This window comes from Pelophylax lessonae, assembly GCF_965119305.1.
Source record: "Pelophylax lessonae genome assembly, chromosome: 4".
In the NCBI taxonomy this organism is placed as follows: domain Eukaryota; kingdom Metazoa; phylum Chordata; class Amphibia; order Anura; family Ranidae; genus Pelophylax; species Pelophylax lessonae.
Genome location: NC_138771.1, coordinates 420953777 through 421075672, shown reverse-complemented (window position 1 = coordinate 421075672; position 121896 = coordinate 420953777). Strand labels below are relative to the sequence as shown.

The following is a 121896-nucleotide window of genomic DNA, read 5'->3' as shown; positions in this document are numbered from 1 at the left end:
TTTGGTTGAATAGACTTTAATGCAGAAGCTGCATGTAGTGCGTTTTTACCACAATTTGCATTTTAAAATCTGCCCAACAAATTTTCCCAAAAAAAAAAAAAAAAAAGTGGAAAGCACTATAGAACCGCTCAAAAGCAACATGCATAGGTGTGAATCAAGCCTTACTAAAAATTGAGGAGTGCAAAATCCGGTGCAGCTCTGCATAGAAACAAATCAGCTTCCAGGTTTTTTTGGCAGTTTAGTTGAATAAGCTAAAGTTAGATGCGGACTGGCTATCATGGACAGCTCCACCAGTTTTAGCATATCAACCACAATAGGTCAGCTCTCTGCACTGGGGAAAACGAGCCGCCCCCCCCCCCCACACACACTTAAGCAGGAAAGGGGGCATATAGGAATAAGATGGTTGAATGAGGGGTTTATACAGTTGTGCTCATAAGTTTACATTTACCCTGGCAGAATTTATGATTTCTTGGCCATTTTTCTGAGACTATGAATGATGACACAAAAACTTTTCTTTCACTCATGGTTAGTGTTTGGCTGAAGCCATTTATTATCAATCAACTGGGTTTACTCTTTTTAAATAATAACACCAGAAACTACCCAAATAACTCTGATCAAAAGTTTACATACCCTGGTGATTTTTGCCTGATAACATGCGCACAAGTTGACACAAAGGGGTTTGAATGGCTATTAAAAGGTAACCATCAGCACCTGTGATCTGTTTGCTTGTATTTAGTGTGTGTGCATAAAAGGTCAATGAGTTTCTGGACTCCTGACAGACCCTTGCATCTTTCATCCAGTGCTGCACTGACGTTTCTGGATTCTGAGTCAGGGAAAGCAAAAGAATTGTCAAAACCTAGTTGATTGAAAATAAATGGCTTCAGCCAAAAACTAACCATGAGTGAAAGAAAAGTTTTTGTGTTATTCATATTCTCTGAAAAAATGGCCAAGAAATCATAAATTCTGCCAGGGTATGTAAACTTATGAGCACAACTGTAAGCTCCCAAAACTGCATTCAAATGGTGTTACTGCTGAGATGATATTCCTCGCTTTGGCAGAGAGGAAAAAAAAAAAAAAAAAAAGTTGATTTCCAGCGATGTAGATCATTTTATTTTCCAAGTACTTGGAGGGCTCATAACACAGAAGTTGTTCTTGAAGAAGTTCAGCCAAAATCTAACAACAATCTCCTCGCAGCCACATTCTAAAACGAATCTATCTAGCCCTGTAAAGCAAAAATCACTATACATACTTTTTGATGTTGATGGCGGTCTCCAGCAGTGGATGCTGTGTGCAGGAGACAGCCATCAACAGCTGTAAAATGGCGTCACCTATAGACTTAATATGGGGCTTCCCTCATCAGCTGCCTCTTCTGCACACACCTACACACAGAAGCCGCCACTGACAGCTCAGCATAGGACTGGAGCAGCTGCAGTAAGGTTATGTATAGTGATTTTTGCTTTACAGGGTTAGATAGATTTGTTTTAGAATGTGTCTGCCAATAGATTTAAGAGTTTGTTTTTGGCTGAAATTCGATTTTTAAGTATGAGGCCCCATTCACACTTGTGCAATGCTACTGCATTGCATTTTTTGGTTAATTTTAGGAGGGGCACTATATTTAAAAAGGGCCTTCCTAAGCTCCAAAATGCACTAAAAGAAGCTCATATACATTTGCTCATTGCATGTTTTGTTGTAGATCAAAAACAACTGCAATCTGTGTTTGGGGTGCCATTTGGAAAAAAAAAATGACATTGCAAACACGTCACACATTTTAGCAAGTTTGCAGAAACACTTTTTTCAGCTACGACCATATATGAAAAGGGTCTGCAGATGTTGACCCTAAGGAGTCAGCAAAACTCTATAGATTACCACAACGGTTTATGGAGGTGGCCTTTTGATTGGTGGCTGAATTCTAGGTTCCCAATGTCAAGACGATAAAGGGTAGATTCACACCAGGTGTGGTGGGACTGCATTGGGCAGCTTATTCCAGCGTACTCCCACTGCAAGAGAAGGCAAAATGCCTAGTCTACTGTGCACACCATTGCATTGTGGTGGTGTGCGCTGGAGAAAAAAAAAAAAATCTAAAAACTTTTACCCACTCTCTAAGTTCCAGTGATTGCCCTGACTTCCTCCTTGGTCCTATGATGGCTGTCCTCTTCAGGGCAGAACATCACCATGTCATTCTGCCCATTTCCTGTGAGCCCAGACTGAGCAACAGTAAACTCATACAATTATGTGCAGTCTTGGAAGAATGCAATCCCCACTGCCGTTAAGACAGAGCAGCTAGGGATGATGGCATAGACAGGCAAGACAACTACTAGCAAAAAGGCAAGTTGAAAGGGGGGGGGGGAGGGGGGGGAAGAAACACAAACCACACCAGATTTAGAGTTCAGCTTTAATTGAATTCATCGTGGCTGGATACGTCACCTCATAAGTTTTAATTTGCCGACAGAGAGGATAATATTTACAATACTATAGTACACTGTTACAAAACTATACAATTCCCTGTTGAAAAAAGCATCCAAAATGGAGTTTTTTTTTTTTACTTTTAAAGATGTTTATTTCTATAAAATTACATTCCTATAAAACCTCAATGACATTTACAGAAGTGCACCCAATCCTGATTTTGGGTGATCTTGAGGAACCTAAACTAAGAGATTTAACCCATTTCATGTCTTTATATGGTTTACTGATCCAGGTATGACAGATTCCTACAAATACTGCAAGAGGTAACCAATAACAGCCCTGCTGAGCCATAACTTTATAGGCTGTGTCAGGAGTAGTGAGACTCTTTACCAGTAAGGTTTCATATATACCTCAATTAAATCCTGCTTTCACCCACAACTGTTATTCCATTTTCTTCCACTTTAAACAACATACTGTGCTTGGTCCCTCCAGTAGAGAATGTTTTGTTGTATTTTTGGAAGTGTCAGAATTACAGTCTACTACAATCCTTGGGAGAAATCGGCAATAATACCAATTCTAGCTAGGTGGAGTGCAAGAAGCCTCATGTGTTCAACCACCATTCAGTTTTTCAGCATACTGTGTAAATCAATAAAAAGAAAAACGTTCTACAACACAACCTCCCATCTTAACGACAAGTTCTAGCATGTGTACACACATATATATATTTTTTTTTAAAAAAAACTATATAAATATTCTGAACTACCTATCCTATAGTGCCTCCACATTATGACAATATCCCATATTGATGTAGGGGTCAGCATGAGAACCAGGCAGTGTGCTTCAGGGTACCCAGGAAATTGCCACTAGTATGTAAAAGGGTCCCAACTACCAACCTATATGTATCTCTCTTCTAGTAGAATTACAGGTTCTAGAAGTATAAAAGCAATCGCCTCTGTGAGAGAACATGGGTATTTATATATTTTGTCTTAACATTAAAAGAGAACCTAATATGTGGAAGCTACACCCAAACAAGACAGGCAAAGGACTAGGCACCAGTGTCCTCTTAGGTTTCCCCATTACAGACATATAATGACTTGTTCTGCACTGTATCTGTGTGGCAACAGCCATCTTGGCAGATGCAGGGATTTGCTTCCTCACATCAGAGCTCCCAGCAAGGAGAACCGTGAGCAGCACAATAGTGGCATCACCGAGAATAGCAGTCAAAGGCAGGAGCCTCTTAGATCTCACACTGCAGATATAGTGTTATGAGGTTGCAGGTACAGTTACCAGAACATGCACCTTTCCAGGAGGAATGCCGAACATGAAAGTTAAACCTTTCGGCGTATTACTTATTTACAATAAACATTTCTAGATGTCCCGCAAAACATGGCTCTTCACTTCTTCACTTTACAAAGTCAGGTCAATGAAAAAAAAAAAAAAAAATTACCAGTACTACATCCCAAGAAGTTCTATTTTTAGGAACTAGGTAAAAACCAAGCACAGCGCCTGCCTTCCTCAACACACCTCCAATTGCAAAGTGACTGGTGCACTTTAAATAAAAAAAAAAGTCTAGTAGTAAACTGTCCTGAGCTTATGTCACCAAGACATGTAATTGTTCCTTTACACATGTCACATACAGTCCTATGAAAGGGAGACCACCTTCAGAAGTATTCAGTATATACACACACACTTCAAGTTTGTGCACAGCCTTTGCCGTGGACAGTTTCAGGATATTTGATGTCTGCAGAACACAGTTCTCACTTGAAAAATCAGAGTGCTGCACTGGGGCTGGGGGGTTCACAATTCGATGTTTGTTCAATTTATTCGTCTCTTCTGCTCCGGCAGCACAAACTCCATCATGTCTACTTTCATGTTCAGTTCTGCTTCTGTTGCTTTCTACAGGAAGAAAAAAGTGAACAGTAATATAGATAGCCACTCCCACCTGCATAATTAATAGGGTGCCTCAACAGCCAATGAGAAGTGCTTAATTGGATAGAGCAGCAGCAATTAACCTCTTCACGATCGTGCTATAGCAGCTCTTTACCACGTGATCAGCTGTGCCCAATCACAGCTGATCAAAGTGTAAACGGGATTTGCCGGCTATTGGCATTCCTCTCCTCCTGTGAAGAGGAGAGCCGATAACCAGCAAATCTAACAGGGGACATCTACACTGATAATCCGGGGACTGATTATCAGCGCAGCCTATCAGTGAAGGAGTAAAATTACCTCTTTACAACGTTTTTAAAAACAGAAACTAAGAAAATTTCGTTTTTTTTTTTTCCCCATCAAATCTTATTCAACCACTTGCTGACAAGCTGACGTACATATACTGGGGCAGGTCGGCTCTGTCCCGCAAAACGAAGCAACCTGTACGTCGCTTCACGGGACCGCTAGCGCGCTGGGGGTTTATTTGCCACAGAGGAAGCCAATTCGCGGGCCTGGCGGCTGCAATTGCCGCCGGGCACCCGTGTACACTCCCCATGGAGACAGAACTGCAGTTTGTCATTGTAAACACGGCAGACTGCTGTTCTGTCAGTTATGAAAACAGGGATCCTGTGTACCTCATATTTAGGAACACGGGTCTCTGTGTCCACACACCCCCCCCCCCAGTTAGAAAGCACGCCCTAGGCACACATTTAACCCTTTGATCATATCTGGTGTTAACCCCTTCCCTGCCAGTGTCATTAGTACAGTAACAGTGCATATTTTTTGCACTGATTACTGTAGTAATGTCACTGGTCATTTCAAAAGTGTCAAAAAAATGTCAGGTGTCAGATCTGTCTGCCGGAATGTCGCAGTCCCGTTAAAAATAGCTGATTGCTGCCATTACTAGTAAAAAATAAATAAAAATGACAAATCTTTCCCCTAGTTTGTAGGCACGATAACTTTTGCGCAAACCAATATTTTGGGTATTTTTCTGACCAAAAATATATAGCAGACTACAAAATTGGCCTAAAATTATGAAAAAAATTTGATTTTTATATTTTGTTTTTTGGGAATGTTATATAGGAGAAAGTAAAAAAAATAGATTTTTGTAAGAACCTACCATAAAATCCTTTTCTCTGAAGTTCATCAACAGATGCAGCTCCTTATCTTCATGACTCTTCTAGGGTTATGCTCCACCTAGGAATAGTCACTGGGCAGGAAAAAAAAAAATTAACCACGTGTATGGTGGCTGTCCCTGCAGTGCCTAACCCCTCAGAGTCTGCTATCAAACAGTTTAGTTGCAAGCAGTGTTTAGAAGACAAAAAACCCCATACCTTAGAAGTAGAGGGGTGGGTGCTGCATCTGTCAGACTTCAGAGAAAAGGATTTTATGGTAAAGTCTTACAAAAATCCAGTTTTCTCTATAGTTCGACAGAAGCAGCTCCTGATCTTCATGACTCATAGGGATGTCCCAAAGCAGTATAATCATGAGGGGTGGGAAACGCAGAAACAAAAACGTAAGTTCCCCAATGGCTAAACAAAGCCAACCAGGAACAACTGGAGCTCACCCTGAAAAATGTGGACCCTCAAAAGAGAAACTAAACAGAGTTCTTTTAAACTGAAGCCTGCAAAACCTTGTGGCCAAAAGAAGCATCCTACCTTGTAGAATTTTGTGAACGTATGCACAGACGACCAAGTTGTCCTCTTGCAAACTTGTAGCACCAACGCCTGATGGCAAAAAGCCCAAGAGGTACTCTGCGCTCTCGTAGAATGAGCCTTCACTGGTAAAAAGAGGAACCCGACCCCTCAGTGAATAGGCCTGTACCACCGTCTGCCTAATCCATCTGGAAATGGTCACAGCAGATGCAGCCAATCCCTTACGAGGTCCATCAGTAAGGACAAAAAGAGCGTCTGATTTTCTAAAGACTCCGTGGTCTCTAAATAAACCCTGATTACCCGAACCATATCCAAAGAATGCAAGGCATACTCCTTAAGATGCTGTGGTTTAGGGCAACGTGAAGGCAACACAATGTCTTCATTCAGATGAAAATCAGAAACCAGCTTAGAAAGGAATGACTGATTAGGTCAAAGTACCACCTTATCCCTGTGTACCACCAGATAAGGTGAGCGGCAAGACAACGCCACCAATTCAGATACCCTGAGGGCAGAAGTGCTCGCCACCAAGAAGGCAGCCTTCTGAGACAAAGACAGCAGCGAAATCTCCCAATTTTTTTCAAAAGGAGGCTTTTGAGGAACAGATAACACCAGATTTAGGTAATGGGAATCACCTCCAAGGAGCCATATGGCGCACTCCCTGGATAAACGTCCAGAAAGTCCAGATTAGGACATGCATGGCTAACGCATGGTCTGCGTACCAAGCCCAGCGAGGCCAGTCCAGGGCCACCAGAATGACCAGAATGTTTTTCCAGCTCTATCCTGCGCAGAAGCCTCGGTCAGGAGTTTCAATGGGGGAAATGCATAAATCAGCCGATAACGACCCCAAGGTGCCACCCGTGCGTCTGTGGTGTCATCCAGAGGATCTCGAGACCTGACTACGAATCTCTGTACCTTCATGTTAAGGCGAAAGGCAAACAGTCCGACCTTGGGAGTCCCCCACTGAAACACACAGGAGGCGGAACACCTTCGGGTGTAGGGACCATTCCTATTGATAACACCTGACGACTCAAGTAATATGCCTGTCAGTTTTCCACACCTGGAATATGTACAGCAGAGAGGGCTGGAACAAAGCTTTCTGCCCAGGCCAGAATTTTGGCCACCTCCTTGGCCGCCAAGACACTCTTGGTGCCCCCCTGGTGATTGATGTAAGCCACAGCTGTGGCGTTGTCCGATTGAATCCGAACCAGACAACCTTGCAGACAAGTTGCCCAATGACTTAGACAAAGCTTTATCGCTCTGAGCTCCAAAAAAATGTATTGTGAATTTTGACTACCATCATCCAGGTACCCTGGGCGCAGAGCTTCCCCACCACCCCGCCCCAGCCGGACCGTGGTTACCACCGTCCAAAACAACGGAAGGAAAGACTTGCCCTGGCACAGTGCTGGAGATTGAATCCACCACAACAGAGCAGATTTTGTGTTGTGGCTCAACCCAATCACAGAATCCAAGGACTTTGGATCCTTGTTCCATTTGACAATCTCCGTTTGCAAAGGCCTTGTATGGAACTGAGCAAACGGAACCGCCTCGAAGGTCGAGACCATCAGACCCAAGGCTCGCATGCAAACTCGTAGAGGGGACAGATTGTTGTCCAACAACAACTGAATCGCTCCCTGCAAATTTTGCAGCTTGTCCAGGGAAAGAAAAACCCTCCCCAAGGCTATATCCAGAGTCAAGCCCAGATAATCCAGTCTCAGAACCGGAGTCAGCGTGGATTTCTTGAAATTGATGTTCCAACCGAACTCCTGCAGAGTTCTGACCGTGATTGTCAGATCCCCCAACAAGGCTGAATGAGAGTCCACTCTCAACAGGAGATCATCCAGGTACCCCATTACAGCAATCCTCCGCCGGCGCAGCAGTGCTAATACCGGTGCTAGTACCTTGGTAAATACTCTGGGAGTGGAGGGGAGACCAAAGGGTAACGCAACAAATTGATAACGCTCCTCTGCTACCACAAAACGAAGAAACCTCTGGTGTCCAGCGTAGATAGGGATGTGTAGATAGGAGTCCTTGATATCTATGGAGGCTAAGAAATCTCCCTGATGCAGAGATGCTACTACCGTGCGGATGGACTCCATCCGAAACCTCTGTACCCGCACGAAGCGGTTCAGGGCCTTGAGATTCAGGATGGGACGCACTTTGCATTCTTTTCTGGGCACGGTGAATAGGTTTGAATAAAACCCCTGAAAACTTTCCTGAGTGGGAACTGGCACAATCACTCCTTGCGACAGCAAGTCATGTACCGCCCCTTGCAAGTCCTTTACCTGGACTGGGGTTTAATTGAAGATTGGACGGGAAGAACCTGTCCGATGGACGAGACCGGAATTCATTTGTCCTGAATCAAGGAGGTACAGGGTTCCTGAAAGAATCAAAGACGTCCCCCCACCCCAGATGAAGGCGCCCCTTCATGCAGCCGAGGACTTGTCTGCAGGTTCAGATTGTCCGGACTTAGCTTTTCCTGACCATGGCTTCTGCAGGTTCAGATTGTCCGGACTTCGCTTTTCCTGACCATGGCTTCTTGGAACCCCCAGAAGACCTAAACTGTTTACCTTTTTTTTTTGCAACCCGGAGGCACGAAAAAGAAGTTTGAGCAGTAAAGGAAGGAACCCGCCTAGTACGCGGCGCCTTGCCCTTAGAGGATTGGGGCAGATTAGTGCGCTTACCCCCGTGGTACCTTTGATCAACTCGTTCAGGGAGGATCCAAACAGCCTCTCCCCTGTAAAAGGAAGATCAGTCACAGCCTTCTTAGAAGCCTGGTCAGCCGACCAGCATTTTGGCCATACCATGCGCCCAATAGCAATCCCCACTGCCGACATCCTGGCCACCAACAAGGCCATAGGGACATATCACACATGAACACCAGGGCTTGGGTCAACTGGTGTATTAGTTCCAGAAACACAGGGGGAAGCCGTGCCGTTTCCAAGTTACTTTTCAGTAATTTCACCCATTCAGTAGCAGTCTGCGCTACTAAAACATTCACAAAAGGTAGCCTTTAACATGTGGCCTTCTACCACATGTAAATGGCGGGACAAGGATTCCACCCGTCCTATCCACGGGGTCTGGAAAGGTTGGAGACTCTTCAACTGGTACCAGTGTCGCTTTATTCAACCTGGCCACCGGAGAATCCATTTTCGGTGGTACAACCCACCTTTTGGACACTGCCTCCTCAAAAGGATCACAACGTGCAAAACGATTTGGCACCACCAACATGTGCTTAATGCGTAGCCATTGTTCATCCCCAATAGTATGAAACAATTCTGGACAAGGGAATACCTTGCCCAATTTACGGAATTTGCAGGAGCCAAAAAGACACCTGCGTATCTGATGCTGTAGGTTCATCAGCCAATTTTAGAGAGTTTCCCACATAGAAACTATCAGGGCATCCACCAATGTGCATTCCTGCACAGTGGCTGAGGAGAACAGGTCCTCTTCACCGTCAGAATGTGAAGACACCGACCCCTCAAGGTGGTCTGCGTCCGCGGCGACTATCTATCTCAGAATCCGAAGACCCTGCTGATGGAGGTGAGGGCGGAGGGTGTTTGCGGCTGGTAGCACCAGAAATGACAAAATCCACTTTTGACATCAGACTTTGCAAAAAAAAACCTGCGACTGTGAACCGGAGGGTCCCGCAGTAGCTTCCAGGGTGTCTGCAGGTGAATTTCTATCCTGGGACTCCATTGCTTTTTTTGTGTAATATCCCTGTAAGACCACGAAAAACGCGGTCCCACCGCTATTACCGCGGATTCACAATCCCTGATTATTATGTAATAGCAAAGCAGAAGAGGAAAAAATCCACATGGAAACCCAGGAATGTTACTAGACCACAGAAGCATCCAGCCTGATCAGTGTAAAAAGGAAACTAACACTGTCTGCACAGGAAGAGGAAGAAGGTCTGCCTCTATCATTACAAGCCATGCCGCATGCCTGTCCATCCTACGGACCTCAAGAAAATGGCAGCTCATACAGTCTCAATGGGGAAGCATAGAAAATGGCTGCCCATGCAAACTAATGGGCACACAGAGATCATGAACCACAGCAAAATGGGGCCCCCCGGCACGCCATGCAGTCTCCAGGATCCCCCCAAAGGGGTCCCAGAACAATAGGCATCTAAAAAAGGTACCTAGCCAGGGACCCACCCAGGACAATCCACCCCCCCTCAAATAAGCACCATAACGGCCGCATTTTTACCGCACCCCCCCCCCCCCCCCCAAGGTAAAACCTGCTAAAGGTAGGGGAATGCCAAGGGGTACACCAGATTAGTCCTCAGGGGTGCCAGGGAACTGAGGGAGCCCCTAAGGTCCGACCATTCCAGGGAGGGGTCCACGCCCGCCAAGTATGTTTGGGGGGACAATTTTACTCATCATACCACAGTACCAGGTGGGCGCCGCACCAAAACAGATCACCTCCCACTCGGGATGGGGATGCTGTCAGCCAAGGGGAAGCTGTGACTCAGGGCGTTGCAGGTCAATGCGTCCCAGCGAGACTGTCCACTCGCAGGTTGGTCTCCATCCATCGGGGTACTGTTGTGGCGAGGCCTAGTTCTGGACTATAACCTGCTCACACTCGCTGGCCAGGCTGGAAGATCTTAAGGATCTAGTTTATCCAGTGCAAAACCACAGCCGGCTGTTGCTTGTAGTTCCTCTGGATCTTGGTCCTCAGGAACTAACTAGTTAAAAAATAAAATCACAAAAACTTTCCCTGTCACAGCTAAGACCGAAGTCCCAGCAGGGAGCTAGGTCCTATTCCTAACACTAGGCAGAACAAACTGTTTGATGATAGCAGAGTCTGAGGGGTTATGCCTGCAGGGACAGCCCCCATAGGTGTGGTTATGTTTTTTTTCCTGCCTAGTGTATTCCTATGAGGAGCAGCATAACCCTATAAGTCATGAAGAGAAGGAGCTGCGTCTGTTGAACGATAGAGAAATATTGCTTTTTATTCAGAATGGTCACACTTTTTTGTTTATAGCGCAAAAAAAAAAAAAAAAAAAAAAGATGATAAAAATGTTGTTTTGGTACAGTGTTTCACAACCGTGCAATAGTCAAAGTGCGACAGCACTGAAAGCTGAAAATTGTCCAGGGCAGGAAGGGGGTGAAAGTGCCCAGTCGGTAAGTGGGTAAGGACAGACAAATATTGCTTTCTACTGAACAGTGCAGTATTACAGTGTGATACAATTTTGTTTTCAGTACACCTGGGTAAACTTCATGTAGCTTCAGGGCGAATTCACACTGCAACGCAGAGCAGTTGGAGTGATTTGCCGCTTTGCATTGCCGACTGTGGTAGGGGGCAGTGTGGTGCACATTTAAGTGCATCACTTGGTTCCCTTTTTAGTTTTCAATAAACTTGATGCTAAGCATAAAAAATGTATTCTTTATTCACTGTAATGTAGGGCAATGCAAAACTACACACAATGAGAATATCGCATGAATGATCGTCCATTTTTTTTGCATGCTAGTCCTAAATCGAAAATTAAGAGGATACTAAAGTGCTAGAGCAGTTTTTTTCAACCTTTTTTCAACCAAGGCACCCTTTAAAATCTGGCAGAATCTGGAGACACACCAAACAAAAATGTCAAACTTATGTATCCATTTGCTTCTGCGCGTGAGCACAGAGGGATGGGGGGGGGCGCATAACATTTTTTTTTTTTGTCTTGTTTTTTTTTTTCCCCATCCCTATAATTGTTTTTTTAGCACTTTTTTTTACTATTACAAGGAATGTAAACATTCCTTGTAATAGAAATAGGACTGACAGGTCCTCTTTATGGAGATATCTGGGGTCAAGACCCCAAATCTTTCCTTTACCTTTTAAAAGCAATAGACCAAAATAAAGCAAAATAGTTTAGTTTACTCCTCCCAGTCTGGTTCAGACGTGATGTCATGACATAAGCTTCATCAAAGCCATAGAGGCGATCAAAGATAATCTAATTTCATCGCCTCTGGGACTAGCTGGCCGCACCATTGGATTGTTTTGTCGGGTGAGCAGGTGGAAAAGGGGGGGTTGGGGGGGACCCCCTGCTGCCGCTTCTGAAAGCGTCTCAATGGGTCATGAGCCATTTGGAACGCTTATATTAGAAAGCCAGCTGCAAAAAATACAGAGGTTATGACTGATATCTTCAGCCATAACGTATATATACGTATTGTGGTCTTGAAGTGGAAAAAACCTACAGAACAGTTTTTACAATTAGGGCACTGTCACATTGACTCACTGCAGTTTGGCCACAGAGCAGGTGTAGTGCAGAATACCAGTGGTTTTTATGTGCGTTACCTGCAGTTTCTCATAAACTTTTATTATGTCCTATATTTTTGTTGCATTTTTTGAAAGTCCACCAAAAAAAAAAAAAAAAGAGACATAATAGAAGTCTATGAGAAACCACAGGTAATGTACAGGAAAACCGCAGGTATCCTGCACTTCACCTGCGCTGCGGTCAAACTGCAGCAGATGTGCAAGTGGATTAAAATAAAAAGAAAAAAAATGTGCAGGCAGAATATAAAAAAAGTAAAGCTGCCAGTATCAGTAATATAATACAGTAATTAAAACACACCTCTTTTTTTAACCTTCATCCTTATGTATATACCCATATATTTTCATTAAAAGAAAAGCAAAGCAATCACCATTCAAAGGTTAAAAATCCTGTACCTCACGGAGCTCAGAGGCACTCAAATGCAGCCACTGAAGAGCCTTCATCCTGGTTTTTCTCCCCTCCTCACACTCCGCTTTGCCTCCCCTGGGGAAAAGTGCATCAGCCAGCATCTCCCGGCTCCCACATCCCAGCAAGCCCATGCTTGTACGCCTAACCCGCCCACAGCAACCGATGATATAATCGGTTGGCAAGACGTGGTCGGGAGGCCTGCACAGCTTCCCGAGTGCCTGTGGTAGTGGGGAGTGAGTTTTAGACAGTGGACCGGCACCGTACCGACACCGCTGTAACAACCTATGGGCCAGCAGTGATTATTGAGCAGATAGCTGCCTAAGTTGGGGTCATTTTGCCGCGGAACACAGTGGACCCTTCACGACACACCAGTGCTAGAGTTCCGAAAACTCTCATACGACAATGCAATGTATTAAGTATGCGTGATCTTGCGATTCCAAATTTTTTTTTTTTTTTTTGACGAATGCAGTACTGATTAAACGAAAATTGTACAGTCTGGTATCATACAAGAAAAATGTTTATGTTTGTCTGGATGTTTCGGCTAATTTTGGATGAACTGTCATGATTGGCTCTCGAAACGTGTGCCGACGATCAGGTTACAGTACGATCACTTCAAACGATTTTCTGATAGTCTGATCTTGTGTATTGTATTAAGCATTTTATTATTACAGTGCAATTTGGCACAGTGCTCTGCATTTTACCACAGCTCTGGGCTGCATTGCAGTGTGAATCGGACACATAGGAAACAATGATTTCCGGTGTCCCTGCAGTTTTACTGTGTGGTAAAACATCTGTCACTGCATTTAGTGTTGATTAGCCCTTAGATAACAGGGAAAAAAAAAAAAAAAAAAAACTCTGTAGCTACTGACACCAGAGATTCCAAACTTGTTGCAGTTTGTTCGGTCACCACTAGGGGTGAAGACATCTGGTGGACAGAGGAAGAAATTCTAGGAAGAGAATGAGGATTCAGGCTGAAGCTCCCATTGTCTAAAACTATCAGCAAAACATGTTCCCGATCCAAATTTTCACTATGATTTTCTAGATTTATAATGTAAAAGTTGTTTAGAGAGGTACTGAATGACTGCAGGTAGGCAGTCACAATCACTGGGCCACAGAGCAACTTACCAGTTCCCTTTTGGCCTCTTCAATCTTCACTTTTACCAGAGATGGATTCTAAAAGAAAAAGGCCACAGTGGGTCAATGAGAGAACCTGTCTTTATTCCATTTTATACACTAGAATGCAAAACGTAAAAGTGGAACTTCCGCTTTAAGGCCTCCTGACCCCCTGACATTACACATCTGGAAGATCTTTTTTTTTTTTTGGGGGGGGGGGGGGGGGGGGAGGAGAGCAGGTACCTAGTTTTGACAGGAACCTGCTCCCACTTCCGCTCGGGCCACCTAGGCGGCTCGAGCAGAAGTTATCCTCTTCCCCTCCCTGCAATCTTCTGGGAAACGTCACAGGTCCCAGAAGATTGCCTGTTCACTCAGGACACGCAGCGCAACTCACGCATGCACAGTGCGCACCTGGCTGTAGAGCCGCAAGCTGTCACAGCCAGGTGCCCACAGTAGTGAGAGAGGAGACCCAAGAGAGATGAGACCCGGGGAGATGAGACCCAAGGCTCCTGCCGGCCGCATCGCTGGACCGTGGGACAGGGGAGTGTGGGTTTATTAAAAGTCAGCAGCTACACTTTTTGTAGCTGCTGACTTTTAACAAACACAAAAACTAGTGGAACTCTGCTTTTAAGTAGATCTGTAGCGAATATGAATATTTTAAATAAAAAGGTTCATCTGGAAAGCCGGCCATACATGAATTGAAATAGTAGCGGATTCAGCAGGGAGCGGACGAATTCCAATCCATGTATGGAGGTAGCTGGTCGTATCGATCGACCTGTGTACAACCAGGCTGTCATGTTTTTTTCCCCCGATCAGTGCTAGCTATAGTCAGCAACAGGGATCATTGTATTCTGCTTGTAGGGAAGGGGACACAGGAGATTGACATGTCCACAAGTGTTGGTTTTGGAACAGATTTCAAGTAGTGGTGATTTTCTCTGTGCAGGTAACAGGAGGAGGTAAAGTTGGCCATACACTGAGCAAATGTCAGCCAGTTCCTGCTAATTCAGCCACAATTTACTCAGTGCGCGGCCCTGCTCTGTTTTACGGACTTATTGAGTCTGCCCGAATATTTTGTTCCAAACAGCAGCTGCATCTAATCAGATGCAGCCACTGTGTGAGTATCCTGACAGCTGCCGATGATGGCTGTCAAATTGCAATAGCCTGGGCTGGGGGATTCATCCATCCACACTGTTTAGTATGGATGAATCTTAACAGTGTATGGCCAGCTTTAGTATTTACAGTCTTCTTTCCAGGTAACCAGGTCATTTTAAGTAGTCAAATTAGAGTCAGAGTTGCTTTAGGCAAAATGTGCAGAAAAGATCGTGAATTAAAAACACAAGTTATGTTCCGAAAAGGCTGTGAAGCACAGCCACTGGACTAAGCCATACTCTCAAACTGCATATGTAATAAACACATTATGCTGATCATATTTACATGTACAATTAGAAGGTTGTAAAGGAAATAAAGGGCACATTCCCCCAACTTGCCTGCTTGCTAGAGACACAAGATTAAAAAACAAAAAACACAAACCTTGCAGGTGAATAATGCAGGCACCAGCACCTACAGCAGTCCCAATACATTCCTATTGCCCCATATGATCAGCTGTTTCAATGGCCAATAGGAAGGGACAGGGAAGCTTTGTTAACTCTCAATGGCAAAGCTTTGCCTTAAATCTTATATTCCTTAAAATATACAGTGCAATTAATGCAACTTACTGGAGCCAAGTCCAGGTAAGATTTAAGCTTTTCCTTTGTTGCTGTTGATTGTGCTTTAAGCTCTGCCAGCATCTGAAAAACATTAAAGATTAAACATTACAAGCAGCAAAAACACGGACCTATTGGATTGAAAACTACAATGTAGCCTTTTTCTGTGTATCTAGTGATAGTGTTTTTTCAATATATTGTAAATAGTGGGAGAGGTAAAAACATTTTATTGCAGCTTGTATCTCCAACAGGCCTGAGATCTGCTGTGTTGGTGACCCCAGGGGAGCGGTGACATCAAACCCTCTGTCATGTTACAGTGCTTGGCTTTAGCAGTTGCTTGCTAGGCCAGGGCAAAACTGGGCAGCAGGTCATATTTTGCTCCATACCCAGATGTGTCAGATATTCTCACCAGCTGCAGAGGAGCGAGGATTTGTGAGGGAGTGCTGATAAAGCGCTATGGGAGTTGGGATTCCCTATCCAGAGACATGGTTATTTTGCCCTGCATGGGCATTGGGCAAGGAGACCATCTCTCTTTAAATACATAGAGTTCCACCAATTTGAAGTACTACTGTATTCAGAAAATTATAGGCAGCCATTGCTGACCTCAATCTTAAATGCTAAATACCTGACTGCCCCAGATTTAATATTTTATTTCTTGAGCAAGCACTCAGCAGAAAAATCCCAAATAATGCGGCATTTGGGATTATTTGCTTACACTTTTGAAATAGTGGAGTGCCTGCAGCATTAATTTTCACACATCTTGGTTTCTCACAGGACTATGGTATACGTTTATGAAAGGGTGAATTTTTTTCTCTGTTCGCTTCTCTGCAGTTCTCCGGGGAAAATTATCTCCTCTGGCACCCTTTTTATGAAGCGGAGAACTTCAGTTCTCCCAGGGTGATCAGAGGAGAAGTGTTTCCTCGGCGAACGGCCGAGATCTCTATACAAGTGAATGGGGCGCCTGTAATCTCGTGAGAGAAAGCGAGATTACCGTACTATGAAAATCACTGGTGCTCTTTTAATAAGCATTGATAAATTATCACTGCTGAATACACGATCCCCACTAAAGTTAATAAATAGTCCCCTTACATAAATTATATATTATATATATATATATATATATATATATATATATATACACACACACACACACACACACACACACATACACGCATACATTATATTATATTATATTATATTATATATATATATATACTGTGTTGGGGAGGTCTGAACGAGGAAGAAGGATGTCAATAATCTTCCTTCTTCCCCCTCAGTTCTCCCCCGATTTGGTCTTCACTCCCCGATTCACAAGCTCCAGGCTGGTGAATCCGGGAGTGTGAATTCTGGTCCAGATCACCAGTGAAGTGCGGAGATCGCAGCTTCATAACCTGGCTGTTTCTGTGTCAGTCAATGACAGATTCTCCATGTGAAGAGATGAGCGAAGAACATGTTCTCCCCCGATCATCTCTGTTTCATAAACTGAGAATGATCGGAAATGAGCTCATCTCCGTTTCATAAAAGGACACCTATATAAACACTCAGCAGAAAAAGATACTTTAGAATGCCACAAAAAAGTATTGAAGCCACTCCTCAGCATGAAGTCAGGTGTGTAACTTTGTTGGAAGGCACAGTCAGAAATGGGAGCACAGGTCAATAAAGGTTTTCTTAAAGTGGATATACACTTGATTGATGAAATTTGACCTGGGCACATCTGTAGTGTTTTCTTATCTCTCTTCAAAGCCTAAAGTCCTGTAACTTTTTCCTGCTCCATTCTTCTGTTATCAGCATGATAACTTCTGACAAGTTCTCCCTCAGTTGAGAGAAAACCAGGCTGAATTTTGTGTGGGGTGGGTGCTATGAATAGATTAGCAGACAGCTGATCTATTCACAGCACAACTCTGCATGTTTCTGCCTATGTGAAAAGGGGGTGTGCGCCTTTCCTCCAATCAGCTGTCTCACAGCATATGGCCAAACTTCCCTCCCACAGGTGAATCAGGAAGAGAAAATTCTAACAGGACGTGCACTTTCTAAACCATATCAAAAGCTGAATACAGCACATATACAAGTAAAACATACATAGGAAGATTTGTTTCATCCCTGTGTATCATCTGATGCTGTTCACTTCACTTGGTATATGTGAGGGTTTACATCTACTTTAACCACTTCCAATACAGGGCACTTTCACCCCCTTCCTGCCCAGGCCAATTTTCAGCTTTTAGCGCTGCTGCATTTTGAATGACAATTGCGCGATCATGCAACACTGTACCTACACCAAATTTATGTAATTTTCCCCCCACGAATAGAGCTTTCTTTTGGTGGTATTTGATCACCGCAAGGTTTTTTCTTTTTTGCTAAACAAATAAAAAAAAAAAGACCAAAAAGTTTGAAAAAAAAAAAAAAAGTTTTTTTTGTTTATGTTATACAATTTTGTAAATAAATAAGTTTTTTCCGTCACTGATGAGGCTGCACTGACAGGCACTGATGAGGAGGCACTGATGGGCACTGATATGTGGCACTGATAGCACTGATATGCAGCATTGGTGGGCACTGATAGGCGGCACTGATAGGCAGCACTGATGGGCAATAATGGGCACTGGTGGGGGGCACTGATAGATGGCAATGATGGGCACTGGTGGGCAGCACTGATGGGGAAGGCACTGGCAGGCAGCACTGATGGGGAGGGAACTGGCGGGCTCCCTGAGCCCTGATTGCCATCCCTGGTGGCCATAGTGGGCATCCCTGGGGTCATGAGTGGGCATCCCTGGTGGTTCTAGTGGCACCCCCCCCCCCCCCGAGGGTCTGCACTGGTAATCAATGATCTGATTACCAGTGCAGACCCCCCCCCCTGTCAGGATCAGCTCTCGTTTACTAGTGGCTGTCAGGCACGTACTGCGGAAAGCCGATCCAACGGCTCTTCCTGTGTACTATGTGACCAGCCGTGATTGGACACAGCTGGTCACATGGTAAAGAGCCTACGTCAGTAGGCTCTTTACCGAGATCGGAGATGCGGTGTGTCAGTGTGACCCGGGGGCGCGCAGAGCATATTATCCTGCCGCCGTTATATGACATCTGGCCAGGATAATGCAACCACTTTACCGCCATCAATCGCCTATAGGGCAGGTGGGAAGTGGTTAAGGGCAGCGGAGAAGACTTCAAGACAGCACAAGGCAGAAAAAAAAGTCAGGAGAGAGTTTGTAATTAAGGTTTTGTAAGGTTTTTTTTCTCTCTGCTGTACCCAAGAATTGTCTCACAAATGGCTTAAAATGAATACAGTCTAATCTTTAAGACCTAGAGCGAAGGCAGGCCAGCATTTGTAGTCAGAACTTTAAAGTGTACTCCAAAAAATTATCTTTACTGCCAACTTCGATCCATAGTGGTCCAGCTTGCAAAGATACAATTATCCTTATCTTATATACAGTTGGGCAAAAAAGTATTTAGTCAGCCACCAATTGTGCAAGTTCTCCCACTTAAAAAGATGAGGCCTGTAATTTTCATCAAAGGTACACTTCAACTATGAGAGACAGAATGGGGGGAAGGAATCCAGGAAATCACATTGTACGATTTCCAATGAATTGGTAAATTCCATGGTAAAATAAGTATTTGGTTACCTACAAACGCAAGATTTCTGGCTTTCACAGACCTGTAACTTCTTCTTTAAGAGGCTCCTCTGTCCTCCACTCATTACCTGTATTAATGACACCTGTTTGAACTTGTTATCAGTATAAAAGACCTGACACCTGTCCACAACCTCAAACAGTCACACTCCAAACTCCACTTTGGCCGAGACCAAAGAGCACACCAGAAACAAAATTGTAGATCTGCACCAGGCTGAGAAGACTGAATCTGCAATAGGCAAGCGGCTTGGTGTGAAGAAATCATCTGTGGGAGCAATTATTAGAAAATGGAAGACATACAAGACCACTGATAATCTCCCTCGATCTGGGGATCCACGCAAGAACGGTGCGCAGAAATCCCAAAACTACACGGGGGAGGCGGTGGGTGGGGGGGGGGGGGGGTGAGGGGCTGGCTGGGACCAAAGTAACAAAGGCTACCATCAGTAACACACTACGCCGCCAGGGACTCAAATCCTGCAGGGCCAGACGTGTCCCCTTGCTTAAGCCAGTACATATCTAGACCCATTTGAAGTTTGCTAGAGAGCATTTGGATGATCCAGAAGAGGATTGGAAACATGTCATATGGTCAGATTAAACCAAAGTAGAATTTTTTGGTAAAAACTCAACTCGTCCTGTTTGGAGGAGAAAGAATGCTGAGTTTCATCCAAACACCACCATACCTATCATGCTTTGGGGCTGCTTTTCTGCAAATGGACCAGGACGACTGATCCGTGCAAAGGAAAGGATGAATGGGGCCATGTATTGTGAGATTTTGAGTGAAAACCTCCTTCCATCAGCAATGGCATTGAAGATGAAACGTGGCTGGGTCCTTCAGCATGACAATGATCCCAAACACACTGCCCGAGCAACGAAGGAGTGGCTTCGCAAGAAGCATTTCAAAGGTCCTGGAGTGGCCTAGCCAGTCTCCAGATCTCAATCCCCATAGAAAACCTTTGGAGGGAGTTGAAAGTCTGTGTTGCCCAGCGACAGCCACAAAACATCACTGCTCTAGAGGAAATCTGGATGAATGGGCCAAAATACCAGCAACAGTGTGTGAAAACCTTGTGAAGACTTATGCCCCGTTTCCACTGAGCTTTCTGGTACGGTACGCTATTTATGCCGTTTCCATTATGAATGGTACCCTAATTCCGAACCGTACCGTACCACTTTTTTGGTACCCTTTCGTTGGGGTACCAAGAACATTAGTACCGTACCAACAGGGTGGAGCTATACTCTGCAGAACTTTGATTGGTTGACAGAGAATTCTCTATCACAGCTTTCCTGCTACACCACGCCTATCATGAAAGGGTACTATTGACAGTGGAAACGCAATGTGTACCGTACCGAACCGTACCACTCAGTGGAAACGAGGCATTACAGAAAATGTTTGACCTCTGTCATTGCCAACAAAGGGTATATAACAAAGTATTGAGATTAACTTTTGTTATTGACCAAATACTTATTTTTCCACCACCATAATTTGCAAATAAATTATTTAAAAATTCAGACAATGCGATTTCCTGGATTTTTTTCTCATTTTGCCTCTCATAGTTGAAGTATGCCTATGATGAAAATTACAGGCCTCGTCTTTTTAAATGGGATAACTTGCACAATTGGTGGCTGACTAAATACTTTTTTGCCCAACTGTATAGAGGGCCACAGGAGATGCTGAAAAACTGTATTAGCATGTGCTAAAGTGATGGCCACAATCTTTTGAGTCCTGCTCAAGCAGCCTTACCCTCAGCACACTGCACACAGGGCCTCGTTCACTTGGCACCTCTGCCATTCCCTTTACATTTTTTTCAGTGAATACACAATGTTTTCTGATGGAACTAGGGTAGATCCTGATGGCATCAACCCCTCCTCTCCACCTTGTCCACTCTGAGAATGTGGTTTTCATTGAAACAAAAAATACCAGTCATACTCTGAATGGTGGTAGTGCACAGAGAGTGACCCCCTGTGTTAAACGTGCAGAGGGAAATTGCTTGAGCAGGACCCGGAAGATTGCCGTCACTGTATGTAGCACAGGCTGCTACATTGGTTTATATGCATCCCCAGTAGCCCTTCAGATATAAGAGATCGATAATATTAAGCTGGACCAATGTTAGTTGGCAATAAAGATAATTCCTATTCTGATAAAAAAATAAAATAAATACATAATTAAAAGGATTGGTTACATGATACGCAAAAACTTAAAAAATCAATTACAAAAATAAATAAAAAAATTAAAAAAAAAAAGGTATATAGAAATAATAATAATTTCTATTTTTCCATAGAAGTCACATATATTTTTATAAAACTAAATCAAAAAGGTACTAACCTCCAGCGCCTCATTTAAACCCTCAGGGGACATAGAATTGAGCGTAAAGATTCAGAAGGTTTCACGCATACATAATCGTGAAAACCTTTCACCTTCTGGCAGGGCAATTGAAATGGCATCAATGCCAAGCAACTCCAATCCCACCATACTGCCCCCGTGCATTTGACAAAAATGCTGGGGGACGCTGTGCTTGTCCTTTTTTTGTTCTATGTAGCGGCGATGTTCGCCAAGCCTGGTTCTCATGGCCCGAACCGTTCTCCCCAAATAGAACAACCCACATGGACACCTGAGTCCATATAAAACAAATTGGGTACTACAACAGATGAATTGCTGAATGTTAAATATCTTTCCCTGTTGCAAAAACGGAATTTTGTAAAATCTTACCTGTAAAATTCCTTTCTCTGAGTCCTCCGACAGTCGCCGCCTCTTCATATTCGTCACTAATGGGGTTATTGACCTTTTCTCCGTAGGAGTAGCTAGGCAACAGAATATATTAATATCAAAGCTTTTAGCATATCCCACCCCCAGGGGGTGGTCCCCTCAGTCAATACCTCCTTGCTTCCTGCTTACCAACTCAGTTTCAGTAGAATAGCAGTAGAGTACATAAACAAACCCCCAAAAGAGGGGCGGGGGCGGCGACTGTCGGAGGACTCAGAAAGGAATTTTACAGGTAAGATTTTACAAAAATTCCATTTTCTCTTACGTCCTCCGACAGTCGCCGCCTCTTCATATTCGTCACTAATGGGGACGTCCCAAAGCAGTGTAGACATGAGGGGTGGGAAAACAGCAACCACGCCTAAAGCAACGCAATACCCACATCAGAGAAAAGAACCTTACCAAAGTAAGAGATCCAATGGGGCAACAGGAAAACGTGCTCAACAGGAGCAACAACCCAGGAAAAAACAAGTAACTCAGGGGTAAAAACACCCCAACAGCCAAGGGCCCAAATAAGGGACCCTAAGGCACCGCCGCACTAAGGACTTTACGGCCAAAAGGAGCATCTGCCGATGCCCGAACATCCACTTTGTAAAAATTGGAGAAGGTGTGAACGGACGACCAAGTCGCCGCCTTACACACCTGGGCCACAGAAGCCCGATGATGACAGGCCCAAGACGTACTCCGAGATCTGGTAGAGTGCGCCTTCACAGGCACGGGAGGAACCTTCCCCCTCAAAGCATAGGCCTGCTCAATGGTCTGTCTGATCCATTTGGCGATGGTAGAAGCCGACGCCGCCATGCCCTTCCGAGGTCCCTCAGGAAGGACAAAGAGAATCCGACTTGCGAAAGGATGTTGTCGATGACAGGTAAACCCTGATTGCCCTAACAACATCCAAGGAATGTAAAGCCACTTCCTTCGGATGCTTAGGCTTCGCGCAAAGCAAAGGCAAGACAATGTCCTCATTGAGGTGAAATTCAGAAATTCTCTTCGGAAGAAGAGATGGGTTAGGTCGCAAGACCACCTTATCCAAGTGAAGCACCAAATACGGAGACTTGCAGGACAAGGCCGCCAGCTCCGACACCCTGCGAGCCGAAGTAATCGCCACTAAGAAGGCAACCTTCTTGGACAACAAAGACAACGAGATCTCCCTGATATTTTCAAAAGGAGCATGTTGCAACACGGACAGAACAAGGTTCAAATTCCATGGAGACAAAGGCTCCCTCCTAGGAGGGACCAAATGTCGCACCCCTTGAACAAAAGGTGCTAACCAAAGAGTTAGACGCCACAGAACGTTGAAAAAAAACGGCCAGCGCAGAAATCTGACCCTTAATCGTGGCCAACGCCAAACGCTGGTCCACGCCCGTTTGAAGGAAAGCCAGCACTCTCGACACCGAGTATGAGCGAGGGGAATACCCCCTGGACTCACACCAGGCAAAATACGCCTTCCAAGTACGGTAGTAAATCTTCCCTGAAGAGGCCTTCCTGGCCTTGATCAAAGTGGGAATGACCTCAGGGGAGAGACCCCTATCCTTCAAGACCTGGCTTTCAACAGCCAGGCCGTTAAAGCCAGTGACTGTAAAGCAGGATGGAATATCGGTCCTTGAGACAAAAGGTCTGCTCGAAGAGGCAGACGCCACGGAGCGTCGACCGCCAGATTCACGAGGTCTGCGTACCAAGACCGGCGAGGCCAGTCCGGTGCCACCAGAATCACCGTTTTCGGGTCCGAGGCCAACCTGCGAAGGAACCTGGACAGCAGCTGAATCGGTGGAAAGGCATACATCAGACGATACTGATGCCAGGGCGTCACTAACGCGTCCGAGGCGTCTGCCCGAGGATCGCGCGTCCTTGCCACGAACCTTTCCACCTTGTGATTTAGACGAGACGCGAACAGGTCCACATCTGGGGACCCCCACTTCGTGCACAACATCTGGAAGACATCCGGGTGAAGGGACCATTCCCCCTGGTCCAGGGTCTGGCGGCTCAGATAATCCGCCTGCCAGTTTTCCACCCCCGGAATGTGAACTGCAGAGATCGCCGGGACGTGCGTCTCGGCCCAAGACAGAATGTCGGCCACTTCCCGAGCCGCCCGGGCACTCCTGGTGCCCCCTTGGTGGTTGATGTAGGCCACCGCTGTGGCACTGTCCGTCTGCACCCAAACTGGACGGCCCTGAAGCCTGTCCGTCCAACGCAGAAGACAGAGATTTATCGCTCGCAATTCCAGAATGTTGATCGGAAGGGAAGCTTCCTCCTCCGACCTAGTTCCCTGGGCGGACAAAACGCCCAGAACACCACCCCAGCCCGACAGGCTGGCATCCGTGGTGATCACCGTCCACGACAAGGGACGAAAGGACTTGCCCCCCGACACCGCCGGGGACTGGAGCCACCACAAAAGACCCCTTCGGGTGTGGCGGCTCAACGAAATCCGCAGATCCAGAGAATGCGGACGCCCGTCCCACACGGCCAGGACCTCCGCCTGAAGCTCTCGTGTGTGAAACTGGGCGAAGGGAATCGCCTCGAAGGCCAAAACCATCAATCCCAGACACCTCATACACGTCCGGAGGGACGAGCACTGATCGTCCCTGAGGGACCTGACTTCGCACTGAAGTGTCCGAAGCTTGTCTTCCGGCAGGAAGACCTTCGCCTGAACAGAGTCCAGAATCATCCCCAGGTAGGGAAGACGAACCGACGGACACAACGTCGATTTTGGAAAATTTATCGTCCAGCCGAATTCTTGCAGAGTCTGCATCGTGATGGACAGGTCGTTCACCAGACCCTGATTGGTCGTGGACCGAATCAGGATATCGCCCAGATACCCCCCCCAGGACAGAAATGCCCTGGGCCCTCAGTAAAGCCAGAACCGGCGCAAGCACCTTGGTGAAAACCCGAGGAGCCGAAGCGACCGAAGGGCAACGCCACGAATTGATAATGATCCTCCGCAATGGCAAATCGAAGGTACCTCTGGTAACCCTCGAAAATGGGGATGTGTAGGTACGCATCCTTCAAGTCGATGGAGGCCATGAATTCCCCCGGAACCAGGGCAGCCACCACCGAGCGCAGGGATTCCATGCGGAACTTGCGAACCCGCACAAAGCGGTTCAGAGCTTTCAAGTCCAGAATCGGACGTACTTTGCCCTCCTTTCTGGGCACAGTGAACAGATTGGAATAGAACCCCCGAAATCTGTCCCGATGAGGCACCGGAACCACCACTCCCTGGGCCCGCAGGTCCCGCACCGCCAGGTGCAGATCCTGCAAGCGCTCCGGAGACAGCTGAAGGTTTGAGGGAAAAAATCTGCTCGCCGGCCGAGAGAGAAACTCGATCTTGTATCCAGATCGAACGATTTCCTGAACCCACCTGTCCCGAACGCGGTCCAGCCAGGGTTGAAGAAAACCGAGCAAACGTCTCCCCACCCCAGAAACGGGTGAGGGCGCCCCTTCAGGCCGCATTGTTATGGGCAGCGGATCCGGACTGGCCGGACTTCTGCTTACCCGCCCACGGCTTCTTCTGGGAGCCTTGGCCTTTGAAGGGCTGGCCCTTATAGTGCGACCGAAAGGCATGGAAGGACCCCTGAGAGGGCCTAAATGAAGCATTCTTCTTACCACGAACAAACTTATTCTTGTGAGATTGAGGCAAGATAGTGCTCTTACCCCCAGAAATACCCTTTATCAGAGTATCCAAAGATTCGCCAAAAAGGCGGGATCCCGCGTAGGGCAAATTTGCCAGAGTCTTGCGAGAAGATTGGTCAACCGACCAACATTTCAACCATATCAGGCGACGGTTCAAGACCGCCACACTAGAAAGGCAGGCCGCCAAAGGGACTAAATCCAAGTCCGCATCACACAAATACATGACACCCTGATGAATCTGATCCACCATAGCCAAAGTTGTCGGCGGGGCAGAATCAGAGTGCGCCTGAGCACCTGCGTCCAATCCGCAATAGCCTGGGCTGCCATAATGGAAGCAAAAATAGGCTTCAGCATAGAACCAGCAACCGTATAGGCATGACGGGCCAGAGATTCCAATCTCCTGTCCGTAGGGTCCCGGAACACCGGGGTATCCTCAGCAGGGATCGCAGTTGATTTATTCAAAATCGCCACCGCGTGATCCACCTGAGGCGGTACACACCAACGCTCATCAGTAGCCGGTGTAAAGGGATAACGCAGCTTGAACCTACTCGGCACAGCAAAAGGCTTTTTTAAGTTGCGCCATTGCTCATCAACCGCACGCTGAAATTCCGCAGAGCAAGAAAAAACCTGCGATGTTTTGCGTTTCCTCTGCGTCCCATAAGAGGACAACAAAGCAGGAGGACATGGTTCATCCTGCAAATGCAGCGTTTGCTTGATAGAAGCAACCAACTCATCCATGAGTGCAAGCTCTTCAGACGATGCAGGGGGAGAATTATCAACCCCTTCCACCTCAGCCTCCCCGTCAGACCCCACAAGGTCCAGGGATGAGTGAGACCCTGAGAAGGGCACTCCAGCCATAACAGCCCCATCGCCCTCTGAATCAGAGGAAATAGACACCCTGGGCCGTTTTGTGGATCGATCAGCCACCAGCATCTGCACCTGAGCAGCCAAGTTTGCCACAATAGTGGCCAGATCAGCCCCCTCGGGGGAAGCAGCAGCCCCTTGGCCCCCCACCAGGATGGGAGGAAACTTGCAATCCTGAAAACAGGGTCCATACACATTTTAACCAATAAAATTCCATGACTTTTCCATGACTTCACGTAAATATTCATGACCTAATGTTTCATGAAATGTCTATGTATACATGTTAAATAAGAAAAAAATCCATGTCACACCCAGCATATTTTTACTAAAATAAATGACAATCTTTGTAGTGTACAATACCTCTGCAGTTAGGGTTTCGTTTCTGGATACAGCACGACTAAAAATGGTCCCTTGTTTTACAGTGGATGAGATGGAAGCACCACTGCCGCAGCTGGGAGCGGGTGTCACTTCGAGCGCACGGGTGAAAAAGCTGAGAACTCTAATGTAGGGGGGGACTCTGGTGACCAAAGACCACTTTCCACAGAGTGAATGCACTAAGGAAGGGAGGGGGGGGGTCCTGATAAAAGGAGGAACCTTTATAACAGTGCCCCCTTAAATCAGTGACCCCCCCCCCTCAGACTGGCCGGGCAGCACTGTCACTGACCTCCTCTTAGGTGCACCATGCTCTGGTTTTATCCTGTAGTCTCCTCTCCCCAGTCCACACATGTCTGACTTCTCCTGTGATCCCCATCCCGACAGCACTCCCACTTTTGACTCCTCTCCAGACCCCCTCAGAGACTGCAGACATGATAAAAGACAAGAGATGGTCAGAGATTACGGACATGATAGAAGAGATGGTTAGAGGCTGTGGACATGGTACAGGAGGTGGTCAAAGGCTGCGGACATGGTACAGGAGATGGTTAGAGGCTGCGGACATAATACATGAGGTGGTTAGAGGCTTGCAGGGGGGTTGGAAGGCGCAGGGGAGCGGAGAGCACTGGGGGGGGGGCAGGCAGGGAAAACCAGGGGGGATGTAGAGCACAGGGGGAGGGGGGGGGGGAACTGGAGATCACTGGGGGAGCCAGACTAAGAGCACGGAGGGGGCTAAAAGAGCACTTAGGGGGGCCAGCAAAGGAAGTTGTATAGGAGGGGGATGGGGCAGCTGCATATAGAGGAATTTAACTTTCCATATTCCTAGTGCAGCTTCTGAGAGGAGGAGAAACAACATTCAGTGACATGAGGAATATGAAAGTTCAATTCCTCTCTATGCAGCTGTCCCATCCCATCCCTCTCCTATCCAGCACACGAGACTCCTCACTGACATTCCACACTGACATTCCTTCTGCCGCTGCCTTCTTCACACAGATGCGGGCGGCCTATGGACACCGGCCTGACACCCCCCCCCCCCAGTGCGGAGATGCAGGCGGCCCCGCGGACACCGGCCTGACACCCCCCAGTGCACGCGCCCCCCCTCGCTGGTATGTCCCTGAGAGCGGGACAGTATAGCCACGATTTCTTAGTTTCAGTTTCAGCAGATCAATCTGCCGCAGAGTTCCGAGCCTGTCACGGTCTATTCATATTGAAGAGACCAGTGATCAGGCTTCAGCTGTGCGCTGCGGCAGATTAATCCGCCTAAACCCGAAACACAGAAAATAGTCCCACTTACTGTCCCCGCTCCCACAGAATACAGGGGGCCCCGAGACAAAAATAAATAGTTGCACAACACAATTCCATGACTTTTCCAAAACTTAGTAAGTTTTCCCATTTTCCAGGACTTTTCCAGTCCTGGAAAGTGTCATGTCAAAATCCCATGACTTTTCCAGGATTTTCATGACCGTACGAACCCTGTGAGAATCCATGCCCTAGCAAAAAATTAATAAAGGGTACTGCCCCTTTAAGATCGCGGCGAACGCTGCCCACCGCACCAACTGAACACACTGACCCCCACAGGGATAAGAAACTGGGCAAGGAATACAGGAAAAAAGGAGATATAAAACCTGGAGAGCTCACACAGGATGCTGCACCGATCGCTGTCCCAGAGGAAAAGGAAGTGATGCAAGACTGACCGCCCCTATGAAGCCTCTGCAAGGCTACACAAACATGGCCGCTGGCTGAGGACAAAACCCTGGGCAAAGAGAACATGGCGCTGACATGTGGGATCGATCGCCGCTCAAAATGGCGGCGTTTGGTGACAAAAACGTGTGCAGTTCCTCACAGGACCTGCCACCATAATTTTTGCCCCAGAAAAAAATGGCGGATCGCCGCACAGCATGTCTAAAATCTTACTGCTTCATATGACACCCAGTAGAGCGGGAGAGCCCCCCCCTCACAGCCCACACACAGGCAGCCAGTGCACACAGGAGCTGACAGGGAGCACAGCAGCCACACAGACATGCAGGGTCACACAGTCCCAGACTGACACCCAAAAAAGACAGGTCCCCACAGACATACACTTACCAGTCCGGATGGCGTGGGGAGCCTGCTCCAGCGACCAAACCGCAGTACTGAGGACAGGGAGTGTCGCAAGCATGACGCAGTGGAGTTGCGGTGCGAAACCGCAATGGTGTCCAGTGAGGTAGCCACCTCACCGATAGCATCCCTGCAGCGAACAGGGATGGGTCGTTCAATGTGCCAGGGCAAAACCTAAGCTGAACGCTCGATGGCAGGCTGGGAAGCCCCTGGCCCTGAGCCCTGGGATCCAGGGTGGCCAGACTGAGACCCAGCTCCGCACGATCATCTTCATCAGAAGAACTAACTAATGCTGGAAATAAACAGCTAAGTAAAAGAGAGAAAAAACTTCAAATAAAATCAAAAAAGAGAAAAGTGGCTGAGACTAAGAGCCCCAGCACAGGAACAGCCTGCACTCCTGAGCTAGGCATGTGAAACTTAGTTGGTAAGCAGGAAGCAAGGAGGTATTGACTGAGGGGACCACCCCCTGGGGGTGGGATATGCTAAAAGCTTTGATATTAATATATTCTGTTGCCTAGCTACTCCTACGGAGCAAAGGTCAATAACCCCATTAGTGACGAATATGAAGAGGCGGCGACTGTCGGAGGACGTAAGAGAAAATTATTTTTCCCATGTTGTATAAATGCACAGGCCTTACACCTTTTGAATTTACATTTAAAGGATCCCACCATACTCAAAAACAGGGGGGATATCAGTCACTACCTGTTTTTTCCAAATATGGCTAGGTGCCACCATGCTTTTTACATTCCTTGCCTGTTTGAAGACCACCTTGGGTTTTTTTGAGAGTACTCAACACTGGGCTGTGTACTGCCCTAAAATTGGCCAATGTTTTTGAATGGCTTTCTTGACAGCCCAATGTTGATTACTGAACCTAGTGATGAATACGTTACGATGTTCCTCATCCCTACTCTCAATCCTCCTACTACCACAGCCAACCCTATAGCTTTCAATAGCCTTATGAATGTGTTCTTCCTAATAACCTTTTTCAAGGAACTTTTTCTTGAACATATCCGCCTGTGATAAATACTCTAAGGTATCATTCTGTACAGTTCCTACGTAACCGACATAACTGGCTGTAGGGTATATTTTCCTTCCATTTGGGTAGGTGGCAACTCTTTTGATGTAAATAAGAGTTGCCCGCGGTCTCCTTGAAATGTGTCCTAGAAGTTATATTACCCTCAAGATCCCAGGATAACTCTAAATCCCAAAAAAAAACAAGACCCGCGCATCAACCACATGCGTGAATCTGATTTCATAAGGATTGGAGTTACAGTAGGCCACAAACTTGGCCACTGTATACAGGTCACCATACCAAATTATGAGCACGCATCTCAGTGCAACTGAAGACATCTGTGTGGCTTCATGCACAGATGTCTATTAAAGTCGCACCCATAATCGCCATTAGCAGTGCCTGTTCTACTTTTTCAAATTGATGCGGCACCACCAAGTCAGCGTCGCATTGATTTGAACACTGCTATTGCCGGCAATAGGGTGCGACTTGTCATACATGACAAGTCACATCCTATTTGAATGGTGGATAAGTGCTCCTAATTGAGTCAAGTACACACCATAGAGTAATATGCTTTGTACATATTTCATGTCTGAGGTTTACAGCCACTTTAAGCTCTGAACAGGCCTTTTACAGCATGTAATGAGACAAAGGAAAACTTGTGAAACAGAAGCTTAAGGTTCTTGCTGGCTTGTTAACATCCTACTGGATGAAACATGCCGGGATATTTGGTACGAATGTCTCGCCGCTGAGTGATTCAGGATCGCCAGCGGCTAATGCGAGTTTTAAATAAATACTTGTTTTTTTACTGTATTGTCTGGATTCTATTTGGAACTACACTATGGAAAATCCATCTGGGCTCCTGGTAAACTTTATTTATCCGTTGTGGGAATCCATCTCAAAGTATAAGTGAAAATGCTATGCTGTTCTAGAGGGATTTCCATACATCTTATAAGGCGCACACGCTGCTGTCATAACAGCCATTATTTCTGGTGAGTTCTCAATTTATCTGAAGGTGGTGGATATCTGTACACATTTTATACTACATCTGCAGTCACTGGAGTGATTACTCCAGACTTTCCTTTTTTCCACATCTCTGTTCTTTTGTGTTTAGGCACAGCCAACCAAACAATTTTAAACTAGAAAAGTTTATACATAATATGGAAGCAGGGTGTGTAGCTGCTGTTCTAATTAATTACACTCAATTAGGTACACCTTGCTATTACTGGGTTTGACCCCCTTTTGCCTTCAGAACTGCCTTAACTCTTCGTGCCATAGAACAAGGTGTTGGAAACCTTCCCCACAGATTTTGGTTCGTATTGACACAATAGCATCACGCAGTTGCTACAGATTTGTCGGCTGCACATCCATGATGCAAATCTCCAGTTCCACCACATCCCAAATGTGCTCTACTAGATTGGAGATCTGGTGATTTTGAATGCCATTGGAGTACAGGGAACTCATTGTCTTGTTCAAGAAACCAGTTTGAGATGATCTGAGTTTTATGACATGCGGATTATCCTGCTGGAAGTAGCCATCAGGATATGGGTACACTGTAGTCATAAAGGGATGGACATGGTCAGCAACAATACTCAGGGAGGCCGGGGCGTTTAAACAATCCTCAGTTGGTACTAAGGGGCCCAAAGTGTGCCAAGAAAATATCCCCCACACCATTACACCACCACCACCAGCCTGAACTGTTGACACAAGGCAGGATGGATCCATGCTTTTTTGTTGTTTACGCCAAATTCTGACCCTACTATCTGAATGTCACAGCTAAAATAAAGACTCATCAGACCAGGCAACATTTTTCCAATCTTCTATTGTCCAACTTTGGTGAGCCTGTGCAAATTGTAGCCTCCGTTTTCTGTTCTTAGCTGACAGGAGTGGCACCTGGTGTGATCTTCTGCTGCTAGGTTCAAGGTGTTGTGCGCTCAGAGATGGTATTCTGCATACCTTGGTTGTAACGAGTGATTTGCGTTACGGTTACCTTTCCATCATCTCAAACCCATTCATCTGCCCATTCTCCTCTGACCTCAACAAGGGATTTCCATCCACACAAATGCCACTCATTGGATATTTTCTCTTTTTTGAAACATTCTCTGTAAACCCTAGGTGTGGTTGTGCATGAAAATCCCAGTAGATCGGCAGTTTTTGAAATACTCAGACCAGCCTGTCTGGCACCAAAAACCACGCCACCCCCAAAGTCACTTAAATCCCCTTTCTTCCCTATTCTGATGCTTGGTTTGAACTTCAGCAAGTCGTTTTCCCCACATCTAGATGTCGAAATGCATGGAGTTGCTACCATGTGATTGGCCGATTAGAAATTTGTGTTGCCAAGCAATTGAACAGGTGTACCTAATAAAGTGTCAGGTGAGTGTATATTTCCATGCCATCTATAGACTCTAACCTAATGCTCTGCAAGAAAGGCAGTTCAACTACAGACCTCAGAGAGTGACACCAAAGAACGATGCGTCAGAGAATCTTCCATCCCTGCCGCCGTCAGCTCATCCTGATGTGGAGAAATAAAACAATTATTAGGCGAGTCATGGAAAAACGTTACCTAAAGATTAAGGCAGGCTAGCAACCTCAACTCATACTCTTCAGGATTTTTTCTTTTTCTTTACAGTTCAGTATTAATGGTTCTTATTTATTGTAGCAAAAACATGTAATTTTATCAAAAGTTAAACCTTTACATGGCAGATGAGCTCCTACCAATAAACTAATTTGTGGCCAGATCAAGCGACTATCTCAAGTCCATGGTGCCTGCAGACAACCAAAGGCAACATCTGAGTATGGACGATGAATACAGCCGATTGGACAAGATACATAACCCTGCAAAAGCACCATTTTCCCCTCACATACAGGTCTCCATCGATCCTAGACTTAAAAAGCAACTCCACTTTTGTTGAGAAATAAAAAAATCACCTTTAGACACATTCCTAGTTTTCGTAATATAGGACCTTTGGAAATGCTGTACAAAATGAACTCTCTATGCAACAAGACCTTTGCCAATTGTTATCTGTTAAATCCTTGGCAGTGATTTGTCTTATGCCTAATGAATATTAGAATTTGGTCAATAAAAATCTGAACAAACAGGGGTTTTAACATTTCCTTACTTAAAAATAGAAATAAAAAATATGCTTTAGGTGATCAATTTGCATCGAAGGATTTAACAAGCTATGTTGCAGATTTCTACCAATTTGAAAAAGGCTGTATTATAAACTATGTTCATTATAAGGCAATTTCTGTGGCTGCGTTCATTTTGATCAGCTGATTCACTTGCAATGCAAGTTGCAGGGTCTGCATCCCTTTAGACGTAATTAAAATAGGATCTTGGCTCATCGTGACTCTTTCACAGCTGGCTTCCCATTGTGCATGTACGAGCCCTGCTGTGCCCTGTGAGTGGTCTGGGACCTGTAAAGTGTCCTATGGGCTGCAGGTGGAGGGGAGGGCGAAACTACGCTCCTAGGTGGGAGTGGGGAAACAAACAGCAGAACTCCCGTTTTTAACAGCAGTTGTGCTTTGACCCTTTGGGGGTATCTCAGAGTGACGTTTTTGTTGCAGAGGATGCCTTAAAATCAGACTTGAGAAAATAACCGAAACAATCATACAAGCAGCAAATGACATTTCTGGGGAAGTTCTGTAAACCCACTGTCTACAGAAGGCCTCCAGGATGCTAAATTGAATTTTACAGGAAATTACAATGACCTGCAGTTCTAAAAAGGAAAGCAATTTTTAAGAACATTAAAATTACAATATTGCTGGTGTAGCAAATGTATAAGTTCTCTGTATACAGTAAAACCTTGGATTGCGAGCATAATTCATTCCGGAAACATGCTTGTAATCCAAAGCACTCTTATATCAAAGAGAATTTTCCCATAAGAAATAATGGAAACTCAGATGATTCGTTCCACAACTATTTATTCATAAGTCTTTCAGTTTATAGTCTATATACAAAGATTATAGCAATGTGAGGTTGTGTCATCATAAAATGTCCATCCACAAATGGAAGCCTCCACAAGGGGATTAGAAGAAAAATCCAGCAAGGAGCGACAGAGTATAAAAGAGAAGAGAGGCGCCTCTAAGTGTAGCAGTATGGGGACATTTAATGAAGGTTCAACATTTAGCAACTCACATAGTTGATGATAAAGAGGCACATCTAAGTATGCAGGCATCCGGGGTAAAGCTGTCCACATAGACCATCTTCTGAACCACTGGCTCTCACCAATGTCAGTCTGCAATTGTGATTGGGAAGACTACCCTGCAGTAGAGTGATCTGAAAGCAAGTCTTTGGAGCGCAGCGTGGAAGGGTGTGATGAAGATTACAGTGCGGAGGATGGTCTATGTGGAAAGCTTTACCCCAGATGCCTGCATACTTAGATGTGCCTGTTTTAATCATCAACCATGTGAGCTGCTAAATATTGAACCTTCATTAAATGGAACCATATTGCTACACTTAGAGGCGCCTCTCTTTTCTTTTATACCTAGTTGTGACATGACGCTACTTGTATATCAAGACATCGCTTGTATATCAAGTCAAAAATTTTTTTTTTAATTTGCTTGTCTTGCAAAGCGCTCTCAAACCAAGTTACTCTCAAACCAAGGTTTTACTGTATTTTTATTTGCAAATTTTTTTTTTTACCATGAAAAGGAAATACCCTTTAAATGTGAATGCTCTGCCAAGCAATCGTGCTTATGGCAAAACTGTGGTGTTACCTCCCTGTAACTTCCCTCCTATGTCTATGAAAATATTAGGATCTACACACACCTTAGCAGTCTGGATCTTGTATTTATACTCCTCTGATTTGTCTTTCAGCTTCTTCATATTTTGCGCTCGGACCTCCACTTTGGCCTTTTCCACACTACACTGCTCTTCTGCTTTCCGAAGATCCCTTTGGGTCAGAAACAATATTCATTCAGTAGGGTTTGATCTCGAAGTTTAAAGCAAGTGCCATGTTCTACACTTCCACTTTTTTCTCCTTCAGAAGAGAAACATGGGAGCTGCCACAGACAACTGCTGACAGCATCCAAATGGATCCTGCAATTTTAGCAATGCAACATGTGCTTTTATAATATGAACTGAACCAGCAACCTGTGGACCTCAGAAACATTTTACTGTAGGTCGGCTTTAAAGGATCAAGACGCTATTATTCTTATCCTTTCCTTGTTACTTAACCACTTCTGGACCATTTTGTGATTCGGCACTGCAATACTTTAACGGACAATTGCGCAGTCATGCGATGCTGTACCTAAATAAAATTTATGTCTTTTTTTCCCCACAAATAGAGCTTTCTTTTGGTGGTATTTGATCACCTGTGCGATTTTTATTTTTTTCGCTATAAACAAAAAAAAGCGACAGTTCTGGAAAAAAAATATATATATTTTTCACATTCTGCTATAGAACATTCCCAAAAAAAAAAAAAAAAAAAAATGTAAAAATCTAAATTTTAAATTTTAGGCCAATTTGTTTTATGCTACATATTTTTGGTAAGAAAAAAAATTGCAATAAGTGTATTTTGATTGGTTTGTGCAAAAGTTATCGCATCTACTAACTACGAGAAAGATTTGTCATTTTTATAGTTTTTTCTTTTTACTAGTAATAGCGACGATCTGCAACTTTTTTGCAGGACTGCGACATTGCAGCGGACAGAGACGACCCCTGACTGACATTTTTGACACTTTTGGGGGGACCAGTGACATTACTACAGTAATCAGTGCTAAAAATTTGCACTGTTACTGTAATAATGACACTGGCAGGGAAGGGGTTAACATTGTGGGTGATCAAGGGGTTAAATGTGAGCCTAGGGGAGTGATTCTAACTGTGGGGGGGGGGGGGGGTGTGTGGCTTGTGAAATGACCATAGAGACCTGTGATCCTATATAGAAGTATCACAGGGGCTCTATGATCATTCCAGGGAGAAGAACGGTCAGCTGTGTTTACAACAGCGGACCGTTTTTCTCTCTCAGCGGGGAACGATCGTGGGTGTCAGGCGGCAATCGGAGCTGCCTGCCCCATGCATCCCCGCTGACGAGCGGCGGGCGGTCCTAAAGTGGTTAAGGAACTGCTAACCCAGTATATCCAACCATCATGACTTGTTCCAGTTTAGAGACTCAGGAGCTAGGAAAGAGATGAAACAGTCAGCCTTGGAATTTCAAGTTAGAATTGTAAACTTGTGTTAGATATTAACACAGTGTATCAATAAATAGCTTACATTTTTATAAAAACAGTGTAAAAATGAAGGCAGGCAAATTAATTTCAGAGACATTGTAAACGGATTTGCTAACCAATGCATGCTACGCTGCACTTGGGCTTGGGCATCTAAGCACCAATGAGTTCTGGCAGCAAAACAGTTAACCTACAACTATAAAACTCATCATAACCCTTATATTCATTACTTCAATACCAATGGGAAAAACAAGTAGGCTAAAGAACTCCACAGGCTATCTTTGCTCTGCCATGTTGTCGCACCATAGTTAAAGTTGTTGTAAAGGCAGAAGTTTATCTTAATGCACACTATGCATTAAGATAAAAAACCTTCTGTGTGCAGCAGCCTCCCCAATACTTATCTAAGCCCCATCTCGACCCAGCGATGTTGCATGAGAAAAAGGTAGAAGAAATCCGCGCTTAGGATAAAAGACTAAAAAACAATTAAGGCTGCTGCCCACTTCAAAAAATGCAACCCTGAAAGGGAAGCATCAAATGTATGAAAAAAAAGGGAAGTGATTGGCGCTGCCGGATATAGGGAATAGGGAGTGTATATATATATATATATATATATATATTATATATATATATAGTTAAAATTGGGTAGTGATTGGTTAAGAGCTTGAAATTAAAATATGTGTGCATCCATGTTGGGTAAAAAACATAAACAAATGAAACAATATAAATGTGATATAGATAATCCGATGCGTGGTAAAAGATATAAAAATGATATGCAAATGGCGGTGTGCGTGTTAATATAAGGAAATATATAAATAAGAATATGTGCAGACCCAAGACTAAACGTGTGCAAATCTAGCGGTATAAATAAATAAATAAATAAATAAATAAATATACTACCCAATGTATGAAAATGAGGTGACAAATAAATATGTGCAAAATCAGCAATAAACCTGTGTAGCTTATGACAAAATAGATAGATATGTTACCAAATAGGTGTAGATCCACTAACCGTAATGTATGTGAAGAACCGGCAATAAATACATGCAGGTCCAACAAAATAAATAAATGTATATCCAGGTGTGTGCAAATCCGCTAACTAAGTGCATATGAACATATGTGTATAAAAATAAAGTGGTTATGTGCATATAAATACCAAGGTGAAAAAAATACTTTGCAGTATTGGATACAGGTAAATGGAAAATATGGCTTAATGGTAAACAAGATGCAAGTATATACTCGTGCACATAAGGTGTATATATAGCTTCAGTGGTGAATATACGGTGGGAGTTCAATAAAAGGAACAGATATAGCTGCCCATACACAAGTGCAGCAGTGCAACTTTAACCACTTAAGCCCCGGAGGATTTTCCTGCTAAACGACCAGGGGGTATTTTGCGATTCGGCACTGCGTGACTTTAACGGACAATTGCGCAGTCGTGCAACGCTGTACCTAAACGAATTTGACGTCCTTTTTTTCCCACAAACAAAGCTTTCTTTTGGTGGTATTTGATCACCTGTGCGATTTTTACTTTTTGCGCTATAAACAAAAAAAGAGCGTAAATTTTGCAAAAATAATATTTTTCACATTTTTTTATATGAAATTCCCCCCCAAAAAAATGTAAAAATCAAAATTTTTTTAACATTTTCGGCCAATTTGTTTTATCCTACCTATGTTTGGTAAAAAAAAAAAAAAAAAAAAAAATCGCAAAGAGCGTATTTTTATTGGTTTGCGCAAAAGTTATCGTGTTTACTAACAAAGGGAAAGATTTTTGTCATTTTTGTTGTTTTTTTTTTTTTAACGCGTAATGGCGGCGATCTGCGATTTTTTTTTTCGGTACTGCGACATTGCGGCGGACAGATCGGACCCTTGAATGAAATTTATGACACTTTTGGGGTTACCAGTGACATTTCTACAGTAATCAGTGCTATAAATATGCACTGTTACTGTAAAAATACACTGGTAGTGAAGGGGTTAACTTTATTTGGGAGGGAGGGGCTGTGTGTGTCCCTAGGGGCGTGCTTTCTACTGTGATTGGCTGTGGCTTGAGGTGAAAGGACACTGATCAACAGATCTACATAGTAGATCTGTCTGATCAGTGTTTTAACACCGAGGAGAATGACAGGCAGCTTGTTTACACTAGCTGCCTGACTTTCTCCCTCTCCCCTGACGATCGCCGAGTGAGCGGCGGACATCGGGTCCGCCGGTCACGCGCGGGGGGGGGCCCGTGACCGCGCGGGAGCGCGCCTCCGGCGGCGCGCGCTCGCTCCCCAGACCCTCCCAGGCTAGTGACGTTAATTAACGTCACTCTGCCTGGCAGGGGCTGACCGCCGCAGTAAATTTACTTGCGGCGGTCGGCAAGCGGTTAAAAGGTGAAACTGTGCAAACTCAGCAAAATAAATAACTGTCACTATATGAAGACACAACCAATAAATCCAGGTGTCATGCAATCAAAGCTGGTGAGTGAATCCAAAAAGTCCTAAAGATGTATAGTCCATATACAAATTGTTGAAGTGCTCTTTTCTCTATGGCCCGGAGTGCAGTGAGTGGGCAGAAGGTAGGGTGCTCCCCTTCTCCTGGGGTCCTGCGCTTACCAGATTCAAGTACCCCTACAGGGGTGAATAGCGGGTCGATATTGGGGATCGCTCCCATACACCGGCAACCTGGTCACTTCTCCTATCCTTCCTCCCTGAACTCGATTCCACTCCGCAATAAAGTAGGTATTTGGCTTACGGCATCAGTAAATTGGGGAAATATCCAGTACAATCCCCGGGTATAAAAAAAGGGAAAGAAGCCTCCAATAGTGAAGAATCGCTTAAAAAAACTTTTTATTTTAATAAAAATAGACATGTACTCACATAACATATCAACAGGTAGCGCGTCCGTCTGGCATAGGAGCCGCAACAACCCTATGCCAGACGGACGCGCTACCTGTTGATATGTTATGTGAGTACATGTCTATTTTTTTCACCTTGGTATTTATATGCACATAACCACTTTATTTTTATACACATATGTTCATATGCACTTAGTTAGCGGATTTGCACACACCTGGATATACATTTATTTATTTTGTTGGACCTGCATGTATTTATTGCCGGTTCTTCACATACATTACGGTTAGTGGATCTACACCTATTTGGTAACATATCTATCTATTTATTTTGTCATAAGCTACACAGGTTTATTGCTGATTTTGCACATATTTATTGGTCACCTCATTTACATACATTGGGTAGTATATTTATTTATTTATACCGCTAGATTTGCACACGTTTAGTCTTGGGTCTGCACATATTCTTATTTATACATTTCCTTAGATTAACACGCACACCGCCATTTGCATATCATTTTTATATCTTTTACCACGCATCGGATTATCTATATCACATTTATATTGCTTGAATTGTTTATGTTTTTTACCCAACATGGATGCACACATATTTTAATTTCAAGCTCTTAACCAATCACTACCCAATTTTAACTATATATATATATATATATATATATATATATATACATACACTCCCTATTCCCTATACTGTGCAATTTTCTTACAAAACCACCAGGTTACACTTTTGAGGAGTGATCAACTAACATTAAGCAATCCAATTCAGATGTTGCATGAGAGCCTCGGTTGTCCAGGACTCTCCCTCCCAATTGGCTGAGACACAGCAGTGAGCGTCATTGGCTTCTGCTGCTGTCAGTGAGCCAAATCAGGAGAGAGAATGGGCGGTGCCAAGCCGCAGCTCCGTGTCTGAATGGACACAAGGAGCAGCGGCTTGGGTGCCCCCATAGCAAGTAATCAGCAGGAGGGAGGGGCCAGGATCGCCGGCAAGGAACCGAAAAGAGGACCTGGACTGCTCTGTGCTAAAGCACTGCACAGAGCACGCAAGTATAACATGTTTTTTTATAATAAAACACACACACGACTAAGATAACTTTAAATTTAAAGAAACCAGATATACCGGAGCTTAAATCCTCAAAAGCTTGTATTTTTCTAGAAAGGGTATATAGCATTGTGCAGAGGGTTATCCATAATTTCTAGTGTTAACATGTGGTCACACCTAAAAGATTATATGCATGTACACGCTATTAGGATTTGAGCACAGGTATATCTTGTTTCTGTTGCAATACAGGTCAGTGACCAAATCTGAACCTAGTAGCTCTCCCCTATTTTGTGTCTGTTGCTCCATGTTGGCATTGTGTTCAACGTAGCATTTGCATTAGCAGAGCAGAGTAGGACTGGCCAAAAGAGGGATTACTTTGACGTAGTTGGCCAGCTCAAACATTTATTGCAATGTATGAACTAAAAATCACTGTTTTTCATCAAGTTTAAAAGGGACTCTAAAAAAGGTTTTTTTTTTTTACAAAAACAAAAAAAAAAAAAAAAACTCTGCAATGGTTTTGCTTAGAGCAGCCTGGACCTCTTCTTCTGGGGTTCCTTGCCAGCTCTCCTGGCTCCATCTCTTTAGCAAGAGATGTGCTGCCTATGTTTATAGACACAGATAGTGAGGCTCAGCCCCACCCCCTTGTCACAAGATTGACTTACAGCAGCGGGAGCCAATGGCTCCTGCAGCTGCCTCTGTCCTGTGAGGAGACAGCATGGAGAGAGCTAATGATCTCAGTTACAGCACTGGTTTAAAAAAAAAAAAAAACACACCCTTAAGGCTTTAGAACCACATTTAGTGCCAGTTCACACTATTGCGATGACAGACATCGCATATGATTTCGGAGCGCACTGCTCCTAAAATCACATGCAATGTCTACGCGGTGCGAATTCAGCCATACAGTTTGTATGGCTGAATTTGCACCGCAATCGCAGTGAACTCGCACAGGACCCTTTTTTTGGTCCGCAGAAGAATCGGATCGCATGGTGGTTCACACCAGTGCGATCCGATTCCTGTGCGAATTGATCTGAGGGTGTCGTTACCTTTGAATTGACACCCCCAGCGTATCACATATGGCAGTGTGAACTGCCTGTGCTGCAGATGCAATAACACGCAGTCGATTTGCAGTGTTCCCGCATCGCAATAGTGTGAACCCGCACTTAAACATACTTTCAGTATGGCCCTACAATCTACATTTTTGTCTGAATGTGCGTCTCGTGAAAAGGATTCCATACTTCAGTCCGTGGGTCTACGCACACAAATCCCTGGTAAAATATGGCCCAACATATAAAAAAAAAAAAACTAACTGTTCGTTGGGGTGGACAGATTAATTTTCTCAGAGGGTACATGGCAATACTTACTGTTCCAGGGATTTCTCCAGCACAAGAGCGTTTGTCAACTTCTTTCTCAAGTTTATCAGCTCTAGTTCCAACTCTTGATTACTGGACTCTATGGCTACCAGTTTAGAACTCAGGTCATTCACTGCCGGGATGTAGCTGAGGGGAAAAATAAATAAATAAAAAAAGTAGCAGCGGTCACAGCAGAAAACTGTCAGCGGATGTTCGCTGCTAGGACACATATCTGTCATAAGAGGTGGCCATTACCAAGGTATTCATCAGCTTGCTGAATGGAACACCTACCAGTGACATCACCTGCATAATGTACTCCAGGGAGTGTATCAATGACAGCGAGGCTGCCAATGAGGAGGCTAGGTAGCGATTGCTGCTATCCAGTAGGAAGTCAGCAACAATAGACTGTAGTAGAACTGAAAAACAGATGAGGTACAGTCATACCTTGTTAGTGAGGAGTCCTTTATCTCCAGTGCCAGGCAACTGTCAACAAGCTGGTTCAAATATGTATTACCCATGCGAGAAAGGTTAGTGTAGGATGGACCCAGACTATCTGAGAGTAGCTCCTGTAGGTAAGTGGCTACAACAAAAACACAAGATTACATTTACAGCTTTGTCACAGTAAAAACGCCCCACATTATCAAACAGTCAGTTGGACTTCATTAAAATGTTCTAAATCGGGCAATGATCTTAGACCCTCCATCCCCAAAATTTTAGAATCTTTGTCATCTAAAAAGGAGTTTGCTTTGTACATATGAATTTGACATCAAAACAAAATAATGTTGGCTCTTCAGAAATCTTTAAACAGTCATGTACCAGCCTGTAATACCCCTTTCACTGTACAAACAATGCTCTATGTGCCCTGTGCCAAGAAAAACGTAATTAAAACATTTTTTTTTTAAAAAGAAAATAACGTGTGAACCACAGCTGCTGTTCTACCCAAGTTAATGCTGTGATGCCACCTAGTGTTAAAACTAAAAATGTGCGATGAACACGCTATAGAAAAACAAATGTACTTAAATCACATATATAAATACATAATGCAACATAACAGACAGTTCAAACTAACTCCAAAAAATGTCTATGTGACTCTTATGATACATACTTCGTGTGATAAAGGAGTCCAAATATCAAACAAACACAAATGGAAAACTCTTGCTGTAATGATTGGAATCAAAATTTTCATTGTGCACATACCTATACAGTAAACTCCCCTCCATTGCGGGGGTTACGTTCCGGACCCAGCTGCGAAAAGTGAAAATCCGCGAAATAGAAAAACCCTATTAAAATGCATTTTAGGCATGTTTTTTTTTTACTGTCACTGTACGTGTAAAAGCATTTTAAGGTCTTTAAACACACTTTTAAAACAATAGAAACTCATTTAAACATATAAAAGATACTGAGAGACAGAGCAAGAGCTATGGAAAACACAAAAATATTTCATTTTTAATGATTTATATAGTAAAATAACATTACAAAAAAAAAAAAAAACGCAATATACAGGGGCTGCAAAAACTGAACCTCGATGGAGCGGGGGTTTACTGTAAACAACCGATGAAGTGCACCAATACATGCCCATGCCACACACCCACTTTACACCATACCGAAAATCACATGACACTAGGAGTTTGGATCAAAAAGGCTTTTATACAGAAATGATGCCTCCGCCATCTTGCTTTAACACTACGGACCCCCTGGCGCCACTCCAAGTCATGTCAGGCAAGTATATAAGAAGACCACAAAAAAGACCACATTGTGTTTCAATTTTATCAGCGCACAAAAAGGTGCACATTCCCCTTTAAAATGCTCACTGACTGACATTAATAGGTGCTCAGGCCTTGCACTCAGAATGTCCATTAGTGTAATGTATGAGAGACACCGCTGTTCCCATTCTGGAACCAGTGTGTGCTCCAAAACCCAGGAGTGATGTCCGTGGATGTGATGTCAGAGTCCTCATGCCACCTAAAAGCGTTTCACCCAATCTGCCGCCCTCAAGAAGTGGAAATATAGAGTGCCAGTCCTGCTGACCCATTATTGTGAGTTAGCAACTCGGGGGAGGGAAGGCAATCCGGGTTTTTATTTTATTTTTTAACACACTCCAATCACTGTTTAAAGGTTTCATTAATTTGCTACTGTAAACAGGGAGCCGCCCCTGCTGGAAGAACACAGTAATTACTCTGGCAATAATTGCGTGCAAAAATCTGACATGCTCGTTGTACCCAAGTCAAATCAATGGATCGACTTGGGTACAATCAGCCTGACTATAGGTGGTTTGAATCTTGGCTGGTCCCTGCTGAACCGGCCAAGATTCAAACCATCTATGATTGGCGTACCGTAATTCTGCTAAAACGACAAACTGTAATTGTGTAACGAACAAGAAAAATGTTGTATGGTCAAACTGGGTAACAAGGTTCATAAACACTATAGCTAGCCCTAATTGGTCTTTTCAGTAAAATGCAAATAGGGTTTTTTTCAGGTTAAGATCAAAAGTGTTTGACAGACCAATCTTTTCATTTTCGTAGATGGGTGAAAGAAATAAACTATTTCAAAAAAATTTGAAATGCTGACACATTAGTATGCAAGCACAGACCCAAAAAAACAGTATACAAAATTGCATGCATGGAAGCTACCTGGGTACATAATATTGATTGAATATATATGCTGGATGAGTGGAGTGCCTCCGTGTTTGCTATGACAAGGATTAGGTACTTTGAAGGCTTCCGAATGTTGTATGTTCGCAAAAAATAAACAAACCCAGTGGTAAATATGTAGTACCTCAAAAAAAGAAAGCTATATCCATCCAAACACAAAAAAAAAAAAAAAAAGGGGATAAAATTTTCATATAGGTAAAGTGCTGCAGGACCAAAGTGTGACAGTGCTGAGAGCTGAAAACTGGACTGGGCGGGAAGGGTGTGAAAGTGCCCAGTAGACAAGTGATTAAACTGTTACTAAACCCAGGGCCCTGCATTCACTAAATCTGGGCTCCCACACTACATATGCAATTATTTTGGTAAATATAAACTGCTAAATACCTTTTCTCAGCAGCAGTATGTAGCAGTCTTGTGACTTCTATCAGTGCCTGCTTGTAGGAGGAGTTTTCGTACTGCACTAGCTGTCCTATCAGAATGCAGGACCCCCAACCCTCTGTCTGTACAGTTCTGATTGGCCCTGTGCCGATCACATGCACTTTCCCAAGAAAAAAAAAATCCCTCTAGCAATACACATGTAATGTAATTTGCTCCAACATTGTAATTATCTAATTGCCAAGTTGGAGATTCTTACCCATGGATCCTTTCAGTTTTAACCACTTGCCGTCCGTCCACCGCAGAAATATTGTGGCAGGCTGGCTCGGCTGCGCGAATCGGCATACCTATACGACGATCCGTGGAAGCGATCCTGGGGGTGCGCATGCTCCATTAGCAAGCAGGGAAGCTGATTCATGGGGCCAGCGATTGCTCCCTGTGGAGAGAGTACGGTCTGCTGTTGTAAACACAGCAGACAGTTGTTCTCTCAGGAATCAACACAGAGTGCCTGTGATACTCTTATTTAGGATCACAGGTCTGTGTTGATTCCACAAACCCACTCCCCCCTCACAGTAAGAAAACACTCCCTAGGAATACACTTAACCCTTTGATCGCCACTGAGTTAACCCCTTCCCTGCCAGTGTCATTATTACAGTAACAGTACATATTTTTAGCATTGATTACTGTAGTAATGTCACTGGTCCCCCCAAAAATGGCAGTTAGGGGTCCGATCTGTCCGCCGCAATGTCGCAGTCCCGCTAAAAATGGCTGATCGTCGCCATTACTAGTAAAAAAATAAATAAATAAAAATGACAAATCTTTCCTCTAGTTTGTAGAAGCGATAACTTTTGCGCAAACCAATCAAAACACGCTTATTGGGTTTTTTTTTTTTAACCAAAAATATGTAGCAGAATACAAATTGGCCTAAAATTATGAAAAAATTTGATTTGATTTTTACATTTTTTTTATTGGGAATTTTATATGGCAGAATGTGAAAAATATATATTTTTTTTTCAGAATGGTCATCCTTTTTTTGTTTATAGCGCAAAAAATAAAAATAACGCAGTGCCAAATCGCAAAAAATGGCCTGGTCATTAAGGGGGTAAATTAAAAGTTTAAAAAGAGTGCGCTGATAACTATAAATGAGCTGCAACCAAAAGGTCCAAATACCTGATTTGGAAAATGTGAATGAAAAAATAAAATAGTCTGGTGCGCTAAACAAAAATTGTATCATTATTATGTGATATGAACCACAAATGTAACAACCTGTGATGCTGATGATACAATAGAACAAATAATGTGACAGTGGTGCTACCCACAAACAATAGAAAATTGTGACTGTGAAATATCCCCAAAAAGGGGTGTGGTGACAACCAATAAATCTGATAACACAATGTGTACTGATATCACAATATACCAAAAATATTGACTCTAGTGATTCCCACTAACATATTCCCTCATTGTTAGTGGGAATCACTAGTCAATATATAAATATATATAGAATCACCTTCAGCTTTTATTTCTGCAGTTTTCACTTTCTGATCCTCAATGACAAGGGTTAGATCTTTATCCCGAGCCTCGTTCCACTCCGCTAACTGACACAAGAGCTCCACAGTCCGTGTGTTCACCTCGTAGGGTGGCATTGCTTTGTCACCAAACATTTTCTTCAACCATGTGATAATCTGTAGAAAGGATTAAAAAAATGCTGAGAACAAATTTACCCTAAGGGCTCATTACATCACCTGGGATAGGGGAGGGTGAGTTTTATTTTTGCCATCTGTGTCCCATTGCGGAGATTTCCCTTGACTTCCTGTCCCATAGCCAAACAGGAAGTGAGAGGAAATCTCTGCAAATGAAGGGAATTCCTCGGGGATCCCCAGAACTAGTGTCCCCATTGGAAGATTTCCCCCCTTTTCTGGGGATAACCCAAAATTTGGGATTGTCTTTTTACTTTCAATGAAAATGGTAAACAGCACAAATAGAGAGGGGGAATCTTCCTAACGGGGGTATAGACAACAATAAAAACTGACAAGCGTTCTAATCCCTCTGTACTCTAAAGTATAACTAAAGGCAAAACTTTTTCTTTTTAGTTTTGAATAGAGTACAGGGGGATTAGAATGCTTGCCAGTTTTTACTGTTGTCCATACCTCCGTTAGGAAGATTCACCCTCTCTATTTGTCCTGTTTACCATTATCATTGAAAGTAAAACAAAAAAAAAAAAAAGATTTTGGGTTGTCCACAGAAAAGTAATAGGGGGGAAATCTTCCAGTAGGGGCACTAGTTCTGGTGACCTGGGGGTCTCAAAGGAATTCCCTTCATTTGCAGAGATTTCCTCTCACTTCCCGTTTGGCTCAGGGACAGGAAGTCCAGGGAAATCTCTGTAATGGAACACAGATGGCAGAACTAAAACTGACAGGGATGTTCTAATTTCTCTCCCCTCTATCCAAAACTAGAAAAAAATAAAAAAGAAGGGGTTTGCCTTTAGTTATACTTCAACATTGCAACACAAATAATACTTGTGTGACAATCTAAAGCCCTGTACACACGCACAGATTGTTGGCCGTAAATTGTCGGCCAACGACTGATCTGCCGATTGTAGGCTTGTTAGTATGATGCTTCCGACAACCAACTGCAAATTTTCGGCCGAAAAAAATCTGGTGTGCATGCTATAAAAATTTTTTTTGGTCAACAAAGAACGGCCGATTGTTCGTCAGTCAGTACAGATTTCGGCAGACAAAAATCAGATGAGCAAGACTGGGCATGCTCAGAGAAGAAAAAACACACGGAAAGTCAACCAGCACATGACATCACTTCTGAAGTTGGTTTTTGTTGGCCAGTGCAAGTCTAGAGCACATTTCAACCAACAAACAACACTGGACAAAAGACGGCCGATCGGTTGGCCAACAATCTGTGCGTGTGTACAGGATTATACTTGAAAAATGTCCATCTGCCTGTCTGCTGGCCATCTCTTTCCACAACTTGCTAGGCTCAAGAGTAAGTTTAGGAGGTGTACACTAAGCGCTTTATATGCATAAACACGTATTTTACATGCGTTTTTTATTCTGAACCTTTCTGCCAGTGTGGTCCAGTGTTTATATGGATATTGAATTTGGCCCTTGTGCATGACCCTGAATAAAACATGTGATGTCCTTATTGTAGGTTTCTAAAGAAGCACATCTTTGATAACAAAAAGTTAGATCCCTGGGTAGTATTTAAACTGTTGGTCACACTTAAGCTAACCCTTTTGCTGCCAGAACAGTTTTTGCTTTTTTTAATCTGGGGGCGGGGGTCTGTACACTACCCGTGTACAGAACACCCTTTAGGTTGATATATTGCATTTTATATAAAATGACAACGCTGCAGAATGAAAAGAAAAGATCATTTTATTCAATTACAATATGCGTTTGCTATATTCTTTTTTTATTTGCCATTTTAACTAAGTTATGGGCCTATAATTATTGCTCTCACTCCAGTGTGCACAGCAATATGCAAGGTTTGGAGCACAAGAGGTGTTTTCATACATGTGTTTACATGCATATGTGCACATATGTGGTGATGGTGGTGGTGGTGGTGGTGGTGGGGGGGGTGTTGTGTTCATTTGACCCCTATTGAAGAAACTAGGGCACAGGTCACGCTCCATAAGCTTCTCTCTCAGCCACAGCAGCCCAGGAAAGTGGCAGCAGAAACAGGTGGCGGCTTAATGGATGTTGCTTCTGGGTTCTTACTGGGTAGGGAAGATTAGCAAACTGATGTTCACTGGTCTTCTTCACCCCTACATGAGGACATCCACACCATGCAGGCCTCAAGCCAGAAAGTGGGACAGCAGAGCCAGGGATAAATGGCAGAGGTAATTTCTGGTGGTCTGAAAGCCCGATCATATTCATCCAAAAGCTGACAGTCATCTTATGAGATATACACAGCAGCCCAGGGGTTTATGCAAAACTAGCGTGTACACCATACTGTGGTAGCTGTGGTCAAAAGACTAGTCACCAGTGCACTCTGTTCTGCATTCCTGTGAACCATATTCAGCCGACAGCAAGCTTAAGTCCATTGCCGGCTGACGTCACTCAACCTGTCCTGGCTCTATAATGATTCCCAATGTTAATAATGGGATCCACCTAAATGCCTGCCCTGGACTGGAAGCTGGCTCAGCCTCTCAGTGGAAGGTAGATAGCCTGAACCAGCCTCTCCCACAGCCCAGCACTCCAGTGAGCGCTGGAGAGGCAGAGCAATTAGCGGTCTTTGATCAAGCAGTTCTTGGTGTAGAGACCATAAAGAACAGATGCTGCACCCACCTCAGTGACTTGTTTTTTTCTAAAATCTCAATTTCTTTTAATCACTTGCTGACCGCACTATAGCTGAAAGACGGCTACAGTGTGGTTGTCTAGTTCTGAGAGGGCGTATTGACGTCTTCCCACAACCCTGCCCCCCTACGCGCCCCAAGTGATTGCCATGTCCTTTGGACACAGCTGAGCACGGATCGAGGTAAAGGGTCAATCACAGTTGCCCTTTACCATGTGATCAACTGTGTCCAATCACAGCTGATCCCATGTAAACAAATGCCAGTTATCAGCATTTCCTTTCCTCGTCGCTGTTACTGTGTGAAGAAAGCAAATCCGATAACTGGCTATCCTGTAAAAGCACACATTTACACTGATAATCAGGGCACTGATCATTAATGCCCTTATCAGCGCAGAATAATTACTTATAACATTTTATAACAGAAAAAATAAAAAATGTTTTTACGTTCGCAAAAAATAAAAAACCCAGTGGTGAATATGTACCACAAAAAAGAAAGCTATATCTATCCAAAAAAAAATATAAATAAATAAAAAGGGGGGATAAACAATTCTCTAAAAATCTAGGACTAGCTGCCTATTGCCAATAAGGCTTCACAGAGTCAGACTCCTAGCAGATGCTAATATCATCAGTTCAACCACCTGTCTTCCACACATTGTAATCATGCTGATTTACCCTGTGTGTATATACTTATAATGTGCAATTTTGTATTTTGTTTTAGCCTTGTTGTCGGCAGTCTGGTTTAAGTATGCTGAGTTAATTACCTTGTTAATGATAACCTTGTCTAGATGGGATTAGCCATGAGTCAGCTGTACTTTATCTAACCATTGTGTGATGACGTGGGTAAATATTCGGGTCATTGTTCATGTAGTGACTGACATACTTCTCAAGTGTATAAAAAGTCTGTTTCTTATTCAATAAAGGAGTTAGTTGTTTTCAGATAAATACAAGCTAAAGCCTCGTACGCACGCGTCAAAAATCGGCAAGGAATTTTCGTCCGATTTTCGGCTTGTTAGTATGATGCTTCCGACAACCGACTCCGACTTTTCGGCCGAAAAAAATCTGGTGTGCAGGCTATAAAATTTTTGTTGGCCGTCAACACAACGGCCGATTTTCGTGCGGTCAGTACAGATTTCGACAGGGAAAAATCTAATGAGCAAGACTGGGCATGCTCAGAGAAGAAAGAACACAAAGAAAGAAAACCAACACATGACATCGCTTCTGAAGTAGAATTTTGTCGGGCGAGAAAATTCGTGTGCAGTCTAGAGCACATTCCAACCAACAAAACACCACTCTGGACAAAAGTCGGACGATCGGTCGGCCGATAATCATTGCGGGTGTACTAGGCTTAAGTTGTCGGCTAGCTTTGTATGCGGGGTGGCTGGAATAAATGGATTTTTGTAGGAACTTACCGTAAAATCCTTTTCTCTTAAGCTCATTGACAGACGCAGTCCTCTTTGATTAATATCAAATTGGGTTATACTGCCCTCTACAGGAGTAGGACACTAGGCAGAAGAAAACGTTCTGGCTACACCTTAGGGGCAGTCCCAGAGGGTATATCCTCTCTCTCTCTGCTACAGGATGTCAGTTATGTCACAAAGCAGTGTCAGAGAATTTAACCCAACCCAACTCAAAATAGAGGGGCGGGTACTGCGTCTGTCAATGAGCTTAAGAGAAAAGGATTTTACGGTAAGTTCTTACAAAAATCCATTTTTCTCTGTCGCTCATTGACAGACGCAGTCCTCTTTGATTAATATCAAATTGGGATGTCCCAAAGCAGTGCCACAAATGAGGGGTGGGATAACGGAAATCAAAATCCAATCCAGAAGGCCCAACCGGTGCCAACTAGAAGTCTTAAAGGCTCATCAAACAAAAGGATGAGACTCAACTGAAAACCCAACAGAAAAAAACCCTTGAGGTAGACCACCGGTCTCCTCAAATAGCGGCCTGCAGAACCTTGCGGCCAAAAGAGGCATCCGCCGATGCCATCACATCAACTTTATAAAATTTTGCAAAGGTATGCACCGACAACCATGTAGCCGCCTTGCAAATCTGAAGCACTGACGCCTGATGGCGAAAGGCCCATGAAGCACTAAGCGCCCGAGTGGAGTGCGTCTTAACAGGGAACGGAGGCTCCCGACCCTTAATAGAAAAAGCCTGTACCACCGTCTGTCTGATCCATTTGAAGATAGTCGCGGCAAATGCAGGCAACCCCTTCTTAGAGCCATCCGTGATCACAAAAAGTGAATCCGTCTTACGAAATGAATCCGTAGTATTCAAGTATACCCTGATCGCCTGAACCACATCCAAGGAATGCAACGCGAATTCCCGAGGATGACTGGGCTTAGGACACAGGGAAGGCAATACAATGTCCTCATTCAAATGAAACTCTGAAACCACCTTAGGAAGGAAGGATGGATTCGGACGAAGAACAACCTTATCCCTATGAACCACCAGATATGGGGAACGACAGGATAATGCGGCCAGTTCTGATACCCTGCGTGCAGAAGTGATAGCCACCAAGAAGGCCACCTTCTGGGATAAAGTAAGCAAGGGAATCTCCCTGATATTTTCAAAGGGAGGTTTCTGAAGAACCGACAGCACCAAATTAAGATCCCAGGGCAGGTAAGGGTGCGCGCACCGGCGGAGCCAGGTGCCGCACTCCCTGGATGAAACTCCGCATTAAGGAATGAGTAGCCAGAGGCTTCTGAAAGAAGATTGCGAACGCTGAAACCTGACCCTTGATGGTGCTCAAGGACAGTTTCTGCTCAACCCCCTTTTGCAGAAAGGCCAATATTCGGGCCACCGAGTAAGAACGTGGAGGGAACCCAAGGGATTCACACCACGCGATATAAGACTTCCATGTGCGATGATAGACTTTTCTGGAAGTCGCTTTCCTTGCTTTAATTAGAGTAGGAATAACTGAAGCTGACAACCCTTTGTCCTTCAGCACCTGGGTCTCAATAGCCAGGCCGTTAAAGCCAGCGATTGTAAAGCAGGATGGAAGATCGGTCCCTGCGACAGCAAATCCTCCCTGAGAGAAGTCGCCAAGGAACGTCTGCGACCAGCCTGACCAGGTCAGCGTACTAGGCCCGATGGGGCCAATCCGAAGTCACAAGGATGACTGGAATTCCCTCCACCTCTATCCTGCGAAGAAGTTTCGGCAGCAACTTGAGAGGAGGGAAGGCATACAGTAGCTGGTACTGCCCCCACGGGGCGACCAGCGCGTCTGCGGCGTCTGCTAGAGGATCGCGAGAGCGAACTACAAACCTCCGCACCTTCCTGTTGAGCCGAGATGCCAACAGATCTATATCCGGGGTGCCCCAACGAAGGCACAATTGGTGAAATACCTCTGGATGAAGAGACCATTCCCCTTGATCCAGAATCTGACGGCTGAGATAATCTGCCTGCCAATTCTCCACCCCCGGAATGAATACCACGGAGAGAGCTGGAACAAATCGTTCCGCCCAACGAAGAATGCTGGCCACTTCTATGGCCGCCAGGACACTCTTGGTGCCCCCCTGGTGATTGACGTAAGCCACTGCTGTGGCATTGTCCGACTGGATCCGCACCGGGCTGCCCCGGAGCTGCTCAGTCCAATGAATCAGACAAAGTCTGATCGCTCTCAGTTCCAATACATTTATCGGTAACCTGGACTCTTCCAGGGACCAAAGCCCCTGAGCAGATAATTTGCCAAGAATTCCTCCCCACCCGGATAGACTGGCATCCGTGGTGACAATCGTCCAGTATATTGGGAAAAATGACTTCCCCTGGCTGAGCATCGGAGACCGAAGCCACCAGACCAGAGACTCCCTGGTCCGCTCGCTCAGTCGGATCCGATTGTCCAGGGAATCGGGATTCCGGTTCCATCTGAGAAGAATCTCCTTTTGAAGGATTCGGGTATGGGACTGGGCAAATGGTACTGCCTCGAAGGAAGCCACCATTAGACCCAGGACCCTCATGCAAGTCCGAAGGGAAGGCCAGTTGACGGATAGTAATAACTGAATCGTTGATTGAATCTTCCGGAGTTTCTCCACAGGGAGAAACACTTTTGCCATGGATGTGTCTAAAATTAGACCCAGATATTCCAGTCTCCTGGTGGGAACAAGAGATGACTTCTGCAGGTTCACCAGCCACCCGAACTCTTGCAAAGAGATCATGGTGATCTCCAAGTTTAGCAACAGAGTCTGCGGAGACTCTGCACGAAGCAGAAGATCGTTTAGGTAACCTAGAATCGATATGCCTCGCTGTCGCAACAGCGCCAAAACTGGGGCCAACACCTTTGTGAAGACCCGGGGAGCCGAGGCGAGACCAAAGGGTAACGCCGCAAACTGATAATGGTTCTCTTCTACGGAAAAACGCAGGAAACGCTGATGTCCTGCGTAAATTGGAATGTGAAGATAGGCATCCTTGATGTCCATGGACGCCAGAAAATCCCCCTGATGCAGGGAGGCCGCTACTGTGCGAATGGACTCCATTTTGAATTTTTGTACCCTGACAAAAATATTGAGTGCTCTTAAGTCCAGAATTAGACGCACCTTGCCCTCTTTTCTGGGTATTGTGAATAGGTTCGAATAGAACCCCTGAAAACGCTCTGTCCAAGGAACGTGGACCACCACTCCTTGTTGCATCAAATCCGTTACTGCCCCCCGCAAAGCTTTTAAGCAATCCGGGGATAGTCGGATATTGGAAGGGAAGAATCGCACCGGTGGAAGTGATCGAAACTCGATCTTGTATCCCGACCGTATGACTTCGCGAACCCATTTGTCCGGGATTCTGGAAAGCCATTGATTCGGAAACCGGTGAAGACGTCCCCCCACCCCAGATATGGGTGGGGGCGCACCTTCAGGCTTTTGTAGTCTTATCTTCAGCTCTGGAAGAGCCGGACTTTTGTTTACCCGACCAGCGCCCCTTGAATCCTCCTGGAGGGGCTTTGGAGGGCTTTGCCTTATCGCCCGCCCCAGCGGAGCGAAAAAACTTTTTATGAGCGGAAAAGGAAGGCCCCCGTCTATGACGAGGTCCTTTACCCTTAGTATTCTGTGGCAAAAAAGTGCTCTTGCCCCCAGTGAGATCCTTGATAATCTCATCCAAGGTGGCCCCAAATAGGCGATTCCCCTGAAAGGGGAGTTTAGCCAAAGCTTTTTTGGAACCTTGATCTTTAATCACAGCACACGCCTGAGGCCACTGCTGAAATCGATGCACGCCCCAACAATGGAGTGGCGTCCAGAGCGGCGTCACAGACAAACTGTAGCCCTTGTATCATCTGCTCCAGCAAGTCTGATACTGCCGGGGGGATGCTTCTCCCCTCTAAGTCCCGGCGTAACAACTTGGACCATTCTGTCAATGTTTGTGAAACCAAACCAATTGCAATCACTGGCCTAAAGGCTGACCCGGTCAGGGAAAAGATGGAGCGGGACACGGCTTCCACCTTACGATCCACCGGATCCCTAAAGGACGGAGCGTCCTCCAATGGGATAACAGTAGCTTTATTTAGTCTGGAAATCGGTGAATCCACCAATGGTGGTACCGTCCATCTTTTAAGGAGGGATTCATCAAATGGATAGCGCCTAGTAATGCGTTTGGAAATACCAGGGGTTCGTTTTGGTCGACCCCATTCCTCTTTAATTATATTACCAAAACATTTGGGCAAGGGAAACACCCTCACCATCTTGGTAGGTCTGTTAGTACCAAAAGGAATTTCAGTATCAGCTACCTCTGTCGGTGTAACCTCAAGTCTTAAGGTTTCCCGGACAGACACAATTAGTGCATCCACCAACGCTTCTTCTTGTGCTATGGTGGAGGCAGAAACGTCCTCCTCACTGTCTGAGGAGACCGTACCCGAGACACAAGCCCCAGACGAGGGACCTGCAGCTGCAGTGACAGGCTCAGAAGCTGTATCTGAAGTGTCCGATGAAATAGGGGTAGGCGGGGGTCGCTTCTTTGCGCCCCGTCCCTGACAGGCCACCTCCACCCGGGATACAAAAGACTCCAAAACCGCTGACAATGCATCAATAGTAAGTGGGGAACTGGAGGGTCCTGCGGCCACCTCGAGGGGATCAGGTGGGGATACATGTGTGGCAGGGTCCATGACTAATCCAGGAACACTTGCCAGCAAACAAAGATTGCAAAAGAAAAAAACTTTTTTTTTTGTGTGTAATCCCCCAGCGCAACAGCGCCCCTCAGCGTTACCTGCTTCAGACCCCCACAGAGAGAGAGAGAGACCCCAAGGGCTCACCACCTGATGCACAGAAGCTTCTACCAAACTGCTCTCAGCGCTGTCCTTTACAGAACAGGAAGTCTTGTGAATAGTTTTCCCGGGTAAAGGAAGCGGCTCCGCCCCTTTACACGCCTTCTGGCGCTCCCACTGCTACTCCTCGAGGTAGCTGGGCATATCAAAAATGGCCGCCCCCATGCAGGAGACACCAGGCTACGCCAAAATGGCGGCCTGCGGAAGGATGGCGGCTGAATCATGCGGCCTGCGGGAGGATGGTAGCGGCCTGCGGGATCCGTGCGGCCTGCGGGAGGATGGCGGCGGCCTGCGGATCTCGTGCGGCCTGCGGGAGGATGGCGGTGGCCTGCGGACGGCCTGTGGAGGGATGGCGGCGGCCTGCTGAATCGTGCGGCCTGTGGGAGGATAGCAGTGGCTTGGGCCGTGCGACCTGCGGGAGGATGGCGGTAGTCCATGTAGCTGCATCACTATGCATTGGGTAGGTGCTTGATTATATCACCCCTTTTATATTACTATTTCAACTAGTAACGCCAGCCCCTGTCTATATCCTTGACCCCAGTCATGGCTTCCTCCCTTTACAGCGCCAGTTCTTTACAGTGACTATCAGATAGTCAGCTCCCAAACCAAGCCTCCTGGAATGATATCTCTTATTCACCAAATCACACTATCAAGAGGGAGATCTGTGAAACCATGTCATAGGACAGAGGGGGAACCCTAGGATCAAGAGGGTCCGACCATCCACAGAGGTGCCCGTATCCATTCCCAAAACCCGACAGGGGAGAGGGGGAACATTCTACTCACCATACCAGAACCGGCGGGCACCCACTCCTAACAGAACCCCTCTCCACCGAAGTGGGGGGGGCTGTCGACCAATACGGACGCCGTGACTCAGTTTCCGACTGGTCGCAGGTGTCCTGGCGAGACGTTTAACTCGCAGGGCCAGTCCCCGTCCAGCGCCGACCCAGTGCGGAGCTAGGGCCTGCACGCGCTCATAAGCTGACTGGGGTTACCACTGGATCTCAACATCCAGCCCGTCGCCCAGCTCCAGCATAATTGTTTAAATGTGTCGCGGCCGATCCAGCGCGAAGCTGGAATCTGCACGCGCTCGTAGGCCGGCTGGGGTGACCACTGGACCTCAATATCCAGCCCGTTGCCCAGATCCGGCATATTTTGCTTGAAGATCTCACAGGAACAACTGGAGAAAAAAGCTAACTAAAAAGAATTTATCTAAAAAATCTTTCCAGGACCAAAGATCCCAGCAAGGAACTTAGGTCCTTACTCCTGACTAGACAGAAAAAAAACTGACATCCTATGCAGGGAGAGAGAGGATATACCCCCTGGGACTGCCCATAGGTGTGGCCAGAACGTTTTCTTCTGCCTAGTGTCCTACTCCTGTAGAGGGCAGTATAACCCAATTTGATATTAATCAAAGAGGACTGCGTCTGTCAATGAGCGACAGAGAAATTTGATATCTATGTTCAAGACTGTAGGAAGCTGTATACTGACGGAAGCCCACAAACACAGTGTGGGTCGCTGTTCCGTTACACACACACTAAACTGAGCATGTGCAGCTTGACTCCAGACAGGTTATGGAGACACTGCAAGAAAAGGAGGATCTGTGCACACGGGATAAAACAGCCTTTTTTGCACAATGCAGAGGATTAACCCCCTAGATAAGAAGCATGCCTTATACAGACTAATTTTACTGTTGTGGGTTAAGTACCACTTTAACCGGTTGCCGGCCAGCCGACCGCCCGCCGCAGTTATACTGCGGCAGGCAGCCGCTCCTGCGCAAACCGACGTAGGTATACGTCGCTGGCATGCCTGCAGCTAGGGGTCGAGCACGCGCCGCCGCTCTCCCACTCGGACTCTGACGCAAGGGGCAGGCGGCTCCGATTGCCGCCCAACACCCGTGATCGCTCTCTGCTGATAGAGGACAGGCAGCTGTTGTAAACACCGCTGACCGTTCTTCTCCCTGGAATGATCACAGAGTGCCTGTGATCCTGCCACATAGGAACACAGGTCTCTGTGATCATTTCACAAGCCACCCCCCCCCACAGTTAGAAACCCGCCCCCTAGGTACACATTTAACCCCTTGATCACCCATAGTGTTAACCTCTTCCCTGCCAGTGTAATTAGTTACATAGTTAGTGAGGTTGAAAAAAGACATCAGTCCATCAGTTATTACAGTAACAGTGGATATTTTTAGCACTGATTACTGTAGTAATGTCACTGGTCCCCCCAAAAGTGTAATTCAGGGGTCCGATCTGTCCACCGCAATGTTGCAGTCCCGTAAATAAATAAATAAATAATCGCAGATCGCCACCATTACTAGTAAAAAAAAAAAAAAAAACACAAATGACATAAATCTTTCCCGTAGTTTGTAGACGCGATAACTTTTGCGCAAAATATGCCTATTGCGATTTTTTTTTAACAAAAATATGTAGCAGAAGACAAATTGGCCTAAAATGTTAATTTTTTTTTTTTTTTTTCCTGGGAATGGTATATAGCAGAATGTGAAAAATATTGTTCCAATACCACCAAAAGAAAGCCCTATTTGTGGGGAAAAAAGGACATCAATTTTATTTGGGTACAGCGTCACACGACAACACAATTGTCAGTTAAATAACGCAGTGCGGAATTGCAAAATATGACCTGGTCATTAAGGGGTTAAAGCTTCAGGTCCAGAAGTGGTTAAAGTGTTCAGCTTTACTTCATCATATGGTGGTAATGCAGCATTCCCTGTTGGGCTATAGAGATGTATATAACATTGGGCAGAGGAGGCACCACATACTGTACAGGCAGCACCCTATGTGTATAGGGCGTACAGTACACAATGGCTGAATGCCATGTCTCATAGATTCCTCCCAGTCAGCACAGGACCATCTCCCCCACCTACCAGTCCGGCCTGCTGTGGCAGCGAGGAATCTGCCCGCACCGACTGCATCTTTCCTGGAGGACGTGGAGAACTTGTAAACCCACTTGACAGTCCCGCTCACAGAAACCACACCCACCGCTCGCTTCTTCACACACAACTTTATTGACAAGAGCGGAGGAACAGACAGTCCAGCAGCGAGGCCGCAGGGGGCGGGTCGTGACGTCACTCATTGGCAAGTTGGGCTCCATCGAGTAAAGGTTTCTGGCTTCATGTGATGTGAGACATTGGAATAATCAGAGAACTGGCTGAGGGGGGATTTATTTATTTTTGTCTGCAGCCTCTGCTTCGATAACAGTGGGAGGAAGACTTCTTCCCTTCTCTGGTCAAATGGCAGAGCTGAGAGGAATTCTCACCCCCAGACAGTGCCTGCTGGTTGTCGGGGCAGTTTAGGGTGGGAGTGGGTTCTGTACTTGTTGATAGGGAGTGTCTGTACTAGTGAGTTTGTTTTGGGGGGGGGGTTCTGTGTGGGTCAGTATGTACTGAGGGGACTGTAGCGGGGGGAGAAGTATTTATTAACCCATTCTGGACCACAAGGATTTACTCCCATAAAGTGGTTGTAAACACACTTTGGTGACATTTACCTATAAGTAAGCCTTTATTAAGGCTTACCTATAGGTTCTGTAAATATCTCCTAAACATGTACCGTTTAGGAGATATTTACAGTGCATGCAGCTGATGACGTCATCGGCGCATGCGCTCGGAAGGAACGGCCACCCGTGACGTTCCTTCAGAGCCCAGTGCTGTGAACGGTGCTTGCGTGGGAGTGATGTAATCGTGCCTCCAGCCAATCTGATGGCCGGAGGACGCAAACAAGGAAGCAGGGCGGCCAGACATGTCCGCCGCCCTGTCGCTGAGTGGGCGGCACGGCGAGGGCTTTGTTTTAAGGTATTTCATAATGAGCTAGTATGCGATGCATACTAGAATCATTATGCCTTTGTCTTTTTTTGGGGGGTTTACTTCCTCTTTAACCTCCCTGGCAGTCAGATTATGTCCAGATTTCTGTGCTAAAAGCGGTACATTGTTTTGCATAGAAATCTGTTGTTTTACATTTTAAAACTCCCCTTCCCCTGCAATCCCCCGCTGTCCTTCCGCTGTGCTTCCGCTGTGTGCTCGGCCGATGCCGGGAACCTGTCTTCCGGTTCTCTTCCCTGCGAGCGTTGCGACACAGGGGTGGAACCGACGGCAAATTCAAAAGTGTAAATACACTAAATGACATGATACAAAGCTGTGATCCTAACGGATTACACTGTATCAGGCCATTTCACCACAGGATTGCACCTGGATACTTTTCCGGTGCCCTGCCTGTGCTTTGTGCCTGGAAAATAGAGAACGACCATGGCGTCCAAAAAGTGTTCTTAGACGAACTGTAAAACAGCAAAACAGAGTTACTTGAAGAACTGAGCGATAGCGATTTGATGGAAAATTCGTCATCAGGTACGGTCACTGACAACAGCAACAATTCTGATGTCTCTTTCTGGCACATCGCTCCGTTGGAAATTCTGAAGAATCATTTGATATACTTCCCAAATTCCACAAGCTATGTGCCAGAAAGAGACATCAGAATCGTCGCCGTCGTCACTTTCCGTACCTGATGATGAATTTTCCCACAAATCGCTATCGCTCAGTTCTTCAAGTAACTCAGTTTCGCTGTCGCTGTTTTCCTGTTCATCTAAAAGTGCTTTTGCGCAAAAAGAACGCTTTTTGGACGCCATGGTCATTCAACATTTTCCAGGCACAAAGCATTGGAAAAGTCACCAGGTGAAATCCTGTGGTGAAATGGCATTGTCAGCTACAGAAGACGCCGTGATTGGATGGCGAAACGCATCTAGCGATTGGCTGAGCGGACCTGACGTCACTTCCGGCCGGTGAAGCGCACGCTGCGAGAGCAGCGAACCACTGAGCCGTGTTCCTTATCGCCTGCATTTTAAACATGTTTGTAAGTAATTTTCTTTTGCTTCAATAAATTTATTCGGAATGTACTTCACTATGGATGGCCTTTCTTTTTTCTGAGGGAACTCGGGACATCTTTAAAGGACCATAGTAAGGATCTATTTCCACATGATTACTAATTCCAGGCTCACAGGGAAGGCTGTGATTATACTGCTGAATTGCTTTTGATCGAGCGCTCTGTGGTAAGTAGACAACCACAAGGGGACCATCCCATTTGATGCACACAGTGGAGCACAGCAATCTATCTGCACCTGATGGACATTATATATGGACTTTATGATTTTAACATTCATGCATTTATGAATTGGAGCATTTATTGAGTGATTTTGCGAGATTTGCACTTTATACTTTACACGTTTGCACATTTGCACTGATTTATATATTCTGCACATATTTAAATACCTATTTATTTTGCAATAATGAGCAGCGCTGCAACTCAGCCCGCTAGGATCACAGCTTTGTATGATATCATTTAGTGTATTTAAACTTTTGAATTTGCCGACGGTTCCACCGCCCTGCGTCGCAACGCTCGCAGGGAGGGAACTGGAAGGCAAGTGCCGGCAATCGGCCTTGCACAGAACCGGGAGAGACTGTGGGATCGCAGGGAAGATGAGTAACGTTCTGGGGTAATCCCAAGTGTGGCTCGGGGTTACCGCTTTTGGTACTGAAAGTTAACCCCGAGCCACACTCGGGAGTACCGCCATGGAGGTTAATGACCAGGCCATTTTTTTGCGATTCGGCACTGCATTACTTTAACTGACAATTGTGCGGTCATGCAATGCTGTACCCTAATAAAATTGATGTCCTTTTTTCCCTACAAATAGAGCTTTCTTTTGGTGGTATTTGATCACTTGTGCGATTTTTATTTTGCCCTATAAACAAAAAAAGGGCAACAATTCTGAAAAAAAAAATATATTTTTAACTTTCTGCTATATAACATTCCCAATAAAAAAAAATTGAAAATCTAAATTTTTTAATAATTTTAGGCCAATTTGTATTCTACTACATATTTTTGGTATAAAATACCAGTAAGCATATTTTGATTGGTTTGTACAAAAGTGTCTACAATTTAGGAGAAAGATTTATGTCATTTTTATTTATTTTTTTACTAGTAATGGTGGCGATCAGCGATTTTCAGCGGGATTGCAGCAGACAGATTGGATACCTAACTGACGTTTTTGATACGTTTGGGGGGGGGGGGGGACCAGTGACATTACTACAGTAATCAGAGCTAAAAATATGCACTGTTACTGTAATAATGACACCGGCAGGGAAGGGGTTAATACCAGGGGCGATCAAAGGGTTAAATGTGTCCCTAGGGGTGCTTTCTGAATGTGGGAGAAAACAGGTACGCCGTTTCGCGGGACAGAGCTGACCTGCCACAGTATATGTACTGCTGACGATTAGCAAGTGGTTAAAGTGGAACAATACTCATCTCCAGCGATGTCCCCAAGCTCCCCACCCAGCCACTGACATCTTCGGGAGGCCAGCTTCCAAGTCTCGATCGCTGCTGTTCTGCTGAAAACTCCCAACTCGTTGAAATCTCCTACCACGTCACTTCCGTAGACTCTACAGCAGAAATAATTGGAGATTTCGACCACTTGCTGTTTTCACAGAACACCAGCAGCCTATACACTCTGTTACACGCTATAATGAGTGGACATTGTTAGTCTGCCCGCTAGTTGTCGCTGCCTTGGAGGCGGACATGTTTGTTACTAGTGGGCAGACTAAAAATATGCACTCATTTTAGCATGTACTGGAGTGTATATGCTATCGCCTGTTCTGTGAAAACACCAACTGGTCGAAATCTCAAATTATTCCCCCTGTAGAGTCGACATTGCATGTGCAGTCAGATTCAGCATTTCTGAATTTGTACAGTGAGCTGCGTGTGGCTCACTGTACAAGGGCATACAAGCAGGAAAGTAGCTTTAATGCAATAGATATGACAAAGCATGTCTCTTCGGCATTAAAAATCCTACCTGTCCCCCACTTTTGATTCTTTAGTGGAAAGTTCCACTTTAAGGGGAAGGAGGAATTTAGGGATGTTAGGGGAGATCTGTACTATGCAGAATGTAGACTGGGGGGGGGGTGATTTGTACTGGGAAGTGGGGGTCATTTTGGTTGTAGAGTGTGTTCCATACTCCTGACCCTTGCCCTACACAGGGTGACTTACACATAAGAGGCACCAGGGCAGCTGAGACAGGCATTTCCCAAACTCTCTAAGGTAAGCTGGGTTCCACAGGCCCCCCCCAACCAAAGTGACTTCTGTCACAGCCACCACTGAATTCTGAACTGTAAATCACTTACTACTAACCCCTGAAATCTGCCACACTTACTACAGACCCCCAAACTCTGAGTCATTTACTACTGACCTCTGAGTCCTTACTGACTCATGACCTGTATGTCACTTACTGCTGTAGCACTACTCCCATGGGAGCTGCTGGTTACAGGTTCTCCTGGGTTACCATTAGCAACAGCATGACGTTTAGGCATTTTCCAAATGATTATGGCTCAGTCAGGAAACAGTCCAATAGCTTTGGTTTTTATGTTTTATTTGGAACTTGGATGGGAGAAGGAAATGAGTGGGATACTCCAACTTTGTACACTATGCACAATATGCTGGGACAACTGGAAAATGCTGAATAGCGCTGAGTAACACTTTCACGGCTAGGCCGCTGTTTCAGTTTGTCACGGACTGTGACGCAGAACTGAATTAATTCCTTGAGGTAATCTGTATTCTGAGGCAACTGAACTGTACTGCTGAACAACTTCAAGTCCCTTCCTGGCACCCGCTTTGTGCCTAATCTTCAGGGTCAACTACACGGCACCCCCTTTCTGATACACTCCTTGTGTGAGCTAGCTCCTTGATCCCCTGTATTAAAAAAGTTTTTGTGTCCCTTGTCTTCTCTTCTCCTCTCCCCCTATCAGCTCAGGAGTCAGCATTATGACATTCTGTAATCCCAAAAATAAACCTTGGTTAAAGTCATTGTAAAATTATGTAATCTGTTTTATAAAAAGATTATATAATATCCAGTGAGACTCCATTTGTAAGCGGCGCTGTAAATAAGGTATTTTCCACAATAAAGTTACAAAAGAAGACACATTGCACATTATATAATCTTTATCCAAAACTGAATACATGTTTTTTTTTTAATCTTTTTAATTGTTTCAACACACACACCAACAATAACAACCAGGTGCATAAGGTTCACCCAAAAGCATACAGTAACAGCAAACATAAGAAAGGGTCACCCACGCAGGGGCTAATAAGCAATAAATACAGATGGCACCAAGGTAGGCAGATATGTTACCCGAAATATATGAGCTTTAATTTACCTCAGACAATATTTGGGTTAAAAATGAGAGTTCTTTGACTATGAATGAAAGCTTTAAAACAGAAATTATTTATTGGTATATAGTTTGAAAGCCTAAATTCATTTACAACAATCTATCTATGGTACATAGAAACAAATGGAAAATATTCCTAGTTTAAATGAACAAATATAGAGTATGATACTCATATACGAACACAGACACAAAGAGGACAAGCCATGTATACCTTAAACGTCCATAATTACCCTTCACTTGAGTGTTTCATCCTGTTCTGCCATGAAAAACAGGAAGTCCCTCTTCTCTCACCTACAGTGATATAGAACCATATCCCATAGCCTTGTATAGGGCTATTCTGATTGGTTCAGCTATCCTGCCCTGTTCCTTCCTCTGGGCGTATCTCGTTCAGGATAGGACAACTTCCCCCTCCCCTAGGTTAGCATAATTCAGCCTCTTGCTAACCACTCCTCTCTGTTGGGGGGGGGGATTTATTCATACCTGTGTATTTGCTCTGAAATTGAAAATTAAGATATGCAAGATTCATCCTTGAGGCCCATTGTCCACCCCTAAACAGATGGCTCATCTTCATTGCATATCTTAATGAGAGTTCTTTGATATGGAGAATGAAATAAGGGCGGATGTGACATGATCTGGTCCCCCAGTTGCCTTGGCTCCAGGAAGTCTGGCTCCCAGGAATTGAATTGTTGAATGGGATTAATTTTATGTGTTTAAATGTGAATAGCCGGCTGGCCTTTCAAAGGGACTTGTTAAACTGAACTAAAGCCGGTCCGTCTGGTTTACGCAAATTACACATCTACCATATAGTCCAAGTATGAGTTTGCAATCAAAAATGTGTACATTTATTTACATTAATATTTACAATTACTGATGGAGTTTTATCCATATGCCCCCGTTCACACTGGGGCGACCTGTCAGGCGACCTGGTCGCCTGACAGGTTGCCGTAGGTCCCTCGCCATAGAGAAGCTATGGACCCGTTCTAATAGGAGCGACACAAGTCGCTCCGACTTAGAAAAAGGGTCCGGAGTCCGTGCCGGCCGCTCCGAGGTCGCGGTACGAGCAGCGCGCCGCGACCTATGAGGTCGCCCCGGCAAGTCGGATCGCCGCAGTGTGAACGGGGCCTAAACTCCTCATCATCACAACACAGTAATGGAGATTACACATAAACTCATAAGGAAACAGATGCCCGCTTGGGGCCTGCAGAAAGCAAAGGCCCAACATAAAATAATGGTTTAGGTGTAATCTCCTTTTGAGCTTTTTTTGTCGTTGCTATCTGAAATAAAACTCTATAAACTCTCCGTCTCTACAACCCACATTCCTGGATCTCAGTGTCAGCAGTTCATTACTTGTTCTGGATGTAATAACTCCATAATGATGAAAAAAAAAAAATACTAAGAGACCAAACTACAGAGAGGAAAAAAAAAAATGCGGATCTTGGTTCTCAATAGTCCAATAATAGTATGAAAGTCCATAATGCAAATCTGGTCCTGTTGCTCTTGCTTCTGGGACGGCTTTCCATGGGGATTCCAAATGGATAAAGGGTATTCCGCAACAGGCTTTGGACCAGCTTTCCTGGCTTTCTGTGATTATACTTTATTAATGTGGACACAGGTAGGGAGATAAACACGTGTACTTTTAAGACATATGCATTCACATGACTGCTTATCTTGTAATTCTGAGTAGTAAGGACCTTTGTTTAGCCTTGCTATAGATTTACTGTGACCTAATAGTGAGACCCTCTTTCATAGAAATGTTTAACAATTTGAATAGTTACCCCCTTCAGCCAGGTGCTTCTAGATTTTCATCACCCACTTTATTCATCCATTGTCATATGCCTGCAGATAACTCTGCCATGCCTTCTGCTGGTTACCACTGTGTAGTGTGTGACCCTTCAAGTCTCCAGGGGGGTTCTGTTGCTACCCGCAACTCACCGATGACTCTGTTTACTGAAACTGTGTTCAGTTATCCAAACCCCGATGGGCTCTTGGCTGGTGCCACACAATTTCGTCCTTTGCTAACATATGTAGCTACTGTAGGAGTCATGCCTTTTGGCAGGCTGTGAGACAGAGGTCATTCCTTTAGCAGGCTCCAAACAGAGTAGGCAGTGTCAACCTAGCAGACAAAATAATGTAATGTCAGAATGCGGATAAGTGTGATGTCACCCGTTACTCGTGGCTTCAGGATTCACTAAACTAAATTAAATTACTTTTAAGTACAATTGTACTATACCAGGCCAGCTATTTGCCAATCACTATGAGTCTCACAAGTCGCAGTATATCTATATGATATTCAAGCAATGCTCTTTGAACTTAATCATGGCACCCAAAAAAATTGACCAATGCTTTTAACTTGGAGAGAGAAAAAAAACTGATTACATGTGATGACTGCCACATATTTGAGCTGTAGAGCGGACTTTATGTAACCTGTACAAAACAAAAATTGTTGAATGACTGTTGCTATAACCTGGTGTTGTTACTATTGCCATAGTTGGTAAAAGCTAAATGACAAGAGAGAGATCCAATAAATGTATATAAAACAATTATTCAATGGTGGAAGGGATACAAAACTGTTGGGAACTGGCCCATAACCCAAAATGCTCTATGGGAGCTTTATTATTCTATCTCAATATTTAAATGTTCTCACTATAATGTTCCCCCTACTCCCCTCTTTTTTTTTTTTTTATAGCAAAAACCAAACTATGCAATCACCCCACAAATTAAGGTGATAACGGAAAGAAAGAGAAATAGTTACCAAAAAAATTAGAATAAAAAAAAATAAAATCAATAATAAAAAAAATAAAACAAAAATAATAAAAAACCAAATATATAAAAAAATTAAAATAAAATCAAAAAATATAAAAAAGGAAATAAAGATTAAAAATTAAAAAAATAAATAAAATAAAAGCACAGATTTGGTGCTGGCTCAACACTACCTTTGCCCTACACCTTTCTCTTTTTAACCACTTTACCACCGGAGGATTTTGCTGTCTTCCGTCCAGGCCACTTTTTGCGATTCGACGCTGTGCGACTTCAACTGACATTGCGCGGTCGTGCGACGCCATACCCAAACGAAATTTACGTCCTTTTTTTCCCACAAACAAAGCTTTCTTTTGGTGGTATTTTATCACCTGTGCGATTTTTACTTTTTGCGCTATAAACAAAAAAAGAGCGTTTATTTTGAAAAAATAACAATATTTTTAACATTTTTTTATATGAAATTCCCCCCAAAAAAGATGTAAAAACCAATTTTTTTAAAAATTTTTGGCCAATTTGTTTTATGCTACCTATGTTTGGTAAAAAAAATCGCAATAAGCGTATTTTGATTGGTTTGCGCAAAAGTTATTGCGTTTACTAACAAAGGGAAAGATTTCTGTCATTTTTGGTGTTTTTTTTTTTTAACGCGTAATGGCGGCGATCTGTGATTTTTTTTGCGGGACTGCGACATTGCGGCGGACAGATCGGACCCTTGACTGACATTTTTGACACTTTTGGGGGTACCAGTGACATTACTGCAGTAATCAGTGCTATATATATGCACTGTTACTGTAAAAATGACACTGGCAGGGAAGGGGTTAATTTTATTGGAGAGGGAGGGGTTAATGTATGCCTGGTGCTTACTGACGTGTAGGGGGGGAGGTGACTGAGTGAGTCATGGACAGATCGGATGTCCAGCTATGCTGAACAGTCCGATCTGTCACTTCCTGTCACTATGGAGATCCGCCCGCTGTGTTTACACACAGCGGGCGGATCTCCAGACTCGATCCCCGACGATCGGGGCAGAGCAGCGGTGATCGCCGCTGCTCCTCCCCTGGCCCGACTCCCGCTGTGAATGAAAACAGCGGGAGCGAGCCTCCGGCGGCGCGCAAGCGCCGCCCAGAAGGGGGAGTGTCTGACGACGTTAATACTACGTCGTCAGACGATAACGAGCCACTCTGCCGCAGTAGTATTACTGTGAGCAGACGTAAAGTGGTTAAAGAGAAATGAAGCTGTACGTTAGTTCAAAACAAAAAAAAAAATCAAAATGCTTGCAAACTTTGCAGCTATCCAAAAGACACTCCCTGTATGTTGGGGAATTAACATATCAATTTGTCCTCTTTTAACATGACTGTGTAAGTCCGACTTTGAAAAAAAAAAAACAACTGTGTAAGTCAGGCTTTGAACAAAAAAAAAACGTACAGAGAGAAACTCTGGTTAATGAAAGAGACAACAAAAAAAAAAATGTTTTTGAATTTAGGTAGGCCTGACTGTAATTACTCCAATTCAGAGGCTTCTCCTTAAAGCAAGTATAAAAAAAAACATGCTATACGGTCCTCTGTGTTATTTTTTTTCCTAAATTATATTGCTATGTCTGGGACATATCTGCCTTGTCCACCAATGTTTGTTTGTGTGTTATTCCTAAAATACAAGACTAAGAAATGATTAATAACACCTCACTCAACCTCTCGGAGAGGTTCTTAATAACAGACTTCCAGCAGAGGTAATGAGTCAGTCTCGACAGTACATTCATAAAAAAAAACATGTAAAGACACACCCACATACCTATACTCTGTTGGTAAAAGGAACAAAACACAAAATATACTGAATCCATAAGATGCCATAAGGTACAAAATAATGTGTTATGTAGTTTCTGAGTCTCATGGTGAATGAAACTTCACTCCAAGCCCCAGGAAAAGACAAAAGAGAAACCAAAAAACAAAAAAATCCTACAGTTTCTGCATGTTATAATGATTGAGATCTCATATCTGTGCACAGGTTTTTAAAAATTTAGAAACTTTTTGGTACCTGTACTGAGCTCATTACAAAAGAAATTAAAAGCATGCGCGTTATTGTGATCACAATTCATATTGATGGTCATTGACCCATGGTATGTTCAGACCCCTGAAAAAAAATGTCGGTTTACCCATAGACAGTTCATACATATCCATTACATCACACAGACACACCCATTCATTGAGATTGACTGCAATACGTTATGGATAGGGAAAGAGAAAATAACCATAAATTAGGAAATAAACATGGAAAAAACTTAAATGTAATTTAACTATGGCATAAAAGAAAACAGACACAGCTAGTCTGTTGTTTTGCCAAATGTTAACCTTTCTGAAAGAAAGAGAAATATAAAAAAAAAATAAAACAATGAACCCCTAGTACCTAGCCTAGAATACATTACCTTTGTTAGGTGTGTGTTTTTAGGTATATATATATATTCACTGGACCTGTAAAATATAAACTTATAGATAAAAGTTAGTGATCTAGCCATTTTCCATAAAACATACTGAAATCAAACCATACAACATTCTAGACCACCGAAATAGACGTTATATTCTCTGTTTCCCCATTCCTGTTTGGTATCTTCCCACTGTGCAAATTCCTCCTTCCTTATCTTTCAAATTCAAGGATTCATTAAACGTTTTTTTAAAAGTGTGGAATTCTCTGACAAAATCATTTCTTTCCACTTTTAGCTGTTGAATTTCATACCGTAAAAATTCATTCTCAGCGTGAATAGTTGAGGAAGGAATGCCTGATCTGATCTTTTCATATTTAGTACTTCTAGGCCAGGTTCCCCAGCGTGGTGAATACACTTCAACGTCCCGCCTCTGGGTCCTATATTGATTGGGTGTCACTATCTTTTCACCAAGAGACAAACAAAATTTGGCAATGTGGCCAAATAATCCACATGTGTAGCATTTTATCTTTTGTAAAGTTTTAAATGGTCTCTTAACCACTGGTGTAGTTATAGACTGTGAATATTCGATGCCTACAACTGGATTAGCAACTCTTTCTGGCAGTGTACCAGATAGTGGGGCACTTTCATTAGAGCTCCCCCCTTCCACTGAGTTGCTCAGCCTAGCACAAGTTTCAGATGGGGATAATTTTCTCTTGCCTCTAGGAATACCCAAACTAGTTGCATTGCAATCCCTGGTATGGGGAAATTGTACCAGCTGCTCCTGACATGAGGGTGCAGACAACCATTTACATTTATTCTCTGCCTCTGTCTGACTATGTGCTAGCTGGTCACTATCTCCCAGGCCTTTATTGTTGTCTACGGTTGTTTGCTGGTGGCTAACCTTAGAATTTGTTATAGCAACTTGTAAGTTACTAATAGTATTTTTGGCTAATTCCAGCTCCTCCTTTAAGGATGTATTTTGCACTATTAAATGTTTGTAGTTCTTGGCCAACAAGCAGGCAGCAAAAATTAATGCAGTCTTACCCTCACCTTTGCTGTATTTTTTCTCGGTTAGCTTTATATTTACATACTGTTGTACCCATTCCCATGGGCTTTTAGAAACCTCCATTGCTTTTATCATTGGCTCTCTATCCCTAGCTTTATCAATCTTGGCAATCAATTTCTCCATGTTTTGCAGTACCACCACAGATGTTTAAAACTAGAATATGCAACTGGGTGGAGACATAAAAATTAAGATAACAATAGTATCTTCTTGACTCGGCTGACTCTCCACCCAAAACACAATAGAGCAAGCACAATAGAGCCAGTAGCCACATACAAACACTAGTGCGTTCACCTGAAACAAGCCTCTAGGTAGACAATAGAAGGGTAAACAATGTGGTGTTCATACCAATGGACTACCCCCAATTCAGTTTGCAAAAGGTAAACAGACTTAAATCTACTACAACTGAAATTTATCAAGTTCTAGGCAGGGTAACCTGTGTTTCTTTTTTTTTTCTTTTTTTTTTAAATCAATGTATAAAAGAGTATGCTGAATGCAACCTATTTTACACTTTCTAATTATTAAAAAAACCTTTTCCTGATATTAGATTCAATAACCAACTTTCCACAGTTTGGTATTTTAACGTGGTTTAACCCAGATCAGACTTACTATACCAAGATTCTGCAAGATAGTTTTTAGTCTGACCACAATGATAATATTACCAAAACACACTAACAACAAAAAACAATATAGAGAACACCTAATCTATCTTGTAGCTCAGCTTCCCTGTCCTACACAAATACCATGTTTTATAGGACACAAAACCTATATATAATCCAAAACTTGTTGAACTTTTTCATCAACATAACCAAACACAAGAGAAGACCAGCATATCAAGTTTTTTGTTATTAAAACACAAACAAAAAAAAAAAATAATAATAAAAAGATTAAAAAAACAAAAATAAAAAAAATAATAAAAATTAAAACCAGCTAAGACTTGTTGAAACTTGTCAACAAAAAACACAAGAAAAAACAAGAATCAAGTAATTCCTTTGCGTCTTTAAAAACAAAAACAAAATAGTTAAAAAAAACAAATAACAAAAAAAACCCAAAATATTTAAAAAAAAATGAAGAAAAAACCTATTAAAACCAAGAACACAGATTTGTTGAACCTTCTCAACAAAAGAGCACAAGAGGAAACCGGAATCAAGTTAGTCCTTCCCTCTAAGACAACTTCCCCCTCCCCTAGGTTAGCATAATTCAGCCTCTTGCTAACCACTCCTCTCTGTTGGGGGGGGGGGGGGATTTATTCATACCTGTGGATTTGCTCTGAAATTGAAAATTAAGATATGCAAGATTCATCCTTGAGGCCCATTGTCCACCCCTCAACAGATGGCTCATCTTCATTGCATATCCTAATGAGAGTTCTTTGATATGGAAAATGAAATAAGGGCGGATGTGACATGATCTGGTCCCCCAGTTGCCTTGGCTCCAGGAAGTCTGGCTCCCAGGAATTGAATTGTTGAATGGGATTCATTTTATGTGTTTAAATATGAATAGCCGGCTGGCCTTTCAAAGGGACTTGTTAAACTGAACTAAAGTCGGTCCATCTGGTTTACGCAAATTACACATCTACCATATATTCCAAGTATGAGTTTGCAATCAAAAATGTGTACATTTATTTACATTAATATTGTAACAGGAAGTCAGGTAAATCTGTGAGTGTTGTCACAGATCGGAGATACAATTCACCAATTACTGTATGGTGTCGGCTGCAGAAGCCAGAAGAAATGTCTAAAGACGCTGAACAGACTTCAGCTGTTCAGAATGAGGGAGTTAAGGCTTCTATAATTGTCCAAAGGAAGTCTGAGGATTGCTGCCTCTGGAAGCTGTCTCCTGAAGCCATGTGGGCTGGGAGAAGGAGGACAGTCAGACGTGTGCCTCCCGACAGGATGTGTGGGCCTGGGAGAAGACCCCCCGGAGTAATGTGTGCCAGGGAGGGTAACCAAGTGTGAAGACGTCTCAAAGGTGAGAAGACAAACTGTTTCTGTGTGAAAGAAATAAAGGACTGTTTTGCCCTGTGAAGATATTATAAATGGACTATTGAATGTCCGCTGTAGGACAAGAAAGTCTGCCCAACAGTAGGTTTGAGCCAGACTCTTAGGCAGGTTCCAGAGTGAGAAGGTAGCCGCCCACAGAGGCAAGGATTTATTTTCTGTTTTATTTTATTTTGAATGTTTTTTCTGCATGCAGTCTGGTGAAGAAAACACCATTAATAAACCAAACTGTTGTTTGCAAGCACTTTTGGGCTTTCTCTCTGGGAAAACGCACCCCCCAAGGGGTCATCTATGCCTACCACCGAGCTAATCCCTTACATACGGTGGAGGTATGCAGTGGGCAGAAGCAGAGATCCCTGCAAGGAAGTGCAAATGTTTGATGAACTTTGTCTGGTGCATGAGATTGCACAATCTATGTGTGCAGGAGAGAAGATCCTGAAAGAGAAAAAAAAAAAAAAAATTTTTTGATGAACTGTGTCTGGGACTGCACAAACTGTGGGTACAGGAAAGGAAATCCTGCAAGAGAGAGAAAAACTACTAAGTTTTAAAGAGACAGTGGTCTTAAAAGTTTTGCTGGACTTTGAAATAATTTTTTGTGGAGTGACTAAATATGGGGCGATCATAAAGCCTGAAATTTATAACAGGGGGGAGTACCGCGCTTAAAAGGTGCTTAGTGCATGTTATTCATACATTTAATAATTTACTTTCAGTGCTTTCAAATGTTTCTAATAAAATATAAATATTCTCTAGTGCATAAAATTATATAAATATTCTCCAGTGCATAAAATTTAAAAAAATCTCATTGATAAATAAAATATTTCTTACAAGTGATGTAAATATGTGTTATAAACAATCCTTAAATATATCAAAATTTGTAAAATAAAATGCCAGTGATAAATTATGTGCTTATAAGTTTCCAATAATTAAATAATTCAAAAGTGAAAAAGTGCCAAAGTGTCCTTGTATATATAGATAAAATGGTGTATATTCAAACGCCTTTTCTTTCCCAAAATTCATGCAGGTGCTTTTCCATGCAGTGGCCACTAGGTGATCCCTGGAAGAAGCTGTGTGGGCACGCAGCGTAACGCGTAGGACGCCAAACCGGAAGTGACGTAGCGACATTACAAATGTTATGCATTGGCAAAGACGAAGGAAAATGTGAGTCTGTTATTTTTAATCTCTTTTAAATAAAATTACCAAACGGTACCTCACTATTGTGGCCCCATTTATTTTGGAGATTCAAAGGCTCCACACACACCCCCCGGAATATCGTGTTAAAGACATAAGTGTGAGAATTAGTGACCGGACCCATCAACCATAAGAAAGGAGGATTACATATGATACCATACAAAGCTGGTTATAAAGCCAATTGAGGTGAGCGCTTAGGACACCTAGTGGCCACTGCATGGAAAAGCACCTGCATGAATTTTGGGAAAGAAAAGGCGTTTGAATATACACCATTTTATCTATATATACAAGGACACTTTGGCACTTTTTCACTTTTGAATTATTTAATTATTGGAAACTTATAAGCACATAATTTATCACTGGCATTTTATTTTACAAATTTTGATATATTTAAGGATTGTTTATAACACATATTTACATCACTTGTAAGAAATATTTTATTTATCAATGAGATTTTTTTAAATTTTATGCACTGGAGAATATTTATATAATTTTATGCACTAGAGAATATTTATATTTTATTAGAAACATTTGAAAGCACTGAAAGTAAATTATTAAATGTATGAATAACATGCACTAAGCACCTTTTAAGCGCGGTACTCCCCCCTGTTATAAATTTCTGAATTGCGTAGGTTACCAATAACAGTACCTGCAGCTTTAAAGGAATTTAGGATTCATATAAAGTGACAGCGCGAGAATTTCACCAACCCAATATACATAAAGCCTGAAAGATGCAAAGGTCGCTGAAATGAGAGACCGGATTCTATGGATGGAGGGGATGCTACCGTCTGAACCAGCCCCATCCATGCCTGAACGGAATTGGCTAAAGAGAAAGTTTGTTATCCCTAGCAACACTGGGACAAATGCAGATTTTCAGCGGAGCTTTGCAGCTCAACAACAGGCTCACCCAGAGAGCATGGCAGGCTGGAAACAGAGATGCCAGCAGCAAATGGAGGAAACCGAGCATGTGTGCAGGGCTGAGCTGGATGTTGTGCAACGGAAAATGGAAGAAAAGGAACAACCCCTGGGGGTACAGTTACAGTGGGAAGAAACCACTGCTCTTCCTTTTTCCGAGTTGAAAAACCATAGAAACGCTATAATGGAGAAAGATACCATCCTCATGGAAAAGGAAATTGAAATTCAGACTTTGCAGAAGCAAAGTATGTGTGAAGTGTTGGAGTTACGTAATCAGCTGGAAAAAAGTCTTCAGTGTTTGGAAGCTACAAAAATAGACCTGCAGGGGGCGCAGAAACAGAATGTTGCTCTGAAAACGACATTGTCTCTCAGCGACAAAGAGAAAAGTGAAAGAGAGGCTAAATTACTGAGTACTGTGTATGAGCTCACTACTTTGAGCAATGTGGTAGATGAATTGCGTGCGGACTGTGAAAGTTGGAAAGGGGAAGCCCAACGTGTCCAGCAGCAGTTAAAGGAGAAAGAAGCCTGTGTGGCAGAATTACATTCTTATTCCCAGATGCTAGCCAGTGAGGTGAAAGCTCTTATGCAGGGAAAAGGAGATTCGGAACACAAGAGGAAAAAAGTAGAGGCACAGCTGCAGGAATCGCAAGTCAAGGTGTCAGAAGGTGACCGAGTGTGTGCTAAGCTGTCAGAGAAGGCAAACCGACTGCAGGTTGAGATGGACAATGTTACAAATCAGCTTTCTCAAGCAGACAGCAAATCTAGAAAAATTGCCAAGGATTTCTCTATCTTGGAATCGCAGCTGCAAGACACGCAGGAACTCTTACAGGAAGAGAGGTGTCAAAGGCTGAGTTTTAGCACAAAGCTCAAACAAATGGAAGATGAGAAAAATGGCTTCCTGGAACAATTTAAAGAGGAGGAGGAAGCAAAGAAAAACCTATCGGAGCAAGTCGCAACATTGCAAGCTCAGATAGCGGATATGAAAAAACGCATGGAAGAAAGCGTTTGTTCATTAGAGAGTGTTGAAGTTGTGAAAAAGAAACTGCAGAAAGACCTTGAAGTTGCTAATCAACGCTATGAGAAAAAAACAGCTGCTTATGACAAGCTTGAGAAGACTAAGACAAGACTTCAGCAGGAATTGGATGAACTGAGTGTGAATCTGGATCACCAGAATCAGATTGTGTCCAACCTGGAGAAGAAGCAAAAGAAGTTTGATCAGATGCTTGGTGAGGAGAACACTGTGTCTGCAAAATATGCAGAAGAATGGGACTGTGCAAAAGCAGAGGCTCGGGAGAAAGAGAGCAAAGCCCTGTTCTTGGCTCGCTCCTTGGAGGAGGCTCTAGAGTCTAAGGCTGAACTAGAAAGAGTTAACAAACAGCTGTGTACAGAGATGGAAGATTTGGTCAGCTCCAAGGATGATGTTGAGAAAAACGTTCAGGAGCTAGAAAAGTCTAAGCGAGCCTTAGAACAGCAAGTAGAAGAGATGAAGACTCAGTTGGAAGAACTTGAAGAGGAATTACAGGTGACAAAGGATCTTTCCCAAAGACGGGATAGTGTGCCTGATGCAAGTTTTAAAAGGATCAGTGTTTTGGGGTCTGTCCTGAGTGAGCATCAGAAATGTGATGACATGTTGTTTGAATCACCCCTCTGGAATAAACAGTTCCTTCAAAAACTTCAAGCATTGGAAAATGTATCATTAGAACTTCAGCAAACAAAGGAGCTGGGTAAGAAATGTGATGATTTCTCAGTTCAAGCTGAAAACCTAGTGGAGAAAACTAAAGCAGAGAAAACTAAAGCAAGTGATATAAAGCTGGGAGAAAAAAGCAAACACCACCTAGTGGAGAAAACTAAGGCTATTGGTGAAAACGTGAAGCAAATTAATAAGTGCCTTTCAGGGAATATTTCCAAAATGGAACTGGTGAAAGATAAGTGGCAGAAGTTTGATCGTGATCTTGAGATACATTCCATGTGGAGTTCAGATAAAGAAAAGGAACCAGGTGACCTTGAGTGGTCAAATAGTTCAGCAGAAAGTGCATTGAAGAAACCTGTAATAGACTGTGTTGTTGCCTTTGACCCCTATGTTGGTGGAAGGAAAGTTGATGATGTTCTGGTTGGCTACTTCTGTTAAGAGTTTGGCAAGAAATATAAACTGGATATCAAATCAAATAGTAGGCCTTTACTGCGACTCGCTCAGGAGGGCGAAAAGTTTAAGAAGTGGATGAGTGCAAATGCTTCAGATCTGCCTCTGAATATGAAATGTTTGGTGAATGATATTGATGTCTCTGGAAAAAGGAACAGGGGTCACTTTGAAGAAATGTGTGACAGCCTGTTGTCGCAAATGGAAAATCCTCTGCACAGCATCTTGGAGCAAGCTAAGCTCAAGACACAAAGAGTCAATGATTGGGTACAGCTGTATGGAGAGGCAACTCCAGTCACAGAGGGACGTCAAGAGTCCCTACTTGGAACAAAGCTTAGTGAAGCAGAGGTTCTCAAAGTTTTGTGGAAAACCTTTATGGATTGCAGAGAGAGGTGGCTCAAGAATGTTGAAGACATTAAGACTAGCACAATTGAGTTGCCTATGAATCACGGTCCCCCATGGCGGATAGGACAAACTTGTATGCAGGACAAACTTGAGAAGGAGCTAAATGATGCCAAAAATGCAGTTGAGGAATATGTATATGAGAAATCTGTCAATGAAGATGACAGAAACAGTTTCATCCTGAAGCTTGAAAATACAGAGAATTGGCTATATGAAGATGGAGAGGATCAGCCAAAACAAGTGTATGTGGACAAGCTGACGGACATGGAGAGAGAGCCATTCCTGCAGGCCTTTCAACAGAGGTTGGCAGTTGTAAATTCATGTCGGCATGGAGGACAATGGCTGATGGAGAGAGCCGAGCGGATTGCTCAGAAGGATGTATCTCTGGCAGCTGAAGCAGACAAAGAATTGAATGGACTGAACATTACTTGGGAAGATACTGAGAGGCTTATCAGTGAGAGTCAAGAGCAATGCCAGACACATGCGTGTCTGGAAAACTGTGTCCCAACCCCAGGCTTGAGACAAGGGGGGGGGGGGGATATGTAACAGGAAGTCAGGTAAATCTGTGAGTGTTGTCACAGATCGGAGATACAATTCACCAATTACTATAGGGTGGTGGCTGCAGAAGCCAGAAGAAATGTCTAAAGACGCTGAACAGACTTCAGCTGTTCAGAATGAGGGAGTTAAGGCTTCTATAATTGTCCAAAGGAAGTCTGAGGATTGCTGCCTCCGGAAGCTGTCTCCTGAAGCCATGTGGGCTGGGAGAAGGAGGACAGTCAGACGTGTGCCTCCTGACAGGATGTGTGGGCCTGGGAGAAGACCCCCCGGAGTAATGTGTGCCAGGGAGGGTAACCAAGTGTGAAGACGTCTCAAAGGTGAGAAGACGAACTGTTTCTGTGTGAAAGAAATAAAGGACTGTTTTGCCCTGTGAAGATATTATAAATGGACTATTGAGTGTCCTCTGTAGGACAAGAAAGTCTGCCCAACAGTAGGTTGGAGCCAGACTCTTAGGCAGGTTCCAGAGTGAGAAGGTAGCCGCCCACAGAGGCAAGGATTTATTTTCTGTTTTATTTTATTTTGAATGTTTCTGCTGCATGCAGTCTGGTGAAGAAAACACCATTAATAAACCAAACTGTTGTTTGCAAGCACTTTTGGGCTTTCTCTCTGGGAAAACGCACCCCCCAAGGGGTCATCTACGCCTACCACCAAGCTAATCCCTTACAATATTTACAATTACTGATGGAGTTTTATCCATAAACTCCTCACCATCACAACACAGTAATGGAGATTACACATAAACTCAAAAGGCAACAGATACATATACTGAGCCACAGCGCAGCACTCCTGAAAGCTAAAACATGAATCGGGCAGGAAAATATTAGCGACTAGAACCACCCTTCCCCGAGTCTCCCGAACCCCCAGCCCCCAGACAGGTAGCGAGTAAGGCAGAGGTGGAGTCCGATAGCCACCGGGACCAAACCCTGTCATGCTTCTTAGGGCACCCCCTATGATGATAAGTGTCTCGATAGAGTGGTATCACTGAGTCCACCAGTGTCCGCCACCACTGAAGCGATGGGGGAGACTGCCGTCTCCAGTGCAGCACTACTTTCTTCCGGGCATAAAAGAGGAGGAGACCCATCAAGGTACGATCCGCTACACGAGCAAGCAGATCGTCCAGAAGGCCCAACAGTTCCACCGCAGGCGAAGGGTCAATAGAGGTCTGGAGAACTGCGTTAACTACCGTAAACACCTGAGACCAGTAGGTCATGAGTGCCGGGCAAGACCAGAAGATGTGCATGAAGTCACCCGGGGATTGGCCGCAGCGCCAACATTCCGGGGAGTGGGAGACACTTATCTTGTGCAATCGGTGGGGGGTGAGATAAGTCCTGTGGACAATCCTGTATTGAATTAGTCTGTCCCGAAGGGAGACCAGGATCCGAAAGGGAAAAAAACAACAACATCTCCATAGCGTCCCGCGACACTTTCTAGAAATCCACGGTAAATCTACTGAGGGTCTAAAAATCTGGGTCATTGAAGCTATCCCCAAAGAATTACCAGAAGGTGAACGTTTTTCTAAATTGTGTATGCGAGAAACCTTTTGGATTTACACATTGGATGCTCTCGCGCCTCGAGGGTTAAATGAAGAGCTTGATGTACATACCATCTTATAATGTTGCGCCCTAAGCCTGAGTTTTTTATAATATTTTTTATAATATTTTCCTAATATTTTATATATTTATATTTTTACATTCTGATGCTTTTATAGATATATTAAAATATCTTGTTTTTTTCTCTTAGGTCCATGTATAAGTAAATTATAGGGATCACAAGTATACTTGCAATATACTGATTTTTGTCTTTTTATTATGTGATTTTTATTCTATTTAATGGTTTTAATGCCCAATCAAATCCTTTTTAATGGCGGTTTCACGATCATTCATATAATTTTTTTTTTTTTTTTATGTATTTTATTTCACGTATTGTTGTTTCCATATAACTCTAGGGGTCCTCAGTGAGCCTAGGTTAGCCTGGGTTCTCCTAGTTTTATCTTATCCTATTTTTATTATTCAATTATTTTCTTTACTAAGCATGAGATTGATGATCAATTGTCTTTTTATTTTTATTTTTCACATATTTCATCGATTGAACAGACTCCACATATGTGCCGCTAATGTTTTATATTAATGTAGTGATTAATTGCAGTTTTATATAGTATTGCTTGTCTATATGTGGTTTTAAATCACTAGCAGGTTCCCTTTCTCCTGGGCTGTGTCCAATTATCCTTTATTGTGCACCATATATATTCCCTGGAATAAACACGGCTTCACAGCACCTGAAGAAAGAGCGCGCAGGGCCGTACGTGATCCAGCGCATGCTCAGAAACGCGTTGTGCATACCGTGCATATTCCACACACCATACATTCCCTGGTGACGAGGCTGCGTTCCAGCTTCCACCGCACATCGCAGCCGCTGCCTTAGATGCTGACCGCCGACTGCTGGAGGAGGTAGCCGGCTTCCTTTTCTCCTCTGATCAGCGATCAAGCTTCTGAACTGCTGCACACGAGTGGATGGCACCTCCCAGAGGAATTCCTGATGTCCATGACTTGACACAGCTCAATGACTTTGGTTTCTAGTGAGTTTATATTACCTATGCCTTGTTATTAATAAAGACTGTCTGCACTTAGAGCGCTCTCTCTCTCTCTTTTTCTTTTGTTTAGGATCCGAAAGGGAGTGCCCCATATTTGTAACCAGTCCTCCGCGTCCAAGTCCGGAACGTCCCAGGCCCAACCGGAATGGAGGCCCGAGAGCTCCGGAGAGAAGACCCGGAGGAGTTGAGCATGTAGCACCGAGGTGGCCCGCCCGGAGCAATCATATCGTAGAACCCGCTCCAGGTCCGACTGCACCACCTGCGTCACGTCTCGTGGGAACTGAGCTCTGAAGGCGTGGGACAACTGCAGATAACGGAATAGATGGGAAGGGGGCACATCATGAGAGGCAATCGGCTGGTCGAATGTGGGGAAGGTAAGGTCCGAGGACAGATCCGAAATTCTTTTAATGCCAAATTTAGTCCAGACTGTGGGGTCAGGGAGAGAGAACAGGTGCGGCAAGGTGGGGTTGATCCAGAGGGGCGCCTGGGGGGAGACAGCGGTGCCCGGGTACGCCTCCAGAGCCAGACCCTGCTGCCAGGCCTGGAGCGTCGTGCACATGGAGGAAGTCAAGTGGTAAGGGGCCCTAGGACCTCTAAACAATAAATGAGATAGCGCCTCCAGAGACCCAAGCACCGCTGGCTCCACCACCACCGCCGAATTAGAGGCATCGGGAGTCAACCACCAAGCCGCAGTAACCAGTTGGGAAGCCAAAAAATATTTATGGCAGTCTGGAAAAGCCAAGCTCCCCTGCGAGAGGGGACGCATTAGCATAGAAAATTTGTGTCGGGGGGGGGGGTACGGGAGCCCCACAAAAAAGAGGAAAAAAGTTTATTCAAGTTAGTGAAAAATGCCTTGGGAAGCCATTGGGGCGATTGGCGAAACAAATATGTAAGTTTAGGAAGGAGTTTCATTTTTATCAGGTTAATACGCCCTAGCAACGAAAGTGGAAGGTTCTCCCACGCCCTCAGTTTGGCCCTGATCTCCCCCCACCACCGGATCAAGGTTGAGGGAGATAAAATCAGATGGCTGCCTAGAGATCCACACCCCCAGATACATAAAGCTATCCACCCACTGTAGCAACAAATCAGCTGGGGCGCTGCGTTTGGCCCCGTCATCTATGGCAAGCAGCTGGGACTTGGTCCAGTTAACTCGCAAGCCCGTCACCCGCGAGAAGCTGTCCAAGATGAGGAGAGCCCCGCGGAGGGAGGGGCCCGCGTCCTGCAGAAACAATAGAAGGTCGTCTGCGTACAGTGCCACCCTCTCCTCCAGCCACGCCACCCGCAATCCCCGGAGATCCGGAGCGCCTCAGCCAGCGGCTCCATAGCGATGGCAAACAGGGCCAGAGAGAGAGGACACCCCTGCCGCGTACCCTGGGACAATGGGAACCGGGCAGACAGCCTGCCGCCGAGGTGAATAGCTGCCACCTGGGACTGGTAAATAGTTTGCAACCACTTTATAAACAGGAGGGGAAAGCCCATTCTACGGAGTACCTCCCACAAGAAGAGCCACTCAACAGAGTCAAATGCCTTCTCGATATCTAGTGAGGCAACGACCCTGGCACCAGAGTTGGAATGGGGGGCCTGTAAGTTCGTGTACAGTCTGCGCAGGTTAATGTCAGTAGACCTGTGGGCCATGAAACCCATCTGGTCCTGGTCGATCACAGAGGGGAGGACAGGGCGGAGCCTGGAGGCAAGAATTTTGGTCAGAATTTTGAGATCGTTGTTAAGCAGCGCTATCGGCCGATAAGAAGCACATAATTTAGGGTTCTTGGGCGACTTATGAATTAAGATAATATGAGCTTCAGCTATGGACTGTGGGAGGGAACCCAGCTCAAGGCAGTCATTATATAATGCAGCTAGGAGGGGAGCCAGGGCACTAGAGTGGGTTTTGTAAAACTCAATGGGCAGCCCGTCAGGGCCAGGAGCCTTACCCCACGGGATACAGCGAATCACGACCCACACCTCCTCCTCCATAATCGGCCGGACCAGCTCGTAGCGCTCCGAATCTGACAGCCACCCCAAGGCCACCGGGTCCAGAAGCTGACACAAGTCCTCCGGACGGAGATCAGGGGGTAGTGTTATACAGCTGAGAGTAAAACGCCCAAAGGCCCCCAAGATCTCCTCTGGGGAGGTGATCGTCTCTCCCGTGGGGGAGGTGAGCTCCAGGACCAAGGTGAGTGGGGTATCCTGGTGGGACAAGGATGCCAGCAACCTCCCATTGCGGTCGCCATGTTCGAAAAAGCGCTGCTTAGACTGGTAGGTGGCCAGTCTGGTAATCTCGGACATGTGTAGCTGTAAATCACGCCTAGCCGCCTGCATCGCCTCGAAGTTGGAAGCCGAGGGGATCCCCCCATAACGGGCAGAGGCCGTCTCGACCGCCGCCTCTGGGGAGTAGTCAGGGAACAGCAGTATTTTGGAGTTTTCATAGTGAAGGTCCTGCTTAGCTCTTGCGGCTGAAAGGATCCGGTCCCGATCTTGATAATTGAGGAGCCGGAGCAGAAATGGCCGAGGTGGGGCACCCGGTATTGGGGGGGGGTCGGGGGGACCCGATGCGCCCTCTCCACCACAAAGGTGGGGGGCATGGCAGGCAGATCCAGCAGGCCCGTAAGAAAAGTTTCAGCAAACTCTGCGGGCGGACGTTATTTCGCCGGAGGCGGTTTTCAGTGTCGACCGCCCGGTCCTGGAGGGCCCTGACCTGTAGCCAGAGGGCATGCAGGTCCCTAGAATCAGCCCGGGTGTAGTCCTCCAATTGAGAAATGCGGCCCTCCGCCTCCGACATCCTGGACCTGAATTTGTCCAGATCATGACGAATGAGACTGATATCCGTTGCCAGATAGTCCATCTTCACCGTGAGGGCATCTTTGCAGGCTTTGATGGCCTCCGGGATGTCGGATGGGGACGGATCTGCCGAACCCCCGGGACCTCCCGCCGTTTGAGTGCCCGCCGACATCGTGGGTGAAGTAGGCCGCGTCTCCAAGATGGCCGCCGCGGGACCCCGAGAGGAGCCCGAGGATCTGGATTTTTTGGCGGAACGCAGCTTCTCGGGTGACAGCGGAGGAGCCCGCGGGGTACCACTCGGTCTCCGGGAACCCAGGATGGAAGGTAAGGGGTGCCAAGATGACAAAAAAAGGTGCTGGAACAGGTTAAGGATGAGAGTAGGAGCGGAGCTAAGGCACAGTGCGACCGCTTAGCTTCACATCCTGGCCACGCCCTCTGAATACATGTTTTTAAAATGATTTTACCTAGGGCTTATTTTCAGGGTAGGGCTTATATTGCATCCAGAAAGTATTCACAGCACTTCACTTTTTCCACATTTTGTTATATTACAGCCTTATTTCACAATAAATTAAATTCAATATTTTCCTCAAAATTCTACAAACAATATCCCATAATGACAATGTAAAAGACGTTTGTTTGAAATCTTTGCAAACTTATTCAAAATAAAAAATAAAAAAAAAAAAAAAAACAGATGTACATAGGTATTCACAGCCTTTGCAATGACACTCAAAATTGGTGCATCCTGTTTCCACTGATCACCCTTAAAATGTTTTTAAAAAACTTGATTGGAGTCCACCTGTGGTAAATTCAGTTGATTTGTCATACATATTGGAAAGGCACACACCTGTCTATATAAGGTCTCACAGTTAATAGTGCTTGTCAGAGCACAAACCAAGCCATGAAATCCAAGGAATTGTCTGTAGACCTCTGAAACAACATTGTACCGAGGCACAGATGTGGGGAAGGGTACAGAAAAATCTCTGCAGCATTGAGGGTCCCAATGAGCACACGGGCCTCCATCATCCATAAATGGAGGAAGTTTGGAACCACCAGTACTCTGCCTAGAGCGGGCCGCCCAGCCAAACTTTGCGATCGGAGGAGAAGGGCCTAAGTCAGGGAGGTGACCAAGAACCCAATGGTTACTCTTACAGAGCTCCAGCATTTCTCTGTGGAGAGAGGAGCACCTTCCAGAAGAACAACGATCTCTGCAGCACTCCACCAATCAGGCCTGTATAGTAGGGTGGCCAGATGGAAGCCACTCCTCAGTAAAAGGCACATGACAGCCTGCCTGGAGTTTGCCAAAAGGCACCTGAAGGACTTCATGAGAAACAAAATTCTCTGGTCTGATGAAACCTGACAAGGCAAGTGTCATGCCTGGAGAAAACCAGGCACCGCTCATCATCTGGCCAATACCATCCCTACAGATAAGCACTGTGGTGGCAGCATCATGCTGTTGGGATGTTTTTCAGCGGCAGGAACTGGGAGACTAGTCAGGATTGAGGGAAAGAAGAATGCAGCAATGTACAGAGACATCCTTGATTAAAATCTGCTCCAGAGCTCTCTGGACCTTTAGATTGGGATGAAGGTTCATCTTCCAACAGGACATGCACTCCTGTGATCCATAAGAGAAATAGGGCAAAAAAGCTTTGGCCATACTTCTCCTTTTAACTATTTTATAGAATAGCATTGTATTATGCCTAACTAGGATGGGCATTAAAAAATATATGTATCTTCACCAAAAGATACAAAGCTGTGCCCAACTTGCCTATATGCTTTTACTGGATCTAACAGAAATAACTCCAATGTATCCTCTCCCTGCTGCAGTCTGTTCGTTTTCTCCTTTACAGTTGTGTCAAGTGCTCGCATATTACCAAATAATGATTTTTCTCCGGTTGATTAGATCCTCTGCTGACCTTGTGTTCTTCAGGGGACAAAAAAGGACATTTGCTGAGTTCTGCTGGGAGAAGAAATATTGATTGAGTCTCAGTATCAAGAATTCACCTGTTTAGTGCAACTGCAGCACTCAGTGGTGCAATTGTAAAATCAATGATAATACGAACATAAATGTATTTTTCTCTGTTGGATCCCTATATTGTTCTCTGTAAATTACGTTGTACATGAACCAAGATGCCCTTAATAAATGACTGAAAAAACACATGAATGTTTTGTGGACTGACTTTATACTCTTTCTTGTTTGTAGGTTACCTAAAATTATATGGTACAGTTCAAATATATGAAATTACTAACATTCTTTATATGCCTTATAAAAGCAATTTCATACCATATCTATACAGAGAAAAAAGCAGCATGCATTTATCTTAAAATAGAAATAAAATGTACATCTAGCTTTTCTAGTATATGGTCACAAACATATTGAAAAAAAAAAAAAAAACACTGATACAGAAAAAATGAACTATTTGATTTAGTCATTAGTTTTAGATTTTTGAAAATTCATTCCTTACTTGCATAGTCTCTTGAGTTGTATTTCCACAGCAGCAAGATGTCACATATCCTTACCCTGGAAGTGATCCTAAAATAATATATGATTATAAGCATGTCAGTAATAAAGTGGTACTAAACCCAAAAGCAAACATTTATTATTTTGCAGTTTACCAATTCTTAGATGTGATGTGGCTGCATTCATTTTATTTTTTAGGCTTTTTTTTCTTCTATTTTCTTCTTGTGATCCAGCCAGCGAGTCTGTTGTTATTGCACAACCTCTCCAGTAGAATGTATCAGTTTACAAACCATGTAACCCTGGCAGGGATACTCTAATTGAGCAACTTTTTTCATTCATGTAGAATCCTTATCCCAAATGGAAAGAAAACAGTTTGCTGTAACTGATTGTGATATGTGAGCCAGGGTTTAGCTTCAATTTGTTAAGCCAGCCATAGATGGTTTGAATCTCAGCTGGTTCAGAAGGGACTGTTCGACGATCAATCCATCTATGGGCAGGCTGATTTTATCCAAGTTGATCCTTAGATCATCTTGGGTAAAATCAACATGTCGGATTTCTAGCATGCAATTATTGTCAGGGGCCATAGCCGCTAGCATTAATCGCTGTGTTCTCCCAACAGGGACAGCTTCTCGCACCCCCTGCCGGGAGAACACAATAGCCCCACTGGAGGGATTCCCCCATGAACCTATTGTTGATGGGGTAATTGAACAACCAGAAGTTGCAGGAAAGAAAGTTGCATAATCTATGGCTTTCCTTAATAAATATCAATCGGTTTATACATTTAACACTCTCCTCCTCCCAGACTGACAATGCTTTTGTCTGCTGTGCCACCTATGCTCATTCATACAGAGTTGTGTCTCACTAATACAGGAGGGGTGTTATTAGCCAGATCACCATGTGAATCTATCAAGAGCCATTGCTGGTGGCCACAATCTTTTTAGAAATCTAGCCTTGTAGGGTTCTCTAGTTGCATCGAGTATTGTGCCTGTGCATTATATGACATAGTTACATAGTTAGGTTGAAAAAAGACATAAGTCCATCTAGCTCAACCAATAAAACAGAAAAAAAAGAAAAAACACAACCATACAATCTCATATCCACAGTTGATCCAAAGGAAGGCAAAAAACCCAGAAAAGCATGATCCAATTTTCTACAGCAGGGGAAAAAATTCCTTCCTTATTCCCCCGAGAGGTAATCAGATATTCCCTGGATCAACTTTACCTATCAATACTAGTACCCAGTTTTATTATGTACACCTAGGAAGGAATCCAGGCCTTTTTAAAGCAATCTACTGGGCTGGCCAGAACCACCACTGGAGGGAGTCTATTCCACATTTTCACAGCTCTCACTGTAAAGAAACCTTTCTGTATTTGGAGAAGAAATCTCTTTTTCTCTAGACGTAAAGAGTGCCCCCTTGTTCTCTGTGATGACTTTAACCTCCCTGGCGGTATTCCTGAGTGTGGCTAGGGGTTAATATACAGTGCCAAAAGCGGTAACCCCGAGCCACACTTGGAATTACCCCACAATCACACTTACCTTCCGCTACGAATCCCCCCCCCCCCCCGTCCTCCAGCCATCCTCCCATTGTGTACACCTGTCTTCCCCCATCCCTTCCCTGCGAGTGCCGCGACGCGGGGGGGGGGTGGAACAGGCAGGAAATTCAGAAAATAAATAAAACAAATGACATGATACTGTGTAATCTGTTAGGATTACAACTTTGTATCAAGCCATTTCACCACAGCTTTTCACCTAGTGGCTTTTCCAGTGCCCTGCCTGTACTTTTGCGGTTCTTTGTGCCTGGAAAATTGAGAATGTCCATGGCATCCAAAAAGCATCCTTTTAGCTCAAAAGCGCTTTTAGACAAACTGGAAAACAGCGACAGTGAATCAGAATTATTTGAAGAACTTTGAATTTGAATAGTGATTCGTGGGAAAATTCTTCATCAGGTACTGAAAGTGACGACACCGACGATTCTCAGTTGGTGGGATGTAGCCACAGACTATACCGCAGAAAGGTATGTGATTTCATCTGCAGTACAGAGGTCAGGAGTCAGGTAAGAAAATGAACTGAACAGGAACTGAATTTATTCTGTCTTGAGAAGAGGAGATTAAGGAGGGATATGATCAACATGTATAAATAAGGGGTCCATATAGTGAACTTGGCGTTGAGTTGTTCACTTTAAGGTTAACACAGAGGACAAGGGGCACTCTTTACATCTAGAGGAAAACAGATTTTGTCTCCAAATACGGAAAGGTTTCTTCACCATAAGAGCTGTGAAAATGTGGACTAGACTCCCTCCAGAGGTGATTCTGGCTAGCTCACTAGATGTTTCAAAAAAGGTCTGGATTCTTTCTTGGGTGTACTTAATATACAGTAAGTGGGTACTAAATTTTTTACTAAGTCACGTTTTGGGAAGGGGTCAAATACTTTTTTCACTCACTAAAATGCAAATCAATTTATAACTTTTTTGAAATGTGCTTTTCTGGATCTTTTGTTGTTATTCTGTAACTCACTGTTAAAATAAACCTACCATTAAAATTATAGACTTAACATTTTTTTGTCAGTGGGCAAACGTACAAAATCAAATACTTTTTTCCCTCGACGTAGACAGTTTTCAGTTTTTTTGAAGCAGTTATCTCTATTAGATATAGAACCCTCACCTCTTCTGGCGATAACTGCAAAATGTTCTGTTTGCCATAACTTTCTGTCCGGTTGACAATGAATCTTCCTGAAATCTACCTAGCAGGGACATAGTCAACAATTTTGGCTAATTATCTCTTCTAGTATGCATGTGCTTAATTGTTGTTACCATTAGAAGGAGTTACTATTCTACTTTTAGTAAAGATCTCTTAACAGTTTGCACAAACCTAAAGTGGTCGGAAAGACCCAACTTTTTTTTACCTTCATACATTCTATGCATGAAGGTAAAAAAAACCTTCTGTGTGAAGCAGCCCCCCTAATACGTACCTGAGCCCCATCTCAATCCAGCGATGTGCACAAGAGCAGTGGCTCACCTGGGTCTCTTCCTCATTGGCTGAGACAGCAGTGGGAGCTATTGGCAGGGCCGAGTCGGGCTCTGTGTGTGAATGGACCCACAGAGTAGCTGCTCGGGAGCAAGCCTGCTCAGGTGCCCCTATAGCAATCTGCTTGCTATGGGGGCAGGAGGCAGGAGCCGAAAGCGATGGCCGGGGAAAGAGGCAGATCTGAGCTGCTCTGTGCAAAACCGCTGCATAGGTAAGTGTTATGTTTGTTATTTAAAAAAAAAAAAACATCTGCCTTATATCCCAAATATCACTTTCAGTAAAACATTGGTAGAACATAACTAAAGGTATGATTTATTTCAGTGATACAGAGTCACATTGCATAATTTTCTCTAATCACATTTACATGTAAGAGCTATGTTGCCACGGGCTTATTTAATAACACAGGACATGATTTTTCAAAGTGAAATGCACTTATTCCCCCACAGTAACCTGATTCTTCCATCCATATATTTAAATATCCTTTATTGAATGTTCCTACAGGCATTTAATTGTGTGTATTCATACAAAGATTGAAGCTCAGTGCTCCAGACAGAAAAGTCAGAAAAGATGCTAAAATATACAACTATATACAACTTCTTCTGCAATCTAAACACTCAATGTGATCTCAAAAACTGTTGTGGTAACATAGCTTAAAGCGGAGTTCCAGCCATTTACTCACCTGTCCAACGGTCCAGCGATGCGGCCGCCGGAAGCCTCGATCCTCTCCCTCGGCGCCGGCATCACTGCTGTGGGCACCCGGCTGTTACAGTTTGCGGCTTCACAGCCGGGTACCCACTGCGCATGCGCGAGTCGCGCTGCGCGCCGTGATTGGCCGGCAATCTTCTGGGACCTCTGACGTGTCCCAGAAGATTGCAGGGAGGGAGGGGGAGAGGAGAAACTCTGCTCAGGGCGCCGCGGCGCTCCGAGCGGAAGTGGGAGCGGGTACCTGTCAAAACTAGGTACCCGCTCCCCCCCAAAAAAATGACATGCTAAATGTGGCATGTCGGGGGGTCAGGACTCCCTAAAGCGGAAGTTCCACTTTTGGGTGGAACTCCGCTTTAAAGTGGAACTTTACCCATAACAACTTTATAAAAAAGAATTTTATTTAGCAAGAAACATACATTTCACATTAATATTTATGCCACTAAAAATAGTGTGTGCTGTAAATTGCCTCCAGCATTACTCCTGTTTCTTCTCGCTGGAGGTTGCCATTTTTCTGAAGACCAGAGCCCCTGATCAGAAGTAAATCATAAAGAGGAACTAAACCCATCGATTTAATGGGTTCAGTGCCTGAAATGCCAGGATTGCTGACTCACATTTGTTTGTGTCCTAAATCAAACTGTTAAATTGATCACATGTGCAGCACCATGGCAGTTGCAGATCAAACAGAAGCAGCTTCCTTGTCCGGTGCGAATTTCCCCTGCTTTTTAACTGTGAATTTACAAAGCATCTGTTTAGCGGTTCAGCTGCAATTTACAGAAATGGCTCTGATGCAAATTTTGACTTTAACAATAGCTGGATAAGGAGTGGGCTGGGAAGCTGGCCTCCATGTCCTTAGCAACTGATGACTCATCTGCTGTCAGTGGGTTCCCTTATGACAGCTGAATGTAAAAAAAAAAAAAAAAAAAAAAAAAAAAAAGGAATTGCCGGCAATTAAATATTAAGAACAAAAACGGCGTGGGGCCCCTCCCCAAATCCATACCAGACCCTTCAGGTCTAGTATGGACTTTAAGTAGAACCCCAAGCCAAGATAAAAAAAAAAGCGTGAGGGCCCCAAGATCCCAGCCCCCCATGTGAATGAGTAGGGGAACATTGTTGTACCCCTACTCATTCACCAAAAAGAGTGTCAAAAAGAGATAAAAACACAGAGACAATTTTTGACAATTTCTTTATTAAAAAAAAAATTTGTCCCCCGGTTTATATCCAGCATCAATCACGATAAATGCTGCCCCTGGCCCAAAGAACAAAAAACAGGTCTGCATGCATTGCTGGCTCCCACTGTCTGCTAGTTCTGCTGTTTGACATTTCTTATATAGCTAAGTGCTTGCTGGGTCGATGACTGAGTCAACTGGTGCATGCTGGGCCAATGATGTTACAGGGGGCGGGGTCACCCAGTTTAGGGGTTCCTCTTAAAATCCATATCAGACCCAAAGGGTCTATGCGACCAGTGCTCAGAAAATGCACAGGACTCTTTAAATTTGCAGTAAATTCACACTGCCGCTGCACCACCGATATGTGAACCGACTACTTAGAAAGCCAATATGGTTCACCTCATGCGAATTGGATGCGGTTCAAAATACATCCAATTTGCAAATATGTGAGCCAAACCTAAAGGATAGGAGAGTTTAATTACGCTTTAAAGAGGAAGTAAACCCTCCTCAGGAAGTTGTACCTATAGGTAAGCCTATATTAAGGCTTACCTATAGGTACTGTAAATATCTCCTAAACATGCACTGTTTAGGAGATATTTACCTTTAATGCAGCCAGTGACGTCACTGGCGCATGCGCTCTGAAGGAACGGCAGATCGTGCCGTTCCTTCAGAGCCCCGTGCCGTGACCGTCGGCTCCCGCGCGCGTGCGCTGGAGTGACGTCACCGCGGCTCCGGCCAATCAGATGGCCGGATGCCGCGATCCCGGAAGACGGGCGACTATACATGTCGCCCGTCATACAGGTAAGCGGACGGCACGGCGGGGGCTCGTTCTAAGGTAAGTATTTCATAATGAGCTAGTATGCGATGCATACTAGCTCATTATGGGTTTCTCTTTCAGGATTTAAAGAAGAGGAAAAAAAAAAATCTCGGTGTACAACCTCTTTAATGCTGTCAGCAGATCAGCCTCTACAAACTTTGCAGTGCCTAAAAATGGAGAACAACTTAGCATGTGCAGAGCAGTGTGAGACAGTGTATTACTTGATTTTAGACAGTATAAGCACTTATTTTTTATTGTTTTACATTGTTTTGTCCACCAGACTTCTATTCAGAGTACTTGTGTTTATGTTGCTTAAAATAACATGTTGGGTTTCCTTGATTCATACAAGTTAATTATATGCAGAGTGCAGGCGCCATCTACTGTCCTTTTTTGGTATAGCTTCAGTTGTTCTGCAATAACTACATATTGTAAACTCAGAATGTGTTAAATAAAGTTGTTAGAAACCAGGGGCATTCTGGGGAGATTTCTACAGGAAGTGAATCAGCCACCATTTTGAGAAGATACAGCAAGGTAGCAAGACATTTTTGTTTCTCAATCTCTCTCCATCACCCTTGAGAGAGCTTGAAAAGTGAGTTATCCCATCCTGTATTATACAGTCAGGTCCATAATTATTGGGACATCAACACAATTATAATCATTTTGGCTCTATACACCACAACAATGAAACAAACAAGATCTGCTTTAACCACTTAAGCCCCGGAGGATTTTCCTGCTAAACGACCAGAGGGTATTTTGCGATTTGGCACTGCGTGACTTTAACAGACAATTGCGCGGTCATGCGACGCTGTATCTAAACAAATTTGGCGTCCTTTTTTTCTCACAAACAGAGCTTTCTTTTGGTGGTATTTGATCACCCGTGCGATTTTTACTTTTTGCGCTATAAACAAAAAAAGAGCGTACATTTTGCAAAAATAACAATATTTTTCACATTTTTTTATATGAAATTCCCCAAAAAAAAAATGTAAAAATCAAAATTTTTTTAAATATTCGGCCAATTTGTTTTATGCTACCTATGTTTGGTAAAAAAAATCGCAAAAAGCGTATTTTGATTGGTTTGCGCAAAAGTTATCGCGTTTACTAACAAAGGGAAAGATTTCTGTCATTTTTGGTGTTTTTTTTTTTAACGTGTAATGGCGGCGATCTGCGATTTTTTTTGCGGTACTGCGACATTGGGGCGGACAGATCGGACCCTTGACTGACATTTTTGACACTTTTGGGGCTACCAGTGACATTTCTACAGTAATCAGTGCTATATATATGCACTGTTACTGTAAAAATGCACTGGTAGTGAAGGGGTTAACTTTATTTGGGAGGGAGGGGCTGTGTGTGTCCCTAGGGGCGTGATTCTTACTGTGATTGGCTGTGGCTCTAGCTGTAAGGACACTGATCAACGGATCTACATACTAGATCCGAGTGATCAGTGTTTTTACAGCGAGGAGAATGACAGGTGGCTTGTTTACACAAGCTGCCTGACATTCTCCTTCTCCCCCGCCGATCGCCGAGTGACCGGCGGACATCGGGTCCGCTGGTCACACGCGCGGGGGGGTCCGTGACCGCGCGGGAGCGGGAGCGCGCCTCCGCGGGCGCGCGCTCGCTCCCCAGAGCCTCACAGGCGAGCGACGTAGACCTACGTCACTCTGCCTGTGAGGGGCCGACTGCCGCAGTAAATATACTGTGAGCAGTCGGCAAGCGGTTAACTGCAGACTTTCAGCTTTAATTTGAGGGTATTTACATCCAAATCAGGTGAAAGGTGTAGGAATTATAACAGTTTGTATATGTGCCTCCCCCTTTGTAAGGGACCAAAAGTAATGGGACAATTGGCTGCTCAGCTGTTCTATGGCCAGGTGTGTGTTATTCCCTCATTATCCCATTTACAAGGAGCATATAAAAGGTCCAGAGTTAATTTCAAGTGTGCTATTTGCATTTGGAATCTGTTGCTGTCAACTCTCAATATGAGATCCAAAGAGCTGTCACTATCAGCGAAGCAAGCCATCATTAGGCTGAAAAAACAAAACAAACCCATCAGAGAGATAGCAAAAACATTAGGTGTGGCCAAATCAACTGTTTGGAACATCCTTAAAAATACGCATCGGTGAGCTCAGCAACACCAAAAGACCTGGAAGACCACGGAAAACAACTGTGGTGGATGACCAAAGAATTCTTTCCCTGGTGAAGAAAACACCCTTCACAACAGTTGGCCAGATCAAGAACACTCTCCAGGAGGTAGGTGTATGTGTGTCAACAATCAAGAGAAGACTTCACCAGAGTGAATACAGAGGGTTCCCCACAAGATGTAAACCATTGGTGAGCCTCAAAAACAGGAAGGCCAGATTAGAGTTTGCCAAACAACATCTAAAATAGCCTTCACAGTTCTGAAACAACATCCTATGGACAGATGAGACCAAGATCAACTTGTACCAGAGTGATGGGAAGAGAAGAGTATGGAGAAGGGAAGAAACTGCTCATGATCCAAAGCATACCACCTCATCAGTGAAGCATGGTGGTGGTAGTGTCATGCCGTGGGCATGTATGGCTGCCAATGGAACTGGTTCTCTTGTATTTATCGATGATGTGACTGCTGACAAAAGCAGCAGGATGAATTCTGAAGTGTTTCAAGCAATATTATCTGCTTATATTCAGCCAAATGCTTCAGAACTCATTGGACGGCACTTCACAGTGCAGATGGACAATGACCCGAAGCATACTGCGAAAGCAACCAAAGAGTTTTTTAACCACTTCAATACAGGGCACTTTCACCCCCTTCCTGCCCAGGCAAATTTTCAGCTTTTAGCGCTGTTGCATTTTGAATGACATTTCGCGGTCACGCAACACTGTACCTAAACCAAATTTATGTCATTTTTTCCCCCCACAAAGCTTTCTTTTGGTGGTATTTGATCACCGAAAGGTTTTTTCTTTTTTGCTAAACAAATAAAAAAATTACCGAAAAGTTTGAAAAAAAAAAAGTTTTTTTGTTTATGTTATACAATTTTGTAAATAGATACGTTTTTTTCCTGCACTGATGAGCACTGATGAGGCTGCACTGACAGGCACTGATGAGGAGGCACTGATGGGCACTGATATGTGGCACTGATAGGTAGCACTGATATGCAGCATTGGTGGGCAATAGGTGGCACTGCTGGGCACTGATAGGTGGCATTGATGGGCACTGATAGGTGGCACTGATGGGCACTGATAGGCGGCATTGGTGGGCATAACTTGGCACTGGTGGGCGGCACTGATAGATGGCAATGATGGGCACTGGTGGGCAGCACTGATGGGGAGGGCACTGGCAGGCAGCATTGATGGGGAGGGCACTGACAGGCAGCACTGATTGCCATCCCTGGTGGCCATGGTGGGCATCCCTGGAGTCATGGGTGGGCATCCCTGGGGTCATGGGTGGGCATCCCTGGTGGTTCTAGTGGCACCCCCCTGAGGGTCTGTACAGGTAACCAATGATCTGATTACCAGTGCAGACCCCCCCCCCCATTAGGAGATCCGCAGATCGGCTCTCCTCTTCTCGTGCCTGTCAGGCACGAACTAAGGAAAGCCAATCAACGGCTCTTCCTGTGTACTATGTGACCAGCTGTGATTGGACACAGCTGGTCACGTGGTAAAGAGCCTACATTAGTAGGCTCTTTACCGAGATCGGAGATGCGGTGTGTCAGAGTGACACGCCGCATCACCGATCGCCACTCTGCGCGCCCCACGGGGGCGTGCAGAGCGCATTATCCTGCCGCCGTCATATGACATCCGGTCAGGATAATGCAACCACTTTCCCACAGTCAATCACCTATAGGGCGGGAAGTGGTTAAGGGAAAGAAGTGGAATGTTATGCAATGGCCAAGTCAATCACGGGACCTGAATCGGATTGAGCATGCATTTCACTTGCTGAAGACAAAACTGAAGGGAAAATGCCCCAAGAACAAGCAGGAATTTCAGACAGTTGCAGTAGAGACTTGGCAGAGCATCACCAGGGATGAAACGCAGCATCTGGTGATGTCTATGCGTTCCAGACTTCAGGCTGTAATTGACTGCAAAGGATTTGCAACCAAGTATTAAAAAGCGAAAGTTTGATTTATGATTGTTAATCTGTCCCATTACTTTTGGTCCCTTAAAAAGTGTGAGGCACATATACAAACTGTTGTAATTCCTACATCGTTCACCTGATTTGGATGTAAATACCCTCAAATTAAAGCTGAAAGTCTGCAGTTAAAGCACATTGTTTCATTTCAAATCCATTGTAGTGGTGTATAGAGCCAAAAAGATTAGAGTTGTGTCGATGTCCCAATATTTATGGACCTGATTGTAGATCATTGTTTCTTTGTTGTTTGTAATATTGTACTGATTGATGTTTATTTTTTATCAATGTGTAGTTTCACCAAGCTTGTTCTAATAAATTTGAGATCAAAGAAATATGGTATCTGAAATTTATGGAGCAGGAAGGTTTAGCTCTCTGTCCTAGAGACAGAACAGTGAATTTTTTGCTGACGTCTGGGGTGAAAATAAGCTGACTTGGGAAGACTGTACAGCCCGGTTCTATGCAGTATCCATACAGTCAGAAGCCTTAGATAAAAGAGGCCTTCAGCAGGTGAAGCAAGCAGCCAGGCTACACAGAGATGCGCTCCGTCACGCACTTGACACTAGAGCGGTCTCTACACAGCAGGACAGCTTCTCCCCGGCAGCCATGTCTCACAGTGGAGCATCTTCTTACAAAACTCGATCATGAGCAAGCTCATCCTAGTCATCTGTCGCAAATGCATCAGCAATCGCCCATTCAAAAGCCGAAACAGTGAGGGCCAGGGCCTGCATTTGCAGACCAAGAGTTGCAGATGAAAACAGAAAAGGCTCACCTTGAAGCAGAAAAGGTGAGGCAGAAGCAAGAGAGAGAGAAGGAGAGAGTACACAGGGAGCAAGAGAGAAAGAAGGAGAGAGTATGCATGGAGCAAGAGAGAGTACATGTGGAGCAAGAGAAAGAACAAGAAAGAATACGCATGGAGGCTGAACTAGCTCAGCAAGAAGCATCTCTAAAAATGCAGCAGGCTATTCTACAAGTTTACATGGAGAGGCTAGCAGTGCAGACAGATGCAGAAGCATTAGAAGCAGCTGTCTATGATGAGCTAAGAGTAGGTAGCAGCATACTAGGTCTAGAGGATGACCAGCAGGATTCCATGCAGCGCACTTCAAATTATGTCTACCAGCACTCTAACCCAAGCAGTACTCCACAGCAAGAAATCAAATATGACGTCAGTGATTCTGTCAGGGAATCCCTGTGAGACGTCTGGGGCGTGGCCGTGCACAGGCTATTCCCAGAAGAATGACTAATGGGCGTGGTGCCAGACAGGCTATTTAAAGGAAGTTCATTCCTGTTTCCTGTGCTGACTGATCTTCAGCTGTTTCCTGTGACCTGATGATACCTGTATGCTTCCCTGTTGCTGACCTGGCTTGTTCTGAACTTGGACTTGGATTCTGCTTCTGCTTCTCTGCTAAACCTGACCCGGCTCCGTCCCTGACTTTGGCTCTGCTTACGATTTGGTACCCTGCTGCACCACCTGTTGATGACCCTGGCTTTCCTACTACTCTGACTCTGTCTCTCAGAACTACCTGAGTGCTTGCCTGGCTATCTGCTGCACATGTTCCATACAGCATTGCATGTTCCAGTTTCCAGGATCCGGACAAGCAGCCTATCCTGATCCATCAACAACCACAGGCACTCGTGTCCCTCCTGGCCTTTGACACCCTCTGTCTCACCTTCAGTGGGGTCTGGGCCGGAGATATAAGAGAGGCCGACCTCGTCAACTCAGACTCCTCCCAGGTACGTGACAGATTCACATCAAATAAAGCAGTAAGAAGCCGACCTTGAACCCCAGTGCTAAAAACAAGAAAAATCTGACCGAGATCCAGTCTATCCTGCTCCAACCAAACCTTCTACTCAGCAAGGTACTCAGCCTTCATACAAGCATCAAGCACCTGCTTTCACTCCAAGGGAGTATGCAACAAGCTAGTACCAGCCGCCAACCTTATGCAAGTATGAACCCAGCCCACCTAAAGATGAGACTTCTACCAGGTATGCCTATACACCACACCGCGATACACCAGCAGCCTACCCCAATGCCAATCAGGCTACTGTAGACCTTGCCAAGTTCCTTGCAAAACATGAGTTGTTACCCAAGAACTTGTCAAATTTAGTGATCACCCCCAGCATTACAGGGCATGGCGATCTTCTTTCCTGAGTGCCATCAAAGGTCTAGCTTTATCCTGCAGGGAACAGATAGATCTCCACGTAAAGTGACTTGGCAATGATTTTGCTGAGCATGCCAAAAGGATCAGAGACATTAATATAAACCACCCTGAGATAGGCCTGTAGCATCTGTAAACATCTGTAGCAGACTGGATAGATGTTATGGCTCACCAGAGGCTATAGAGAGTACATTATTTAAAAGAATAGAAGACCTCCCAAAAATACCTAGCAGAGGTTACCAAAGACTCAGAGAATTCAGTGACCTATGGATGGAGTTACAAGTTGCTAAAGCAGAAGGATACTTACCTGGCCTTTCCTATCTTGACTCTGCTAGAGGTATTAACTCCTTAGTACAAAAACTTCCTTATGAGTTGCACGAAAGATAGATCGCTCATGGCTGTAACTACAAACCAAAACACAATGTAGCTTTTCCACCCTTTAGAGAGTTGGTGGACTTTGTAGACAGACAAGCAGGAACGAAAGATGACCCCAGCTTAATTTTTTTAGTGTCTTATGTCACTTCTTCTGGCCCTAAGTAACACAGGGCTCCAGTAGCAGTGCACAAAATTAAAATTTCTTCCCACAGATCTGTAGTCTCAGCCAGAGTATCAAGACAGTGACCCTGCTAAGTTCTGCCCTCTGGATAAGATGGCACATCCTCTTCTGAAATGCAGAACCTTCAGGACAAAGACTATCCGGGATCGCAGGGCCTTCCTCAAAGAAAATAACATATTTTACAAGTGCTGCTCTTCATCAGCACATTTCGCCAAAGACTGTAAGGTCAGTTTTAAGTGTACAGAGTGTGACAGTACAGATCACAACACAGCATTGCACCCAGGGCCAGCTCCAAGAACCTTCCCACCTGCCCATAGTGACAAGGAGCATGGCGGGGAGGCCAAAAACTCCAGTACAGACGCAATAGCAATCACTTCACAGTGCACTGGAGTCTGCAAAGGAATCACAGGTTGCAGATCCTGTTCCAAAATCTGTCTAGTAAGAGTTTACCCAAAAGGATGCTGAGATAAAGCAGTCAAGCTCTACACCATCTTGGATGATCAGAGTAATAAGTCACTAGCTAGATCTATGTTTTTTTGACATTCTGAACATTAAGGGCCCCCAGCAGTCCTTACTCCCTTAGGACCTGTGCAGGTACAGTGGAGACAGCGGGGAGAAGAGCTGATGGCCTACAAATCGAATCTATGGATGGTAAGACACGGCTACCCATTCCAACCATACTAGAGTGCAATCAGATCCCAGACAACAGATCTGAGATTCCCACAACAGACGCAACAGTTCACCAGACTCACCTGAATCACATAGTACATTTAATACCAGAACTAGATGATCAGGCTCAGATAATCTTACTCCTAGGGAGGGATATCTTACAAGCCCACAAAGCAAGAAAGCAGATCAATGGTCCTCACAACGCCTCATATGCCCAAAAACTTGATCTTGGGTGGGTCAATATAGGTGATGTTTGCCTGGGGGCGCACACAAACCGACATCTGTTAATAACTTGCTCACTAGTACACTAGAGATTGGTCATCCTTCTCTTTTCCATCCCTGTCAAAATCAAATCCTCATTAAGGAGCTACCACACAGCAACCCTGTACCTCTTTCTTTCCTAAGTTCCCTCTGTGTGTAACACTCCTGCGTTTTTATTATAGGCTGGATTTGCAGCTGCAAAATCTCCACTCAGTAGTCATGTAGAGATGTGTTGAATACCAGATCCAACTCTCCAGGACTCATCACCGTGGGCCTGTCAGCTTCAACATACAGATATATACACACTCAATGAGATGTTCCTCGAGTGATAGTATGTATATGATAGTATGAAGGTGATGTGCTGAAGGGACAGGTGTGAACAGTGACAAGGATGGTAATCACTTGATAGGTTTTGTATAGGAGAGTTCAAGATGGTATTTAGGAATGCAGATAGGTTAGTATCGAGTATGCTAACAGGTGGTGAGGACAGCAGATGACAAATACAGGATAGACTAACCCAGTGCAAGGATAGATAGTAGTAGACAGGAGAGCTAGCAATCTATGCAGCAGTGCAGATGATAGATGGTAGTAGGCTGAAGAGCTAGCAATCTATTTAACAGTGCAGATGATAGGATAGTATAGATAGGTAGTAACAGTCCTTAATGTGCATAGGTAGATAGTGCAATAAGGTTATGGAGGGTTCCCCTGCGGGGTACTTATCACTTGTAATGTTAGTAGTTTAGAGAGGTCCAGTAGATAAGGAATGGTCCGGTAGCGAGATACAGGGATCAGTAGCGAGGTTCCGGTCTGCTCCAGGTAGAGGGAATAGCTGGAGGTTCCGATCGAGAGACAGGCTTGAAAGCATGTGGATAACAAGGCAGGTTGAACGAACAATGTGAGTGAGACCGCCGGCGGTTGAAATAGCCGCTCTGCGGCGCTCAGCAGTGACATCATCGTTCTTAAAGGTATATGCGTACCACCTGAAGAGAAAGGTGGGACGCATTATAGAGAAAGTGGTTATTAAGGGTACCGGAGGTACCGGAATCTTACACTGTGACAGCAATACCTATGACGGTGACCAAGACATAGTTACATAGTTACATAGTTACATAGTTAGTGAGGTTGAAAAAAGACATCAGTCCATCCAGTTCAACCTATGATGTGTGTGTGTGTTTGCTTTTAACCATACATTGTATACCCCTGTATGTTGTGGTCTTTAAGGTGTCCATCTAATAGTTTTTTGAAACTATCAATGCTCCCTGCTGATACGACTGCTTGTGGAAGAGAATTCCACATCCTTACCGCTCTTACAGTGAAGAACCCCTTACGCACTTTAAGGTTAAACCGCCTTTCCTCAAGTTTTAGTGAGTGGCCACGTGTCTTATTGTATCTCCTCTCTCTGAATAGTTTGTTCCTTATGCTAGGGTCGCCAGTACAGTATTTGTACATTGATATCATATCCCCCCTCAATCGTCTCTTCTCCAGAGAGAATAGGTTCAGTGCTTGTAGTCTTTCCTCATAGCTGATGTCCTCCATTCCCCTAATTATTTTTGTTGCCCTTCTCTGGACTTTCTCCAGTTCCAGCACATCCTTCCTGAGGACCGGTGCCCAGAACTGGACAGCATACTCCAGATGTGGCCGGACCAGAGTCTTGTAGAGTGGAAGAATAATCTCTTTATTTCTGGAGTGAATCCCCTTTTTTATACATCCCAGTATTCTGTTGGCTTTGCTTGCGGCGGCTTGGCATTGCATGCCACTGCCAAGCCTGTTGTCTACCAGTACCCCCAAGTCCTTTTCCATCCTAGACTCACCCAGAGGTTCCCCCCCTAGTGAGTAGCATGCTTTCTGGTTTCTGGCCCCCAAGTGCATTACTTTACATTTTTCAACATTAAATCTCATCTGCCATGTAGTTGTCCACCCCGTTATTTTGTTCAGGTCCGCTTGCAAGGTTTCCACATCTTGCATAGAAGATATTGGCAAGCCTAATTTAGTATCATCTGCAAATACTGAGATTGTACTAGATATCCCCTCCTCTAGATCATTTATGAATAAATTAAACAGGATTGGTCCCAGGACATAACCCTGGGGGACCCCACTTTCCACACCCGCCCAGTCCGAGTACTCCCCATTAATCACCACCCTCTGTACTCTCCCCTGGAGCCAGTTCTCTATCCAGGTACTCACCTTATGGTCCATACCTACCTTCCTTAGCTTGTACAGTAAGCGTTTGTGGGGAACGGTGTCAAAGGCCTTTGCAAAGTCCAGATACACCACATCCACAGGCTTACCTTTATCTAGGTGGCAGCTCACTTCATCGTAGAAGGTTAATAGATTGGTTTGGCACGAACGATTTTTCATGAATCCATGCTGATTACTACTTATAATACCGTTTTCATTACTAAAGTCTTGTATGTGGTCCCTTATCATCCCCTCCAAAATTTTGCAGACTACTGATGTTAGGCTGACCGGCCTATAGTTACCCGGGATATATCTCGGCCCCTTTTTAAATATTGGTACCACGATGGCTTTTTTCCAATCAGCTGGCACCATACCCGTCTGTAAACTATCCTTAAAGATCAAGAATAATGGTCTGGCAATCACCTGGCTGAGCTCATTAAGAACCCTCGGGTGCAAGCCATCCTGTCCCGGGGATTTATTTATGTTAAGTTTCTCTAGTTTAGCTCTAAGTCTATCCTCTGTTAGCCATGGCGGCACTTCCTGAGGTGTATTATTTAGTTCGGCCTTACAAGCAAGGTTCGTGTAGCCCCCCGATTCCTTTGTGAAGACTGATGAAAAGAAATTATTTAACACTTCCGCCTTTTCTCTGTCCTCTGTGGCCATTTTTCCTTTATCATCTTTTATGGGGCCAATGTGCTCTGGCCTCGCTTTCCTACTGTTTATATACTTAAAGAACTTCTTGGGGTTCTTTTTACTCTCCTCCGCTATATGTCTCTCATGTTCTATTTTAGCCGCCCTGATTTCGTCTTTACATTTCTTATTACACTCTTTGTAGTGCTTAAATGCTGCCAATGACCCCTCAGTCTTGTATTTTTTGAAGGCCTTTTCTTTAGCTCTAATATACATTTTTATGTTGGAGTTTAGCCACCCAGGGTTTAGTTTTGCTCTTTTAAATTTATTTCCCTCTAGTGGAATGCACTGGCCAATCCCCTTGTTAAGTATGCTCTTGAAGCACTCCCATTTTTCCTCCGTGTTCTTTGTCCCCAGGGTTCTATCCCATTTGATATTTTCTAGCAGCGAGCGCAGTTTAGGGAAATTGGCTCTTTTGAAATTCAGTGTCCTTATATTACCCTTGTGTTTCCTATTACTGTAATTAATACTGAAACCAATTGACCTATGGTCACTGTTTCCTAAGTTGTCCCGTATTTCTATATCCGTGAGCAGGTCTGTATTGTTGGTAATCAGTAGGTCAAGTACCGCATTGTTTCTTGTCGGTGCATTCACCATCTGACCCATGAAATTGTCCTGCAAAATATTTAGGAACTGCCGAGCCTTGGCTGAATGCGCAGTTCCTTCTGCCCAGTCTATATCAGGATAATTAAAGTCCCCCATTATAATGACATTTCCCATCCTTGCTGCCAATCCTATCTGTAACATGAGGTCCGCCTCCCCCTCCTCCCTCTGGTTGGGGGGGCCTATAGCATACGCCCAATAATACCTTCCCCACCGTGCCTTCCCTTTGAAGCTCTACCCATAGGGATTCTGCCTCGTCCATAGCTCCATTATTAATATCATCCCTCATATTTACCTGTACGCTGTTCTTAATATACAAAGATACCCCTCCCCCTTTTTTACCTTCTCTATCTCTGCGATAAAGGGAATACCCCTGAATGGTCGCCATCCAGTCATGGGAGCTGTCAAACCAAGTCTCAGTTATCTCCACAAAATCTAAGTCCTCCTCAAACATCAGCAGCTCCAGCTCCCCCATCTTGTTGGCCAGGCTTCTGGCATTGGTATACAAGCCTCTTAATTTTGATCGGTTACATTTATCCTCATTTGATGTTTTTAGGCTGCTCTCTTGATTTTTCCTTGTACCCACCCTGGGTTTAGGAGCTCCGAACACCCTACCGCTAATGCCCCCATTTATGCCCTCTGAATCTTGCTTTCCACTGGCTAATTCTACATCTGTACCCTCCCCCCCATTCCCTAGTTTAAAAGCCCCTCTTAGGGCTTAGGATGCACAGTGTTCAGGAGAGTAAAGGAAAACACTTAGGTAGCAATGTCCATTGAGGATAGGCTCTTCCTGGAAGTGATGGAAAAGAGTATAGAGAAAGACGAGTCTAATAGCTGGGTTGCACCTCTTCTCTTTAGGCCAAAAAGACGACGTTTGCCTAACAACAGGGAGCTAGTATATAAACGCTTCACTTCCCTAAGGCAGAATCTTCAAAGAAAACCAGAGATGAGAGAACACTTCTTTTCCTTCATGGAGAAAATATTCCAGAATGGTCAGTCTGAGATAGCCCCAAACCTCAAAGACTCAGAGGAATGCTGGTACTTACCTATATTTGGAGTCTATCACCTTAAAAGGCCAGGGCTTCGACTCTAGCGCCAAGCATGAGGGTGTCTCCCTAAATGATGTTCTTCTTTCTGGCCCTGACCTTAACAACAGACTGTTAGGAGTACTTCTCTGCTTCTGCAAAGATTCAGTTGCATTCATAACAGACATACAACAAATGTTCCATTGCTTTCTTGTTAAAGAACACCAAAGCTTTCTGAGGTTCCTTTGGTTCAGGGACAACAACCCCTCTGGAGACATAACAGAATACTGTATGAGGGTGCACATATTTGGCAACAGTCCTTCCCCTGCAGTTGCTATTCATGGCCTCAGACACTCTGCAAGAGTTGGAGAGTCAGAGTATGGGTCAGACAATTTGTGGACAAGGATTTTTATGTAGATGACTGCTTAAAATCACTACCCACAAAAAAAGCCGCAATCAGTCTCGTCAAAAGAGCTCAGGCAATGCTTGCTTGCTCCAACTTAAGGCTCCATAAGATTGCTTCCAACAAAAGGGAAGTTGTAGAAGCCTTTTCTGCCCAGGATCATTCTAGTGAGTTAAAGGATTTAGATCTAGGCACAGACTCACTTCTCATGCAACACAGCCTTGGTTTTCTTTGGGATTTAAAATCTGACACTTTTATCTTCCAAGTAAACACAGAAGAAAAGCCCTTCACCTGTAGAGGTGTCCTGTCTACCATAAACAGCCTGTATGACCCTTTAGGCTTTGCAGCATATGTTACCATCCGGGGTAAAGCACTACTTAGAGACTTAACCTGTGAGACAGTAGACTGGGACGACCCTCTCCCCACTGACAGGAAGAACCAATGGGTAGAGTGGAAGTAACAGCTCTACCTAGTCTCAAAGTTCCACACCCATATGTCCCCGTGTCATCTACAGAAGTTCAGAAACAAGGACTTTGTGTGTTTTCAGATGCTTCTGTTAAAGCAATTGCTGTTGTAGCCTACCTCAAAACCATAGACACTTAAGGATAAGTGTCCTTGAGGATAAGGTGGTTCACCCGCCCAGAACAATGGCATTTTGTGCCTACAGACTGCAATCCTGCAGACCTATCAACCAGATCTGTTGCAGCCAGCCGCCTTGAAAGTACTTCATGGTTCACAGGTCCCACTTTTCTGTGTGACACTAATGACCTTGCCACATTTCATTTAATTGATGTAGACAAGGATCCAGTGATTCTCACACCTGCCATGTTACTTACCCAAAAGACTGGCCTTGTTGGTTCTCCAGCTGGAGAGTTTTGTGAAAAGGACCTTTACAAACATCAGTGGAGACAAGTACAAACCCTTGCCAATACCTTCTGGAGTTGGTGGAGGAAACAATATATCTCTACTCTTCAACCAAGGAGAAAGTGGCACATTGAAAAACCTAATCTTAAACCTGGCGATGTTGTGCTCATGAAAGATTGCCAGACACAAATTAATAAGTGGCCTTTAGGTCTGGTCACCAGAGTACTACCAAGTGAGGATAAGTGTGTCCGTAAAGTCGAAGTCAAGATGTTCCAGCAGAATGAGGCCAAAGTATTTTTAAGACCAGTGGGCGAACTTGTTCTGTTGCTTTCTGCAGAAGACTCTGTTAGTGATGTCACATGACATCAGGCGGGGAGTGTTCTGTCCACCAGACTTCTATTCAGAGTACTTGTGTTTATTGCTTAAAATAACGGGTTGTGTTTTCTTGGTTCACACCAGTTAGTCATATGCAGAGCGCAGGCGCAATCTACTGTCCTTTTTTGGTATAGCTTCAGTTGTCCTGCAATAACTACATATTGTAAATTCAGAATTTGTTAAATAAAGTTGTTAGAAACCAGGGGCATTCTGGGGAGATTTCTACAGGAAGTGAATCAGCCACCATTTTCAGAAGATACAGCAAGGTAGCAAGACATGTTTTTCTCAATCTCTCGCCATCACTCCTGAGAGAGCTTAAAAAGTGAGTTCTGGTTATCCCATCCTGTATTATAGATCATTGTTTCTTTGTTGTATGTAATATGGTACTGATGGATGTTTATGGGACAGTAGACAGAACCACTCTAAAACATTACTTTAGATCAATAAATTAGCACAACACCATAAATTGTGGTTTGAAACTGGCCACGGCCCTTTATTGATGTATTAAAATACAATATATTATTTTCACTTTTGTTATTAGACCATTTGTTTATTAAAACAAAAACCAATAAATTAGTATGTTAACTCAGCTATAACCGCTCGAGTTAAACATGAACACTACAACTTCCATCACAATTTATATCCATATGGAGACACTGTATACATCCAAAATAGGAGCCGTGACAAATGAGGGATGGGAGGGCGGGACAATGCTTCTTCTCTGTCCCCGCCGACTGATAGCTGATGACGCAGCTATCTCTTTTTATATGCTCTGAAATACTAAAAAAACGTTAAACACAACTGTAAAGAAGAACATGAACACTACAACTTCCATCCACCAGCCAGGCTCAAACACCAGGAGCCTGGCACCCCACCAATCGGACCGAGGCCAGTTCAATACAATTTTCAAAACCCAAATTCAGAATGTCCAATGCTACATCAGACAAATGAACATCATCTGAGCGATAAAAACCCGGAAGATCACCCTCCAAATCGGAATGGCGATAAGAAAAACCGTTTACCGACGCCATAAATTTTTCCAAAACTCTATTAATTCTTCTTTTAACAATTTTACAGAATTTTAATTCAGGTCGTAATGTCCATTGCAATCTAGGAACAATTTCCGAAAATATCAAGACCGCATTCGGAAAAAGAGAACGCAATTGAACAAATTCTAACCTAAGAGTGGAAATGATATCCAAAGTTTTTTTTTTTGAACCAATATCGTTTCCACCTAAATGTAGAATAACAATAGAAGGGGAAGGCCAATGTAACAACAAGAAAGACAAATAAATAGACAATTCAGTACATTTCATTCCCCCTTTCCCAAACCACCATATTTATAGATAGTCCATGTCAAAACCAAGGTTTGAGCCATAATTCCGTAGTGCTGCTCGACGGGAGGCCCAGAAAACGAATGAATGCCCTAATATCCACACGTGCTTTCGAAGACCTGAAATTAAATAAGAAAATTAGGCCTAACATAAGAGCGGAAACTGGAAGAATCCCATCTACCAATATTCTTAATAACTGGTACTGGCAAACCTAAGTTAGCTGCCTCAGTAGAGGCCCCAATACGGAAGGAATGCGAGGTAATGTGAAGGTGGTGTAAACCAAGATGTAAGCAACATCTTTTCAAAACCGAGTTGAACTGATATATAGTCAAAGGGAGGCCCGACTCATGAAGAAGAAGGCAAGTACCCAAAGGACGGATAAGGAAATAACCATGAAGTAAACCTACAACACAGATCAACTGGTCGTTGAAACGACGAAGAGTGATCCAACGACCAAGTCCCATTTGATCCGTTTTACTTCTCCTCAAATAAATGTTGACAAAATTTGTATGCAACTTAACATCCGAATACAAAAGCCCGTAAGGGAAACTGAATTTTTTGGCAACAATTCAGCTATTCTGAACGCTCCGAAGAAACAAATACAAAAAGCCACTTTAAACAACAGCGCCTCAAAGGGAGAAAAACAAATATCATTTGTGACAACACAAATGCGCCTTAAAATATCAGACGTAATCGGAAACCTGGAGTCCGAAGAAAAATGCTGTCTGCAGTAACCTTTCTTAGCTTGTTTAACTGAATACCAAGACATAAGCGAAGGAGCACCAGTCAATTTATAGAAAAAGGAAATACCACAAATAATTTTTTGAATATGCGAATAGGAATAATTCCGGGACATTAAGTAATCAAGGAAGGATAAAACCTTTTCTTCAAACGAAATCTCAGGATCAGGCACAGAGTTAGAGAAGAAAACACACCATGACTGCCACGCGGCTAAGTATTGTGCTCACGTGGAAGGAGCCACCGAATTCCGTACTGCCTGATGAACCGTGGTCATATCAGAGTCCATAAATGCTGAGGGCATAAACTCCCATGATCGTCTGCATCCGGAACTAAAGCTTGAAAACGGTCTAGCTGCAAACGAGATAAAGAATCAGCAATTAAATTACAAACACCAGGAACATACTTAGCCTTGATCCAAATATTCAGCTCTAGACACTTAAAAACCAAATGTCGCAAAACCGCAATAACAGGCAAGGATTTTGACGTCAAACAATTAACAGCGTATACTACACCCAACTTGTCAGAATGAAGCAAAATGTTTCTATCACTAAAATGTGTACCCCATAGCTCCATGGAAATCAACGGGGAATATTTCAAGTAAAACTATATTCTTTGTATAACCATTTTTTTGCCAAGATTACGGCCACAAACCAGCCGACCAATGGCCTTGCCAAAAGGCACCGTAACCAAAAGCACCTGAGGCATCAGTAAACAAATTTAAAGCCGACATTGGACAAAAAGGCTGTCTCCACAAAGTACTACCATTAAAATTATTCAAAAATGTTTTCCAAACAAAAAGATCCTCTCTTAAACTGCTAGTAATACGGACAAAATTGAAAGGTGAAACAACACCCGCCATAGACTTATAAAAACTTCTAGAAAATATCCTACCAATTGGAATGACACGAGATGCAAAGGCCAATAAACCCAACAAAGATTGCAAAGTTTTTAAAGTCACCTTCCGTTTGGATAAAACAAAATTTATTAAATTAACCAAACAAAATATCTTTGCGGGGGGGCAAACGAAACTCCATGGAGATAGTATCGATGGTTATACCCAAGAACTCCAAACAATGTGTAGGAAGAACAGTCTTATCGTCCGCCAAAGGAACACCAAACTGATTACACATGAGCTTAAATTCAGTAAAAACGTACAAGCAATCCAAAGAATCTGCTTTACCAACAAAAAGGAAGTCGTCAAGGTAATGCAGAACGTTTTTTGAACCAGAGGGCACCATAGCAACCCACTCCAAAAAAGAGGAAAAAAGCTCAAAATACCTACAAGATAATGAACATCCCATCGGGAGACACATATTGTAAAAATATTAACCATTAAATTCAAAACCCAATGAGTTAAACGCACTCGGGTGAATCGGAAGCAGGCGAAAAGCCGATTTTATATCTGCTTTTGCAAGCAGAGCCCTATGACCAACATTTTGTATGATACGCAAAGCGTCATCAAAAGACGTATAAGAGACTGCACAAATCTCTGCATGCAGCTCATCATTCAATGAAGAACCTTTCGGAAAGGTCAAGTGATGAATCAGGCGAAAGGAATTACTCTCCTTTTTAGGAATGATTCCCAACGGAGAAACCCTAAAGTTGGAAAAAGGTGGGGAATCAAAAGGACCTGCAATCCGTCCTTCATGAAGTTCTTTGAATATCTTATAAGCTACAATAGACTCGCATTTGGTCACAGAATTCAAGTTCTTATAAACGAAGCAACCCGAACCTGTGAAAGATGGTAACAAAAAACCTTGCGAAAAACCATTATACAGCATGGCCGCCATCTGACGCTTTGGCCACATTCTGAGCCACGGCAACATTTCTATTACCTTCACCGGCGTGGCTGCTTTTAAGAAAAAATTCCTTTTGGGGATGCGAAAGACAAAGATGTCAATTTTTTTAAATATCTGGAAGCCGAATGTGCCCCAGAACAATGAGTACATTCGTGTTTGTATTTACACGAACCTGGCCATTTACATTGCCCTTCGTTAAAACCAAAACACAGGCCTTTTTTAATTTGGCCAGCAGGAACAGAAGCAGGTTTAGGAAAAGAACGCTGTGGCAATAAAAGGTTGAGCCATAGGCCCACGTCCTTCATACCCCAACGAAGCGTCTTATGAATAGACAGTTTTTGGCGAAAAGATTAGTCGTAAAAAAACCATGCTAATCCATTAAAATTTTTAAATGCTTCTAAAATTATTTCGACATGCTGGAATAGACCGCTTCTCTCAAACCTACTATCTTTAGAGGAAGGTAACAAATGTAAAATATCAATAAAATCCTCCTTCCAAATTTCTTTTTTTTTCTTTTATCGCCAATGGAAGGTGAAAACCTGTATGTCCCGACGTTCCCTCGCCAACCTCAGGATGGTCTCCTTGACCCAGTAATTAAGTAGGCGGGCCAGCATGGTCCTTGGCGGGTGACCCGGTTGCAGGGGGTGAGGGGGAACCCTGTGTGCCCTCTCCACAGCATAGAGAGGAGAAAAGGCATCCCCAGCAAAGGTTTCCTTAAGCCAAGAGTCCACAAAGTCCATGGGGTCTCTCCCCTCCACCTTTTCAGGCAGACCCACAATACGCACATTATTCCGCCGGAGGCGGTTTTCCACATCTTCAGCCCTCTGCTCCAGGGCCCTGGTCATACCAGCGGTGTGGCGGGACTCCCTGGCCAGGGGGGGCAGCTGGTCTTCCAGGTCACTAACCCTCCCCTCCACGGCTCCCTGACCTTCTGGAGGTCCTGCCTAAGAAGGGACACAGCCTCCGTCAGACCCCCAAACTGTTTCTTGAGGTGATCCACATTCGCATTGCACCTGTTAATGGCCCGCAGTATGTCAGCAAGTGTAGGCTGTGCCTCCTCGCCCCCGTCGCCCTGCTCCACATCCTCCACCAAGTCAGCCGCACAGTCCTCCACTCCAGGGCCGCTCTCTGCCGGGCTGACCGGTCCAGGGTAACCTGAGCCAACACTAGCGTCCGGATGTTTCCCCTTCCCCACAGAGCCAGGGGACTTTTGGGCTTAATAGCGCATATCGCGCTGTGGTTCTTTCGGTGGATTCTTAGGGGGCTTGGAGGACTTACTGGATATAGCGGGCTTCTCAGAGCCTCTCGTCCGCTGTGGCAGGCCGTGTGCGGTGCCATCTTGGGGCCCAGACATCCCGGATTCCTCCCGAGTTTTGCGGCGGAGCATCGCCCGGAATCAAGGAGAGAAGAACACCGGCGAGTACCCGATGGTACAGGGAAGCTGTGGTGACCCGGTATGTAGAGATGGAGACCGGGGAAAGGATCAAAGCACGGATCACAGCGGGAGCTCAGTGAGATGCGTCCTCTCACATGCCGCTCCTGGCCACGCCCCGGAAGGTGAAAACCTAATGGCGAAAGCTCGCACGCCATTGCCTCCCTGTAACAACTTTCCGGAATCGTAGCCACCGAAGCAGATGGAGGGAGCGCTGAAGGGATACTACAAGGTACAGTTGTAGAAATAGAAACATTTGATACGGGCAAGACATGCGAGTTATGATCAACATGGTCATTCCAAACAGGAGCAACGGAATTATTAACAGCATTAGGAACATAAACACATCTATTCAATAACACATTAAATGAACGTGCTAAATCCAACAGCAATTGTACATTGTCAGACTCACCAACAGCAGAAGTGGCTGACACAGCAGTAGACAAAGGTTGCACCGGTAGTACCGCTTCAGTACCATTAGGTGGCACCAGAGGATGACGTCCAGGATCATTGAAAGCAACCTGTAAAGAAGCAGAGGGGGGAGAAAGGGGTCGATCCTCCAAAACAGGGGGAATAACCGGATCACTGTTTATTAATGAATTATCTCTGGTGGTGTTCAGCTCCCTGCTCTTTTTTGCTGCAGCGGAGCAGCGTGGAGGGGACGGGGATTCGAACCGGCGGAGTTTCTTCTTGGCCCTGGGTTCCCTGAAGCTCCTTGACACTGAGCATGCGCGGGAAGGACCCGGAAATCCAGGCGGAAATTGCCGATCTGCAGGTCTGGATGTAGGAGGTGACCTAGATGGACGTGCTGAAGCCGATACAGTAGGCGGAGACCGGGGGCGGCGGTGACATGAAGGGCGGATGTTGGCCGGCACTGAGGACCCAGGAAGAGGAACAGCCGGGATGTTGTCAGAGAAGGTAGGAGAAGGGGGGCGAGAGGGTAGGAATTGGGCATCCTCACCCTCAGAGACTGGAAAGTCAGGCATAGTTAAGCAGCGGCGGATCCATTCTTCCCCGCTGGCGGAACCGGCCCGTTCCAGGACAGATTGAAGCAGGGATTGCATGACGGAAACAGGGAGCACAGGCACAATTATCTGTCAAAGGAGTCACAGGTCAATGCTTCTTCTCTGTCCCCGCCGACCGATAGCTGATGACGCAGCTATCTCTTTTTATATGCTCTGAAATACTAAAAAAACGTTAAACACAACTGTAAAGAATTTGAACCAATTAGGACATTTATGCAAATATCCCTAATTAATTATTAATTAGCTTTAAACTGATTGGTCTGCCACTGTCCCATAGGTTTGGTGGATCAATAAATGCTCCCCCTATCCTTATATTTTTATTAATTTGTAGTTTCACCTGGCTTGTTCTAATAAATTTGAGATCAAAGAAATATGGTATCTGAAGTTCATGAAGCAGGAAGGTTTAGCTCTCTGTCCTAGAGACAGAACATACATAGCTATACGTGCTGGATACACACGGATCAAATATTGGCCGGTTCAACAGAAACTGGCTGACATTCAATCAGTGTGTGCAGCTGTCTTTCTGACAGAAGCCTGTCCAATGACTGTTTTTGAAAACCAGCATTCGATTAGCGTTCACTCTGATAGTCCTCTGTCAGAATACAATAATACAGTGGGGGAGATCACCAAATTAACATTGCTTATGTTAGTACGATGATCTTTCAGTTTTTTTTTCCTTCAGCCCTCTGGGTTGACCAAAAAAATACTTGACATATGTACCCCACTAAACTTACAGTCTAAAAGCTTGACAGACAGTGACTCGATCAACATGGCATCCTGCACATCGTTGAAATATTTAATCCAAAAAAACATGTATTTTTTCATACAGAAAATCGTGTGCAGATCATAACAGATGAACATCCGATAGGTCAAACAATCATTGTGTGTCTAGCTCCAGCAGAATACAGAACATGTGGTGAATGGAGGCTACACATGAAGAAGAAAGATGGGGCTTACTATTTAGAACATCCCCTAGCTGCAGAGTGAGGTAGGGACAAAATTGTTTAAAGGCAAACAAACAACAATGCATGTGTAAGATGATATTTCCTGTTGAAATCTGTAATTTTAGATGCTAAACATCCGAGAATCAAGTCCAAACAATAAATGAAGACTTTATTCCAGGAACAGAGAAGAGAATAATAATGCAAACATTAACATACAGTAAATGTTGCTGCTGGTGTCTGCAAGATGTCACAGAAGACAGTTTATGAGTATATCTTCAGAAGGGAAGGCAGCAACATGTACCAGTCCTTGTGACCTCCCGTTCAAGTTGTCGGTTTAGAAGACGAAGCAAAAATTAGTTGATAGGCCTAAAGTAGAGCCATGCTGACCCATACTTACTTAATTACTTTGACCTCTACTTTCTGAACCTTTCCATCATTACTTGGTACAGTCTTTGTAATGGGACCCATAGGCCAATAGTTGTGGTTGGCATTCTCTTCTTTCAAGAGGACTATGTTGTCCACATGTAGGTTGGGTTTGCTAGTTTTCCATTTGCCACAAGCTGGAAGGTTGCAAAGTTACTCCTTCTTCCATCAACTCCAGAAGACATTGGCATGATGCTGGACTTGCTCATGGTATTGGACTGGAACAATAAGGGGATTCTGTTCCCCACAGAACCAATTGGACTTCCCTATGCAACCTATTAACATTCTTCTGGTGCAGGCTCACCATGATCTTTCACAAAACACTGTGCACAGAACACTGTTTTTATTAAAACCAATAGATAAATAAAATTAAATCAAAATGAATTAACAAACGTGTGTAGAGATAAGTGTCCATATATGGCACAGCGGCCCGCACTCTAGGCATGGTCTCACAGAGGAATCAGAGGGCTGACAGTGGAGAGAGGTGGTGTTCAGCGTGCAGGCGCCGACAGGCTGCAAGCAAACCGCTCCTGCTTGTCAGAGATTCTCCAGCCACGGAAATGCTAAGCCAGCGTCCATGATCACATGACTCGGGGCCGCATCAGCTGACGAGGGATGCTGTCAGGTTGCCAGGACAATGTGTTTCAGAGGGTGTGGCCTCCTTCGTCAGGTCAGCCCGGTCTTGTCCTCTGAGCCTTTTTAACATCTGCCACCGGCCCTGGGATTGTTAACCCTCAGAGCACCAGTTCCCAGGCTTTCAAAGGAAATCAATGGACACAATTCAAAGGCAACTTACTGATAATTAAAAACATATAGCTTCACTTTGTCACTGAGGTATACCCATCATTGCTAAATGGTACTATTAGTCAACAACAGCACACATTCGGCCACGTATATACCAAAAGGGTTCCTAGTACTTGGGAACTATTAGAGCAATAGGGTTTATTTCTCAGAATGCAATTATAAAAAATTGATTATATGTGCTTGTGTGAGTCTAAACAGTTATCTTTAAATGTACATTTTATATACAGGCAGATTCAAATGTAAATAAGTTCAAAAAGATATATAGAACAGTAAATTCAAATATATATACATATAAACATATATAATAAATAATAACACAATGGAAGAGAATTGATAATGGCTTGTGATGGCAAAGACGATAGCCTTACCAAGACTCATCTTTGTCAAACAATTAAACCTAATAATGCATTATCTTAGTATTGATAATAAATGGAACTTACAATCTGCACCCATATGATGGACCTTAACAACCACAGGCATATAGTGTACTTATACACATGTTAGATTGGGGTTATAATTCAAGACTATTTGGCTACATTTACCCTTTAGTTTTAAGAGAGGATTAGGTTTAAGTATGTTATGGTGGAGGGAAGAAAAGCTCACATCAACCTGATATACCCTAGTGGGAACGCCTCCCGTACAGGTATAATGCTCATCACAGACATCCCACTAAGGTGAAATCTAATACAGCATGTGGAATGGATCCACAGGTGGGAATCTTTGGATCCAGGTAATCTTTCACCCATGAATATTTGAAAAGGGGAGGAGAGGAGTCACATCTTCAAACACAGAGAGGTCAAATGATGGTGCTGACCTCTAATTTCTCATTAAGCCCCCTTAGACTCAGTATTTAGGGTGAAGATCCAAAAGGTTTCTCTATGGCATAGCTGTGAAAACCTCTTACTGTCAAGGTCTTACCTTGCACTCCTGTTAGCAACCATCTTAGACATGTGCAGACTGCTGCCCCTTATAGACTCTGATTGCATTATCACTTTCCTGCTGCCTGGGCATCGCACAGTGATGTTGCTGCACACCTGACTATATCCTGATGGGTTGCAGTCCTTGCCCTTGTGTTTGTGCTTCAAGGTGCATCTCTGCTAGCAGTCTTCTTCTCTTGGTATTCCTCCGTGTATGACCTGGCTTGGCTGACGACTCTCCTGGCTCTCGACCCCGCATCAGCAGATGACCCAGCATCAGCAGATGACCTGGCATTGGCTAGACTCGACCCCGGCTTGGATGACTACACGCTTCCGGACTTGACCCTGGCTTGTTCCTGCTCCCACGTCCTCACTCTTGCTGTGCGTGTATTGTTGTTTGCTCCAATAAACTAAACTGCTTTATTTTACCTGCATCCCCGTGTGGTCTGGTTTCCTGCCACCCTGACAGTACACAAGGGCCATGAATCCTGCTGATTCAGGTGCTCCTACGCTCTCTATGCTGGTTACCAGGCTCGATCAACAAGATCACCTTTTGGGTCAGTTCGCTCAGCTGTTACAGAAGTTGCTTGCACGCACAGTGCGCCTCGCTTCTGGCACTGCTAGGCCGGTGGTTCCTCCTGTTGTTGCACCTGCTGCTGCTCCTGTTGCCGCTCCTGCAGTTGCAGCTGGAGGGTAACAGCGCTATTGGGGTGAACCGAGTCAGTGTCGTAGCTTCCTAAAACAAGTGGGCATTTATTATGAGATGGTTCCTCAGGCGTTTCCTTCTGACAGATCCAAGGTGGGCTTCCTAATCTCGTTGTTCTCGGACAAGGCCTTGGCTTGGGCGAATCCCTTATGGGAGAATGATAATCCTGTGATACTCGATTACCCAAGTTGTGTTGCCTCCTTTTGTAGGGTATTCAATGTACCCTGGCAGCAGAGGAGGGCTGGAATAATGAGGCTCTGGTTGCTGTTTTCTCTTATGGTCTTTCCGATGCATTGAAGGATGAGATTGCGGCCAAGGATCTCCCTGACAAGCTCGAGGCTCTCATTTCCTTCCTGATTTTGATTGGCCAGGCTCAGGGAGAGACCATCATTTAAAGGAGTGCCAGATTGGCTTCTACATTTTCTTTCCCATCCTTTCCTCCCTCACCTCCCACTCCTCCGGGGGATAGTGCCTCTGGCTGTGAACCCATGCAGCTGGGGATCACTCGCCTTTCTGAGGCTGAGCGGGCCTTTAGTTGGAGCTAGGGCCGGTGCCTGTATTGTGCTCTTAGTGGGTATTTCCTGAAATTTTGTCTGAACCGTCCGGGAAACGCTCGCACCTAAGATCCTGTCGGGGGCAAATCTTAGGTGGAATTTCCTCGTTTCCGGTTTCCCATAAAAATAACCTGCTAATCACAGTTTTCCTTTCCTGGGCATCGGGTTCGGTGGTTACTCCGGTGCTGGCGGTTATTTTATTGACAGTACGTTTGCTACTGCGAATTCCATACCATTGTAGCCTCGTGTTTTTACACTAGTTATCGAAGCGATTTATGGCAGACCCCTGGTTACAGGGGTTAACCACAAGACTGTTCCAGTTGATATGGTGACAGGGGCTGTTCACAGGGAGTCAACCTGTTTCCAGGTTATTTAGTCCCCACGATACTCAGTTGTTTTGAGGTACCCTTTGCTTCAGAAACAAAATCCAACCTTTGATTGGAAGTTAGTCTAGATCCTTTCTTGGTCTCCACAGTGTGGCGCTGTTTGTATCCATGGGCCTGTTAAGGTACATTGTACCACCTCGGATTCAGTGTTGCCTACTGAATATTATGAGCATCAAGATGTATTTGACAAGGTGCGTGCTGGTACTCTTCCTCCTCATCGTCCGTATGATTGTGCCATAGACTTGCAACCTGGTGCCATTCCCCCTCGTGGCAGGGTTTATCCTTTCTCGGTTGCGGAGAAGAGGGCCATGTAGGAGTATTTTGTGGATGCGCTTGCCTGGGGGCACATTCGCAAGTCTAATTCTCCAGCGGGGAAAAAGGGGGGTGAGTTGAGACCTTGCATTGATTATAGGGGCCTCAATCGCATGACGGTCAAGAATGCATACCCGATTCCATTAATCATTGAATTGTTCAACTGCTTCAACGGAGTAACGGTCTTTAACAAGCTTGAACTAAGGGCTGCGTATAACCTCGTAAGGATCAAGGAGGGCGACGAGTGGAAGACCTTGTTTAATACCAGAACTGGTCATTACGAATCTCTGGTGATGCCCTTTGGATTGTGCAATGCGCCTGCTGTCTACCAGGAGTTCATCAATAATGTCTTTCATGGTATGTTGCAGCAATGCGTGATAGTCAATTTGGTCAACATCTTGATTTACTGGGACTCCATTGAATCTGGATGTCAGATGAGTGCTGCAACAGTTACGTGAGAATGGGCTTTTTTGTATGCTTGAGAAATGTGAATTCCACCTGTCTCAGGTTGTCTTCTTGGGCTACATCATTTCTACATCATTTCTGCTGAAGGGTTCTTCATGGACCCTCAGAAGGTTTCGGCTGTTCTACAATGGCCTCGCCCCAGTGGTCTCCGTTCCATTCAGCGTTTCCTTGGGTTTGCCAACTACTAACGGAATTTTTTCAGGAACTTTTCCTCTTTGGCCAAACTTTTCTCAGATCTGACCAAGAATGGGCAGCGATTCCCACAATTGTACGCCTGCTGCCATCCAAGCTTTTGAGGCCCTCAAGTCTGCTTTTGCTTCGGCTCCTATTCTGTCTGATCCCAATCCTGGTTTGCCCTTTTTCCTAGAGGTGGAATGCATTTGAGATGGGAGTAGGCACGGGAGACAGAGAGCTCTTGGCCATTATCCTGGCTCTCAAAGAGTGGAAACATTTGCTCGAAGGTTCTGTGGTTCCAGTTCTCATTCTTACCGATCATAAGAATCTGACATATCTCTCATAGGCCAAGAGGCTCACACCCTATCAGGACAGATGGGCCTTATTCTTGTCTCGTTTTAACTATGTGGTCTCCTATTTTCCAGGCTCCAAGAATGTTAAGGCTGATGCCTTGTCTCGCCAGTATTTTGAGTTAACCAGAGGGGACTCAGTGCCGACACCGGTCATACCTTCAGATCATATCCTGGCTGCCATCCGCATCAACTTAACCTCTCCTCTTGGGGAACAGATCTTGGCTGCCCAACCTGATGCTCCCACTGAGAGACCTGGTGGCAATGTTTTGTACCTGAGGGGTTGCGCATCAGACTGTTGCACACATACCACAATTTCCAAGACTGCCGGTCATCCTAGTAAGAACCAGATGTCCTGGGATATTTCCCATCAGTTCTGGTGGCCATCTCTCCGCAGTGATGTTGCTGCGTATGTGCTGCTTGTACGGTCTGTGCCCAGAAAAAAATCTCCTCGTCACCTTCCCTGGGGCCTACTGCATCCCATTACCAATGGGGAGCGTCCCTGGTCTCACCTGGCCATAGATTTTATTGTGGTTGTCGAGGTTATGCAGTTATCCTCATGGTTTTTGACCGGTTCTCCAAAATGTTCCACTGTATTCCATTTAAGGGGCTGCCTACCACTCAGGAGCTTGCCTCGGTGTTTGCCAGGGAGGTCTTTCATTTACATGGGTTGCCTAAGGAGATTGTCTCAGACCGTGGGAGCCAGTTTGTTACCAGGTTCTGGCGCGCCTTTTGCTCCCATTTGGGTATTTGACTCTCCTCCTCGGCCTACCAAATGCATGGTGCCGCTGAGTCTTTACGGGTCTCTGCACAGCGTCAGAAGCTACAGGCAGAATGGAGATGTTTATCTGCTCCTTCGTACCAGGTCAGGGAGAGGGTGTGGTTGTCGACCTGTAATCTCAACCTCAGGGTGCCCACTCCAAAACTGGCACCCCGTTTTGTTGGGCCTTTTTGCATCCTCCGTAAGGTGAACCCGGTGGCCTATGCCCTTGGTCTTCCCCCTGGCATGCGTATCTCCAATGTCTTTCATGTGTCACTTTTGAAGCCACTGGTTTGCAATCGCTATACTTCTTTACTTCCTCGCCGTTGTCCCATTCCTGTAGGCAATCATGAGGAGTATGAGGTTAGCGGCATCTTGGATTCCTGTCTGTTCCGAGGTCAGCTTCAATACCTGGTGCACTGGAAGGGTTATGGTCCCAAGGAGCGCTGCTTGGTTCCCTCCACTGATTTTCATGCTCCCGCCCTTCTCCGAACTTTCCATGCTCGCTTTCCTCAGAAACCGTTTTTTGCTCCACGGAGTAGGGGCCGTTGAGGGGAGGGTAATGTCAAGGTCTTACCTTACCCTCCTGTTAGCAACCATCTTGGAAATGTGCAGACTGCTGCCTCTTATAGATTCTGATTGCATATATAACACTTCATGGGTTGCAGTCCTTGCCCTTGTGTTTGTGCTCCAAGGTGCATCTCTGCTAGCAGTCTTCTGTTCTCCATATTCCTCCGTGTATGACCTGGCTTGGCTGACAACTCTCCTGGCTCTCGACCCGCATCGGCAGACGACCTGGCATCGGCAGACTACCCGCTACTAGACTTAATCCCGGCTTAGATGACTACCCGCTTCTGAACTTGACCCTGGCTTGTTCCTGCTCCCACTTCCTCACTCTTGCTTTGCATTTATTGTTGTTTGCTCCAATGAACTGCTTTATTTTACCTGTATCCCCGGTTGGTCTGGTTTCCTTGCACCCTGACACCCACCTTTTGGTAATGCATGGAGATGGCTTCTATACCAAATAGTTCCAAACCACTAGTGGTCTCATTATGGTGGGTGCTAAAATGGTGTGGCACACCATGTGCTTTGTAACACCCTCCTCTATGGACCTCATATGTTCATTAAACCTTGTACCCATAGCACGTATGGTATGGCCCACATACCATAAACCACATAGGCACCTCAACCCATAGACAACATATTGGGTTCCGCATGTAATAAATTGATTTATTTTGTAGATTTTTCCCATTTCTATCCTTAAACTCTTTTCTGGCAGTGTCTTATAAAAGCACAAGTTAGATTTTTTGCACTTAAAGGTACCAGGAATATCAAAGAGAGAGGGGATGTTACCTAGCTTAGGTTGTAGCCACCTTATGTTGCTAGGTGCTATGCAATTTTTGATATTTTTTGCTCTCCTAAATACACTATTAGGTTTAGTGGGCAGCATATTGGTTAGGGCAGGATCTTGCAATAGGATTGGCCATTTCTTAAGGGTGATCCTAATTGACCAATGTTGGTTGTTATAGTTAATAATGAACTTTGTAGAGCGATTTCTAGGTTTTCTCTTAATCTTGTGAGTTCGCATATCATTGTGTTGCATGTCCAGATACCTTTCCGAGGTATTCTATACATTTTTTTGGGTAAGGCTTTCCCCTGCTCCAGATCATCAGTAGTGTTGGTGCAGTTTCTGCCTAGTCTATGGAATTGACTATAGGGTATGTTTCGCTTCCAACTTGGCAAGTGGCAACTCCTATAATGCAAATAGGAGTTGCCAGCAGTTTCTTTAAAGTGAGTTTTAGAGATGATATTGCAATCCTCATCCCAAGACAATAGTAAATCAAAAAACATAAGATTTTCTGAATCAGCCACAAATGTGAACTGAACGTTGCACGGATTATTGTTACAAAATTTCCACAAACTTAAGGATCACATCTGGAGGACCCTCCCAAATGATGATGATATCAACCATAATAGGCAAGATGTTTACTGAAGGGGGTATGCCTCCAGATGTGTCCCTCCTCCCAAAAGCCCATAAAACAGATTTGCATAACAGGGTGCAAAATGGGCTCCCATAGCTGTACCAGATTTTTGAAAGCAATGGGTACCTAGAAACTGGAAGTATTTGTGCTCTAGTTTGAATTCAGTATAATCGCTAATAAATTGAGCTTTGTGAGGAATGGACGTGTATGAAGGAGCACACGTCCAAAGACAGCAACATGAACTGGGTGTCTATATGGTTCTAAAAGTTCCAAAATGTGAGTAGAGTCTCTCACATATGCTGGGAGTGATGCTACAATTGGCTGCAAGAAGTGGTCTACATATTGTGAAATCTAGCAGGTAAGGCTATCCATACTAGCAATGATTGGACGCCCTGGAGGATGGGTTTTGTGTACTTTAGGGCTGTGATAAAAGTATGGCATTATATAGTGTTCTCTACACAGGAAACTTTTTTTCCCCTTTGCTTCTTATACCCTTTCTATATGCCTCTTTCACCAAGTTGTGCAGTAGGGGCCTGTTACGCAGGTAGTGGGTCTCTAGCAAGCTTCTGGTAAGTGTTCACATCTGATAACAACCTGTTGGCTTCATGTATGTAGTCACCCCTGTTCAAAATACTGCCCCCCCCCCACCTTTGTCAGCACTGCGGATGACAATCCTGTCATTGTGTTCAAGATTCTGCAGAGCCACCCTTTCAGATGGACTGAGATTGGATGGATATTTATACCATGGGTTTTGGTTTAGTTTAACAAAATGTGAGTATACCATGGAATAAAACATTTAAATATATTCAATTCTAACGAAGTCTCGTTTGAAAAAATAAATAACAAACATGTTATACTTACCCGCTCTGTGCAGTTGGTTTTGCACAGAGTGACCCGTATCTTCCTCATCTTGGGTCCCCCTTCTGTGCTCCTGGCCTCTCCCTCCTGTTGAGTGTCCCCACAGCAAGCAGCTTGCTGTGGGGGCACCCAAGCGAAGTCACATTCAGACACAGAGCCACAACCGGGCCCCGCCCCCTCTCTCCTGATTCAATTAAGATTTAAAAACGTTCTGCCTTTACAATCTCTTTAAGGTAGTAATACTGCTTCACTGTGATGTCCCTAATATATGTATTTAAATCTTTGAATAGCTGGAATAAGTTGGCTTTACAACTGGAAGAGGAATTAAGCCCCTTTTGCCTTAGGCTTATCTCACCTTTAGATAAAATGTGTGAAAAATATTTTTATGGTGGTGTTGGACTCCCCTGTTTCCCTCTCTTTCTTCCCATGTCTCCTTCTTCCTCTGCATCCTCTATATTTTCCTTTTTTTCTGGGAGGAAAGTTTTGGCTAAAAAACTTCATATCTTTAGAGCTAATAGCACCAGTCCCTACTAGTGGGTCTATGGTGGCATCTTCCATATCTAGAACCTGGAAGGTGTTGGACACCACAACACTATGTTGGACTCCTTTTTTCCTTTTCTAGCATGGGGCTCTCCAAATTCCTTAGAGCAAAAATCTCTAACCGTGGCTGCATTTTCCATTCCAGTGGAACATGTATTGGGATTTGTATGCTGATTTTTAGGAATTTAGGAGGGTTTCCTCTTTGGATTTTATTTTTATTACCAGTATTATGGTGATTAGTGGTATTATAGTTCATGTCATTATTTGTGATTGAGCAATTACCTTTATTTCCTTTGATGTCCTTTTTTTTCATACAAATAGAGCTTTTTTTTTGTGGTATTTGATCCCCTCTGCAATTTTTATTTTTTGTGCTATAAACGAAAAAGCGACAATTCTGCAAAAAAAAAAAAAAAAAAAAAAACCTATATTTTTTACTTTCTATCAAATTTTTTCATCATTTTAGGCCAATATGTATTCTGCTACATATTTTTAGTTAACAAAATCCCAATAAGTGTATATTGATTGGTTTGCGCAAAAGTTATCGCGTCTACAAACTAGGGGAAAGATTTATGTCAGATTTTCCTAAATGTACATAATATATAACTGGATATTAATATGTGTAGGTAAAGCTAAACCAGGGGATTTCTGGCTGCCTCTTGGGGTTTCAGGCAGGAATTTTTTTTCCTCCTGCTGGAGCAAATTAGATCATGCTTTATTGGGGTTTTTTTGGCTTCCTCCAGATCAACAGTGGCTACTGGATGGTGAAAATAGAGGTTTTCTATTTGTGTGTGTTGTTTTTTTTTCCCCCTCTGTTGTTTGAACTGGACGGACTTGTGTCTTTTTTCAAACAGATTAACTATGTAACTATATACCTGTGTATATATTGGTTATTCTAAGGTGCCTGTTTTTTTTTAATTGTTAACACTTGCCATTGACACCACCAATTGTGGAAAGAGTTTCCTTACCTTTATCATTCTGTTTCAATGTTTTTATTAAAGTATTTCACAATAACAAACCTTTATCATTCTAACAGTAAAGAACCGCTTACGCAGTATAAGGTTAAACTTCATTAAGTGACAATGTTTCTTCCCGAGCAACCTGAGAGAGTTTTTTTTCCCTGTGCTAGAATCAGCATTTAGATATTTATTTATTTCCATTAATTCTCCTCTTAATCACCTCTTCTTTAGGGAGAATAAATTTAATGTGTGTAGCCTTTCATCATAACTGAGGTCCTCCATTCGTTTTGTTGCCCTTCTCTGGACTCTCTCCAATTCCAGCACATTCTTTCTGAAGACTGGTGACCAGAACTGGACATACTCAAGGTGTGGCTGAACCAAAATTTTGTAAAGTGGTAGAATTATAGTTTTATCTCTTGAGTAAATCCATTTTTAATGCATGCTAATAATTTGCTGGCCTTGCTTGCTGCAGCTTGGCATTGCATGCTATTGCATGTCTGTAATCAACTAGGACCCCCAGATTCTTTTCCATTCTTGATCCCCCAGGGGTTCTTAGCTTGCAGGCATGTTCATACAGGCTTATATGACAATG

The 121896-nt window shown here is 44.3% G+C and overlaps 1 protein-coding gene across 1 annotated transcript; it reads right to left on the bottom strand.

Annotated features, from left to right (window-relative positions):
* Window positions 1-4101: 4101 nt before the first annotated feature.
* HAUS1 (HAUS augmin like complex subunit 1) lies at window positions 4102-57718 on the bottom strand. Its single transcript, XM_082254880.1, has 9 exons — window positions 57660-57718; window positions 45740-45914; window positions 41654-41789; window positions 41222-41356; window positions 34577-34700; window positions 32252-32317; window positions 15477-15548; window positions 13774-13821; window positions 4102-4299 (listed from the first exon to the last, which is right to left on the bottom strand). Exons 1-9 carry the CDS (start codon window positions 57705-57707, stop codon window positions 4219-4221), a joined length of 885 nt encoding a protein of 294 aa, XP_082111006.1. The 5' UTR covers window positions 57708-57718; the 3' UTR covers window positions 4102-4218.
* Window positions 57719-121896: the final 64178 nt, after the last annotated feature.

Coding starts and splice junctions, on each gene's coding strand:
- HAUS1 (XM_082254880.1), bottom strand. CDS start 57,707: ATGCAGTCGGTGCGGGCAGATTCCTCGCTGCCACAGCAGGCCGGACTG. Junction 41,790..45,739: donor TGCAGAAATAAAAGCTGAAG/GTGATTCTATAT, acceptor TTTTTGTTGTAG/CCACTTACCTACAGGAGCTA. Junction 13,822..15,476: donor CTTACCTGGACTTGGCTCCA/GTAAGTTGCATT, acceptor TTTTTCTTTTAG/AATCCATCTCTGGTAAAAGT.